The sequence below is a fragment of the Danio aesculapii genome, chromosome 7, assembly GCF_903798145.1.
Source record: "Danio aesculapii chromosome 7, fDanAes4.1, whole genome shotgun sequence".
Classification (NCBI taxonomy): domain Eukaryota; kingdom Metazoa; phylum Chordata; class Actinopteri; order Cypriniformes; family Danionidae; genus Danio; species Danio aesculapii.
The window spans coordinates 63,341,032-63,485,210 of NC_079441.1; the positions used below are offsets into that span (position 1 = coordinate 63,341,032).

At 36.6% G+C, this 144,179-nt stretch overlaps 3 protein-coding genes across 3 annotated transcripts in view; 2 read left to right on the plus strand and 1 right to left on the minus strand.

The window, feature by feature from the left end:
- Positions 1–20,138: 20,138 nt before the first annotated feature.
- On the minus strand, positions 20,139–81,724 carry mmp15b (matrix metallopeptidase 15b). The gene is given in 16 exon segments (XM_056462321.1): positions 20,139–20,449; positions 20,452–20,477; positions 20,480–20,588; positions 20,591–20,755; positions 20,758–20,798; positions 20,801–20,836; positions 20,839–20,853; positions 22,693–22,811; positions 25,009–25,159; positions 31,513–31,651; positions 41,028–41,254; positions 46,230–46,391; positions 57,445–57,752; positions 57,845–57,967; positions 61,655–61,803; positions 81,701–81,724. Coding segments are annotated over 15 exon segments (1,827 nt in total). The 5' UTR covers positions 61,792–61,803; positions 81,701–81,724; the 3' UTR covers positions 20,139–20,380.
- A 16,345-nt stretch (positions 81,725–98,069) lies between these two features.
- On the plus strand, positions 98,070–115,444 carry LOC130232991 (adhesion G-protein coupled receptor G2). The gene is made up of 11 exons (XM_056462973.1): positions 98,070–98,157; positions 98,607–98,739; positions 100,516–100,632; positions 100,726–100,848; positions 100,937–100,976; positions 101,083–101,183; positions 103,837–103,961; positions 107,731–107,999; positions 110,710–110,815; positions 112,450–112,727; positions 114,603–115,444. Exons 1-11 carry the CDS (start codon positions 98,117–98,119, stop codon positions 114,713–114,715), a joined length of 1,446 nt encoding a protein of 481 aa, XP_056318948.1. The 5' UTR covers positions 98,070–98,116; the 3' UTR covers positions 114,716–115,444.
- A 13,022-nt stretch (positions 115,445–128,466) lies between these two features.
- The window catches only part of LOC130232432 (adhesion G-protein coupled receptor G2), a 30,854-nt gene continuing 15,141 nt past the window's right edge, over positions 128,467–144,179 (plus strand). The window contains exons 1-8 of the mRNA XM_056462323.1: positions 128,467–128,646; positions 130,762–130,906; positions 132,676–132,786; positions 132,906–133,031; positions 133,120–133,156; positions 133,240–133,340; positions 133,448–133,563; positions 136,866–137,134. Coding sequence (XP_056318298.1) covers positions 128,537–128,646; positions 130,762–130,906; positions 132,676–132,786; positions 132,906–133,031; positions 133,120–133,156; positions 133,240–133,340; positions 133,448–133,563; positions 136,866–137,134 — 1,015 coding nt within the window. The 5' untranslated portion in view covers positions 128,467–128,536. The remainder of the gene's footprint in view (positions 128,647–130,761; positions 130,907–132,675; positions 132,787–132,905; positions 133,032–133,119; positions 133,157–133,239; positions 133,341–133,447; positions 133,564–136,865; positions 137,135–144,179) is intronic.

Sequence of the window (144,179 nt, forward strand, 5' to 3'; positions counted from 1 at the left end):
CAATGTGCTAGAAGTAGCTACGTTTATTCTAGGTAAATGAAATCCTGCAATCTTATGCAGTTTAGCATTGCATTAATATTTCTGATTGTGTCCTAAATTAAACAATTCTCTCGCTCTCTCACTCATTTTTTTTACTTATTTACTCTCTTAAATATTTTATTATATAAATTTTAGTCCGCATCTAATGATGAAATATTATGAACTAGATTATCAACTTGAACCTCATTTCACAAACACAACATAAGCAGAATGTTTCTACTGGTAAATTTTAACTAGTTTGAGGTATATTATGAGGTTTTATAGATGCAAAATAGGTGTATGCACAAGACAAGATTTAAATATATCCATCTAAATCTATTTATCCATCTAAATTTATCCATTTAAAAAATATCCATCCATCTCTAAATTGGTCTATACACATCTTCTTCTGGCCCAGCTCTATCCCACAAAATCAGCTTTTGCTTGGCCCAGATGCTGCAGTGAATTACCGTACATGACTGGACCAAGTCTAGCTTCCAGGCAAGGGCTAAACATGGACCATATCTGGGCCAAATCTCAGCCAAGTTAATTCTCGAAGCGACCTAATTAGTAGATTTTTTTTTTTCTTTCTTTACAAAATAATTAAAATGTATTTTAAATGTGGGTCAAGATAGACCTAACTTCAGTTTTTTTAACATCCGGGCCAAATACTACATTTGACATCGGCCCATGTCTTGTGTGCTGACTTAAAGATGGTTCCACCTCTGCCAAACCCAGGCCATTGTGACCCACAGCCTGTATGCCAGCCAAATCTGGGCCAGAATTCTTTGCTATCTGGGTATCTTTAGATATGTCCACCCATCTAACTGTTCATCTACATCTATTTATCCATCTAAATTAATTCATCTAGCTCTAGACCTGTCCATCCATCCACAATCTGACAATCCATCTACACATCCATATCTAGATCTATCGATTTATCCATCTTTATATCTATCCATTCATCAGTTTCTAGATTTATCTTTAGATCTATCCACCTATCTCTAAATCTATCGATTCATCCATCTTTAGACCTTTACAGTACATCCATCTCTAGATATATCTATCTACCTATCAATATCCATCTATCTATCCAGTCAACAAAACCATCAATCTTTAGATCTATCCATCCATATATCCATCTCTAAATCTATCGACTTATCCATATTCATTCCATCCATCCCTAGATATATCCATCCTTCCACCCATCCATCTCTAGATCTATCTATCGACCTATCATCTCTAGATCTATGCAGCTATCAGTCTTTAGCTCTATCTATCCATGCATCCATCTCTAAATCTATCAATCCATCCATCCCTAGATCCATCCATCAATCCATCCACCTATCTCTAGATTTATTCATCTATCTACCTCTATCGATTTACGCTCTATATCCATTCCATCCTTATCAAACTAGATATATCTATCCACCTCTAACAAGATATTTTTAACGAGAACTAGATCTTTATTCATATTTATCGATCCATCTATCCTCATCTATCTAGATTTACAGTATTCAGCATTGAAGTGGGTCAAAACCTTTCATCAACGTTAACGTAAAACGATGAAACAACACCCATTCTTGTCTAAGGACAATTTTGAACAATGTTTTCATCCATCCATCCATCCATCCATCCATCTATCTATCTATCTCCAATAATCAATCCATCCATCCATGGGAGAGTAACTATGATGCTCTTTGGTCTTCAAAACATTGCAGGTCATTTACATTGACATTAAACACTGAAATCAATCAATCAATCAATATATGGGGTGGCACCTTTTCGAACCTAAAGGTTTGAAATACAGGACTGCATTGTACCTAAAAGGTACAAAAGTATACATTTTTAAAAGTACCACCCTAGTGAAGGTAATATTACAAAAGCAATAATAAATAGAGCATAACAGAAACATTGAATCCTTAAATGGCTGAAAATGAGCACATGAGTTTTGAGTATCTGGCATAACATTCTATTGTTTAATGTTCTAATATTCTATTTGATTAGTTACGCAATGGGAGTTTAGCATGGCAAAAATCATGCTAACCATACTCCAGAGTAGGGCACATTAGGGTAAAGGGTGAAAAGGGGGTTAACATTTGAATAATTGCATTAGGGGCAGAGGCGTAGCAACCGGGGGGATACGTCCCCCTCACTTTTAGAGACAGACCATTTAAAAACAGCTGATTAATAATTATATGAACATATGATCTCATACAGCTGTCCCCCCCACTTTTAAAATGTCTGCTACCCCCCAATTAGGGGAAAGCCCTGTGTGCCATGTACATGTATAAAATGTTTCAAAAAGTAGTGTAACATGACATAATAAATAAATTAATTCATTAATTAATTCATTCATTCATTCATTGACCAAACAAATCCCTGTGTGTTGAAGCTAAGCAAAACAGACATTGCAACTATATGTGGCACTGCAGTTGGATGGTATTACTTCCGAAATTGAAGTGATTTATGAAGTATTTGTTTTTGAATGTGTAATATTTGTTCCGCAAAAACAAAGAATATGAGATGGATGAAAAAGAATAACAGAAGAGAACCTATAACCAGCAAGATTGTCTTCAAGCATGAAAGGCATGTGATGTCAATAATACTCTGTGTGTGAGTGTGTCTCCCGGGTGCTGCTGCCTCAAATGTCCCAAACGCAGGAAGGTTATGGGAACTAAAGTGTAGAATGAAAGCTGTGATGAGGAAAGATCTCGACCGCTTCATCAAGACTTTCTCTCAGGAAACAGAGTGACCTTATCAGACCAACAGACCTAGTCAGGCCCACTTCCTCTGACCTCACCATCACATATATTTAAATATAAGATGATGCAATCCATCCCATCATTCTTTTCTTCAGCTCAAAACTCCAGACAGCACTTTTTGATTGATTGGAAAGTACATTTTTATTTATCTTATAAGCAACGTGAGTGGAATTTAACATACGCCATTTCTTAACACCCTTAAGTAGACTTTTAAAAAGTGCACAAAGGTGTCAAAGTAAATGTTTTATTTAATTATTTTTTTTTAATTATTCTTTTATAACATTTTGTTGTGGTTTAAAATGGTATTCCTACTGTATTTATGTGTAGAATACTGCATTTTGTGTTTTAAATGTGAACCTTCATCATTACTAATACATTTAAATGCTAAAAATACTATACAAATATACAAATAATGCATAAAAATAAATGCTTGGTATACACTTTTTTTAGGTAATATAAAAATCATAGCTATGCTTAAGCGGGTTGAAAAAGTGGTTTACCTTCAGTTCAATTCTAATTTATGTGTGAATAATCCTTTAAGTGTATCATTTTAAACCTGTTATTTCAGCAAAAAGGTGCTATACTCTTTATGAAACCACTTCTTTCACAATGGTAAAATAATATTATCCTTTACTTTTTTTGCTGATGCTGTCCACTTTCTACAGCCATTTAGCAAATGCTTTGACAGAAAAAACATTACTGGCAGTTGTGAAGCCCTCTCTGCATTAAAGCTCTACCGGAAGATCATTACGAGCTACAATCTCATTATGATCATCGTTACAATGATGATTTCCACTGATGTTTAACATATGGATGACTTCAGCAGCCATTAAACCAGCAGACAATTTACCAGCTGCTAAATGACCTCAAATGTGCACACTCAAACTAACGAGTCTCCCTGTTCTACATTTGAATTTAAAGTCCTTTTTAATATAAAGAAAATGAACATTTTTCACATTATTACACACGACTGTGCTCCTGCAGCTTTACATTCTGTCTTTCAGAAACCATTTTGTTAACTGTTGGCATAACTAACTGCTAGCATTTTGATCTCAAGAATAAAAACAATAAAAGCACACGTTTAACAGTTAATTAGGCTATTCCAGTGTGAGTGATAATGTAATTAAAAAGTAATAGTCAGAACACCAATTTTTTTCCTTTTCAAATTTAAAATCAATTACATAATCAAGCAATAAGTGAACTTAATAAAGGCCATTCGAAGTAGGGTAGGTGATTTCAGATAGGCTAGCAGCTTCTAAAGCTAAAGATCCAACCCATCATGTATATTTACTGACCAAAGCCATGCCTTTTTTTTGACAAATATTGAGCAACAGTTATTTAATAATTTGCAACAAGGATACTCAGAGTTGTAAAGCATTACTTTGCTACAGCAATCCACGTGTAACATAATAAAGCATCAGCAAACTGCCTATACTATAAAATGTGATGTCTACTTTACAAATATTGTGAAAAGAATGGAAAAATATGATTCATATCCATCAAAACATAAACAAAATTAGGGGGCGCTCTTATATGGTCACCAATGGAAAATGGTGATGTCTGGTACTGAGCCCAAGTAGCTGCAAGTAGCAATTATCAGGACCAACAGTCCATCGGCCACATGATAAACAAGCAAAGCAACTGGAAAATACTTTAACTTTTAGGCAGCATGGGCTGAATCAAATTTGATGGAAATTGGACAAACAATCTACCGAGAGTTCAAAGTAATTCAAGATGGTGGACAGGAAGTCATGTCAATTGGGGTATAAATTATATCAATGTTCTCTGAATGATCCAAGGAATCCAACAAGCCCAGTCTCATGACAATAGACAAAAATATTCAAAAGTTCATTCAATCATTCATTTTTATCCTTTATTAGGCGCTAGGTCATGGGGACAGCACTCTTCGGAGAGAACCCCAGACTTCCCTTTTCCCAGACACTCCAGGGGGATCCCGAGGCGTTCCCAGGCCAGCTGAGAGACATAATTCCTCCAACGTGTCCTGGGTCTTCCCATAGACCTCCTCCCGGTGGGACATGCCTGAAACACCTCCCTTGGTAGGCATCCAGGAGGCATCCGAAACAGATGCACCAATCCGCCTGTCAATCTCACGTTCCATCCTTCACTCACTATTGACAAAACTCCAAGATACTTGAACTTCTCCACCTGGGGTAAGGGCTTTCCTCCAGCCTGGAGATGGCAAACCACCTTTTTCCGGTGGAGCACCATGGCTTCAGACTTGGAGATGTTGATTCTAACATGCACTGAAAACAAGCTTGACCTATAACTCCTGCTCTGTTCATACAGGGACCAGACACCGCTTAACAGAGCACCTGTGATTCCATGCTGCCAGAGCACCCGGCACAGAGTGCCATGAGGTACATGGTCAAATGCCTTCCCCAAGTCCACGAAACACGTGGACTGGTTGAGCATACTCCCACCCTCTAGCACATACACCCTCTAGCACTCTGGTGAGGTTATAGAGCAGGTCCAGTGTTCCAAGGTCTGAACAAAATCCGCATTGTTCCTCCTGGATCTGAGGTTCAACCATTGGCTGGATCCTCCTCCAAAGTACCCTGACAAAAACGTTTGCAGGCAGGCTGAGGAGTGTGATCCCCTACACCTCCGGTCCCCCTTCTTAAAATGGGAACCACCACCCCAGTTGCCCAGTCCAGAAGTACTGTCCTCAACCTCTGTGCGATACTGTAGTTATGTGTCAGCCAAGACAGCCCCACAATATCCAGTGACTTGACACACACGGTGCATCTCATCCACCCCTGCTGCTTTGCCTCTGTGGAGCTTGTAAACTACCTCAGTGACCTCAGCTTGGGTTATGGGTGAGTGCAACCCTGCATATCCAGTCTCTGCTTCTTCAATGGAAGACATGTAAGTGGGATTGAGGAGATCCTCAAAGTATTCCTTCCACTGTTTGACAACATCCCCAGTTGAGATCAACAAGTCCCCACTTTCGCTGGGCAATTTTCTTTTTCTTAATGACATGCACAGATGAATTGCTCACCACAAAACTAGCAATGTGAGCTAACAAAATCAATATGGTTAGTTTGATTTAATGTGTACTTTAAGACTATAAAGTAAAACGTTGCACAGGGGAAGAGGAAATCATCTGACAACACTTCTGATCAGGAAATAGTTTAAAACCTCTTAAGCAATTGAGTTTTTACAACATCCCAAAAGCCACCTCTGTGCTTAGCCATTGTGTGACTGTATCTTCACCGCATTGTGTACCTCCAGAGGTGCCCGCCAGTGATTTTGGCCTTGGGCAGAGAAGCTTACGAAGCGTTTATAGTGCCTTCTAGGGTTTCGTGCGTGTGGTCAGAAGCGTGTCAGGTTAGAAAAACAGACAATTTGCCCTTTGAGGCTTCATTTAAAAGAAAACCCCTCAGCTGCAGGTGTTCATCCTGGTATAAACACACCCATGGGTCACATTAGACATGAATATGCTGTCTGCTATTAAAAGGTGTGTTAAGTTGTTTTCGTCTATGTTTGTTTACAAGTTAGCGGAGGAAAATGTGAAATTGTGCGTGGCGTATACCATATAAACGCTACATAAGAATGTGCTTGCTGGGTCTTGTTAAAAGTTGTATTGGGTTTTATGGAGAGATATTATAGTGTGCAATCGCTGCCCAGCAAAACCCCTCCACAAATAAACACCCAGAACCACATGCATTCTGCTAAAAACACTGACCTCATTCCCCAGCAGGGAAAAAGACTGGGGGATGGATTTTTAAAACAAAATGAAGGTATGTTAGTGACAGTGCCAGTCGAACCCACCTGCTTTCTTCGAGATGATCTGTTAGGAAACAGCAGGTGCCGTGGGACTGTTAAGTGTGTTTATTTTAACAAACACCAGGTGGGGATCTGAAAGTAATTAACTCAAGACTAAGTAGAATCCTATGGCAGAAATAGTTAAATTGTTGGCTGTTTCGAATTCAGCCTATGTGTTGTGTGGTATAGCTTAATTGGGCATTGCCTATACACGAATACTCTTTGTTTTACAAGTCAGTGTGTACATGAATGCCTATAATCTGATTTTAATACAATTAAGACAATACTCTGATGAAAGCTGCAGTCACAGTAGACTTTTCTCCCATAGACTTCCATTCATATGCACGCAAATGCATCAGACCAAAAACGCAAGCTTATGCGACAAGGATCGAGGATCAAATCATGACCTGTCTGGACAGAAATTTAAAATATGGACCAATCGCTCGCTTTTTGAATATCTAATCATCTTGTTTAATCAATTAAAAATGAACCACCCAAAATAACATGAACTCCAGAGGAAACATGAATAGAGTGGTGACAATGACGTTAATCTAATATGTGCTATATCATATAAAACCACAACAATTTTCGGTTTTTTTGAGGCAGCGCCACCTATCGGATTGGATGATATAGCAATACTGCATTTCTAGGACCATCGTTTTATACAGCGCCACCTGCACTGAAGGGACACTGTACACACCTCAATCATATTATGTCTTATTCAGATTAAGTTCACAAAATACATTTACACTAGGTGTAAGGTGTAGATAAAGGCGCCTTTTCTTAGAGAGAAAACATTAAAGATGATTTTTAGATGAAATGGCTCCCTTCACAAAAAAATGAATTAAAACTAAAAACCTATATGACTCATTCTAGAATTGCTAGCACATTTCATTGATTTCTGTACATTTTATAATGTAAAATAATGCAAAATTCTTAAACATGAAAGCGAACATTTGATCAGTTTGATATTTGACAGTTGACATGGTCCACCATTTTGTGCTTTAGCTCAGGACGCTAACCTCAAACCAGCTACCATGTAGTTTAATTTTGTTACATTTTAAATAATGTATAATTGTATGTATTTTTGTCATATGATTGTTTTTAAAATATATGAATGAGAAACTCACTGAAATATTCTAATAAGAGTTGACAAATAATTGATCGATAATGAGAGAAGCATAAATGACCGATGAGTTTTCCGCCAAATGAAGTGATATCACCTGGAGAAGGTCACATGCTTTTTTCTATCAGTGCTTTAATATACCTTTTTATATTTGATTTGACAGAGTTGACAGAACACATAGGGACAGACAGACGTCATGGTGGCTCAGTGGTTAGCACTGTCGCCTCACAGCAAGAGGTCGCTGGTTCAAGTGCCGGATGGGCCAGTTGGTATTTCTGTGTGGAGTTAGCATGTTCTCCCCGTGTTGGAGAGGGTTTCCTCCAGGTGCTCCAGTTTCCCCCACAGTCCAAAGACATGCAGTATAGGTGAACTGAATGAACTAAATTGGGTGTAGTGTATGTGTGTGTGTGTGAGAGTGAATGTAAGAGTGTATAGGTGTTTCCCAGCACTGGGTTGTGGCTGGAAGGACATCCGCTGCTTAATACATATGTTGGAATAGTCGGCGGTTCATTCCGCTGTGTCATCCTCCGAAAGAGGATTAAGACTAAAAGGACTAAGAGACTAAGATAATAGATGTTCCGTGCAAATGTTTATTTTCCTTTCTAGTGTAACACACTAAATAGATGAAAATTAGACTTATTATGTCATGATATATGAAGCTGAGAGTGTGATTTCAGGAGGCAGAACCAGTTAAAAATATATACAAAGTGTTATAATACAACTGACTCCCAAAGAAGAAACAATTACTATGGAAGTCTGTGATTTCCAATATTCTTCAAATATATTCAATTGCATTCAACAGAATAAAACAACTCAAACTGGTTTGAAACAAGTGAAAGGATTTAAATTTTTGGGTGAACTATCCCTTTAATTTGGGTCTAGTGGGAAACATGTTTGACTTCAAACTGGAGAAAGACTGAACCCAAAGTCTTACAACTTTTTTAACAGTAGTCTAGGCCAGTGTTTCTCAACCACGTTGCTGGAGGACTACCAGCTCTGCACATCTTCCATCATTTTAATAAAACATCCCTGATTCAGAGTGACAGACGAGTCTACGCATTGATCCTGTGGGTCAGCCTGTTCACCCGCCGGCGACCTACTCACATACCGCAGTTCTCCACGATGGATGTCCAGTGTTCTCCAGCCTCCAGCGCATACACTGCAACTGCACAGGAAGTTTGGTCAGAGGAGAAAGGGTCGTGCCCAACTGAACCTAGTTTGGTCCTCGCCGCTGTCACCACAGGCTTGCTTGGTTCGGGACTTGTGGAGCTGCGCATCAATGGATTTGCTCTTCAGTGTTTGGACTTTCAGCAGTGAAAATTAAACCAAACTGAACTAAACTAAACTGAACTTCAACTTGAAAACTTTTCAAGTTTGTGTCTCTGACATATTTTCAATTTACTATAATCTTCTTTGTTAAGCTGCTTTGACACAATCTACATTGTAAAAGCGCTTTAGAAATAAAGGTTTGAGATAAAGAGTTGAATTGAATTGATTCAGGGTCATCGGCTCATTGGCAGAGACTGAAAGACCTGTATTGGGTGTGACAGACAAAGAAGACATCCAAAACATGCAGTGCTAGTGGTCCTCCAAGAACGTGGTGAGAAACACTGGTTTTGGTTATTTATGCATACAGTGTGATAACATTATGTTATTTATTATGTCCAAAGTATCTCATGGGATCTATTTTATCAAGTACTTCATAAAAAAATGTTTGATCAACAAAACACAACATGCAGAAGGTTGGAAAGTCATTTAAAACGAACTGATATTTGTTTTTTCTGTGCAACACAACTCCTCATCAGGCCATGCTTTTGTTTATAGACTTTTTAAATAAAAACTCCAGTACAGTGAGGTGCTCTGGTGGTTTTGAGAGAGTGAATCTGGCAGTGGTCCATAAAGCTTCCTGCACAGATGATAGTAATTAAAACTGTATATAAATTAACAGCACTCTCATGGATTTATTGTTTCTGCTTGGATTCCTGCAGGCCGCTTTGCAGCACCTGTTCTTCATGCTTCGATCACTTGTTTCTCTTCTCTTTTTTTTTTTTTTGTATTTCAGCAGGCCTCTATAAATGTCCGCCCAGTCTCCCATGGCCCATGTGGCCCTGCTCTTTCCTGAGGGAGAGGAAGTGCAGGCTGATTCAGGGACCTAATTTTTTTCTCCTGGGACAGAGGAGAGCCCGGTACAGGTCAGTGCGGACAAAGCGACCATGAAAGACATTCATAACAATGAACATTAGATCAAAGTGCTTTTTCATGTTTGGTCAAAGATGGTTGGCTAATCATATAAAGCTTCTCTTATTGTTGGATCATACGATTCATTGTTTAGTTGTGTGCAAGGACAGAAATGTACAACCCCAAATCAGAAAAAGCTGGGCTAGTAATCAGGTAAATCGGTTAAATACAGATGTGATTTGAAACAGGTGATGTCGACAGGTAATTGTAATTATGATTTGATACAAAAGCAGCATCCAAGAAAGGTCTAGTCCTTTGGGAGCAAAGATGGGCTGAGGATTGCTAGTTTGCCTATATATATGTGAGAAAATTATTGAAATATTCAAAAACAATGTTCCTCAAAAACAACAGGAAGTCATTTGGATATTTCACCTTCAACAGCGCATAACATAATTAAAAGATTCAGGGAATCTGGAGGAATTTCAGTGCATAAAGGACAAGGGTGCAAGCCTAAGCTGAACAACTCCGATCCCGCAGGCATCCACTGCATCAAGAATCCTCATTTATTTATAAGCGAAATCCCCACATGGGCTCAGTACTACTTTGGCAAACCTTTGTCTAGTACCACAATATGTAGTTATGTCAACAAATCCCAGTTCAAACTGTACTGTGCAATAGGAAGCCCTATGTTAACAGTGTCCAGAAGCGCCATCGACTTATCAGGGCTCGGAGGCATCTGGAATGGACCATCACACAGTGGAACAGTTGTTACTGTGGTTCAAATGAATCAGTATTTCAGGTATTTTTTGGGGGAGAAGAGAAATGGACTCCGTGTGCCTCCAGACTAAAAAAGGGTCACCCACACACTGTTTCCTAGCAACAAGTCCAGAAGCCAGCTCTGTCATGGTATGGGGTTTGTGTCAGTGTCCTTGGCAAAGGTAACTTGCATTTCTGTGATGGCACCATTAATGCTAAAAGTACATAGAGATTTTGGAGCACAATATGCTGCTTTCTGTTCAAGGGATGCCAGGAATATTTCAACAAGACAATGCTAATCCACATTCTACACACACCAAAGTCCTGGCTGTGGAGAAAGAGAATACAGGTACATGACTGGGCTGCCTGCAGTCCTGACCTGTCTTTAATAGAGTATGTGTGGTGCATTTTGAAGGGCAAATGCAATAACAAAGACCCCATAATGTTGCCCCACCTTAAGACTTGTTTGCAGCAAGAATGGGAAAAAATTACACCTGAAACACTTCATCTTGTGAAAGGAATGGCACCATTACAAAGTAGCAAATGCTTTATGGTTCTAACTTGGTTTTAAAAGTGTTGCCAGAACCAAAATTGGAATGTGTTTATTTAGAAAAAAAATAATAATAAATAAAAATACAATAAAATAATAATACAAATTATGAGGAACTCATTAAATAATGTTTGTTGTATTATCTGCAATAAAATGTCATAGGAAATTTAGAAATCACTACTTTCTTTTTTATTTGTGTTTTCCATACGTCCCGACTTTTTTTTCTGATTTGGGGTTGTAAGTAAATTATTACAATTTAGAATTGTATATGTTGGTCACGTATGTTTTACTAATAACTAATACAACTAATACAACCTTTCTGTAAAGTGTTACCTAAATCTTTGCATATCTGTAAAGAACAAAACAGAAAACAGACATAATTCTTTAATTTTTTTATTTCTTTCATACTGTTTACATGTCCAGCATGGATCGTTAAACACACTCAGAAGATGTGAACAAACACAAATGTATAAATCCTCATTTTCTACATAAGAAAATAATCAAAAACACAAATTGGAATGTTATTAACAAGGTAAAAATCTTAAAAACAAAACACAAAAGAAACGTGTTGAAAGGTACTATTTACAATTTTGAAATGACTGAATTTAAGATCATATTACAAGGAGAAACATATGAAATGATAATTATAACCAAACTCAATTTCATTTTATCGTTCATTATTAAAGATGAGGTGTTTAAGGAAAACTCCGCAGCGCAACTTTGTGCACATTAACAGCATTGCTTTAAACATTAATGGTTTGCTACTACTGTATATTTTGTCTGAACAGCATGTTTGTGTAAGGCTCATTATGTAAAGTGAGATTCCCTTTAAGACAGTGTACATGCCCATAATGCATTGTGTAATAAGACCGATTTTGATTTCGAACCATTCTCTACCACACAATAATGCAGTCAAAAGCAAACACACTGTCTCATTCTACACAGTTGAACACACCTATTGTCTCAACCTTTTGTCTTCAGTAAGTCAGCAATGATTGAAGTACTGCAACTGGGTTAATAATGGTGTGGACGGATGTGAACATTTAGGAGGCACCTCTGATCAGAGCTCAAGTTTATATCAGGAGAATATACAGACACACACAGAGAAGTCTACTTCACTGTACAGTCCATTTGAGTGGTCGTTTCCACTTGAAAAAACCATCACTGCATAAAGTAGCAATCGTCCTGAGCTGTGTTTATGAGAACGATGTGACCCGAACATTCACACTCAAAAGCCTTCTGAACAGAGGCTGTTGTTAGTATGCAATGTTAGTGTGAGCGCTGGTGGGAGGAAGCGCCGTGGCCCTGGCCGAGGGCCAGTCTATCTTCCTGTTGGCCAGAAGCAATGTGCAGGACAATAATGTAGCAAGAGAGAGAGGGGCCATTGTTATAAGAGCCAGTCCTAAACTTGGCCAAGAGTTGATTCGAAGTGACACAGAACACATGAGACCTATAAATCTACAGTAACACAAACTAACAAATAAACAGACCATTTTGATTATTCATCAGTCATTGTCTACTACAATCTTGTTTAATTACACTTATCTCTGAAAACAAACAAGAAAGAAAAAATCAGTGTAGGAACAAACATACATTTTATGCAATCTAGACTAGTGCCTTTTACAACCTTACTGCAATGGTACCATGGTTACAGTAAATATATTTGATATATAAAATCAGGACTAAACAAGTGGGACCAGATCTCAGTGATTCAAAGACTGCCAAAGGGGACTCGTTACAAGGTGGGACACACTATTGGCTGATCACTGACCCCAAAAACACCCCAAATAATAAGTAATCTGGTTCCCCTAGAGCAGTGGTCGCCAAACTTGTTCCTGGAGGGACAGTGTTCTGCAGAGTTTAGCCCCAACCCTAATCAAACACACTTCAACAAGCTAATCAAGTTCTTATTGGGAAAGTTGAAACTTCCAGGTAGGTGTGTTGAGGCAAGGACACCAGACCTCCAAACCAAGATTGGCGACCCGCTGCCCTAGAGTGTCCAATGCTGCTCACTGACCAGAACAGTTTAGCTCTTATCCTAATTTAACACCTGAATCAAGGATCAATGTCTGACTAGGCATACTATAAACTTCAGACAGGTGTTGTTGAGGCAAGTTGTAAATACAATCTATAGAGACACCTACCCTCCAGGACCAAGACTGGTTGATCCCTGCCCTAGAGTGTACAATCCTGCTCCTGTAGGGACATTGTTCAGAACAGCTGAATTCTATGCTCCTATTCTAATTTAACACCTGAACCAAGGTCTGACTAGGCACACTATAAACTTTCAGACAGGTGTATTGAGTCAAGTTGGAGCTAAACTCTGCAGGGACACTGGCCCTCTGGGAGAAAGATTGGTGACCTTTGCTCTAGGGGTCCAATCATGTCCTTTAGGGTCACTGTCCAGAACAGTTTAGCTTTTACCCTAATTAACATCTGAATAAAGATATGACTAGGCACCACTATAAACGTTCAGACAGGTGTATTGAGGCAAGTTGGAGCTAAATTCCGCCAGGGACTTTATTGAGGCAAATTGGAGCTAAATTCCACAGGGACTTTGGACCTCTGGGACCAAGATTGGTGATCCCTGCCCTAGGGTTGTCCAAAGCTACTTCTGTAGGCTACTGTCCAGAATAGGTATAGGGAAATCCTAATTTAACACCTGAATCAAGGTCTTACTAGGCACACTATAAACATTTAGACAGGTGTGTTAAGGCAAGTTGGACCTAAATTCCACAGAAACAGTGGACCTCCAGGAACAAGATTGGTGTCCTCTTCCCTAGGGTGTCCAATCCTGTTTCTTTAGGGCCACTGTCCAAAACAGTTTATCTCCTATCTTAATTTAACACCTGAAGCAAGGTCTGACTAGGCAGGCACACTATAAACCTTCAGACAGGTGTATTGAGGCAAGTTGGAGCTAAACTCTGCAGTGACACGGCCCTCCAGGATTATGATTGCATGGTCACTCCTGCCCTAGGGTGTCAATCCTGTTCCTTTAGGGCCACAGACCAGAAAAGTTTAGTTCTATTCCTAGTTTAAACACTTGAATGAAGGACACTATAAACTTTAAGAGAGGTGTAATGAGGCAAGCTGAAGCTACACTCTGCTGGACATTGACTATTTTGGACACGCTAACCTAACTTGTAACCTAACTTGTCATTGCCACAAGAGACCGGTTCTCTGAAATGAAATGCATTTGCATTTTGAAAAACCTTCACGTCTAGATGACAATGTTTTCAAAGTGATTCATGTTTGCACATCTGTGAAAACAGCCAATATTATGTATACCAGGCTTGTATTCGTGGCATCAGCTTTTTTAAACAGTAGCGGTAGGGAAGTGATGACATGCTGTTGTCGTGTAAATGGCTCTACAGACCAAGTAAACCACTTAGGCCCTAATGCATTTGGTGTGGGACATTACCACTAAGCTGCCAGCCTGCTTGTTGAATACAGTTACATGCCCTCAGATCATGTAGTGGGACATGGTCAATAGGGACTTGTGCACACAGTAGGAGATATGCCAGAGTTATCTACTAGTAACCAAAGTCCTCAAGCAAACTGACCTCATGGGATCTGGCTACAGTTGTTGGTCAGCTAAAGTTATTCTATCAAACATGAAGGGATGGGACTTCAAAGCTGTTTGCCCATGAGCCTCAAGGAACCATGAACCTGCACTGAATGCCACATTAAATAGCTATCCGATTGATGTAGATTATTTTGATGTCAAGGTACTTTAAGTATGCCACACATAACCATCATAACTGTGTCTAAAAATGGAAAACATTTGACTTGAAGGGGTGTTCATAAGACTGTAATGCAACCCTTTTTTAATCATGATATGGCACGTCTTGAATATAAATGAGGTTTTAATGCTTGCTTATGACACTGTCATTAAGTGTAGTTTGCCTCAGTTATGTCATTTTAAGTGCAAAGGTGACATTTTTTGAGATGTCTTTGTTATGACCTTTTGACATAACCAAATACGTCATAAACTTCGTCTTCGTCTTGTCATGACAACATAACTTGTCAAAACATGATTGCCATAAGACCAAGAACACCCCGTTCAATTAAAGTGTACCTAAATTGTATTATAATGTCACTACAGTGTGTCCAAACTACCATGCTAATTCCATGAAACTTATAGCAGATTATGGAAAAAAAGGCCATGAAGAAGTGTACAAATCCGACATAGACTTGGCTACAGGGGTATAATAAAGGAATAAGGCCTACAGTAAGTGAGCCCCTGAGAGTGAGCATTTCAGAAATCTTTCAAGCCTGTTTATGTATTCCTCATTGATCCGGGCAAGTGGAGGAGAAGGTAGAGGGCGTCGGGGGAGGGACAGAAGAGCTTTTATGTCTGATTAACTCTCCTCCAAATCCTCCCCAGACGACAGGAGCACTGTAAGGAGGGGCGGATCGCCTGGCAACAGTATTTGGTGGGATTCATCAGTGACAGCATTCTGATCATGACTGTCCTATGTCTCCGCTACTCTTCCAATAATATTTATCAAAGTGCTTTCTGCTCTGCGTTGTCTGACAGCACAATATTTATAATACCACTCACTTTCGTTCCCGCCTCACTCTACTTCTTGCACTAAGAAAAGAGATAATCTGTCAGATATTGTGAAGGGTATATGACTGGGATTTTTGTCAGAGGCACTTTAAAAGTGGGGGCAGATTCATTATAATGCCTTCCATGTCTTACCTTAGGCACTAGACTAAGCAAACACAGACCAACCTGACAGCAATATATCTACAATGAAAAGGAAACTTGCTTTGCCTATTAGATCACATTAGCGTGAAAAGTCGTGAATGAAACAAGCATCCTGTTTCCACTGCTGGTCAAGGAATGCGCTCCAAAAATAACTGGAAGTGGATCCTGGTAATGTGGGCCACGGGACTGTGTGCCAGCAAGCTCGCATTTAGGGATACTACTGCTGCGCATGCTATCTATCAAACGGTTCAAGCTAAAGCTAAAAATACACTCTACGCAAGTATGCTAACACAAATGTGCTACAGCAAATTGCATGTTCCTGTCAGATAGACTTAACATCCAATCTTCCTCAAACCTTAGTAGGCAAGATAAGGTGATGGAGTTGAATGTCAAATATCCCCTAAATGCTTTCAGGTAGGCTAGCAATGAAACAGTTTAACTAAAACTTGCTTAGCAATTGTCCCACATAGAAATCTGATATATGGCAATATATGCAAATTTTATATATGACATACAAGTTTGATATTTGGATTTCCAAAATATTTCGTTAATCGGGGGAGTTACGTTGTAAAATAATCCGCAATACGTGAATCCGCCAAAGTAGTTAGCTTTTTTTTTTACAATTTTTATACTGATGTTTTAAGGCTGTAAAACCCCTCGCTTTACACTTTATACACTTTCTCAGACAGGCATTAAAATTTTCACGCTTTCCTCTCATTTAAACACTCTAAAAGTTCCTCCAAATTACCTTCGCTAGAAAAATAAATCAAGTATTATAGAATGAAACCAAAGATCAAAAGCATTCGGTCTTCATTTAATTATTCAATAATTACGCCCTAACAGCATGCGTAACTTCTACCTTCCTTTAGCACATCCCAGAAGTTCAACTTTTTGTGCGATGGTTACCGTCTTACCGCAGGTGCACTTGATGGTGCAGAACGTTTCGTCGACATTGTGGGGAGAAAATTTTGCAAACTTACAGAACAGCACTTCAGAGTCACACTGCTAGCGATCGGAGGACATTTACATGTACATTTGGCAAGCTGAACGCATTCTGCACTGAACAAGAGACACGACATGGAGGAGATTGACTGACAATGGTCTACAGCCAATCAAGACGCAGAACACAATGCGCTAATCAGGACGCAAAACACAATGCGCTGTAGAAAAAAAGCAAGTCAAATTACACAAAAAAAATCCTGTGAGGCTTCGAAAAGTAAACCGCGTTATAGCGAGGGACCACTGTACTACAAAAATGGCCGTTTTCATATTTTTTCGACCATATGTACAAATATGCACATATATGTTCAAAAATATTAGCTATAAATTTAAATATGTTCATATATGGATATATAAAAACATATATAAACATATACTGAATACATAATTTTATGTTATATATTTGAACATATTTCGTATGCTCAATACAAAATATACAAAATGTTCATATTTCGTACATACATCATACATATAGTTAATTCCATACAGTAATTCCAATGGCTAAAAAAACTAAAGCAACCGTTTTTGCAATATATCACAAAATGTGCAATATATATATATCTTATATATGTGAAATCCAAATCTGAACTTGTATATTATATATCTAATTTGCATATTTTCCATTACATTTTTATGTGGGGTAGCTGCCTGTCAATAACTGAATTTCAAGCCTGTTTGTGAATATATTCACGCAATCATACTCAATACCGCCACTTGTGGCAAGCTTGAGAACACAATGCATAAAAAATTAAGTAACTAAATAATTCACATACTTGCGTATGAGTACGTTTCAGCATTCCAAAGAAGTTTGCATTGGTTTTATTTCAATCCTGCGTGTTTTATACACCCCCAGCCCTAAAATACCACGATCCCTGTAATACAATCCTCTTCACACTTGTATTACCATCATAAGCCTTTTTGGCAAGACTTAAGATATAATGTTTCTACATCTTAACCCTTTCCTTTTGAACTCACAGTTGTCCCTACTTCTTTCCCTCTTGTCCCAGGCCCACCTCAATCGATGATAGTGGTATATCTTTGGTAGGGAAAGCTTTGGGTAGGGGTAGAAGGAGGTTAGCAATAGTTTCACCCCCCGCTGTTTTTTAAATTAACTTTATAGCATTCACTGAAACACTGGACCTCTACTAAGGCTTTTATATATAATTGGGCCCCAAGATGTTCTCATGAGTGTATTTTACTGCGTTTTAAAAATTGGTTGTACGCAAGTGGTATGCATTTTTATAGTTCTATTTTTCATATTTTCGTTTGATTGAACAATGTAAAGCTGTAATATAAATATCCACTCAGCAAATTGTTCAAGCTTTTCAAACCCCCGAAATAAAAGGAACTTCTAACAATAAAAAAATATAATCGCCACAGTTTTGAAACAAAAAGCACACCAGCTTGCAAAAAAAAGAAATCAAGTGGGCTTTACAAATATGGGCTGAACCCCATAAAACAAGTTTGCCTGGCAGGAACAAGGCACAGTTGTTAAAAGAAGGGCCAATAAAAATTTTATGATCAAACAAGGTAAGCAAACTGAAGGCAAAAGTCCCTATTTTATGATATCAAAACAAATAGCAGGTATAATTCAATCAAGTGGTTGAATAACCTAGTCCAGTTGCTTGTGATCTGACTTAAAATGGTAAATAAAGTAATTTAATGAGCATGAAAATAAATATTTTTTCTTAAAAACCCTAACTAATTAATCAACTTTTTAAAAATTGTTTAATAAACCTGTTTAATTTCAGGTTTAAATAAGATTTTAAATCCCAGACTTTCTATGTGGACAAACCCTACTATATATATAAGTCAAAATTATTAGCCTCCCTTTGAATTTTTTTCTTTTTTAATATTTACCAAATTATGTTTAACAGAGCAAGGAATTTTTCACAGTATGTCTGGTAATATTTTTTCTTCTGGAGAAAGTCAGATTTTTTTATTTCATCTAGAATAAAAGCAGTTTTAAATTTTTTATGAGCTATTTAAGGTCAAAATTATTAATTAGCCCCTTTAAGCAATTTTTTTCGACTGTCTACAAAATAAACCATCATTTTACAGTAACTTGCCTAATTACCCTATCCTGCCTAGTTAACCTAATTAACCTAGTTAAGCCTTTAAATGTCACTGTATAGCTGTATAGAAGTGTCTTGAAAAATATCTAGTCAAATATTATTTACTGTCATCATGGCAAAGATAAAATAAATCAGTATTAGAGATGAATTATTAAAACTATCATGTTTGGAAATATGTTGAAAAATCTTTCCGTTAAGCAGAAATTGTGGAAAAAATTTTACGGGGCTAATAATTCAGGGGGGCTAATAATTTCAACTAATAACTTCAACTATATATATATATATATATATATATATATAATATATATATATATATATATATATATATATATATAATATCTCAACAAATTATGAACAAGTTATGATGCAAGTGGCCATTTTGATGATATATGACCTGCCTGGTCAGTTGGAAACCAATGCGAGTCCAGAAAAAAGGTAAACGGATGCAGAAATATCCTCCTTCCTATCCTTCCTTTTCCTGTCTTTTTTGTTTTTGCAAGTGTAACCCACTGGTCCTATCCCATTCTGAGCTGGGACTGAACCAGTGATTCTTTGTATGGAAGTTGGTTGCTCGAACAAGGAGGCTAAAGATAATGGCCTCTAGCATCTGTCGCTAGAGCACCTTTAGAGGTCAGAGGAGTGAGATTTACCGGCATAGCACTACGCTAGCTAGCCTCCATTACCATCAGCCCCCTTAAACCTCCCTCCCATCCCGGACGACCACCCCCCCCCCCCCCCCCCCCATGTAACCCACCATTCCTACTGCACTTTGCATGGGAGTTGGTTGCTCTAACAAGGAGACTAAAGACCATGGCCTCTAGCATCTGTCGCTAGAGCACCTTTAGAGGTCAGAGGAGTGATTATTACCTGCACAGCACTTCGCTAGCTAACCTCTGTTACACTCAGCCCCGTAAACCTCACTCCCATCCCGGACGAGCCCCCACGTATAACCCACCGGTCCTACTGCCTTTAACTGGCTCTGAACTGGGATCCAACTGGCGATTCTGTGCATGGAAGTCGGTTTGCTCTAACAATGAGGCTGAAGATCATGACCTCTAGCATCTATTGCTAGAGCACCTTCACAAGACTTCCCATTCTTTTACGTTGTAATTGGAGATCAAGTTTGTGACATCTTAAAGACTGAAATGAAGATAAACCCACAAACAACTGATTGAAAAATTCCAAAAATATATTAAAAAGGAAAATAAAAACAAAATCAATGTGCAAACTTTCTAATATAAATAGACTAGTCAAGATGTTAGGAGAGCACCATGGGAAAGGAAAGAAGGATGAACATGAATATGTGAGTGTGTATCAGTATCTGTATGCGTGTGTATGTATTTTTTGTGTGCAAAGTTTTTTAGATGATTGAATTAAAAAGGCATAACCAGGACGCAGGTCATTCCGAGAGGTTTAAACCCAGTCCTGCAATGATCGTCTGCAGTAAACTAAATACTTGGGTGCTCCTTTCCTCTGTAGCGTGTAATGATGGCGTAGATCAATCCCAGATGCACAGCACCAGGACCAGGGGTACCGTCACCATGATGATGTTCATAGTGCGCTCCGTCTCATCTATCTTCAGAACACATCCACCTCATTGGTTTTCTCCTCCGTCTCTTCTTTAGAGTCAGCGTCATTGGTGTTGTCTCTCTCTTTGTCCTTGTTTTTGTCCTTGTCCTTGTCTTTGTCTCGGCCAGCGTCTGGATTGAAGGGTGGCCGGTCAGGCCACTTGCGTCCCGGGTCCACATCAGTGTCTCTGTCAGGATCGAGGTCCACGTTACAGCCCATATGAAGTCTCTAAGAATAGATTTTGGGTAGCCTGGCTCACTGTCATTCTGTGGTTGTCAAATTTCCAGTACTTCGCACCTTGTAGAAGTATGTATAGGCTGTTTTAGAAACAAAAAAAGTGAAAAATGAGGCAAGTGCATTACTTAGTGTTTCAAATACAATGCGTTTTTAATTTCAATGCACTATTTTGAACATTTTTGATTGTTTTTCAATGTAAACATGCTCTTGATGGATGTGTATGACTGTTACACTTGTGCCTCGCATCTTTTGAAGTGTTGTGCACGTTTTTTTAGATGCATTTTATTAGACGAAAACAACTTTTACAGTAGTGTTGCTCATCAATGACTACATTTACATGGACATCAGTATTCAAATGATTTGCCTTAATCTGAATAAGACAATAATATGATTAAGATGTTTATATGATTTACTTTTTGAATGTTCCTTTGATGATCCTGTTTTTATATGTTGTAGCACATAGATCGATTACCGTCATTGCGTCACCACGCTATCCACATTTCCTCTAAAATTTCATGTAATTTCGGGTGTTTATTTTTAATTTGTAAGCTTTAACTGCAGTTTGGCACTTTCACTTTCATTCAGGAAGATTTCATGCATGCTCCTCATGACAAACGAGATATTGGATGAGAGTATGAACTGCTGGAAGTGTTGTTTTAATGGAATTTGATACCACATGCCATATAGGAAAAAAACCTGCGATGCAGGTGTCTGTGGTACTTCACTGACTTGGTAGGTGCAGAGAATAGTGTCAAACAGCTGTGTGTGTGTAAAATGTGTGTAAATCCTGTCGCAAAATGTGGCGAAAAGTCCTACATGATGGTAATTGTTTGATTGCGGTGTTTACATGTCTGTACTGCACTTCAATAATGCGACTAAAATCGGCATAGTCCACATGTCTTAATTCGAATTCTGTTTTTGTTCGATTATGACTTTAGTCGGATTAAGGTCATCAAAAATTGATGTTTACATGGTAAACTCCTAATCAGAGTATTGTATTAAACACATTAAAATCAGATTATTAATGTCCATGTAAACGTACTCACTATTAGTTCCAAATCAGTGGACCAGTCAGAAAAAACTTGGAAGTGGGACTATGGTTGCAAGTTTCTGTTTACAGGTGTTCAGTGGCTGTGTCTGTATACCCTTGTGCTTCATCCTTCACTTTTTTTCAAAACATTCGGAAGAGTTGCGTCTCGCGTTTTCAGAAGCAAAGCCACATTGCACACATTGCCAACACAAAGTACAGGTGTGAACAGAGTGAAAATATTTTCTACTTGTCCACTTTTGACCGCATTTAGAGCTGATTAGAGGTGAAATGCATTTGACCAGATTGCTGTTACTGGTTGTCTGTACCGTCTGTTTACATGTAGAATCTATCCATTCAAACTACACTGATTGCACATAACATACAGAGTAGCACAAATTTGATGAATTATAATAAATATAAATAAATAAAAATAAATATAAATGAGAATTCTGTCATTTACTCAATGTCATGTCATTCCAAACATATTTACGATAGCTCCCAATTTTGGTTTCCATTGACTTCCATTGTGTTTCTCGTTCTTAAATTAGAAGTCAACGAACACTGAAATAGTTTTTGTCACCAAAATATATAATGTTGTGTTCAACTAAATAAAGAAAGTCATCTAGGTGACAGGATTTTATTTTTAGATTAACTATTTCTTAAGAACTAAATTATTATCTGCATCTGTAATCGATAGCACGTCATTGATCCTGTCAACCGTTTTAAACCAGGTACATTCCTTTAATGAGAAAGGGCTTTTAGTGATATAAGTGTTTCCCGATAATATCACATTATTTCCTCAAATCACATTTCATACATTCTCTCACTTCCTTTGTTTCAGCATCTGATTGATGGTACATTAAGGAGACAGGCTGTTGGACTCACTCACCTCCATCATCGCTGAGAAAAGCCCCTTTGGGAGACGACGGCACAGAAGTGCCCCACACACTGATTGGTTTAGGGTAGTCCTGATCTGCGGCTCTGTCCTGCTCATTAAAGCGCCAGTACCTGTAGTTTATCAAACAGAGTTCAGTGCAAATCATTTTGACTTTCCTCGATACAGCCATTTCAGCAACAGCACAGTGACCCCATATAAGCACGATATTAACACTGAAATCACTCAAACCACTTTCAGGGTGGTCACTTTGCTTTTACAGTGCTCAACATATGAGTGCACTCATAACTGTCAAATCTGTCATTTAAATGTATATTTTCTATAGGAAGCTTTACAATATTATATGTGTGCATATACAGTTGAAGTCAGAATTATTAGCCCCCCTTTGAATTTTTTTTCTTTTTTAAATATTTCCCAAATGATGTTTAACAGAGCAAGGACATTTTCACAGTATGTTTGATAATATTTTTTATTCTGGAGAAAGTCTTATTTCTTTATTTCAGCTAGAATAAAAGCAGTTTTAATTTTTTTAAACCCCATTTTAAGGACAAAATTATTAGCCCCTTTAAGCTATATTTTTTTCTATAGTCTACAAAACAAACCATTGTTATACAATAACTTGCCTAATTACCTTAACTTGCCTAGTTAACCTAATTAACCTAGTTAAGCCTTTAAATGTCACTTTAAGCTGTATAGAAGTGCCTTGAAAAATATCTAGTCAAATATTATTTACTGTCATCATGGCAAAGATAAAATAAATCAGTTATTAGAAATGAGTTATTAAAAGTATTAAGTTTAGAAATGTGTGAAAAAAAAATCTCTCTGTTAAACAGAAATTGGGGAAAAAAATAAACATTTGCAATTTACATTTACTGAGAAATGGATAAAAATTGGGTGTACACTACCTGACAAAAGTTCGGTCGTCGATCCCAGTTGTAAGAGCAAAAAATAATAACTTGACTTCTAGTTTATCATTTAGTGAAGTGGCAGAAGGTAGATTTTTCTCATGAATCATCTGTTGAACTGTATCTCAATCATCACAAATACTGCAGAAGACCTAATGGAACCCGCATGGACCCAAGATTCTTACAGAATCAGTCAAGTTTGGTGAAGGAAAAATCATGGTTTGGGGTTACATTCAGTATGGGGGCGTGCGAGAGATCTGCAGAGTGGATGGCAACAGCCTGGACTATCAAGGGATTTGTGCTGCCCATTACATTACAAACCACAGGAGAAGGCATAGTCTTCAACAGAATAGCGCTCCTTCTCATACTTCAGCCTCCACATCAAAGTTCCTGAAAGCAAAGAAGATCAAGGTGCTCTGGATTGGCCAGCCCAGTCACCAGACATGAAAATTATTCAGCATGTCTGGGGTAAAATGGTGGAGGCATTGAAGATGAATCCAAAGAATCTTGATGAACTTTGGGAGTCCTGCAAGAACGCTTTCTTTGCCATTCCAGATGACTTTATTAATAAGTTATTTGAGTCATTGCAAAGATGTATGGATGCAGTCGTCCAAGCTCATAGGAGTCATACAAAATATTAATTCTTTTTCCACTGCACCATGACTTTATATTCTATACTGTACATTTTTTCTGTTAAGTGACAAGACTTTTGTCTAAGCAAAGTCAGACCTTACTGTCCTAATTAAATATTTAAAAATCAAGACATGATCATATTTTATTTTGATAAAATAAGTGTAATCTAGAGGCCTTTGCCTTTCATATAAGCCACTTCTGATACCAAATGATCAACTAGAAGTCAAGATATTATTTGTTGTTCCTAAAACCTGGATAGGCGACAAGACTTTTGTCAGGTAGTGTACTTAATTATGTTGAGCACTGTATATCATAACTGCAAAAGCAATTTAAAACACTGAAGCCAACTAATGTCATATGTTAGGATTGTGCCAATTTAATAGTTTGAAACCTTACCACTTACAGTAGGAACGACTTTAAAATGGTAAAAGTTAAATAATAAAAAAAAATAATAATAATAACCAACATTTTGATATTGAAATATGCAATGCAACATGCTGCAGATATTTTTTTTCCTACTTTGAATGTATCTTTATAAATAAAATCTTAATTTATAAATTATTTATGCAACTATATTTCAAGATGAAACTATTATTATTAGTAGTAATATTCACATATTTGAGGGTCAATACATTTTTTTTATGAAATTATAATGTATAAACGGTAATCAGGGTCAGTAAGATATCACAAGCAACAACAAAACAACTTGAGGCCAATAATTAGACATTAAACATTACAGGCAGAATTCTTGTTGTACATAAAATCTCCTCACCAGTCTCCTTTGAAGAAGTAAGTGAAGCCAGAAGGCTCCCACCAGATGGCTGTATCTATTTTATCGTACGGGATGTCTCTGCCATAGTCCATCAGCTCTTGAGGGTAACCGGACTCCAGGTTGGCTTCCCTGAACAACCAGTACTGACTTCCTACAGATAGAGAGTTGCAGAGAGAAAGAAAGAGGATGTAGTAAGAGTCTGATACTGTTTATGTGTGAATTCTGATTATTTTAACCTGGAAAAAGCTTGTTTTATTACTCATGGTACACTAAAAAATGATTTATTGGATTTACTACATTTTTTAAGGTAGGTGGTTGCAAACAATTTATACGGGCTGAATTTAAACAAACAAATTAAGTTGAACATAGTACATTTAATTTGTTTGTTTAAATTCAGCCCATATAAATTGTTTGCAACCCCTTGCCTTCAATGAATCCAATGAATCCAATGAATCATCTTTTTCAGTGTGGTTGGTCTGCATCAGTGGCAAATATTGTTTTCTTAGATATGCTGTTATTTTTTAATGAGTGTATATGTTTGATGAAGGTCAGGAGACCGAAACGTTACATAGAATATAACTAGAGCAAGTATTAACAGCCCGATCTCATGAGAAAATGCAACTCTTTTACATTTTGTCAGAAAATATGGCTAATTAATACAAATTTAGATTATTTATTCGTACGAGAATGTACAATTTTTAAAAGGAGGCATGCCTTTAAACTCCGTTAAACCCACCTGTCATTGGGGATGAGCAAATCACACCAAGTGAAGTTTATTTATAACCTAATTTCGAGAGGATCATGATTGTCCACAGCTGGTCCCACATTAGCTTATGATTGATTCAGCAATCAGACGATTCCTAACTCACTATAAATAACCAGATTTTCTTATCTCAGTATTTTCATCTTCAAGAATCCCCCCTTCCACCCCTACTCCCCCTACTTTCTAGATGAGCGACACGGCCCAGTGATTAGCACTGTTGCCTCACAGAAAAATGTCACTGGTTACAGTCCCAACTAAACCAGTTGACATTTCTGTGTGGAGTTTGCTCGTTCTCCCTATGCTTGTGTGGGTTTTCTCCGGGTTCTCCGGTTTCCTCCCACAGTCCAAAAAACACACAACCTTAGAAAATTGAACATACCAAATTGGCATCATAGTCAAGCTCTTAGCAAGCTGTATATCTCTCCTTATCCATCCCTATATTCGTCAAGCAAGAAATATATTCTATATTCAGCAAGAAATAAGTTGAGGGAGTACATCGAGATCTACCTGAGCTCAAACTCCCCTCTTGCCCTGCTAACGGGAGAGTGCCCAGGGCTCGAGAATCTTATAAACTCAGGGCTCTCTCCTGGGACAGCATGCCAAACAAGCTTATTACCAATCATCAGCTAAGTGTGAACTCTTGAAAATGCATAAATGAGAATTAGCCACTACATTTACCTTTAGTCATTTAGCAGATGCTTTGTGCAAAGTGACATTCAGCAATTCAACAAGAAAAGGCAACACACACAAGAAGTGCTAGTTATAAAAAGGAACAGTTTGAGTTACTAAATCAAATTGCAGTTGGTATTGATTGCGTTGGTATTGATAGTATGTGGGATTATTTGCTGTCACATTGGAACAAAACATACAGACTTTACTCACAAAGAGCAAAACTCTTTTCTCTTTTCCCCCATATTGTTCGTTTTGTCCTTGATCAAAAGTAACTGGCCAAAAAAAGTTGGTAGCAATTTCTAATTATTCAAATGTAACCTTTCTTGTCCAACACCCACCCCTTCGCTCTTAGTGGGGCTGGAACCAGCAATTTCAGCATGGGAAGCAGATGCCCAAACGAGGAGGCTAAAGTGTGGGTCACTAGAACACCTCTTGGGATCAGAGGAGTGAAGTTTACCTGCAGAGTACTCACCAGCTGGCCTCCATTACACTCACTTCTCTAAACCTCACACCCATCCGGGTCACGGCACCAATATAATCCCTTCGGTCTAACACCTGCTCTAAGCAAAGCTCAAACCAGCAGTTGCGGCAAGGGAGGTGGATGCTTTAACAAGGACAACGCCTCTTAAGATCAGGGGACTGAGGTTCAGAGGCCTCCCATGCCAAAATTAATAGTTCAAGCCCTCCTCATAGTGGGCAAGTAAATTTTTAGATGTTGAGGGGTTACGTTGGGCTTTGACCCAGATGTAATTGAGGTCTTATATGGGCCAGCTGGTGAATGCTGTGTTTTAACTTGCTGATCTCAAGAGGTTCTCCTATGAGGAGGATAAATTAGTAGTTCATTCCATTGTGGTGATGCTAAACAGGACTAGACAGAGCAAAAAAAATTTTATGGCATGCATTGAAACCCTGATTTGTGGAATTTTCAGCACAATGTCATAGATAATGTAGTTTTTCTTGCATGAATTCTGCTATTAAACTTGACTGAATGGATAGTTCATCCAAAATTCACCAGTGCCTCCACATTTACTCAGACTCAGGTGGTTCTAAACCTTCAATTTCTTTCTTCTGTTGAACACAATTGTTGCAATAAAGCAGTCACTGAGATGCATAGTAGGTACAACATTACTATGGAATTGAATGCCAGTTTTTCCAAGTATATCTTCCTTTATGTTAAGTAAAAGAAGGAAACTCAAACCGGTTTTGAACAAGTGGAGCATGAGTAAATGATAAAAAAACTTGCTTCTTGGGTGAACTTTCCCTTTAAACATCTGTTGAATTACTTCAACAAAAGAATAAATAAGACCAATGTTGGAGCTCCCAACAGGTCTATCTTGTTATTATCAAAAAGTATTTTCATATATAGTTGGACTCCATTCATTGTAATTTGAATGCAGCACCTTGGTGTAGCTAAAGTCTTTGATATCAGCCACCGTTTGAAACAAATAACGTAATAAATAAAGAATAACTTCAAAAGTTTCAAAGATGCATGTGAAAAAAATGAGCAGAGGTTGAAAACAATGGTGAGGAAGTAGAAAAGACAAGAAGTGGGAGGCCGGTGGGTAACAAGATTTCATGGTGCACGTACAGGGACTTTCCAACCTTTGACACAGTCACAGAATTCCCAGCCTTGAACCACAGATTTGTGTTCATTCTCTATTATAACACATATTATTGCATTAAAACACTGCAAATGATGCACCAACAACGTGTGTTTGGTTCGATATCCCATATATTTCCCCACTGCATTAAGTTGTTGCAGAAACATTGAGATAAGCTCGAGAGATTTTATTATTTTACAGTATGGCAGACACTGAGGCACCATCCTCATAGACCCTTTTGATTCAATGGGCCCTTTTCCAAGTCCAACCATTGGTGTCAGCATCTGGTAGAACCGCTAGCTGACGCAATGGCCTCGCCTCACAAAGAACAGATGTTGCTCCCCAAGATTTTTGGTGGCTCGGTTTTCTCCAATGGCACAAATCCAAATTTGAAAAGGTTTTGCCAATGACATCACTTGTCCTACATGGGTTTTATGGGAGCAAGCTTTCCTCAAGTGCACCAATATGCATTCACCTCCACAGAAATTCTCACTATTAAGGTATTAGATATTGATCAGAAGTTTTTCAGAAGTTCATATGGTGGCTGAAAGAGCTCAAACATGCTGCAAGTTAAGAAAACCTATGCAAATAAAGAACCAGAAACAAATAGCGTAGACCACAACAGAAATGTATCGAGGGAGCCTAAAAAGTGATGAATCTTGCTGGTTCTTGTTTGGAGTTAGCGGAGTTGTTGGAGATCTGAGAGGTGAGCTTTTTTGTTTATTTTAACTTCCTGGTCGTACGTTTCCTTGTGGTTTGTATATTTTTAATAATCCGACAACACTGCAGATTATAAAGATTATAGCTGAGTTTGTCAGTTATGGGTCCCCCGACCCATTTCGGTTTCTTTATTTGCATGTGTTGTGATAATTTGCCTACACATGTGTTGTCAAATTGATGAATATGTTAAGGTGATGATACATGGGGTAACTTTTAGAGCAATGCTGCCCTGCGATGCTGCTTTGCTACTTTCAATTTAATGGAAGAATGGTCAACAAAAGTGTACTGTATGTGGATCCCTTAGACTGCTCATCTGCAAGTTTTTGAGATCCTCCAGTAAGATTGCTAGAAGTGAATCACGGGACTGGCTTGGACCAATCAGAAAAATTAAAACAAGATGGCGTTCGCATAGCGACAATGGAGGGAGGAAAAGGCATGTGTACCCATGGCTTATTATTCAGCTAAGTTGTCATGTGTCACCACAAAATAGGGTTTTTATGTAATTTATTGCTTACAGTGCCAATAATTGTCCAATTTAAAAGTCCAGTAAGCGTCCTTATATACTTTTGTGTAGGTTTAAAGTTTTGGTGTGTTTGTTTTGTGCTTCCTTGTTCATTTTATTCATTTTATTATTCTCCTTATTTGTTAAGCATTATTTTGCTTCTCTTGAACTATGATAGATAGAAATCCACTCTTATGCCTCATTCACACTAGCAGTGACTTTGTAGCTGCCTTCTAATCTGCTTCAAACAGGTCTGTGTAGGTCTATACAGTACGATTACAACCGGCCTCTAAAAAAGCTGAGAGAGAATCATGTGAGCTCTAATGCTCGTATTGGCTGTCACTCAAGAAAGTCCCTCTTAATTTGCATAAAGTTAAAGGATTCTCAACTTTGTCACATTGCTTGAGATGCTCTCTTGGTCGCCCTGGTCACTCGCGCAAATGGAGGCCGCCGGAAGTCGCTCGCTCTCCAATGAAATGAACAATCGCTTGTTGCTTTGCCACTGTGAGTTGCTCATAGTGTGAATGAGATGCTACCAAGAGATGTTCAAATGAAGAATATTAACTCTAGTTAGTGTAGTTACACCAGTATTACACAAGTAAATACTATGTACCAGTGTGTACATACACTGTAGTTACATACTACTTACACATCTAGTTACTGTGTAAGTTCTAAGGTATAAGCGACACTTATTATGAAGTGGGACTAGCATGAGTATCTAAAGATTAGGCACTAGTATCAAATGAATAAGCACTAGTATCTAATGAATAGGTACTAGTACTTAATGGAATCGATTCTAGTATCTAAAAAATAAGTATTAGTAACATGAAAATAGATACTAGTACTGACTATAGATTAAATGTCAAAATGGCTTGCCATACTACTCTTTCATTTGGACTAGTCATAACATAAGATGAGTAAAAAGCAGAACTGACTAGTAGAATAAGAATTGGTACTAGCAATAGTTATAAAAGATACAGTACTAGTGTCTAATACATAAATATTAGTACTAATGAATAACTACTAGTATCTATTTAATAGTTACTGGTATCTAATGTTGGTACCAGTATTTATTTAATAAGTACTAGTATCCATTAAATATAAATATAATGAATAAGTATTATGCCCAACGAGTAACTACTAGTATCTAATACATTAGCACCAGTATCAATTAAATAGATACTAGTATCTAATTAATAAGTACTAGTACCTAATGATTAACTACTAGTACATACAAATATGTACTAGTCCCAGCTGGAATACATACTAGTCACAACTGAATAGTTGATATCTGATTGACAGATTCCATAGAAATCTATGAAAAAATTTTAATTTCTTACTAGTAACAACAGAATAGTTACTAATCAATATTAAAATAAGTACTAGTGTCTAATAAACAAGAACTAGTATTACTTAACTAGTAGAAATTAATGGAAAAGATACTAGTATCTAAAAAATACGCACTAGCAACATGAAAATAGATACTAGTACGGGTTATAGATTAAATTTCAAAATGGCTTGCCCAACTCTGAACCTTTGTTATTCATGTGATTTTAAGGCTCACAGGTTTTAATATTTAGTTTCGATTTTTAAATTAAAATCATTTAAATATGTCACTATGGTAAAGTTATCTAGCTGGATAACTTCTTGTGAAAACTGCAAATATACCACAGCAAGAATAAACCAATGTTTGCATCGAATGACATAAAAAAGCTCAGGCAGTCAAGAATGCTCATAAACATATAAGTGGAATGGCTTACATTATATTATTTCGGTGATTTTGCAGTCATTTTTAGGTTATTTACATTTATTCACAATAAGAAAATCTATAGAAAAATTAATAATAGCTGGACATTTTTCATCAAATGTGAGGTAAAGTATTCACTGTGATTTGCTTCTTCTAAAAATTTATAGTCAATCTTCAGAATTATACAGCTTCAAATGAAATTGTCCATTCACCTTAAATCCATATATAAACCAAAAAAGCAGTGTCATTGAAACCCTACCTGTAAAATCCATCAGACTAACACTTTAGTGGCTGAGGGAAATCAAGGACGCTTCCTGTACTAAATGACAAATGGGGAAATAGATGGCTTGTTCTAATGTAAAAAGCACTTCAACGTGATGTAACGCTGCCAGCCTGGGTAATAATTCCTCTCGCGGATATAACATTTTTATGGTCTATATTAACTTTTAGAAGCACAGAGCTATATCAGTGTTCAAGTGCAGTTAGAACGGGGAAATACCTTTGAAAAACACAAATCTCCCATCATGCCTCTCATATGCGGCGTCGATGTCTCCCGGCAGACCCCTCCAGAAGTGTCCGATAGGCATGGGGTAATTATCCAGCACTCTGTTCCTCCGCACTCTCCAGAACCAGCGACCCTGAGCAGACAGTAAGAGATGAATCAGCGGCTGGGCGATGATGCTTGTGTATTTCTGTCCTAATGGAGCGCAGGTTTATTAGCAGTCTCTCAACCCTCAGCTGATATGTGTACTGCCAAAAATAGGAGGGTTTCTGGTGCTCCTCCAGACCAAAAAAGGTTTTTCTAGGCTTCTAAGCCTACAAACTTCCCTAAACATTCTCCTAACCAATAATAGTTAACAGGAAGATAATCAGATTTAAAGGGTTAGTTCACCCAAAAATGAAAACTCAGTTATTAATTACCAATTTTAATCCCTAGGACTGAAGACTTTAATAAATGCATTCTATGTATTTAACTTAATGCATTTAGGCATGTAGACCTGGTCAAAATGATCTGCTGCAGTTCAAACCGAGCATCAGAATGAGGAAGAAAGGTGATTTAACTGACTTTGAACATGGCATGGTTGTTGGTGCCAGACGAGCTGGTCTGAGTATTTCAGAAACTGCTGATCTACTGGGATTTTCACTCACAACCATCCCTAGGGCTAACAGAGAATGGTCTGAAAAAGAGAAAATATCCAGAGAGTGGCAGTTCTGTGGGCACAAGTGCCAAAGGTCAGAGGAGAATAGCCAGACTGGTTCCAGCTTATAGAAACACAACAGTAACTCAAATAACCACTCGTTACAACCGAGGAATGCAGAAGAGCATCTCTGAACAAACAACACATCCAACCTTGAGGCAGATGGGCTACAGCAACAAAAGACCACATCGGGTGCCACTCCTGTCAGCTAACAACGGGAAACTGAAGCTACAATTCGCACAGGCTCACCAAGGTTAGACAATAAAAGTTTGGACAAACGTTGCCTGGTCTGAGTCTCGATTTCAGCTGGTCAGAATTTGCCATCAACAACATGAAAGCATGGATCCATCCTGCCTTGTATCAATGGTTCAAATAGTGGTGAAATGGTGTGAGGGATATTTTCTTGGCACACTTAGTACCAACTGAGTATTGTATCAACACCACAGTGTACCCATCTTCTAAAGGCTACTTCCAGCAAGATAATGCACCACATAATGAAGCACGAATCATCTCAGACTGGTTTCTTGAACATGACAATAAGTTCACTGTACTCAAATGGCCTCCACAGTCACCAGATCTTAATCCAATAGAGAACCTTCTGGATGTGGTTGAACTGAAGATTAGCATCATGGATGTGCAGCTGACAAATCTGCAGCTATTGCGTGATGCTATCATGTCAATATGGACCAAAATCTCAGAGGGATATTTCCAGTATTAAGGCAGTTCTGAAGGCAAAAGGGGGGCCAACCCGGTACTAGTACGGTGTACCTAATAAAGTGGCCAGCAAGTTTATATTCACATAGAAAGCAGCTATTCAAAATTTATATATATATATATATATATATATATATATATATATATATATATATATATATATATATATATATATATAGTATTGCAATGTATTTATCACATGATCCCTCAAAAATCATTTAATATATTATCTGATGCTTATGTTCATTCATGTGATTTTATAATGATTAATTGTGTGATATAATTAAAAAGGTGTAATATAAAAGTAAAGACATGCATAACGTTACAGATGTTATTTCAAACAAATGCTGTAATTTTGAACTTAGTATTCATCGCGATTAATCATATTCTAAATAAAAGATGTTTTGACATAATTTAAGTATGTGTGCTGTGTAAATTTATTATGTATAAATAAATACACACAGACATGCATATATTTGAGAAAATGTTTATTTCTATTTAGATAAAAAATACATATGTGTATATAATACACATCCATGTATGTAACAAAACTGTTTTGTATAGTTTTGTTTCAATGTATGTGTGTGTCACATGTACTGTACATGAAATATGTATGTGATATGTGCTTAATCTTGATTAATCTTTGCCCAGCACTACTAAATATTATTGTTGTTGTTGTTTATTTACAAAGCAAACCACATAGCAGAACAAATGTTTTTATCACTGACAATAACATGAACTTATATTGATTGAACACCAATAATAACTGATCATAAAAGAGCACCAAATCAGCATATTAGAATAATATCTGAGGGACCATGTGACAGCCTTGATTTATTTTTACAAAATAAAAGAATGTTTACAAATTATTTAGCAAAAAGTAATTGTAAAAATTGCATTGAAATGTATTGACATTATTAGTGAACATCAAGAAACATAAATGTTTTGTCATGACACCTAAGCCCTGACCCTTAATATGAGCTTCAGTTATAATAAAAGCTTGCTAACACAAACTAATCAAGAATGCATTCTATACAGATGAAGGCAAACACATGGTGTAAATGACATGTACACACACACATACACATGCACACCTACACACACAATGTATCCATTACACTCAAGACTGTGTGAGTGTTCCAAACCAAGCCCAAATTAAAACCAGAGCTGATTCTGTGGCCAGCACACTCTAAATTTATCCCGCTTTCTCCCTACACACTCCTCAACAAAAGCACCACACACACACACTGAGAGAGAGAAAAACACACACCTTGTTTTTACATAAATGAAAACAGTCATGAAGAAACTTATGTTTTTGGGGGGTTTTCTTACATAGAGAGTAACACACAATCCTGGCCTTTTATACTGTACACAGGACATGTACTGTAGATTACTGCTGGGTGGCCCTTCACTCAAGGGCATCTATTGCTGTCTAATGAATAACTTGCAATAACTACTGAGATCTACAGTATTAAACATTAACACCTGTTGGAAAAATACATTCAGATTTACTTAAATACTGTAATACTGAAGTAAGTCCAGTAAGCTTTCCCCTTGCTCACCATTACAATTGTGTTGTACAAGGTTGTAGCAAGGTTATAATAGTTATCGATGCGTAATACTTATTTGTTTGTGGAAAATGCTACACATTTCCATGCTAAAGTTAATTGAATTATTTATTTAGCAACGATAATTGATATAATTGATCAAAAGTGACATTAAAATACTTAATCAAAGTAATAGTTTTACACGTTTATAATGTCATTTTTATTTCAAATAAATGCTGTTTTGTTTCTTTTTTCTTCAATTAATCATTAATAAAAACACCATAACTCATTTATTCATTCATTTTCCTTCAGCTTAGTCCTTTTATTCATCAATGGTCGCCACAGCGGAATGAACTCATTCACACACATACACTACGGCCAATTTTGTTTATTCAATTCACCTATAGCGCATGTGTTTGGACTGTGGGGGAAACCGGAGCACTCAGAGGAAACTCACGCCAACACAGGGAGAACATGCAAACTCCACAGAGAAATGCCAACTGACCCAGCCGGGACTCGAACTAGTGACCTTCTTGCTGTGAGGCGACAGTGCTAACCACTGAGCCACCGTGTCGCCATTTATAATAACAATTACAAAGATGTGATATGATCAAAATAAACAAATATTGACCATTTTTTGTAGTTCCTAACCATTAGTTTCCTAATGTAAGTTTAGGTTATACAAGATTCAACTTGATGTTTTAAGTCAATTTGATTTTATGATATGGCAATAAGTTCAATATGATCAATAAGTCATGACAACATCTGTTTTCATGTTAACCATAACTTATTATTCATTCCCTTGCTTTTATTCGGCTTATTCCCTGTTTTACCAGATTAGTAAAAAAAAAAAAGAAAAAAGAAAAGAAAAAAGAAAAAGAAAGAAAAAATTTACGGAAAGAAAAAGAAAGATAATAAGATAGACAGCAAAATGAATTGCCATCATAACTCATTAAATGAAGTTAATCATGTTTTAACTTAATTATTTTAAGTTACACAAGCTGCTTAAAATGTGTTAAATGTAATTTAAGTTAAAATGACTCATAAGGTTAATTTGATTCAACTTAAAATTAATATTAAGGTTTATTTTAGTGTATTATTGTCAGGAATCTTTCCGGACCATCAGATTCATTCACTGCACCTGCACAGCCTCAATCACCAGAATACTTATCAATTTCACCTGTTGCTCATCACTAGCTCACGCTATATAAGCCTGGAACATTCACTGTCTGATCTACTCGTTAGTACCCTGACTTTTTTCTCTTAAGCTACATAGCACTTATTGTCATTACATCCTGTCTGCCTGCTCATCAGTTTGTCTGTCATCCCATTTGGTATCTTGCCCTGGTAATCCTGTACTGGTTTTACATCCACCGGAATCATCTTGTTACATTTGTCACCCAAAGTTAAGTTAAGTTAAGTTAAGTTCTGTTTGTTTTGTTTTCTTCTATAATGATGGTATTGATGATATTTCTGTTCTGAATAACCCTCTTTTACCTTGTTTAAGTATCATTAAATATCCATTCTTTTTAATAATCCGCCTTTGTCTTCTCTCTGATCTGTTACAATTATATTCTAGTAGGGGCAGCATGGTGGCTCAATGGTTAGCACTGTCGCCTCACAGCAAGAAGGTCACTGGTTCCAACTGTGGGTCAGTTGGTATTTCTGTGTGGCGTTTGCATGTTCTCCCCGTGTTTGTGTGGGTTTCCTCCACAGTCTAAAGACATGAGCTATAGGTGAATTGAATAAACTACAGTAAATTGGCCAGTAAAAGTACAAGTGTTACAGTAAAAGTGTATGTTTGTGAATGAGTGTGTATGGATGTTGCCCAGTAGTGGGTTGCAGCTGGAAAGGCATCTGCTCTGTAAAACATATGCTGGATAAGTTGGCAGTTCATTCCACTGTGGCGACCCCTGATGAATAAGCCCATTAGGCACACAACATAAGACGTTAATATTAGGTTAGATTTAGGTCATGATGTCAGGTGACCAAACTTCAATGTCTAGCCAGCGTCCAAGGACAATGTTATTTTGACATCCAATAACGTCAAATTACGTTGATATTTGGTTGATTTTAGGTTGTGTTGGAAAGTGACTAAAATCCAACGTCTGATAGATGTCATAGTGGCAACGTCCACACAACGTCAAGGTGTAACATGATTCGACGTTGACATTTGGTTGATTTTAGGTAGATTTTAAGTAGGACGTTGGACATTGTTGTCGGCCTGATGTTGGGTTCTGACGTCAACCTGATTTTCATATCCAAACTAAATCCAACATCAATATGACGTCATGTTGATGTCCTGTGCCTGCAGGGAAGTGACTAAGCTGAATGAATGATTATTCTACCAGCCTAAATTATATAATAGATATAAAATTATTTGTTTTAAAAGATTTTAAAAAATGAATTATAATAGTAATAATAAATAATAATTTTCTGGAAGAAAGGATTTAATTCTGATATTATTAATTGCATCCACATGGCTAACCACAGCACAGCAGTCATGTTTCCTAAATGACATCATTAGGTTTTATTTTCATGTATAAAATCTGTTTAGTCACACATTTCCACGTGTGAATATTTTTTCAGTCTTCTGTATTCCCTAAATCGATTTTCACCAGCAAGACTAAAGCAAAATAATGCACCTACTTCATCTAATGGACCGAAAGCGAAAGATCATATGATGCGGTTGTGTTTTTCAGGAACTAAAGATCCTCCGTCACAGAGAGCACTTCTTTCATGCAACAGCGAATCACATGACGTGACCCGACCACAAAACCGCAACTCCAGCAAAAGGAGATAAAGTCTGAGGAATCTCTTGATCAACTCCAGACTCAAAAACACGACTCCTTTCCTCTTTATGGAGCGCTGCCCCGTAACAAAGAGCGGTGCTGGGGGTTTTACGGCCCATTGCCCAACAAAGCCTGATTGAGAGCAGGCCGAGCACAGCAGGCCTTCACCTGTGTGTCAGTGCTTTCACCTGGAACTCAACATGTTTTTTTCACCATTCAGTGGTGGAGTGAATCCAACGAAGCCAATGAAAAACATGCCAGACACATATTTCACTACAGACAAGGGCTGTCAATGGATTAAAATTTGAATTTAACGAAATATGTAAGCCATAAATCAATTCTCTAATATTTACTTAATTAAAGCTGAATTTCCTTGAGGAACGAATATAAAAACAAGCTGATGTTTTGCTTTGCATAATATTAAAATGGTTTTAGCTTGAATATTATTTGGCAGGATTTTAATAGTCACTATGAGAACAACAATAGATAGTTTACCTCAGATTTTAGAAAAAATCTGTAGTAGTTACTGTTTTCATGGCTGGGAAGTGCTCTACATGCGTATTTGATAGCTCAATAGTAGTTTTTAAACTTTTTACAACTGCTAACTTATTGTTTGCTAACTTTTTAAATTTTTTATATTTTGACATTTTTATCTTTGAAGTGTTAATTTTTGAGCCAAAGCTCTTAAAATGTACCTGGCTGGGAGACCACATGGGAAAACTAGGTTGCTGTTGGAAGTGGTGTTAATGAGGCCAGCAGGGGGCGCTCAACCTGCTGTCTGTGTGGGTCCTAATGCCCCAGTATAGTGAAGGGGACACTATGCTGTCAGTGAGCGCCGTCTTTCGGATGAGATGTCAAACCAAGGTCCAGACTCTCTGTGGTCATTAAAAGAAATCCCATGGCATTTTCATAAAGAGTAGGGGTGTAACCCCAGTGTCCTGGCCAAAGTGTCCCGTCCATCAGCCTTTTACCCATCATGGCCTCCCAATCATCCCTATCCACCGAATTGATTGATACCATTATCTCTCCACTCCACCTATAGCTAGTGTGTGGTGAGCGCACTGGTTCCATTGTCCTGTGGCTGCTGTCGCATCATCCAAGTGGATGCTGCACACTGGTGGTGGGGTTGAGAGATCCCCCACCCTCCCCCATGACTGTGAGGTGCTTTGGGTGTATGGCCACGATAAAATCACTATATAAACACACATTACGTTACATAAAATGAACATGTTAGCATGTTAGCGTTAATAAACATGTTAGCTTTAATTAGCCTTAATTAACAGGTACTGTCTGGTGAATTCATTTGACTTAAATGACAGTTGATGAGCATGAAAGGAATAAAATGGAGGTGAAAAACAGCCTAACCATAATAGCTGACCATAATAGCATAATAGCCGGAATGGACCTTATTAAGTTCTATGATATTCCAGAAATTCCATGACCTGTGGGAATTCTGTTTGACTGAGACACGATCCCCAAATAAACATTATCGTAACACTTTATTTTAAGCCACAATTCATGTTATTGGGTGGCAGTACTTCATAGCATGTTACCAAAATTCATTACTGTTATTGTAAATATAATAAGTGTCTAGTAGACATTTGCAAAAATTAGCTTAAAGAAATATTTTATGATGATGATGCATGATTTAATTTTGGGGGTAAACCAGTTAACTATCCCTTTATATTTTTAACTATTATTATTAATACAAAAATATGACATATTTTGTTTTTAATGAAATTAAGAAGAAACTGAAACAGCCAGAAGGTATAGTGTACATATCTAAATAGTAGGTCTCTGAGTTATTGATTTTTTTTATTCATTTAAGTAAACAAATAGTTTTATTCAGCAATGAAGTATATGAATAGCTCATTGGTTCATTGAATCATTTACTGTAGCTCCAGTATTCTGTTTGCACTCGTGCTGTGCAGGACATAAACATCCCTTGTGTGATACTTACTGTACTTGTTCCTCATGTGATATTGCTTAACTATATCATATGACACAAATATGAGAGGAAGAAAAACTCATACAAGGCATTATTGCCTCAATATCTTGCATTTTAGTTGTTGTCCTGAATCATTCCTCCCCAATTATTATCAATATGAAATTTAAAAAGAGACAAATCTGATGGCTTTCATTGACTAATTAGTTAAATGTATGCAGTAAAGGCACAATATGTAAGATTTGTTCATTCAAATATCTAAAAACTGCTGTAACAGTGTCATATTTTTTGCTGACGTACAGTATATACTTAAGTTATGCCAAATATTTCAAAGAATATTACAATCCAGAGAAATAAGAAATTACTAGTAAGATGGATCGTGTCCTTTGTGCCCATGCTAATTATGTCATACATCCTCGGTTTCTAGTTTGGTATTGTAGAAAACAGGGAGATATAAAAAAGCTTTAAATGTTGTGTGTTAGATTAGACTCCACAAAGCAGCATTATAACAGAAGCTTAACATGTATTTAGTATAATTGTTACATGCTTGTGCCCTGTTTGTGTTCTCTCTCTCTCTCTCTCTCTCTCTCTCTCTCTCTCTCTCTCTCTCTCTCTCTCTCTCTCTCTCTCTCTCTCTCTCTCTGTTCTCTCGTATCTGCTTCATATTCTCAGGTTCCGTTTATTGGTCAATCTATCCGTCAATCATTTCCTTCCTGCTGATGTCACTTTGACGTCATGTCCAATAGGCCAAGACCACCCGGCATAAAAGCGTGTGCCAGAACACTCACCAGTCTCTCTTGTCCCTCTTGTTTCTGTTGTACGTCTGTTGCTGTGTTTATTGCGTTGCAATCCAGAAAAAGAAAAGCCCCCTGATTTGTACCACATTTTCAGATTTTACCACATTCTCACCCTGTTATTTACTTGTTTATTTTATGTTTTGCGTTTTGTTTTACCTGCTTTCTGGAAGTGTTCTTCACCAGTCTTGAACCCCATCATCACAGTCAACTTCTCTCTGCATCTCAAGTCCGCAAACGTACATGGCAAGCTACTGGGCAAACTGGTAACCGCAGAAATGCCATCGATACAAAGGTAAGCGCGATGGTACAAATGGTAGCGCGAAAAGCGTCGTACCGCCCCGTAGAGTTTGTTTTATAATTAAATGCAGCCATATGTAGATCTAGCTATATAATTTGTGTTCTCTAGAAATGTATATGAGGTACGTTTTCACAAAAAGTGTTGAATAAAACTGCTGTTTCATCTTCACATGATCACAGCCGTTAGTATGGATGTAACGAAGACCACAACTGCCATCATTCCACACTCAAAATCAAACTACATCTTTCTTTGTTGTGAATACGCGCCCTCTAGTGGCAAAAATGACATACTATGGCTTTAAATCGACAGTCCTGTAAAGTAATAATTAAATTAAATTAAATTAAATTAAATTAAATTAAATTAAATTAAATTAAATTAAATTAAATTAAATTAAATTAAATTAAATTAAATTAAATTAAATTAAATTAAATTAAATTAAATTAAATTAAATTCACGCTATCCAGAAATATATACAGAGGTACGTTTTCACAAGAAGCCTGTGTTGATTAAAACAGTGCTGTTTCATTTTCACATGATCACAGCTGTGAGTATGGATGAAACGAAGACCACATATCCCATGATTCCTCTCTCATAATCAAACTACGCCTTTGTTTGTTGTGAAAACAGACCCTCTAAAGGCAAAAATGGCATAATGTGCCTTTAAATTGCCAGTCCTGTAAAGTAATGAAAATGAAACAAGGTTTAGATAGTGAGGGTCTCACCTTAAAAACAAACATCTCTCCCCTGAGCATGGTGACGGTGTCGAAATTGCCCTCACAGATGTTGGGGCCATAGTGATCCGGGCGGTCGGTGGTGCGAGGCTTGTCTGGGCGGCGAGGAGGTGCTCCTGGAGGACTTTTAGGAGGATTAGGAGCTCTAGGGTCTGGATGAGCCGGACGTCGCGGGGTCACAGTGGGCAGCGCCTGGGTCGGAGAGCTGCTTGGGGGTCCTACGAGTAAAAGGGTGGAACTACTTTAGTATCTGCAGCAATTAAAGGTGTGTCATTAGTAACCCTGCAGGACCACAAAGCAAGTTGCACAGATATATTTTTGGCAATAGCTAATGATACATTGTATGAGTCCAAATTATTGATTCTTTTTATGATAAAAATCATTACATTATTAAGTAACGATCATATTTAGTGTAAATATATCAAAACTTGATCTTTGATTAATAATATGCTATTTTTTGCTATGCAACTTAGTTTAGACTACTTTGAAGACCATTTTCTCAGTAGTTGAGTTTAGATTCCAAATTTTTAAATAGTAAACATTTTCCTATCCCAACAAACTATGGTTTTGAAATAAAATAAAATAAAATAAAATAAAATAAAATAAAATAAAATAAAATAAAATAAAATAAAATAAAATAAATAAATAAATAAATAAATAAATAAATAAATAAATAAATAAATTAATTAATTAATAAATTAATTAATTAATAAATTAATTAATTAATTAATTAATTAATTAATTAATTAATTAATTAATTATTAATTAATTAAAATAAAATAAAATAATGCATCTTTGCAATTAAATTGTACATCTTTAATCTTAAATTAAAATTAAATTAATTTGAACATCATTAAATTAAATTGTACATCTTTACATTAAATTAAGTTGTACATCTTTACAATTCAATAAAATTAAATTAAAATTAAATTGAAAATCTTTAAATTAAATTAAATTAAACGTCTTTAAATTAAATTTTACATCTGTAACCTTATAATAAATTAAATTAAATTAAATTAAATTAAATTAAATTAAATTAAATTAAATTAAATTAAATTAAATTAAAATTAAATTAAATTAAATTAAATTAAATTAAATTAAATTAAATTAAATTAAATTAAATTAAATTAAATTAAATTGTGTATGGATGTTTCCCAGGGATGGGTTGCAGCTGGAAGGCCAAACATATCCGCCGCGTAAAACATATGCTGGATAAGTAGGCGGTTCATTCTGCTGTGGCGACCCCAGATTAATAAAGGGACTAAGCCGAAAAGAAAATGAATGAACGAATGAATGAATAAAAGTATTCATAAAATTCAGTTGCATTATGAGTAATCATAATAGATAATTTATATTAATACCTATTATAATAAAAAAAAATGAAATATTGGGAAGAAAAGGAGTTTTTCTGTTTGACTGTCATAAAATAACAAATTTTATTTCCTTTATAATTCATAAAATAAACTAGATCAACAAAGTATAACAATAGCAATGGTGCCAGTCGTCACCGCAAATATAAATGAATTGATAAATAAGCTGCCAGGTCGCGATCAAAGCTTCATGTAAAGTGACTCTAGTGCTCCCTCACAGCTTTATCTCCCTCATGCCAAACTTAAATAAACATTACTGAGTCCACAAAGACCAGATTATTTCAAAGGAAACCGGCCAGGCAAAGCAAACCGACCTACTCCCTAAAAAACTGCTTACTGCATTTAAGCAAACAAAATAAATGTTTTACAACAGCACGTGTTTATGATAACCACATTAACCAGGAAACTAACAGCTAACAAAACAAAATCTAAAGCTGTAAACCTATAAACATTTTCAGCCAGTTCTTACTGATGATAAAGCAGCTGATAAAGAGAAAAACAATGAACAGGGTTTGAAAATGAAAAGCACCAGACCTGAAAAAATGCACAGTGAATCTTGTATTAAACACTATTGGTAAAGTGTATAGGTATATTATGAATTTTGCATGCCAGGTCCTGTAGAATCATCCTTTTAAAACCACTAATAATTTATTGTTGTGATCAGAAATTGACGAGCATTGATGAGTTGTTAACATAAATATAAATTTGTGCATTTACATTAGATTTGTCACAATCACCAGCGATCTAGCTGGTGCAGATCACTGGGGCACTACACATGTGCCCCTGATATGAACTACAACTCCCAGAAGTCTTTGCACTCATCACTCCGGCCACAGCTGGATTCACACGGGGCTTCAGCGACAACGCTTGACAGAGGGCGTGTCTGAAGTTGGGGCTGACGCGATCGTCATAGCAGCGTCAGCCAATGAAATTAGTCAACAATAGGCCACTGTCTGAGCTGGTGTATTTGCATACAGTGGTCTGATTGGCTGATACTTCCGTTGGCGCTTGAAAAAATGAGCAAATCCTATTTTCTGCAGTGCCTTTGAAGTGGCCCCGAACGATCCACAATGCAGTTTGAATGGGAAGCGTTGAAGCTGACGCCCCATGTGAATGGGGCATGACAATCATTCAGACACTGACACACACACAAACACACACACACAAACACAGCTGAGGCTCATGATTAACAAATGGCCCGTTTCCACTAAGTGGTACAGTACGGTACGGTACGGTTTGGTACGCTTTTATGGCCGTTTCCACTGTCAAAAGGCGGACCGAACCGAACCGTACCATACCACTTTTTCGGCACCCTTTCGAAAGGGTACCAAACACGAGAAATGGTACCAAAAGGCGGAGCTAGACGCGCAGCTGAACGCTATTGGTTTACAGAGAGGCGTCATTTCCTTACGCAACAAGCCAGAATGAAAACAAAAATCCCGCCATGTTTGAAATACACAGCGAGAGATTATAGCGGAATTATATATACATATAATAACGAGCAATGGTCGATCTGGGCTCAAACAAACCTTGTCGTCGTCTTGATGAACAGCCACAAAGCCAAGAAGAAGAGCAGATTTACCCTGTGCCCCGTAGTTTTTTACGAGGCAGTCTGAGGCGCGAGCGGTTTCGCTTTCTTGCTAGCGCTCGTGCGCGTCTAACATTATATCTGAAATAACAAACTTCTTGAGCTGATGATAATAACCTGCGCTTGATTATTGACGTGCTTTTGAAACCTGATCCCGTCAGACACTGACAAACGCAAGAGTGAAGCGTGAAGAAACAAAGGAGAAGCCGGAAAAAAAGGAGCACATTATTTTTCAGCAAACATGAACAAAATGCCATGTATAACTAACTTATTATCTTCACCTTTTGGACTAATATGAACTGGGAATGACGGAATTACTCTCTAACAGAGGCTACATGTGCTGCTGAAGATTACATACACAGATAAGAGGTTTTCACTGACTGTGGGCTATATTTTGTGTTGTTTTGAACCTAAATATGGACGAAATGTCTGCTATATGTAGTTCTTCTGTAGTTGGTAACATATCGGAGACTGTAAAGGGCTGTATTTGTTTATATATGTTCTTTTATGTAGTTTCGCACGGTCATTGATCTGCAGTTATAATCAACTCATGTTCATTGAAAAGTTAGTAATAAACATTTCTACACAAGTATTTATGTGTATGAAGCATCTGTTTTGTGAGAAGTGCTTTTCATTTGATATGTGAATGACCCCTACAGCTTTATTGTAGACATTTCCTCGAGCGAGAATGACGTCGACTGAAACTCTGTCATACACCACGCCCACCAAAAGGGTACCCTTGTTACTGGAAACACAAGCCTGATAAAGGTGACCCGTACCAAACCGAACTGTACCGTACCATACCAGTCAGTGGAAACGAGCCATTATACACCTCACATTCTCACACACTTTGCTGAGTCTTGGTCATTATTAACCTGCAGCCTTACAAAGCGTCAATCCTGTCTAGTCTTTCTGTGTTTTGATCCTTGCCTTGTTTTCACATTATTGATTCTTTGCCGCCTGTACTGACCATTCGCCTGCCTGACTACTTTTATTGATAAACTGCACATCGATCCTCATCTCCATTGTCCAGTGTCATCTGTTACAAGATTAGTCAGTACTGAAGCCTAACAAAAGAACTTATGATAACGGTCCAAAATTAGGAAACCCAAATGTATACAGTTGAAATCAGAATTATTAGCCCCCTTTGATTTTCTTTTTCTTTTTAAAATATTTCCTAAATGATGTTTAACAGAGCAAGGTATTTTTTACAGTATTTCTGATAATATATTTTCTTCTGGAGAAAGTCTTATTTGTTTTATTTTGGCTGAAATAAAAAGCAGTATTTAATTTTTTATGAACCATTTTAAGGTCAAAATTATTAGCCACTTAATTAGTCTACAGAACAAACCATCGTTATACAATAACTTGCCTAATTACCCTAACCTACCTAGTTAACCTAATTAACCTAGTTAAACCTTTAAATGTCACTTTAAGCTGTATAGAAGTGTCTTGAAAAATATCTAGTCAAATATTATTTACTGTCATCATGGCAAAGATAAAATAAATCAGTTATTAGAAATGAGTTATTAAAACTATTATGTTTAGAAATGTGTTGAAAAAATCTTCTCTCCGTTAAACTGAAATTGGAGCAAAAAATAAACAGGGGGGCTAACAATTCTGACTTCAACTGTATATTAGGGAAAAATATTCAATAAAAAGAAAAATTCAAGAGAAACAAAAAAAGAATAAATTTTGGTTGAAATTTTGTAGTTTGTTGTTTTCTTTTCCAATATGTCGGATTAATTTAAATATATAATTTTTCTATTTCTAAAGACGCTTATTGACTGAAATATTATTTTAATATTTCTGTTTAAAATATATATATAGAATGCACCAAAATATATTACTGATATTCACTGAGAAATGGATAAAAATATTCATTTTCAAAATAGGGCTTACTCATTTATGTTGAGCACTGTATATATTTATATTTATATTATTTCAGCCAAAGAAAAAGAATGCTGTGAAAAATTAAATATCACTTGGGAAATGTGGGTTTGGGGGGGGGGGGGGGGGGGGGGTTGGGGGGGGCTAATAATTTGGTCTTCGAATGTATCAAAATGACCAAAAACACAAAATGCGTTATATTTCTTTAAGAAAATAATTGTAAAAAAAAAAAATAATAATAATGAAAAATAAAAAAAAAAGATCTTTTTCTAAATCCATTACTGAAAACTACAGATTTTTGGACCCAAATGAGTTATGAGGCTCCGACCAAATTCATCAGGTTACCGTAAATCTGCTGGACTCCACGGAGATCATCCTCAGGCAGCTCGAAGTTTTCCGTGTCCATCCACTGGTAGAAAGGCGCCATGATTGCCAAAGGATTATTGGAGTGTTCCAGTCCAAGGGCATGGCCCAGCTCATGAACGGCTACCAGGAACAGATCATTACCTGCGGGACACACAGATTAAATATCACACGCTCTGGTGTAAGAGAAAGCTAATGGTCAGCAGTGAGGAGACTGAGCTGATTTACTGAGGTCACTAGTGAAGAATGTCTGATACAACAGTTTATTCATCTTCATTCGCTCACAGCTGCACTTTATGGCTTGAGGACACATGATATACTGCATATCAACATCACATTTGCTGCAGAGTTAAGAGCGCGCATTAAACAAACCCGCCACTGGTCTTGCAGTAGATAAGGAAATTAAGCTACAGTTGAAGTCAGAATTATTAGCCCCACTGTTTATTTTTTTCCCCAATTTCTGTTTAACGGAAATAGGATTTTTTTTCAACACGTTTTTAAACATAAAAGTTTTAATAACTCATTTCTAATAACTGATTTATTTTATCTTTGTCATGATGACAGTAAATAATATTTTACTAGATATTTTTTTAAGATAATATTTAGCTTAATGTGCAATTTAGGTTAATTGGGTTAACTGGGAAAGTTAGTGTAATTAGGCAAGTTATTGTAAAATGTTGGTTTGTTCTGTAGACCAGTGTTTCCCAACCCTGTTCCTGGAGGCACACCAACAGTACACATTTTGGATGTCTCCCTTTTCTGACCCATTAACTTCAGGTGTTGGAGTCTCTTCTGATGTTATGATAAGTTGATTCAGGTGTGTTTGATTAGGGAGAGGTTGAAAATGTGTACTGTTGGTGTGCCTTCAGGAACAGGGTTGGGAAACGCTGCTGTAGACTATCGAAAAAATATAGCTTAAAGGGGCTAACAATATTGACCTTAAATGGTTTTTGAAAAATTAAAAACTGCCTTTTTTCTAGCCGAAATAAAACAAATAAGACTTTCTCCAGAAGAAAAAATATTATAGGAAATAATGTGAAAAATTTCCTTGCTCTGTTAAACATAATTTGGGAAATATTTGAAAAAAGAAAAAAAAATCAGAGGAGGGTTAATATTTTTCACTTCAATCTTTAGTAAATTTGCAGTTAAATGTTTTACAGTATATCTCAGTGGCTTTGGTGCATTTCTCACAACACTATTTACATTTGCACAACAGTTAATGCATTTCTCAAAACAATTAGTCATTTGTGCACATCATAGTAGCAGTTTCTCATTCCTTCCAACAAATTGCAGATGCTTTGGACATGCATCAATTGCTTTCATATAACTCTCTGCTGTTTTATAACATTGTCATTTTCTTATGTCATGTCAGTCAAAATTAACTATAAAATAGTCATAGTCATTCCATATAAAACTAATAGTCCCCATTTTATTACTTGAGTCATTAGTTGTCTAACACTGACACTTTCATTGACATCAATACTTGCTTTTGAGGAATGAGCTATCCATTTTGAGCAAGTGACACGTTTTTGCAGGTTATCAACAAGGTTTTGCAGTTTGTGCTAATTGTTTCAGGAAATGCATTAACTGTTGTGCAAATGTAAATAGTGTTGTGAGAAATGCACTGAGAAAAATTGTAGTCTGGGGTCGCTACAGTAGAATGTACCGCCAACTTATCCAGCATTTTTTTTATGCAGCGGATGCCCTTCCAGCCACAACCCATCACTGTTAAACACCCACACACTTCCATTCACACACATACACTACAGACAATTTTAGCTTACCCAATTCACCTATAGCGCATGTCTTAGGACTGTGGGGGAAACCCACGCCAACACAGAGAAAACATGCAAACTCCACACAGAAATGCCAATTGTTCCAGCCGAAGTTCAAACCAGCGACCTTCTTGCTTTGAGGCAAGAGTGCTACCCACTGCGCCACTGTGCTGCCCAAATTTGCAGTTATATGTATACATTTTTTTACAGTAAATTAGACATTATTTAAATGTAATGTAATTGTGATGTATTCTGTGTTTTATCTATAAAAACACAGTCATAGATAGACAGACAGACAGACAGACAGACAGACAGACAGACAAACAGACAGACAGACAGACAGACAGACAGACAGACAGACAGACAGACAGACAGACAGACAGACAGACAGACAGACAGACAGACAGACAGACAGACAGACAGATAGATAGATAGATAGATAGATAGATAGATAGATAGATAGATAGATAGATAGATAGATAGATAGATAGATAGATAGATAGATAGATAGATAAATGCACCCAGACATACCTCTGGCTACATAATTTGCACTCTCCAGAAATGTATACAGGGGTACTTAATCACAATGAGCCTGTTTTAAATAAGTAAGATTAATAGTTCAATCATGAATATTATGACATATTAATCTGACCTAATACATTGTGATATTATGGTGGTTATAAAACGGCTAAACCAGTTTAAACTAGCATTTTACTCTTAAGATTTAGTATTTTTTTTCTGTAAGTAAAAAAGTATTCAAAAAATTGGAAGTTTTGTAATTTTCCATTTCTTCAAAGTGGATTATCAGTTAGTAATGCGTTTGCAAACAATTTACAATGATCTACACACTAAAGCGATTTATGAGCTTGCATTGAAAGTGCACTCAGTCAGTGACTGATTTTAATCATATTCAGTCTGCATTTTCCAACTGTCACAATGATCTGTGACCCAAAGGGTGTAAATGTCTCTGCAATTCTTATTTCAAGAACAAAAAAAAATCCCCTTATTCATTATTATCCAGTGCAGACCTCTATGAATGCCCTATGAAGTCATCAGACAGTAATGTTGCTCGTTCATCCTATTTTTTTTCCAGAGAGGAAACATCATTAGGTCTAATAAGTCTGCAGATAAGAGAAGTACTAAACCGGCTGTCCTAATGCTTTCAGACAGTTCAATCAATGCCGGCTTTCAGACAAAACGCTCTCGTCATTCAAAGCTGCTCTTGTGTGAGCGAAAAGATGCAACTTCAGGGCAATGGGAGACATCTCTCCTTACAGCTGTGACACGCTGACCGCAAGTTCAACTGTTTCTAACAATGATGATCCTGTAGCCAGACGTTACAAACCTACGGAAACAGGCTGTACATAACCCCGCCGGTGCCTTTTGAAGTTACATTATGTGCTTTCTCAGTGAATGTTGTAGTCAGTGTGTCAGTAGTTTATCAAATGTGTCATGACGCATTCATTCATAAAAATATGACTGACCCTTAACCCGTTTTCAAACAAAGAGGCCTTTCCAAGTAACTGTAGTAATGAAAGATGATATTAGAGGAAATCATCATACTAAAGGTTTCCTTAAAGGAACACTTCACTTTAAAAAAGGCTTATTTTGCAAGTCTTCTAAACAGTGGTCCTTAACAAGTACCAGATACCAGTCTGTGGATCAATTGGAACTGGGCCACACAAGAAATCATTAATTATTTCCATTTATACAGTGTACCCAGAAAGTATTCATAGAATTTTATTTTTTTGTTACAGCCTTATTTCAAAATTGATTAAATTAATTTATTTCCTCAAAATTCTACACACAATACCCCATAATGACAATGTGAAAAAAAAATAATTGTTGCAAATTTATTAAAAATTAAAAAACCTGAAAAATCACATGTACAGAAGTATTCACAGCCTTTGCTGTGAAGCTCTAAATTGAGCTCAGGTACGGTCTGTTTCCACTGATCATTCTGGAGATGTTTCAGCAGCTTAATTGGAGTCCACCTGTGGTCAATTCAGTTGATTGGACATGATTTGAAAGAGCATACACCTGTCTATATAAGGTACCAGGGTTGATAGTGCATGTCAAAGCACAAACCGAGCATAAAGACAAAGGAATTGTCTGTAAACCTCTAAGACAGGTTTTTCATGAGGCACAAGGCTGGGGAATGTTACAGAAAAATTTCTGCAGCTCTGAAAGTTCCAATGAGCACAGTGGAGAACAACATCTGTAAGTAGAAGATGTTTGGAACCACCAAGACTTTTCCTTGTGCTGGCCGGCCATCTAACCTCAGTGATTGGAGTTAGAAGGGCCTTAGTCAGGGCTGTGATCAATAACCTGATAATCACTCTGTCTGAGTTCCTGCGTTCTTCTGTGGAGAGAGGAGAACCTTACAGAAGGACAACCATCTGTGCAGCAATCCACCAATCAGGCCTGTATTGTAGAGTGGCCAGACGGCACATAGCAGACTGCCTGGAATTTGCCAAAAGGCATCTGAAGGACTCTCAGACCTAAGAAACAAAATTATCTGGTCTGATGAGACTAAAATTGAACTCTTTGGAGTGAACGCCAGGCGTTACGTTTGCAGAAAACCAGGCACCGCTCATCATTAGGCTAATACCATGTTTTTCAGCAGCAGGAACTGGAAGACTAGTCAGGATAGAGGGAAAGATGAATGCAGCAATGTGCAGAGACGTCCTGAAAGAAAACCTGCTTCAGAGTGCTCTTGACCTCAGACTGGGGCGACGGTTCATCTTCCAACAGGACAATGACCCAAAGCACACCGCCAAAATATCAATGGATTGGCTTCACATCAACTCGGTGAATGTTCTTGAGTGGCCTAGCCAGAGCCCAGACCTGAATCCTATTGAACATCTCTGGGGAGATCTGAAAATGGCTGTACATCATCGCTTCCCATCCAACCTGATGGAGCTTGAGAGGTACTGCAAAGAGGAATGGGCAAAAATTCCCTAAGACAGGTGTGCCAAGCTTGAGGCTGTAATTGCTGCCAAAGGTACATCAACAAAGTATTGAGCAAAGGCTGTGAATACTTATGAACATATGATTTTTCAGGTTTTTTATTTTTAATACATTTGCAACATAATCAAAAAAGTGTGTTGAAAAAAACAAGTCTCTTTTGGGAAATATTTTTAAAAGAACTATTCATCACAGAAGGGTTAATAATCTTACCTTCAGCTGCATTTAAGAAATGAGTCTCAGCTTAATGACTATGGCATAATATGGGTCTCATGAAAAAAGAACAATTGAGAACCACAATTATATATAACTTTAAGGCTAATTTATTCAAAATAAAGGCCAAAAAAAGATCTGTTTAAATTTCATGAGGACTTTAGGGCTATGATACAATCCAATCTGACAATCAGCAAACATCAAGCCATCAAAAAAGTATCTGCCAACTCAGTTTTTCCAGCATGTTCCACATTGTCAACACTATTCAGACCTTGTCGTTGGCTTTTTGGTTCTGTGAGCAGGGAGATAGAGAGAGAGAGAGAGATAACTCTGAGCTGTTCATCTTAGCAAACAAGTGCACAAGAAGAAAAGCTAAAGAGATGAAAGCAAGCATCTGAGCATTCCGCAACGCAAATCTTTTCAGAACAAACATGGTCTGGAATGATGAAAGTGATCAACGTGATTCATATTCTAAATGGTAAACAAGCTCTGCTACAGTGCTGGTTTGCCTTTTCCAATAATAAATATAGACTACAGAAACTTTCTCATAAATTGTTTACTCTCATTTGGTTCAAAATGCAAGCAATGGCTGTTTGTTGGCAATATTCTTTGCAGATTAATTTTTATGTTGTCATTTGACAAAACAGTCTAGTCTACATTTGTTAGAGCTAATTTTTTGATGTTTTTTTTGTGCTATGACCTTTAACCCTTTATAGGACAAAACTGGAGTGTTACTGTAACGTAAGGGGATGCTGGACAACGGATTTGAGAATCCACATGCAGTTTTATTAAGAATCGTCAGGCAGGCAATGGTCAACATGTACAAACAGGATCATAAGGGCAATCTACACACTCAGATATAAAGGTACTTGAGCTGTCACTGGGGTGGTACCTTTCCAAAATGCACAAATTTGTACCTAAAAGGTCCATATTAATACCTCAAGGGTACATATTACAAGTACAAAAGTGTTCCTCTTATAATTTTTAGGTGCTAATTTATACTTTTAAGGTGCCAATATGGACCCTTTAATTACAAATGTTTAAGTACAAATCTTTTTTTCTGAGAGTGTAGAAGCGTAGTCAAGGTCACAGGCAAAGAGGTCGAAGGGGTGGCAAACAAGGTAAATAAGGCATGGGTCACACACGGAAAGACTAAACAAGGAGAACACTCTATAATGTTTGAGGTAAACAACAACAACAAGACTCCAAGAGCTGTATATATACAGTTGAAGTCATAATTATTAGCCCCCCTTTGAATTTTTTTTCTTTTTTAAATATTTCCCAAATGATGTTTAACAGAGCAAGGACATTTTCACAGTATGTCTGATAATATTTTTTTTTCTGGAGAAAGTATTTTCTGGAGTCTTATTTGTTTTATTTCGGCTAGAATAAAAGCAGTTTGTAATTTTTTAAAAAACATTTTAAGGTCAAAATTATTAGCCCCTTTAAATTTTTTCGATAGTCTACAGAACAAACCGTCATTATACAATAACTTGCCTGATTACCCTACCATCATGGGTGATCCAGAACTGGTGTGTGTGAGGTGCCTAATGGGAAATGTAGTGCAGTTCAGTGACCGAATTGTGGTTGGATGTCTTCCAGTGATCTATAAGACTGTTAAAGATTTTTTTTGTGTGTTAGATTCAATGTTAATAAAGTGACAATATGGTGGCATGATGGCTCAGTGATTAGCACTGTCACCTCACAGCAAGAAGGTTGCTGGTTCGAGACCAGGTTGGGTATTTCAGTGTTTGTATGTTCTCCCCGTGTTGATCTGGGTCTCCTCTGTGTGTTCCGGTTTCCCCCACAAGTCCAACGCTACAAGTGATTTGAGTAAACTAAATTGGCCGTAGTGTATGTCTGTGAATGTGAGTGTGGGTGTGGGTGTGGGTGTTTCCCAGTACTGGGTTGCAGCTGGAAGGGCATCCGCTGTGTTAACTTTTGCTGGATAAATTGGCGGTTCATTCTGCTGTGGTGACCCCTGATAAATAAGGGGACTAAGCCGAAGTAAAATGAATGAATGAATAAAGTGACAATACATGACGGCAAAGTGTACCTTTAATAAACACAATAAACACTTTTAATGCAGATGCAGATTACAGACCTTTCCTTTGCCTTTGCAAAGAAACCCGATAGCTTGATAATATAATGCAGCTTTTTACAAGCATCAAAATTTTGGTGAATCATGACTGAGAAAACGCTTGAAGGCAAATTTGTGCGCACACATGGTCAGATGAAATGAATGAGGCCCATTGTTTATTATATGCAAGAGCTGATTTTTTTTGTCCGTCGGTTGCTGTAAATGCTTGCTAATGTATGATGGATTCTAATTGGTAGTCAATGGTTTTATTGTTCGTTAGTTAAATAAAAAATCCAACGATTTTAATTATATCATTCCTTTGTGTAAATCTGGTTATAGCTGAGCAATTTTAGAGCAGATTTAAAACCAAAATCTTAATATTACATCTTTGTTATCTTAAATTATTAGATTATTATATATTATTATTGTCACAATCACCAGTGATCTAACCCTGGCAGATCGCTGGCAAACACACAGATCACATATGACTACAAATCTGCCATTATATGGACTACAAGCTCCAGTTATGCACTGCTCACACACACCTGTTCTGAGTTCTGGTGATGAAACACACAGACGCAGCTGCTCATGAACTGATTTCAAGGACTATTTAAACAGCATGCAAACACACACGTCTAAGCTGAGTCTTGATGTACAGTATTGTGAACATTACGACGTAGCTTTCTTGCCGTGTTTTTGACCCTCGCTTTGTTTTGTTGGTTTATTTCTGTCTGCTGCCTGCCTTTTGACCATCTGCCTGCATATTCAACTACAACTCTGGATTTGCCTATATACATCTGTTTGCTCCTGATTGTGACTGTTGCTTGCCTGACTATTCTCAATAAACTTGCATTTGGATCCGCATTCTGTTGTCAGCGTCCCCACTCACATAACAATTATCTTTAGGTAGGGTGGAATGGTGGCTCAGTGGTTAGCACTGTGGCCTCACAGCAAGAAGGTCACTGGTTTGAGTCCCATTTGGGCCATTTAGCATTTCTATGTCAAGTTTGCATGTTCTCCCCATGTTCACATGGGTTTCCTCTAGGTGCTCCGGTTTCCCTTACAGTCAAAACATGTGGTGTGATTTGGATAAACTAAATTGGCCGTAGTGTATGAGTGTGTAAATGAGAGAGTTTATGGGTGTTTCTCAGTACTGGATTGCAGCTGGAAGGGCATCCGCTGTGTAAAACATAGGCTGGAATAGTTGGCAGTTCATTCCACTGTGGAGACCTAGAAAATCAGAGACTAAGCCGAAGGAAAATTAACAAATGAACTACTTTATATACCTTGAGACCCTGGATAAGTTTAAGTGATAGTTCACCCAAAAATGACAATTCTGTCATCATTTACTCACTCTTTACTTGTTTCTTTCTTGTGTTAAACACAAAAGAAGATAATTTGAAAAATGTAATACTTCCATAGTATTTGTTGAAGTCAATGGTTACAGGTTTTCAGCTTTCTTCTTTTGTGTTCAACAGAATAAAGAAACTTTAAAGCTTTAAAACCACTTAAGGGTGAGTGAATAGTGAGTTTTTTTTATTATTATTAATATCCCTTTAGTTCCAAAGGTATATTTTTGGCAATACCAAAAATACATACAGTAGCATGGGTCAAAATTACAGATTTTTCATTTGTGCCAAAAAATCATTAGGATATTAATTAAAGATGAAGTTACGTGAAGATAGTTTGTAAATGCTTTGTTTGTTTTAGATTTGTCCTACCGACTCAATTTTGGATTAATAATGTGCATTGCTGCAAACTTCATGAAGACACTTTAAAGGTCATTTTCTCACTATTTAGATTTTCGAATCCACATTGCTAAATAATTGTTTCTTAGACATATATTATACTATATCCTAACAAACAACACATTCATGGAAAACTTATGAATCAGCCTCAGATGATAGTCTCAAAAATTGACACTTATCACCAGTTTTATGGTCCAGGGTGACATTTATAGTAATTCTTGCTATATGAACTTATGTCTGGAGTTAAATTCTGTATTCTTATATATATATATAATAAACCTCACTGACATACTTTTTTTTTAAGTGAATCCATCCATTTCAATTTACTTGGTCTCTGATGTTGGACCACAATATATCTTTTTGTTCATTACATACTTCATGGTTCTCTGCCTCAAAGTGCAAATTAGTCTCCACACATGTCTGACCCTCACAATACATCAGCATGCTGCCACACAGAATCAGCCATGTGTCTCTAATGAAGCCCCTCACCTCCACAGGACCATAAAAACCTCTGATGACAATAGCAAATGAGAGCACGAGCCTGTTATTAGGCAATTAGGGTGAACAAAAACTGACTTACAAAAGCGACATTATTCTTTTCAGTCTGCAACAGATTTGGGGTTTAAGAGTTTAATCAATAGACTCTAACATAAGTGAGTATGTTTGTTTTGGTTTGAAAGACATATCGGCCCAGCCTCATTGGAAATCCATGCCTTGGTCAACTCTTTTGTAAAATACGTTGCTGGGTACATTTTGTTGCATGTTTCAGATGACAAATCTACTAGAGGGCGCTGTCTAAACTTTTGCAAATCTGAAATACGTACTTGAGAGATGTTTTTTTTTTTTTTAAGTTTTAGATACACATCTTTTTTGTTCATGCCCATGAGAAGGCGGGGCTTGTTGTACCGATCACTTAGAAGACCACTGACCTAAACCCTTTCCTAAACACAAACAATAGTGTTTTCAAAAGCAAACATAGGAAAAAAAATGCAAGGCAACCGTGTAGTTTTACCTTGATTTTACATTACTTTTATCTCTTTTGTGTAACTGTGCTTCACTGGACTCAAATTTGAGCACTTTTAATCACAAGTACAACATCGTACATTGTAAGCTAGTGAGCAAACTGACTAAAAAGGTGTCCATATGGAGACAAATGTATTCAATTACAAATCATAGACATAGTTAAGTTGTCTTGCAGGTATTTATTTGGTGTTGTGCAAAAAGTTGCATGAAACTTATCCTTTATTTATCAATAACATGTCCCTGTAAATATCATTAGTGTGGAACGGTGTGTTGGTGTTATACCAAATATTAAATAAATAAATAAGTAATAAAAAATAATTAAAAAGGTAAATTGATTTTAACAATGATAATACTAACACATCTCCCATAAGCACCAAATCAGCTTATAATGCTGTGTTCACTCTAGATGCGGCACGCACAAACAAATCATGCTATTAAATAGACACGGAACATTTTAAGCTTTTACTCGCTTCATTCATGCATCAAATTCACTTCACAATAGACGCAAATTCGTGTCATTATCATGGCTTGGTTAATGCGGCTCAAATGTCAGATGAAGTTCAGATTTTCTGAGTATTTCATGCGTTAAGAGTGTCAAACGCGCAAAATGCTCAACTCACGCTGCTTTAGTACACAAATCGCGCCTCATGATATCTATTCGCATCTTTGCATTGACTTAACATGCAATTCACTCGCAATTGACACTTCATACGCGTCTGGGGTGAACATACCTTAAGAATCATTTATGAAAGTTCATGAGACACTGAATGGAATAATGATGCTGAAAATGTATCTTTGCTGTCACATAAATAGCATTTTAAAATAGTAGAAAATTGTTGTTTTACATTGTAATAATATTTCACATTACTGCTTTTACTGTGTTTTTGAGTAAATAAATGCACCTTTAAATATAAGAAAGCATAAGTATATTAAAGAACCCAAACCTTTGATCGGTTTTGCATATACTATCATTTAAACATAGAATTTAACCAATATTAAATTATTTACCTACAGTTGAAGTCAAAATTATTAGCCCTATTGTGATTTTTTTTAATATATTTCCTGAGAAAGGATTTTTTCACAGTATTTCCTATAATATTTTTTCTTCTGGAAAAAGTCCTATTTGTTTTATTTCAGCTAGAATAAAAGCAGTTTTTAATAAAAAAAAAAACATTTAAGGTCAATATTATTAGTCCTCTTAAGCAATATTGTTTTTCTATTGTCTACAGAACAAACTATCCTTATACAATGACTTGCCTAATTACCCTAACTTAATTAACCCATTTAAGCCTTTAAATTGCACGCTGATTACAAGTATCTTGGTGGGAAAAAAATATATAGAATAATAATAATTCTGTATATTCCGTTATAAAAAACCTCATAAGACTCACCTTGTAGGTTTTGTGACCCAATGGTCCACGGTTCATCCGAGTCAAAGTGAGTATCTCCCCCCATCCCCGGACCAGGGAAGTAAGCATGAGCCAGAAAACCACCTTCTCCATCAAATGGTGAGCTGTCCCCGTGAAAACCAGATGCAAAGAAGATCATGATATCGGGCTCCTTCCGACGGCCATATTTCACCTCGTGAAAAGGGATCTCATCAAATGTGAGTGGCGTCACTTTCTCCCACACTCTGAAAGCCCTTCGGATGGCCTCATATGAGTTGTATTCCCCAATTTTAGGAGTGTAGTTTTGGATACTGCGGTTAAGAGAGACAAGGGGTAGAATGAACATCTATTAAGTCCCTGAGAATAATGAAGATATGGATTGAAGAGTCAGATTCGAACCCACCTGAAGGTTATGTGAGTTTTGTCCCACTTGTGGCCAGTGAGGGCGTAACGTTTCCGTCGAACATTGGTCTTGATTTGAGCCCCAAACTTGTCTGGGACCCCACAGCGGGGTCTCTTCATGGCCCTAAAAATAAAAGAACACATCAGGGTCTGTGCAGACACTGTAAAATGCTGGGTTCTACATAATTACTTCATGTTTTCCCAACACAAATCGATTACGTTAACTTGATAGTTTTTACAAATTTAAGCGGATTGTACAGAAAACAATTAAGTTGTCCCCAAAAAACCTTAAGAATCAACTTATTTTAAATAAGTAGTTTAAACAAGCAGCAAATGTCATTTTTTGAAAGTATCAAGAATGGAAAAAGCTACACAGTAACACTTTCTATGAAGCCCATGGCCTTAATGAGTTATACAGTAACTCTGTTTAAAATTATTTACAATAAAATCAAGCATAACAATTCCATAAATGTATCTATAATTTTCACGATCACCAGCAATCTAACCTTCATAGATCACTGGAGAACATTCACATTCACACGAACTACAATCCAGCCTCCATACGGACTACAAGTAATGTCATGCACCACACACACACCTGTTCCAAGGCTCCTTTGATTGGACTCACATGGCTAATGCTGCTCGTGGACTGATTACACTTCACTTATATACAGCTCACTTTGAGACTCTCATTGGTGAGTCTTATTTGGTTAACACCCTGTAACATTACAAAGCGTTTCCTGGTATAGTTTCTACGTGCTCCGACCCTTGATTTGTTTTATCGTTTACACTGTCTGCCACCTGTACTGACCAATTTCCTGTTACCTGAAGATGCCTCCAGATTGCCTTTTTTGTACCCATTTGCGCCTGTTGTGGGTCATTGCCTGTCTGACCACGATTCTGAATAAAACCTGCATAAGGATCCTCACTCCGTTGTTCCTCGTCTCCCTTGTGGTTACAATAATGACACAACAAACCTATACTGGATTATAATGACAGTTATAGCTACTTTTATAATAGTGTCATCATGGGCTGATATCCTGGACTATTTATACACCACTCTTGCACACACACACACAGGGCTGAGTCTTGTTTTACCCAGTGCAGCATTACAAATCGGTTTTCCTTGTTTGTCTTGCCGTGTTTTGACCCTTTGCTTAGTTTATTGTTGCCATTGTCTCGCCACCTGTCCTGACCATTTGCCTGATTCGGACAACGCTTTGGATTATGTACATGTTCTGTTTGTACCTGTTTTTGACCATTGCTTGCATGACTACTCTTTAATAAACGACACATGGATCCTCAACTTTGTTGCCCAGTGTCTCACCGTAACATTGCTGTATATAGATTTGTTAAACCATATGATATTTTTCTGGCTCTTTTAATTTTATTATGTTGCCTTGAGAAAGCCAACAAACAGTTATACTATTTAAAATTTTTTGCATAAGAGTTTGTTCTTTTATCTTTTCAGACTTATCCAAATTATAGTTTTTCGTATAAAAAATGTTTATGCAATATATTTCCAAAAAAAAAGGGCTGCATGGTAGCGCAGTGGGTAGCACATTTGCCTCACAGCAAGAAGGCCGCTGGTTCGAGCCTCAGCTGGGTCAGTTGGCATTTCTGTGTGGAGTTGGCATGTTCTCTTCGTGTTCGTGTGGGTTTCCTCCAAGTGCTCCGATTTACCCCACATGTCCAAAGATATGCGGTACAGTTGAATTGAAAAATGCGGTACAGTTAAAAAAAAATGTAATAACAACGATATCTCATCATCAGAACATCAAAAGGACCTGGGTATTGGATTGTTTGAGTCATGCTAGCAATTGAGACTTCCTTCATATTACATATGCTAGCAGTTATTGCTGTAGCTACATGCTAGTAATGATTAGCTAAGTGATATAACATGCTAGAAATGCTTACCAAGTATTAAGATTTCATCAAACATGTAAATGAGGCTTGCCTAATAACAAAGCAGAGTACCCAAGTGACTGCAACTACCTACCGTAGCAACCACTTAGAACACTGTTGGCTTTAGCTTCTAGTTATATTCGCAATGATTTATGGGATTGATGTTTTTTTCCCTTATTAAAGCTGTTAAAGGGATTTTTTCACAAAAATGAAAAATTCTGTGTTAATTTGCTCACCCTATACCTGTATCAAACCTTTCTGAGTTTCTTTCTTCTGTTAAACACAAAAGACGATATTTTAAAGAAAGATGAAAACATGTAACCATTGACTTCCATAGTATTTGTTTTGTCCTACTATGGAAGTCAATGGATACAGGTTTTCAGCTTTATTCAAAATTTCATCTTCTTTTGTGTTCAAAGGGGAAAAAATAGACATAAAGGTTTAGAATCACTTGAGGGTGAGTAAATAGTGTGCAAATTTGAATTTTCTGGGTGAACTACCCCTTTAAGTACACAGTTTTGTACTTTTATCTATATTACACTACCTGACAAAAGTCTTGTCATCAATCCTAGTTGTAAGAGCAACAAATAATAGCTTGACTTCTAGTTGATCATTTGGAAAAGTGGCAGAAGGTAGATTTTTCAGATGAATGATCTGTTAGACTGTATCCCAATCATCACAAATACTGCAGAAGACCTAATGGAAACCGCATGGACCCAATATTCTCAAAGAAATCAATCAGTCAAGTTTGGTGAAGGAAAAATCATGGTTTGGGGTTACATTCAGCATGGGGGCATGAGAGAGATCTGCAGAGTAGATGGCAACATCAACAGCCTGTGGTATCAAGACATTTGTGCTGCCCATTACATTACAAACCACATGAGAGGGCAAATTCTTCAGCAGGATAGCGCTCCTTCTCATACTTTAGCCTCCACATCAAAATTCCTGAAAGCAAAGTAGGTCAAGGTGCTTCAGAATTGGCCAGCCCAGTCACCAGATATGAAAATTATTGAGCATGTCTGGGGTAAGATGAAGGAGGAGGCATTGAAGATGAATCCAAAGAATCTTGATGAACTCTGAGTCCTGCAAGAACGCTTTTTTTGCAATTCCAGATGACTTTATTAATAAGTTATTTGAGTCATTGCAGAGATGTATGGATGCAGTCCTCAAGGTTCATGGGAGTCATAAACAATAGTAATTCTTTTTCTACTCCACCATGACTTTATATTCTATACTGGACATTATTTCTGTTAAGTGACAAGACTTTTGTCTAAGCAAAGTCAGACCTTACTGTCCTAATTAAATAATTAAAAATCAAGGCATGATCATATTTTATTTAGCTAAAATAAGCATAATCTAGAGGTGTTTGCCTTTCATATAAGCCACTTCTAATACCAAATGATCAACTAGAAGTCAAGTTATAACTTGTTCCTAAAACTTAGATAGGCGACAAGGCTTTTGTCAGGTAGTGTACTCCTTCAAAACAATGTTTGCACTGTGATTCTCCTCATATGGTTCACATTTTTAACAAAGACATTTTAAAATACCTTTGAGAAAAGTATATGGGGAAAAAAAATCCAGAACCAAAAGTGTATTAGCATAAATAATGAATCATTAAAGAGCTCCTGCATTTAAACCAGCCAGACAACATTAATAGTTTAAAAAGAAATTAGGTAATGTCAATATTAATAATGAACATCCTCAACATTCTTCAACTAAAAAAAAAAGAGTTCCTTAAACATTAAATAACTCATGTTATTCCCAACGGTTTTCCATCTCTATAAGGTGAGTTGTTTCTGTCCAATTTCAAGTGTAATGGGATTTAAGTGCATCATGAAAAATAAATGCTTTGGGATGGTTGCAGCTGAAACATTAGCTCAGGTGATGGGGCAAGCGTGTCTCTTACTCAATAGTGCCGGGGTCCATCTCTCCGGTGATCTCCAGCCCGTAGAAGCGCTGCATGTCACTGATGGCATTGGACAGGATTTGAGCTGAGCGCATAGTGGACATCTGCCTGCTAGCCTGCGGGAGGTAGCCGTACATCCGCAGCCATGACTGAAAGACAAACAGACATATGGAATTAAGAGTTGTTAAAAACACCAAAATATATTGACAATATTCACTCAGAATAAAAAATATTCATACTTATTATGCTGAGCACTGTATATATACATAAAGATAGACAAAGAGAGCAGTGGTGTTCCCTTCAGCCAGAAACTACACAATGCATACTACACTTTTGATTTTGATCTGATGACAATACAGAATGTTGTTACTGTAGGTTAAAAGAAAATCCTGAAGCTGTCAAAAATATGCCTGATGATGCTTATTTTAGCTCAAGAGTGAGAAACACTGTACCCATTGCAGATTTATTCCTACATAAACAAGACTACACTGTAAAAAATATCTGTTAATTAGCATAAGTTCCTGTATTTTGTGATTCATGTTTTTATTTTCATTTTTCAATTTATTTATGCTTTTGAATTGCATTTTGACAGCTTAAGCTTTCTTCCAACAATTCTTAACCTTTAAAAGTTCGAAAAGTGGAAGTGACTTTTATGAACATTTTAATAGTTTAAAGTGATGTATCATATGAGTTGGTGTTGTATATTACACTATCAAAACATTTTATGAAACTGCTAGTGCATTTTCTGTTATTTTACAAACTTACTTGTACATACTGTATATTATTTCTTATACATTATATCATTACTAAAATATCAATAAAAGTCACTTTGTTAAACTGTAGAGTTGAATATTCAACATTAAAAGTTGACAGGGCAGAGATCAACATCTCATAATGCAATTCACAACCGTAAATAAACAGAAAACACTTGATCAAAATACAGAAACTGTTAACTAAAAGGTATTTTTACAGTGTAGTTAAATCCAATGAATGTATCCTTTAGGATCAGCCAAAGACTAAACTAAAATTAAGGCTCTTAACACTGACATAAAAATAAGATGTGACCGCTTTAAGACCACAGCGATTGAAAGCAACATCAGTCTGTCACTGCCATGAGAATGAAAGAGAAAGCCGATATTGTCACAGACCGAAAGAGCGTCACACCTGTTATAAGCTGACACCTAATACCGGCCCAGACTGTGTGAGAACACTCTCGCACAGATTGCGGGGTGACGGCACCAGCTGGGCCAGTCAGTTTATCAGGCCTCAGAAGCAGAGAATGTCCCGGGGCTTTTCCTCAGGCCAGAAACATGCAGAGCGACACATCTGTCTCTCGTGTTGGAGACGGTAGGCGAATCCAAAAAGCCACAGAGACCATTTAAGGGGGTGAAAGCGGGATGTGAGGCTCTGATGTTCATTAAACGTGACTAGCTACTGCTTATTATCATTAGTGTGGTAATTAACCCAAATTATGTAATTAAACCACCTACTGTTAAGCCCACCCGGTGTCTGTGGCCACCAAACAGAAATCAGGAAATCAGATTTCTCAATTGTTTCACCTATCCAAAGCTGAAAGCAGATAGAGACCTTCCTTGGTTCCCAGATTATTCTCAAATGAGTCTCATGTAGGGTTGCTCGATATTGGAAAAATCTGACATCGCGATATTTAGTTTTTCTGCGATAAATACTGCGATATGCTGTATATATAATTTTACCAGAGGAGACGATATACAGCTGAAGTCAGAATTATTAGCCCCCCTTTGAATTTTTTTCTTTTTTAAATATTTTCCAAATTATGTTTAACAGAGCAAGGAAATTTCCACAGTATGACTGATAATATTTTTTTTTCTGGAGAACGTCTTATTTGTTTTATTTCAGCTAGAATAAAAACTGTTTTTAATTTTTTAAAAACCATTTTATGGTCAAAATTATTAGCCTATATTATTAAGCTATATTATTTTCTTCGATAGTCTACAGAACAAACCATCGTTATACAATAACTTGCCTAATTACCCTAATTCGGTGTGTTTCCGAAAACCATGGTTAGCCAACTAAAGTCACAAGTTGCATCATAATAAACATGTGTGATGCGGCGTTTCCCATCTTTCCAATGAACATTCGCAAACTGCGTCGCATGCTTGTATGCTTGCGACTACACCTCTAGAGCTGTAATTAGAAACATAGTTCCTGGCTGTGTTCAATTCCCAGTTATCCCCCCTATGCCCTATTCATTTAGAACATTCTAACGTTTAAACTTGGAATTCTTTTTTTAAAAAAGGATTAAAGTCATCTCTCTTAGGTGTATCTTGCTTTTAAAGTATTTTTACTGTTCACTTTTAGCAATCTTCATGTTTACAATTGCGCTCCCTTCGCTGTGCACTTTGAAAACATTGATGTCATTTTGAACACAGCCGTGGCTCATGATGAAAGTTATAGGTGACCTATTATTTAAAGGTGGAATTTACGTTACGTCTCCAAAGCTTGTGAAAACAAAAAACATAGCATACTTTAATGATTTTAATTTATAGTAGGTTATTTATTAGATATCTGTACTGTATCTGACATGGGCCTGTTGGTTAGAACATTTCTGCAGTGGTTTACAAGTGTCAAATTGTAAAAGTAGACTTAAAAAAATAAATAAATAAATAAACAATATCCTACTTAATAATAATAATAATAATAATAATAATAATAATAATAATAATAATAATAATAATAATAATCATCATCATCATCATCATTATCATTATCATTAATATTATTAATATTATTTCATTTCTAAATAAATCGCCTCATTATTTATTTGTTTGTTTATATGATTTATATATGATATTAGAATACGTGTTAGCTTTTATAAGTGATTTTATGTTTTAGAATAGAATATGTAATGTTCTCATGATATTTGTAAAGGAAACATTGGTCCTATATGTGCCATTTACATATATTTCAATTAATATGGAAAGCGAGAGCATGTTTTTACCAAAACTAATTTTGGATTTTTTTTTTGTGTGCGTGTGTAAAACAATATAATTTGCACAAAGAAATTATGGGGTTCTTCTCTACAGAAGTTGTTACCACCCCGTTTAGAGCATCATTATGGGCAGTTTAGGTTATAACTAACGTGGGTCAAATGATGGATCTGCGACAGAGAAACTACAGATTTTGGGAAACACTCGTCACTACATCGTTCTTTTCCCAAACGATGCATCGTACTATGACAGTTCAGCCGCGAGTTACGTCATTGTAATTAGTTAACCTAATTAACCTAGTTAAGCCTTTAAATGTCACTTTAAGCTGTATAGAAGTGTCTTGAAAAATATCAAGTCAAATATTATTTACTGTCATCATGTCAAAGATAAAATAAATCAGTTATTAGAAACGAGTTATTAAAACTATTATGTTTAAAAATGTGTTGAAGAAATCTGCTCTCTATTAAACAGAAATTGGGGAAAAAAATAAACGGGGGCTAATAATTCAGGGGGGCTAATAATTCTGACTTCAACTGTATATTATCTAGGAAGAATTTATTAATTCATTGAGTTCAAATGAGTCGGTCAGAGCGAGCCTCCAGTAAGTGATTCACTGATTCAAATGAATATTAGGATTTGTTATTGTAAATGAATATCATATTTAAGCCACAAGCGTCCGTTGTTTGTGAATCTGCTTATTGAGCTGTTTAATCCAAATGAATGAAATTAAATATATGGACGTTCATTTTGTGCATTGCCATCTCATTAAATACTAACTGCTATAGGCATGGCCCGACATAAGATTCTTACGTTATGATAACCTTGGATAAAAAGATCACGGCTTCACTGCATTATGATTACTGCTCTAAAATATATTCTTTTTAAATGTCTGGGTAAAAAACAACAACTTTTTTCCTCTTTGAAGACAAAATATTTTATTTTGAGAAACATTCATAATGTTTTGGAGCAGTAAACATGTCAGACTAAATGATTCAAATGAATAATTGACTTTTGCTGTCTTCATTAGTTTCAAAAACAATTTACAATTTAAAACGTCATCTTTGAATATTTTTTCTGCTGGAGAAAAAAAGTAAATAAAAAAATCTTACACATATCTTAGGAATGGTATAGCAAAAAAAATTGCCGGTTTTAAAATCTTGATCTTTCCAAACCGCGGTATACCTTGAAAACGGTTATTGTCCCATGCCTAAACTGCTACTTGTATAAGTTAGCAGAAACATTTAAGTGACAAATAAGTGAATTGTAACCGAGAGAAAAATGCAATTCAGAACCAATCGCTCACAATGGTGTTTGTGCATACACAGTGCTGTTTTTCACCTGGTATTAATTAGCTGAAGGCTAATGTGGACGTCCCACAGGGCTTGTGTGGGCTGGGGTCACTGCTTCTATAATGTCTCCTTCTCTTCCTACTCTGTAACCATGGCTGTCTCACAGTTGCCTGGTCCAGATCTCCACTTTCCATGGCCACAGAAAACACAGGCCTTTGTGCTGTCAAGGCAGCTGAATAACAGGCAAACCGTTGAATAGCTGGCCCTGTTCTGGCTAGGAGAAATACGCCAACACACCAAAAACCAGCTATCTATAGCCTGCAGAAGCAGAAAGTAATTATAACCCAACATGCATAACAGGGCTGCACGAAATTGGAAAAATATCATTGCAATATTTAGTTTTTCTGCGATATATATTGCGATATGCATATCTCTATATCTCTCTGAATATAAATATCTCTATTTGGAAAGAATTGATCATTTTAGATGGATTGGGAGGATTCTGTAAGGTAATGCATCTTCATAAAATACAATAAACAATCAGCAAGCATACACTACATGACAAAAATCTTCTCGTCAAACCCAGTTATAAAAGCAACAAATAATAACTTGACTTCTAGTTGATCATTTGGAGAAGTGGCAGAAGGAAGATTTTTAAAAGAATCATCTGTTGAACTGCATCCCAATCATCACAAACACTGCAGAAGACCTATTGGAGCCCCCATAGACCCAAGATTCTCACAGAAATCAAAGTTTGGTGAAGGAAAAATCATGGTATGGGGTTAAATTCAGTATAAGGGCATGCGAGAGATCTGCAGAGTGGATGGCAACATCAACAGCCTGAGGTATCAAGACATTAGTGCTGCCCATTACATTTCAAACCACAGGAGAGGGCAAATTCTTCAGCAGGATAGCGCTCCTCATACTTCAGCCTCCACATCAAAGTTCCTCAAAGCAAAGAAAATCAAGGTGCTCCAGGATTGGCCAGCCCAGTCACCAGACATGAGCATTATTGAGCATGTCTGGAATAAGATGGAGGAGGCATTGAAGATGAATCTAAAGGATCTTGATGAACTCTGGGAGTCCTGCATTAACGCTTTCTTTGCCATTCCAGATGACTTTATTAATAAGTTATTTGAGTCATTGCAGAGATGTATGGATGCAGTCCTCCAAGCTCATGTGAGTCATAAACAATATTAATTATTTTTCCACTGCACCATGACTTTATATTCTGTACTGTACATTATTTCTGTTAAGAGACAAGACTTTTGTCTAAGCAAAGTCAGACCTTACTGTCCTAATTAAATAATTAAAAATCAAGGCATGATCATATTTTATTTTGGTAAAGTAAGTGTAATCTAGAGGCCTTTGCCTTTTATATAATTCACTTCTGATACCAAATGATCAACTAGAAGTCAAGTAATTATTTGTTGTTCCTAAAACTTGGATAGGCGACAAGACTTTTGTCTACTCCAATCCAATGTCTATGCTAAGCTAAGCTAAGCTAAAAGTGCTCCTGCCAGACCAGGAGATTGACTGAATGGATTCAAAAATGCTAAAACTCAACTGTTTCACTCTAGGGGAGTTGTAAAATTAGCTTGTTTTTTTCTTTTAAAGTCAAGTCAACTAGTTACTGTTTACGGTGCAACTACACTCGTCTCTTTACACCATATCAAATAATCTGCAGCTTTCTTTCTCTGCGTGAGCACAATCTTCTTTGTGTCTCCCACAGGGAAGCGCTGGAGGGCCATGCAGAGCAGGACACACCTCACCCCCACAGATAAGACTGTGCTGCTTTCAGGCACTCCAAGCCCTGGGGCTTTCAGCAGGGCGAGAGGTGGGAGGGTGTGTGTGTGTGTGTGTGTGTGTGTGTGTGTCTGTGTGTGCTCGACAAAGACATTGCCCTGTTGTTCTGCTTACTGACTCACAAAGGACAACAATGTTCTTACTTTCATGCTTTATAAGCTCCTTTCTTATATCTAGGGCACCTGGAATCATTCTCCTTGATATTTGTTGCACGTCGACATATTAAATAATTCACTATATCATGGTTATAAACATGCACAGTATCGATATTGTTGGCACTTCTAAATAGCATGAATAATTATTTATTATTCAATCTTTTAGACGTATGCCGATATTCAATAATTCAATATATCGAGTTTAAATTGAACATGAACAGTTTCAATATTGTTGGCACTTCAAAATACCATGAATAATTATTTGTTATTTAACTTTTTGGACATATGCCGATAGTCAATTATTCAATATACGTAATAAACACAATATAAAAATGCACAATACCAAAATTGTTGGCACCCTGGCCATAATACAATGAATAATTATTATTATTTAATATTGTAGGCTGTTTTTTTAAAGGGCAAAACAAACAAAAAGACACAGGGCAGAAAGACAGTGACTGTTTACATGGACATCAGTGATCGAATTATTATCCAAATTATTAAATGGTGGACTTTAACTGCAGTTTTCCACTTTCATTCAGGAATTTCATTCATGCCCCTCGTGACAAACAAGATCTTGATTCGAGGAATTGCTGGAGGTGTGTATTTTTAATGCAATGTTTGATACCGCACAGCGAATGAGAGAAAAAAAAACTCTGCATTTCTCGGAAACTTAGATGCACTCTGTAGGTAGCATCAGAAAGCCGTGAGTGTTATTCCTGTCACAAAATGCAGCAAAAATCTAATAGTTTGACTGTAATAGTAATAGTTTGACTGCGGTTTTTACATGTTTACACACTGAGAGAGTTCAGCATTTACAGCGGATCTTTCAGTCTATAATATTGTATTATATCTATAATACTATATTCAGAATGTTGTAAATGCAGTGGTTGCTCATCACAGCACCAAATGCTAGAAGACTAAATAGGCAAATTATTTTCAAATATTACGTTTTTTCAGGTTAGTCAGGCCTATGACATGTAACTGATTATGTAAGTTTACATTTGTTAACATTAGTTACGTTAACTGAAGTCAACAAAAAGACAAATTCAAAAGCCTTTATGACTGTTAAATGATGTTGATTTCTTAATTATTGCCTATTAACCCATTAAAATCAAAAGACATGATCATTTTATTAAATGGAGTTGATAACTAATACAATTCAGTTGGTTATTAATTTACTTTAACATATAGCTATAATCTGGCTATTTCTCACTGTTGATTTTAATGCATTAATTAATGTTTACTCATGAGATGTCAATGATACTAATTACTTTATAAGCCTTTTGCAATTCAATTGGTTTAAATAATTTATTTGCATTGAACAAGTATACACAATATACAGTTTAAGTCAGAATTATTAGCCCCCTTTTGGATTTTTTTTTTAAATATATTTCCCAAATTAGGTTTAACAGAGCAAAGAAATGTTCACAGTATGTCTGATAATATTTTTTTCTTCTGGAGAAAGTCTTATTTGTTTTATTTCGGCTAGAATAAAAGCAGTTTTTATTTTTTTTTTAAACATTATATTTATTGAATATAAATATTTCAATATATGTATACAGTTTAAGTCAGAATTATTAGCCCCCCTTAGAATTTATTTTTTCTTTTTTAAATATTTCCCAAATGAGCAAGGAAATTTTCACAGTATGTCTTATCATATTATTTCTTCTGGAGAAAGCTTTTTGTTTTATTTCGGCTAGAATAAAAGCAGCTTTAATTTTTTGAAAGCCATTTTATGGTCAAAATTATTAGCCCCTTTAAGCTATAAATTTATTTCGATAGTATACAGAACAAACCATTGTTATACAATAACTTACCTAATTACACTATCCTGCCTAGTTAACCTAATTAACCTAGTTAAGACTTTAAATGTTACTTTGAGCTGTATAGAAGTGTCTTGAAAAATATCTAGTCAAATATTATTTACTGTCATCATGGCAAAGATAAAATAAATTAGTTATTACAAATGAGTTATTAAAACTATTATGTTTACAAATGTGTTGAAAAAAAATCTCTCTGTTAAACAGAAATTGGGGGAAAAAATAAACAGGGGGGCTAATAAATTAGGGTGGATAATAATTCTGACTTCATCTGTATATAGTTTTGGATTACTATACCTGTTAAAGTAATCATTTTGTAGGTCAAAATCGTAAAAACTGTTAATGTCAGGCTTCAATGCTGCTAAAAAAACACTATTTTACAGCAATAGTTCACTCCTGGCGTGGACCTTAAAAGATTATAGCTGCTCTCCTATCACAATATTGTTTGTTTAGAACGCAGCACTGCAAGGATTTATGGGGCTAGAATACATACTGTGACTTACTGGAGTAAAATAGCCCAAGTCTTAATGGAACTGTTTTAAATGGAAGATGTATCACTCCATGTCATTACTTGCTACAGTTGGTTGAGTGCATGTTGTGGTTCTTTTAAACACTCTGAAGTATTATTTACTTTAAAACATTTTGAAAGAAAGAAATAAAAAATGATACTCAAAAAATAAATAGTGATATAAAAGCTTCCACAATTAATTGCAACACGAAAATGTGATAGCAGACGTCCAGTTGCATGCTTTCAGAATGGACGGTGATGCATGAGATGTACCCGCTTTTAAAATCTAAAGTGCTTCAGCATCCATTCCACCATCACAACATCCCATGACATGCATACTGAGTAAGGCTTTGCAGGCAGGGAGAGCCATCTTTCTGTCCCATCAGCCACCGTGCCAACCGCTGGCTCAATGGGACCTTGAGAGCCGCTGCCAACAGCACGTCCTCCAAGAACCTGTGATTCACAGCGCGTCGTGAAAAGGCTTGGGTTTAGTGTGAGAGAGAGAGAGAGCGTGTGTGTGTGTGTCCAGAACAATGTCAGCCAAAAATCTAACGACTAGAGAGCGCTATTATTGCCGGGCCTTGGGTGCGTGCCATTTTTTGGTCATTAAGTGAGGGAAGGGAATGCAAGTGGACCGGATCAAGTGAAAAAGATTAAGAGGACGATAGGAAAAAAGAACATGACAGAGAAGAGGAGTCAAATACAGTGAAATAAGTTCAAACGCATTGGGTTATTGGTGCTCCAGACGGGATTCTGGCTCTGATGTCTCGGATAACTGATTTGTAGGATAATGCAATGACAATCTTAATTTCATCTCTGTCCAGCTCTTACTGGGGGATAAAAGCAACAAATAGATTTTAAAAACACATTTGGACTATATCTTCATTACGCAATGGCAGGCAATTATGAAATTAGACTCAAGGGTCAAAGGATCATGAGCATCAATCAGTTGTCAATTTCATTTTCCAGCAGTGTAAATCAATAAGCTTAATCGATGGAAACAGCAATGCTAAACTAAATCAAATATTCAGATGATGAGTTCTCATGGAAGTACCACTAATGTCCCTTTATGGCAGGTCAATTCACTCAGCAGCCATCTATAAAATAGCCTCTCGAGCATGCAAGTGCAAGCTCCTATCCTTTTGAATGAAGAAACATCAAATTTTAAAAATGCTGTTTGACAAGCTTATGATTAAATTATGATGATTTATGATGAAGTGCCTAAGTAGTCTAACAACTGTCTCATAAATGTAGATTTTAATTCTTTTAACCAAACCTTTTTTTATTCAAAAATGCAAAAAAAAAAAAAATTAACAAACCTAATGTACATACAACCACTCGAAGGGAATGAGATAACGTCACCAACCTCATTTATAGCCTTTTTCATGATATTGCACCAGTTTGTACGCCAGGGTGTCTGCAGGTTTCACCAAGTCAAATTTAAGACTTTCAAGACTATTATGAATTAAGCTCAATATATTTATTGAATATAAATATTTATTAATTCAATATATGTATACAGTTGAAGTCAGAATTATTAGCCCCCCTTTGAATTTTTTTTTCTTTTTTAAATATTTCCCAAATGAGCAAGGAAATTTTCACAGTATGTCTGATAATATTTTTTCTTCTGGAGAAAGCTTTATTTGTTTTATTTCGGCTAGAATAAAATCAGTTTTTAAGTTTTTAAAAAACATTTTAAGGTCAATATTATTAGCCCCTTTAAGCTATATATTTTTTTTTTTGATATTCTACAGAACAAACCATCGTTATACCATAACTTGCCTAATTACCCTAATCTGCCTCTTTAACCTAATTAACCTAGTTAAAATAATATTTACTGTCATCACAGCAAAGATAAAATAAATCAGTTATTAGAAATGAGTTATTAAAACTATTATGTTTAAAAATGTGGAAAAATTGGGGGGGGGGGGGGAATAAACAGGGGGGCTAATAATTCTGACTTCAACTATATTATCATTAATATTATTATTATAATTTTTTTTTTGTAAAGATTTTGTTATTTTAATTTTGTTATTTCTTAGCCACATATTTTAAATGATGTGTCAACACAAGCAAAATCTAGTTAAGTACATAGACTTAAAAAAAATGTACTTAATAAAATTTAATTTTGTTAAAAGTTGTGTTGAGATGGATTGTTGGTGATTGGATGAATGTTGGCTGGACTGGGTAACTTTACATGGAGATAGGAAAATCAAGACCTGTTTAAATGATTTAAGACCTGCAGCACAATATTTTAGTGAATTTAAGACATTTAAGACCAAAAGTTCAGTTTTTAAAATGAAAGACATTTCAAAAAAGTTTCAGGAACCTTCGGACAACCTGCACCCTAAATGTGTATGCATTGTCTATACAGTACAGGTAAATGCTGCTGGGTGCGACTTTATGTAACACAACTGTTTTTAAATTATTATGTCATTTATTTCATTTAAGTATTTGTGTTAACATTTTTACATCAATTGACAAAATCATATAGTCTGCTGTTTTTATGTTTTTCAATTAATGTTTAATCTTACCCCTATATACATTTCTGAAGAGCACCAAATTTCGCAAATCCACCAGAGGCCACAAATTTTTCTCACGAGTGCTACTCATGCCTGCTGTTCTCGCGTAAATCCACCAGAGCCCACTGTTGACTGACACACTGACCGACTGACCCACCCTCCTCCTTCTCTAAACCCAACCAATAGTGTTTTCAAAAGCACCGACTGACCGGCGCCCACCCACTTCCCTAAACCCAACCGACAGTTTTAAAAAGCAATCCAGAAAAAGAAAAGCCCTTGCCTGATTTTTTACCACGTTTTCAGATTTGACCACATTCTCACCTTTTTATTTACTTGTTTATTTAATTTTTTTACTTGGTTTTTATTTAACCCGCTTTCTGGAATCGTTTTTTGATGAACCTAAACCCCGTCATCGCAATCAACTCCGCTCCAAGTCACAAGTCTGCCGACATGTGTGACAAGACACTGGCCAATCTGGTAACAGCTAAAAAAAGCTGTTCATAAGGAGGTAAACAATCAGCTGTTAAGTGCGAAAAGGAACGACATTATACCACAGCTTACCATTCGTTTTAAAGATGAAATGTAGCCATACGTACATCTGGCTACATAATTCGTGATCTCCAGAAATGTAGATATGGGTACATTTTCAGAATGAGCTTATGTTGGTTTTTGCATATTTCCGAGAGTCACATTAACTGAACACCAATCAGGAAAGATGGTATCCATTTTTGAATCCTGAGTTGAATTGTAATCCAAACTGATTGCATATGATGGTCCATTTCTACTAAAATAAAGTCATAAAGTAGCCTCAAGGCCTATCAAATCTATTGCATTGCCCTCATGATGACCTTGCTCTAACTGCACTGGTGGTCCTGGTTCCTAATAAGAGGAAATAGACCTACCAGTCAAAAGCACAAGTACAATCCGCAAAGACACGGATACAATTAGCAGTTAATGCGGTTCCTCGGTCCAATCACATTCATTATCCCACACAGACCCCACACAAACAGCTCACCAGGAGATTTGTGAGAAAATCACTAGGATGCATCGTGCCAGATATTCCATGGATGAGGGAGGGGGGGGGGGGGTACTCCAGTGGTTAAAATGCAGGATAGAGATAAGGTTGCAGGAAGTGATACAGTCGGCTCCTATAAAGTACAGTCCTCATAAACCCCCGTCGGTTCCCTGAGCTCTTCCTGTCTCTCTATCTCCAGCACCTCTGAATACAGTCAGCTGAACACAAGAAGTCTCATTGTTGCGCCTCAGCTGCCTGAGAGCCCTGCAGTCCTAAATGTCCCTTAACTGTTTCTGTTTGCGGCCTATTTAGAAAACAGCTGTTGCATTCACTGATCACATGCAGCATGGAAGAGCGGGCCAACACCTCTACACCCTCCATCTATTTAAACATTCCTCGCAGCTTTTCTCCACACACAGGGCATATCCTGAAAGGACTTCATTTGAATTGCCAAGCAAACAGAAAGATAGGCTATCAGTAAGGTAACTAATGATAAACCTTGTTGTCATGTTCATGCTGTTGACATGTTCATAAAACTCCACTTTGAAATTGTATCTTTGCTTGAGAAAGTGAATGCATTTCTGTGAAGTATTGTGTTGTAAAGAAATCTACGACAAAAGGCTCTCTGAGCAACACCCACACACATATTCACAACACTCCCTATATTCAGTCCAGAGTCTACATGGTTTGCGCTGAGGGTGAATTGACTCAAGCTTTGAGCTTGATTTTGTTGTACTATTTTCCACTCACTGTAAAAAGGATTCAGTTTAAATAAATCCATTCAGACATTTATCTCAACTACTGTTTTAAATAATTATCCTTAATATCATTTGTGTGTCATAGAGCTATAAAAACACACCAGGGAAACAACTAAATTCGCATCAGGGAAACTACACATTTGAAGTTAAAAAAAATGTTCAGTTAAAGTAGCACTCCACTTATTTTTAGAAAATTTTACAACTTTTGTAAAGTTAAACAGTTGAGTTTTATCATTGTTGAATCACTTAAACCTGGGTCTGGCGTGAGCACTTTTACCTTAGCCTAGCATAAATCCTTAAACTAGATTAGACCATTAGCATCTCCCGACAAAAATTCCAAAAAGTTACTTGTTACTTGACTCTTCTGTGTTTACGTCGTTTACCGAGACCAAACAAAATTGCAAAGTAGATTTTTTCTAGGCCGATATGTCTAGGAATCCTCGAATTCCTGCATAATAATCAAGGAACTTTGCTGCCTTACCATGGCTGCAAAATGTGCAATGATATTACGCATATATATTATGTATATACAGTTGAAGTCAGAATTATTAGCCCCCCTTTGAATTTTTTTCTTTTTTAAATATTTCCCAAATGATGTTTAACAGAGCAAGGAAATTTTCACAGTATGTCTGATAATGTTTTTTCTTCTGGAGAAAGTCTTATTTGTTTTATTTTGGCTAGAATAAAAGCAGTTTTTAATTTTTTTAAAGCCATTTTTAGGGCAAAATTATTAGCCACTTAATTAGTCTTCAGAACAAACCATCGTTATACAATAACTTGCCTAATTACCATACCCTGCCTAGTTAACCTAATTAACCTAGTTAAGCCTTTAAATGTCACTTTAAGCTGTATAGAAGTGTCTTGAAAAATATCGAGTAAAATAATATTTACTGTCATGACAAAGATAAAATAAATCAGTTATTAGAAATGAGTTATTAAAACTATTATGATTAGAAATGTGTTGAAAAAATCTTCACTCTGTTAAACAAATTGGGGAAAAAATAAACAGGGGGGGGGGTAATAATTCAGGGGGCGCTAATAATTCTGTATATTTCAACTGTATATTGTGTTTTTAAGGGCAATCTCATAACATAATGCAATGACAGAAGTGTCAAGCTTTAAATTGTCTAATAACTAAAACAAGATGCTAAATGTCTAATCTGATTCAGTGCTTTATGCTAAGCTAAGCTAAGCTAAATGTGCTCTCGCCAGACCATGAGATTGGCTGAATGGAATAATTTAACTTCAAATTAGCCTTTTTTCAAGAAAGCGGACTGTTCCTTTAGTATGAAATAAGTGAAAAATGCATAGTGAGCTGTTTATGAACCTTCAATCAACTTACAAAGCCAAGATTTCTAGCATATAATTTCAAAACAGAAGTTTGTACATCCATACTGCAGACAGCCCTTGACATGCAAAGCTTGTGCATGGAGACAACGTAAAGAAGATAACATCTTGACATCATAACACAACAACTAACCAACTGTAATGACAACATAACAAGAAACCCAGCACTCAGTCAAACAATAATCCTATAACAACAACCACATTATGTATTCCATAGGGTAGTCATGTTACTGGAATTCGATACCTATCAGTACTGAAATTTAAAAAAAACATCCATTTCCCATGAACATTTGAGCGCTGAGGAGCATGTTCTTAAACAGCTCTGATTTGCCGTTGTGTTCACGTGCTTAAAAGAAATGACTGTGAAGGTCATTGGTTCACTGAACTTATTGCTGTTTACTGAGTGTAACCACAGATACAGGGGCACTGGAGCGTTTCAAAGTCATGTTGATCAGCTGGTTTGTCTATAAGCTAACATACGAGGAATCCGCTGATGAATCGCGGCTTTAAAATGCTCTAGTGTCCCTGTATCTGCGGGTACACTCAGTAAACAGCGGTGAGTGGTGAACCGATGACTATCACAGCCAATCATAGTCATTTCTGTTGAGAACATGAACACAATGGCAAACCAGTGCTGTTAAAGAAGAATGTGCTCTACAGCGCTGAAATTTTCACGAGAAATGGACGTTTTTCAAATTTCAGGATCGACTGGTATCGAATTCCAGTATTGAGACAACCTAAATTCTTAGTGTAATGCATGATGGAAGCTCACAAAACTTTTTGTGCATGTCAAAACTAATTTTACGGTGCTTGCAATATTCATTTCCAATAATCTTAAATGCAACTTTTTCTCTACAGGCAAAACTTCCTAAAGTCTTAATAACTACTTTTTTTTAGTTGTGCAATATAGTGTCCCAGAAATTATTAAGAAAATTATTGTCATTTTATGCCACTGATTAATGATAATGTAATACTTCATTCATTCATTCATTTTCTTTTCAGCTTAGTCCCTTTATTAATCCGGGGTCACCACAGCAGAATGAACCGCCAACGTATCCAGCACATGTTTTACGCAGCGGATGCCCTTCCAGCCGCAACCCATCTCTGCGAAACTAATGTTATACTATAACAGAATAATACTCAAGTACACCCATTCCCCATTCAACCCAAGGGTTGAACATTTTATTCAATCATTAGTTAGCATTAACTATTATTAACATGATTAAACCAACACGAAACTAACGACACATGTAGAAAAAAAATTAAAGCAATCACACTTAAGGCTAAAAAGTGTTTTGATATTATCATACTGATTTTCATAATGTCTAAATAGCAATTTAACTGATAAATATGAAAAGATGTTCATCTATATACAGGAGTGAAAAGTATTTGTTAACCTAAATGGCTGCAAACTCTGTTAATGATTAAATACTGGTTATATAGTGAGTTATGCTTTCATAATTTCACCAGATCACCAGACCTGTAATGACTTCAGCTTTGAAACCAAGTCCTTTTTGATTAATTCTTATTCGTAGTACTCAGGAGAACATTACATTTCTTGAAAAATATCTTCTTTTCACCTTTTGATTTCAGCTGTTTGCATTCATGAGGAGCTGCATAATAGGCGATATATCGTGTCACCAAAACTGATTGAGGTCACGTCCATATTTTTTGTCAATATGGTAATTACGGTGTAGATTTATACTGATCATTGCAGCATAAAAGAAAAACATGACCTTAAACGTCAGCGTCATAACCACAAATCCAATGTACTTCACACACTGTGTATAAGAGAATACATGCACTATAATATGCGTTACTCTATAAGGTTTAGACTTTAAAAACCGAGCCTTTGTCCTCACAGCTATTCCACCATACTCAAAAATCCATGCTTTAACACGCTTAATCCTCCAAAAATCCTTCTACCACTGTGGCATGTGCAGGCCTGTCTGCTGTCATTCAACATTTGTGACAGATAGAATTACCCAAGATTTAAATCAGTAGATGTTAAACCACATGACCAACCCCTGAAGAGCAGAACAATGAAGGAGAAAATCAAATCGTTCAAGAAATCCAGGAACATCCTCAGGAAAATAAATGGAAATTGTGTGAAATTTCTTAAGCACAGATTGTTTGGCCACTGTGTTCATATGCTCAACAGATATGACTGTGATTGGCTGTGAAGGCCTTTGGTTGACCTATCTTCACGAAACAAAACAAGATTTGCCATTTAAAAGCTACATCCATCAGCAGATCTGTCAATAAACTGACATATGAGCATCTGCTGATGGATGAACTGATCGACGTGGCTTTAAAATACCAAGGTGTCCTTGTATCTGGTCATGTGAACACAAAGGCCCATCAGTGGTGTTTAAGAATGCGCTCAACAACAACAAAATAAAAATAAAAACGGATGTTATTATAGTTTCATTACCGATTGCTACCGAAGTCAATACTTTTGACATTGAGATATTCATTTTCTTTTCGGCTTAGTCCCTTTATTAATCTGGGGTCGCCACAGCAGAATGAACCGCCAACCTGCTCTTCCAGCTGCAACCCATCACTGAGAAACATTGATACACACTCATTCACACACATACACTATGGACGATTTTAGCTCACCCAATTCACCTGTACCACATGTCTTTGGACTTGTGGGGGAAACCGGAGCACCCGGAGGAAACCCACGCGAACACGAGGAGAACATGCAAACTCCAAACAGAAATGCCAACTGACCCATACGAGGCTCGAACCACCGACTTTCTTGCTGTGTGGTGACAGCGCTACCCACTGTGCCACCGCGTCGCCCATACTTTTGACAACCTTAGCATAATAATAAAATCAAAAGCCAAAAAATTTGGTGAATGATAATGTGGTCATTGTTACACATCTTCAACCAAAGTAGTATGACTGCTGGTTCGAAGCCAGAGCCTAGTTACAAAATAGTAACACCTAAAAACTAAAGCACCAGCTCTGAACAAGAAAAAGTGGTTCTCAAGTAGCACCAAAACCCTGCTGGGCTAGAAGTAATGCCGCGTTCCAGACAACTCAGAACTGAGAGTTTTGATACATCCTACTTGGAAATAAGGTCTAGAATGTGAATAGAGATCCGACATCTGACCTGTGAACTCAGAGCAGATCAAAGAACCCAGCGAAATGCTTCTTTTAACGTCAATTCACAGATGGCAGCTAGTTCTGCAGAGTGAAACATAGAAAGGCTATTTCTGATATTATTTTAGCTTTAAAGTGGATTAATTTATAATGCTCTTTTTGTTTTATTTTCAGCTGTTATCAATGAGCATGTAGCATTTTCTATTATTTTAGTTTTAGCCATAATTGGCACAAAAACATGAAATGTTGTGAAATATTTACGTCTCACGTAGCGAAAATGCAACTGTGAGGCACGATTGACTGGAATGCATTTAGGTTGAAAGTGGGACATTTCACTGTTGAAATTCGCACCTCCGACTGTGACTTGGAGGCAGCACAAAAACTGTTTTCGTCAGGGGCTGGGGACAGGGTTACTGTGAACAACAAGACAAACATAAGCTGAATGCCATTTTTGAAATACCAGTGGAACACAATGCTGAACACGCTATTATTATAACCCAGGCTCATTCTGAAAACGTACCGCTATATACATTTCAGAAAAGTGCCAAATACTTCCCAGGATCTACTTTTTTTTTTCCTACAGAGTTCAGCACATGCTTTCAGATGAAGCAGCACTTAGTTGTTGTTCACTGACAAGCTTCGAAATCATGTTTAAAACTGAAAACAGTTTAATTGGATAATAACAAAATCAAGAAAATGTGATAACGACAGCTGTTTGCATAGATTTCGGTGAACTTTGGCTGTGTATAATACATACTACACTTAAAAATACCACATTTTAAACATGTTTTACTCCCAACTCACTTCATAACGTCAGTCGAGTGTTTGAAATAAGTGAGATGATTCTGTAATCATGTTTAATCTGTGATAATGCAATGCTATGGGCATTTCCTGGGTTTCTTCATGTTTGAAGTTTCAGCAAGAGCGCTTTCCGGCTTTCAGATGAGACTTACTAGTGAACACACACATGTGCTTCCCTGACCAGATGTGCATGACAATCACAGGTATGATCAATAGCATCATTTTGATTAATCATCCAGCCCTACAAATGACAGCATGCTGCATGAACAAGTGTAATCCAGATTTGATCTAGCACCAATGGGAAATGGATATGTGACAACCAAGTGTGTTGGAACAACCCTAGCAATATTACTCTTAATAATGTCTGCACACAATCAGAAAGTCCCTTAGTCTCAACATTTATTTCTATCCACCATTGAGAACCCAATGACCCATTTTACAAAGCCAAATCATTTTCTAGACAAGGTTAAGTATCCCTCGTCTTGACGAAACTGCAGGTTAAAGCAGCTCAATTAAGATCAATTTATCTCCAACATAGAGGAGGATGTTCAGTTTTATTTGGTTATTTCAGATGAATCATGATAGAATGACCACTGGAAATTATTGTTGCCAATGAGCTTTACAAAAGGAGCACATTATTGTATTATAATCAAATTAGGAAAAGTTAAGATTATTAGTCACCATAACTTTATTAGTTGCTAATGACTTTACCTAATTAACTAGTAACTTATAGCCTTTAACAGTTAAAGTTATCATATAAACATATAACCTGCAGTTATATAGTATATAGGTGATGTCTGTGTACATGTTTGTGTATTTGTGTAATAGATCTTTGTGTTGTCCTTGAAGTCTTTAATGGTGACAGATACCTGAATGCTCTGCTCTGCCAGATTAGTGAATAAGTATGAATGAGAGGAACAATTAATCCAGAGAGGTTCAGTTCTTTTGCTTCTGCCAGTCTCTTTGCACACTGCCAGACCACCAAAGACAGGGTTTGGACCACAGCAGCACACACATACAAGGGGTGGCACACCACTAGCAAACCTCAAACCACACAGACTACAAGCTGTTCATACCTCCTACCACTTCAAAATAAAAGCAGCCCAAAGTTTGTCTGCAGGATTTTAAGAGGCAATTCTGGTTTGCTAAGACAAAAGCTAAACGTCAGCTTTCTAATCTGCTGTCTGAAATCCATACAGTGGGTAACAAGCATCCAGATTAAATCAGCTGTTCCATTAAAACCAGACCCAAGACTTTGCTTTTCAGAAGAAATGCACAAGCAATCATGAGCGCATGTTTACATAGTAACAATGTACTAAAAACAGTAAGATTTTTCCCTTGCCATTTTTTAAAAACATTTTGTGTACAGACAGCAGCAAACCATTTCACAGTGGTCCGTGAAAACAACTGGAAACACTGCATTATTCATGCCGGGTAGCAGTTGGTGATCTCTCTTTGTGAAGAAACACTACAAACTCAAACATGAACTTAAAGCTGCAAGCAACGATAAAAGGGACCTCGCACCTGGGCTCACCACCGCCCGGTGGCCTTAGGATGACAGAGAACAGTGGACAATAATTTAAGCTGATATATATATATATATATATATATATATCTATATCTATATATATATATATATATATATATATATATATATATATATATATATATATATATATATATATATATATATCAAATGTCCATTGTTCTAGTCCTAATTGAAAATATTACATTTCTGTCCTTATGTGGATGTGTTTATTCTGTTATTTTAGGTTTATATGTATAATTATGTTATTATTTCTAAATAAACCGTTATTTTGTTTGTTTAAAAGTCATAAAAACTGAAACCAAACACATTCACCAAACAAAAAGGTCATATTAAACATTAAAACCAGTTTGGGCTCCAAAAAGTGTGCAGTAAATAATAACTCGGAATAATCACCTCTCCACTAAAGGTTTCGTCCCCAAAGGTCCCCATCAAGAGCAGCAGAAGAGAAAACACAAGAGTCCGTCTCCACAGCAACGTGAACGGGTCATCCCACAACACAGCCATCTTTCCCACCGGGATCAGTGATGCTGGAGTCTTTTCAAAGTCCAACCGCGGAGAGTTCAATCAAACTATAACCAAAAGCACCAACAAGTCCAATGCGCTCAGTTTAAAACCAATGGCATGGCGTGTCCTTTCTGCAGACGCGCGCACGGCTCTTCTGTGCAACAGTCATTCGGTAAAATTTGACTCGTACCACAGAGGTCGTCAAAGAGGTCCGGTGCTCTGGCTGAAGTTTGAGAGTGTGTCAGGTATCATATCCCGCGGGTGCGCCCACTTAATGCCCGTTTCATCCCACTCACGTGGTGCCTATAAAACGAATTACAACTACAACCTACTTCAAAGCAGGCGCTGTGCAAACTTACGGCGCAATTTCCTCTTGTAGTTTGAGTCTGTAAACGAAGCATGAATACAGCGCTGTTGCAGCAGTTACTCAAGAGAGATTTGGGTTCCTCGGGATCGTACAAGAGCGCCCAAATTGTTAGCAGATGACGGCGACACCTGCCTTGGATCACCGCCCTGCTTGTAAAGATTTAATATGATAGTTTCTTCTCGATAAACTCCGCGTTTCTCTGTTTTCTTGGACGGTTTCCAGGAGGTGTCCGCCGCGCGCGCGCTGGTGGCTCGTGACGCCGTTCATGTGTCCAGTGACTCGGACTTTGTGCCGGATCCTGCGAGCGTCCCGCTGGAGGAGGAGCACAGCGACACGGACATCAGTACAGCGTACAGTGTCCAGTGCCACCTCCAGTCTGAATAGTTATTATGACACAAACATTTAAATTCATGCTTTGCAGTAAGTTTAGGGTGCTATAATAAAAAGGTAGTCAGTATCTTGTCAATTTACTTCAATAATATTTTTTTCTGCTTGTTCAAACTACTTATTTAAAATGAGCTGAAACAATACAGTTCTTGAGATTGTTTTGGGGACAACTTAATTGTTTTATGTTCAATCCACTAAAATTTGTAAGGTTAACTTATTCAATTTGTGTTGGAACAACATGAATGAAATGTGTTGGGGCGTAGATTTGGGCTTAAAGGGCGGATCGGTTTGTATAAAACTACAGTATTAAGGAATAAATGTTGAATAAGCAGCATCACTTTTTTTGCTAATAACAAAATCAGGCAAAGCAATTTTTTAAATGTTCCATTAAGATCTATTTAAAGGTGTTTATAAATTAGGTTTTGCATAATTGGCTTACTTTATTTTCATTGGTGCATAATATAGTATGTATGAATATTTATCATATTAATATACTTCTATCACAAGTATCACAAGTATCACAGCTTTTATTTAAAAAAAAACGCACCAAGAACGTAAAAACAAGTTGTCAATTAGTTTAGTAAGCCACATTTATTTTGTTTTATTTTATTATAGCAAAAATACAGTTCTTTAACAACAGATTTTAGACGACAGATACAAAAATTATATTGAAGGTCAATAAATAAACGAAAAGAAGTCAAACAGATAAAAGAAAAAAAGATCAATGCATCGTATTTGCATAAAAAGTTTATTACTAGAAATAAAAATAGGAGCCTAAAACTCAGACTCAGACTCTTTTTATTGTATCTAGACTAGTTACACTATAGCAATGCATTCAACAAGATTGTGTGAAATATAGCCCATATTATTGTAATAATGTGACTGTGAGAACAGCTCTATTTCTTGAATGGCACTCAGAACGAGATGTTGTAAATTGGTCAACTGGCATTCTGATGCTAAACATCGCCACCTCCCGGACTACTGTGTCGTTGCAAGGCAGAAATACACTTGTGTCGAAATATCAACCACAAAACCCGCTTTCTCTTCATGGGTCGAATGTAAATAATGGTAAAATATACCAGGCTGGGAGCCCAGCCAAAACCAGCTATGTCCAGCTTAAACCAGGCTAGTCAATTTGGTTTTAGCTGGTTTTAGCTGGTCATTTTCCAGCCTGACCAGCTAAGACCAGGCTGGAAATGGCTGGAAACCAGCCTGGAAGTGGCCAAAACCCCTCTAAAACCAGGCTGGGCAACCAGCTAAAACCAGCCAACCAGCCTAGGCTGGTTTAAGCTGTTTTTGTTTCAGTAGGGGTGGTATCATTACTGCTTAAAACTGAAAGTAAAATTTGAAATGTAAAAAAATTCCTTGCTCTGTTAAACATCATTTGGGAAATATTCAAAAAAGAAATAAAAATAATAGAACATAATAGTGCGATCTGTCGGACGTAGCACAGTGCTCATTCAGTAAAGGCACAGCTAAACAGATGTTTTCAGTCTTGATTTGAATGTGCCTAATGTTGGAGCACATCTGATCATTTCTGGAAGCTGATTCCAGCAGCGAGGGGTGTAGTAGCTGAAAGCTGGTTCACCCTGCTTTGACTGAACTCTTGGAATTTCTAGTTTATATGATCCTAAAGATCTGAGTGATCTGTTAGGTTTGTATTCAGTGAGCATATCTGTAATGTATTGAGGTCCTAGGCCATTTAGTGATTTATAGACCAGTAATAATACTTTAAAATCTATTCTGAATGTAACTGGGAGCCAGTGTAAAGACCTGAGGACAGGTGTGATGTGCTCTGATTTCTTGGTTCTGGTCAGAATTCTTGCCGCAGCGTTCTGGATGAGCTGTAACTGTCTGACTGTCTTTTTGGGAAGGCCAGTGAGGAGGCTTTTACAGTAATCCACCCTGCTGCTCATAAAAGCATGAACAAGTTTCTCTAAGTCTTCACTGGAAACAAAGCATCTAATTCTTGCAATGTTTTTGAGATGATAGTGTGCTGATTTACTAACTGCTTTCACATGACTATTGAAACTCAGATCTGACTCCAGAGTCACACCAAGATTCTTGACCTTATTTTTTGTTGTTTGACCCTTAGAGCCAAGGTACGCATTCACCTTGAGAACCTCATCTCTGTTTCCAAACGCAATCACTTCAGTTTTCTCTTTGTTTTGGCACATCCAATTGTTAATTTCATCAATGCATTGGCAGAGGGTGTCAATGGGGCTGTAGTCATTAGGCAGTAAGGCTAGGTAGATCTGAGTGTCATCCGCATAGCTGTGGTAGGAGATTTGGTCTTTTCTTATTATTTGGCTCAGAGGGAGCATATGAAGGTTGAACAGGAGAGGTGCCATGTGGGACTCCATGTCATGGGTGTCCACCTTGACCTATGATCACCTATACTGACATGGTAACCTCTCCCTTCAAGGTAAGATCTGAACCATTTGAGGACCGTCCCAGACAGCCCAACCCAGTTTTCCAGCCTATCCAGAAGTATGCTGTGAATGCGGCACTGAGATCGAGCAGTACTAGCACTGTTAGAAGCTGCGAATACGAAGCTGGATTCAGCCTCGTCCCTCCTTATCGCAAACACAACAGCAGTCTGATAGTGATTGCTCTGTTTCGAGGTTAATTATTGTGATATTGTAACGGTCGCTTAATGTTTGATATACATTGTGTATAAATGTTCCCTTTAAGAGGACTATTTCTCTGGTTGTTTAATCTTTTAGATGTAAGCACGCACGTATGGGAGCTCAGTTCAGTTCTAGTGAGCTCTGAGAAGTGTGTGATGGTCGCGCTACCGCTGTATCATTCTTTTATTTCAATAATGTAACAGTTTATTTTGCGACGGATGTTTGAGTGTCTTCACATTACGCTTTTAGAGAATCATTCAAATACTAGCTCTAAAGTGACGTTGGTGAATTAGTTACGGCTTCTGCTGTTCTGACGTCAGCTACAGATGGGAATGAATGGCGGAAGAAAGTAGTTCCTCATACAAAAGGGTTTTAGACTCTCCATGTTTGATTTTCTTTTTTATATACAAGATTGTCGAACTGTTGTATAAACGAGATATCACTAGTGGGGCCATATCGCACTACTACTCGTGTAATATTGCTCATTTGCTCATATATATACAGTTAAAGTCAGAATTATTAGCCACCCTGAATTATTTGCACCCCCATTTATTTTTTTGCCCAATTTCTGTTTTACGGAGAGAAGATTTTTTCAGCACATTTCTAAACATAATAGTTTTAATAACTCATCTCTAATAACTGATTTATTTTATCTTTGCCATGATGACAGTAAATAATATTTGACTAAATATTTTTCAAGATACTAGTATTCAGCTTAAAGTGACATTTAAAGGCTTAACTAGGTTAATTAGGTTAACTAGGCAGGGGTAATTAGGCAAATCATTGTATAACAGTGGTTTGCTCTGTAGACAATCGAAAAAAAATAGCTTAAAGGGGCTAATAATTTTGTCCTTAAAATGTTTTTTTTTATTAAAAACTGCTTTTATTCTGGTTACATTTCTAGAAAATGTCCTTGCTCTGTTAAACACCAGTTAGGAAATATTTAAAAGAGAGAAAAAATTCAAAGGGGGCTAATAATTCGGATTTTAACTATATTTAAATAGCCCCCCTTTAAATTTTTTTAATGTATATCTAAAAACACTGCTGTAACAACATTTTCTATTTTAGAGCTGGCGTGACTAATTTCTTGTGAAACTGCATACAGAAGTGATTTGCATATGTCCCTATGAGATATTTAAACACAGATATGTTCACTTGGAAAGGAAACACAGTAACAAATAAACATATTTGCAAGATCTTTAAAAGGAAAAATTCCAAGTGAAAAATTCTGTTTGGGTTCTTGATTACACTTCATATCTGATTTTTTTTCAAGAGGTGTTCATCTCTGTAAATCTGGTTTGACATAATGTGAAATACATTAAAAAAAACAGGTTTGAGGTACCAGACAACAACTCTTGCATAAGTTTTGAAGAACGAAACGATCCTGGATCATGTCAAATCAGGCTAATTGAGTAATCCACGTACAAAGAACAGACCCCAGATAATTATTCAGTCCTAATTAATGTATGTAACCATACAGAAGCAAAAACAAAAACATCCCCATTCTATATTATAAAAAAAAAAGACTTATCTTATAGGGATAGTTCATATTGAGTCAATATGAAAACTGACTCAGTTTTTACTGACTCTCAAGTGGTTTCTATTATGAGAACACAAAAGAAGATATTATGATGATGGAAGTTGAAAACCAGTAACTACAGACTTCCTTAGTAGCATAAACAAATGCTCTGGAAGTGTTTACCGGTTTCCAACATTTTACTAAGTACCTTTTTTATGTGTGTTCAAGAGAAAAAGTTAAGCTCAAACAGTTTTGTGATGAGTAAAGAGTGAGTAAATGATGACAGAATATTCAGTTCTGTTCCAACTATACCTTTAACTGAAACCATGTAGTTTGCTTTTAACAGCTGAACTGTTGAAAATCAGCAAACTTCAATCTGTCTTTGCATTCTTGAAGCTCTTCCACTTGTCATTACCGAGGCGTCTGTCTTGTGCTTGTTTCTACCTCTAAAAAGCTTTAGTCCATTTGAACAGTCTTGTGTATTAAAGGACTCGGGTGAGCGTCAGAGATAAGAGCAGAACAGAGTGTGTGCTGAGAGCTGCAGATTGTATACAGCTGTCACTTTAGAGTGCTTTCTAACATCTGTCAACACAAACAAATTAAAGCCCCTTTCCAATCCCTTCATTCAAACACACACTGAAATGAGTCAGAAAAGCAGTTGAGACGATCTAGAGCTGATCAGTACACGTTCTAGACACACAAACAAGAAATAAGACCAAGCCAGTCTCATTGGAAATGTGTGCTTCAGCCTACATTTTTGAGAAAAAGTTGACTACTGAAATAATGTCAAAAACTGTCAAAACAGAAAAGGATGCACATTTTCAAATACCACCTTAATATTTTATGTACTAAAAACCATGCACTCTCAGAAATAAGAGTATAAAAGGTGTCACTGGGGATGCACCTTTCCAAAAGTTGCACCTTTGTACCTAAAAGGCACACTTTTGTACTTAAAAAGTCCACAGTGATACCTTAAAGGTACTTTTTATGTAATAATATGCAGGTATTGGCAGTATTTATGATATGTGTATTTCAAATACGTATTTGAAATACAAAATAATATTTTATAATTTGTATTTAATAGGGTTTATGAAAATGGGTTAATATTTTGTATCAAAATACTTTAGTTCAAATCACTTCAATTCATATGTATTTCTATCGCTTTTACAATGTAGATTGTGTCAAAGCAGCTTCACATAGAAGATTATAGTGAATTGAAACATTCATCCGTCATACCGTTATGTGATGCATTGAGTGTATGCTTTGCTAAAAAGATTGGTCTTTAATCTAGTTTTGAACTGCAAGAGTGTGTCTGAGCCTCAGACATTATCAGGAAGGCTTTTCCAGAGTTTAGGAGCCATATATGAGAAGGCTCGACCTTCTTTACTCGACTTTGCTATTCTAGGTACTACCAGAAGCCCTGAGTTTTGAGATCTGAAAGAGCAAGTTGGACTGTAGCGAGACAGGATGTTGGTTAGATAAACAGGAGCTAGATTATTTAAAGCTTTATAGGTAAGAAGTAATATTTTAAAATCAATACAAAACTTAACAGGCAGCCAGTTTAAGGAGGATAAAATTGGGGTGATGTGATCAAATTTTCTAGACCTGGTAAGAACTCTGGCAGCTGCATTTTGTACAAGCTGAAGTTTGTTAATAGAGGATGCTGGGCAGCCAGCGAACAGAGCATTACAGTAGTCCAGCCTAGAAGTCATAAAAGCATGGACTAGCCTTTCTGCATCTGAGATGAATAGCATACTTCGTAACTTAGCGATTTTTCTCTGATGAAAGAAGGCAGTTATTGTGACATGGGATATATGATTTTCAAAAGTTAAATTACTGTCTAATATGACACCCAGATCTTTTATAGTAGAGCTAACGCAAACTTTGTATCCCTCTAATTGCAGGTCGAGTTGTGAGATCTGCTGTGTACAGGATTTAGGCCCAATAAGTAATAATTCTGTTTTGTCTGAGTTTAAGAGAAGATAAATGTTTAGTGTCTTGTATTTTTGTAGTTTCAAAATATTGTAATATACTTTGCAAGAGGTCTACATTATATGATGACATCATAGAAATGAGACCTCTGATAGATGCTGTCTCTGTTATTTTCCTAAGCTTGAGAGAAGAACAGAAATCTGATTTATTTTTAAGAAGGTGATCAATGACTAGAGTATGGATGGAAATTATGTTTAAAGAAAGTAACAGAGAATGCAGAGGAACTTTAAAAATATAAAACACCTAAATATGGTGTACGTTTTGGTGTTTTTGTACATTAAAATAAGTCATACACTGATGATACCCACAATATTCATTGGCTGTTTCAAATGCCAGTAGTCTGTAGGTGCACTGTTTAGTTAATGAAGATGAAAAATGTCCACCAAAATGTCACAATATATGAAAAACAAATACTTAATAATGCTCCAGTCTATGCAGACAGGTCAACAACTCCAGACACCCTTTACACAGCAGCAGCAGGATATGATGGTCCAATGTTAATAATTTAGATATTGTAGGAACTAAGACTCAGTCACAGACCATGATCATACAAGAAAGAGAGGTTATCGCAGTGCTTCATAACGTTCATAACTAGACTGTTTTAAGTATTTCTAGACAATGTTTTTGTACCATTAGCCTGGAAAAATTCAATAGTTATCCCAGTACCTAAAATACCTCATGCAAAACTGTTAAATGATTCCCGTCCAATCACGCTCACATCTGTTCTGTGGAAATGTATGGAACGCATAGTGTGTAAGGAATTGTCCTCTCAAGTTGAGAGGACAATGGATCCCCTGCAGTTTGCCTATAGGGCCAACTGGAGCACTGTGGATGCCTCTCTTACTCTCTTGAATAAAGTTCAACATCATCTAGACAGGCCAAATACATATGTTAGAATACTCTTTATGAAACGGAGAGAAGATTATTTCAACACATTTCTAAACATAATAGTTTCAACAACTTATTTCTAATAACTGATTTATTTTATCTTTGCCATGATGACAGTAAATAATATTTGTCTAGATATTTTTCAAGACACTAGTATTCAGCTGTGACATTATGTGACATAAAGTGACATTTAAAGGCTTAACTAGGTTAACTAGGCAGGTTAGGGTAATTAGGCAAGTTATTGTATAACGATGGTTTGTTCTGTAGACTATCGAAAAAAAATATAGCTTAAAGGGGCAAATAATATTGACCTTAAAATGGTATTTTTTAAAAACTGCTTTTATTCTAGCCGAAATAAAACAAATAAGACTTTCTCTAGAAGAAAAAATATTATCAGACATACTGTAAAAATTTCCTTGCTTTGATAAACATTATTTGGGAAATATTTAAAAAAGAAAAAAAATTTACTTCAACTGTATACACTATACTATATATAGACAACTTTTACAATGTCCCACTATGATGAAGTGGCAGAGAAATGTTGTTGATATCAAACATTGTTTACTTCACTAAGTCAGTTGAATGGTGAAGGGACTGATACAATAGGTCTATTAATGGAAGGTTTGCGAAGCAATTTCTTGCTCCATTCTAAAAGTATTTTGTAGTATTTTGAAAATACAAAAATACAGTATTTTATTTTGATACATTTGTGGCTGCTGTATTTTGTAGTTTATTTTGATACACTTAAAATTGATGTATTTGGTATTTAATTTTAAAATACATTTCAATGTATTTTTGCTCACTCCTGCTAATATGTACATTGACTTAAAACTTAATTGTTTTATGTTCAATCCACTTACTGTTTGTAAAAACAATTAAGTCAACTTAATCGATTTGTGTTGGGAAAACATAAAGGAATTGTGTGGAACCCAGCATTTTTATACAGCGTAGGCTACTTTATTATTATCTAAATGTAGTTAATTATACAAGCTGCTGTATTATAGCTTGAAGTGAGATTGTTACATTGTGACATTTTCTAAATGCATTCGAAACATTTTGTTAAATGTTTTCTTGTCTTTGTTTTGCTGATTAATTGCTAGCATTGCTATACCAAAATGTTCAAGCTCAAGTGACAGTCTGTCCTTTCCTTCAATGATCTCATTTATTCAAATCAAGGCCTTCGGCATTTCAAGAAAAAATTTATTTAATTTACCATGGCTTGCTAATACATGGCACCTTTTTGTGAGCATAATATTTAGTTTCAAACATTTTATTTACCATGGTATGGTAATAAAGAGTTCATTTTAATAAGCATAGTATTTTATTTCATAACATTTACGTTTTTATTAGGTTAATTCCTTAACCAATGTAATGCAACTTGACCTAAAATTAAACCGTGGACATTTGTAATCAAGTAAAATAATCCCAGCTAATATGAGCACATATTACAGTATGATCAGAAAGTGGCCGTGAGCTGAAGTAAATCAATAAGAAACAATGTTGAATTGCAGAAAATCATAATCATATCAAACACTGTAAAATGTTATTTTTTTTATACATATAGTTGCAAGTCAGCTTAACAGTTCCAGTACAGCAACCCTTTTGATGTTGTCTATTTTCCTCCTTTATTTTACATATGTACCGTATATATGTTAATCATACGACAGTGATGACAAGGCTTGTCTTTGTGCTCTGTCATTATAGAGCTCTGATCGCATGACAGAAGCCACAAAATTTGAGTCCGGCTCTTCATTTCTCACTGTGAATTGCAAACTTTCCACAGAGATCTCACTGCATCATCATACATGACTAGACAATCATTAAGGTAAGAAAAGACATTATAAATGCATTTATAACAGAAATACAGAGAAATCATAAATATTAGTCCTATTTTTATGGATGAGAAGATCTGATTAACTCTGACTGATTAACTTTGCACTTAATAAATCATGATTTACTATTTATTATTAGTAAGGTTCTTGCTGTAGCGGTTAAATGCACTGAGAAAAATTTTTTATTGGATTTGCTAAGGTGGTTCATTCCGCTGTATCGACCCCTGATGAATACAGGGACTAAGCCAAAGGAAAATGAATGTATTTACTAAATTATTTTAAGGTAAGTGGTTGAAAACTACTTATATGGGCTGAATTTAAACAAACTAATTAAATTTACTAATGTTCAACTTAATTTGTTTCTTTAAAGGGGTGGTCCACTACGATATCATATTTTAAACTTTAGTTGATGTGTAATGTAGCTGTGTTAACATTAACAACATCTCTGAATGTAATAAGCTCAAAGTTCAACGCAAAGGGAGACATTGATTTTTACAGAGTTAGCTTAGCAAAGCCTACAATGAACAAATTTTGGGGACTACAAAAAATACTTCCGGGCCTTGTGAGATCACAAATGTCGTTTTACCGCACGCACACACTGTGCAGCTAAGGGCCGTGGCCAGAGGTGCTGTAATGTTACAGATAGAGCTAAAATTCCGTCCAAAGGCTGCTATTTCCACAGAGCTTCATCTGTTTCTGTATTTGGGCTTTCAAAGGACATGACACAAAGACAGACGTGCTTACAGTTCAATATTAATTATGTTCCAGAGAATTTATATTATAAAATACGTAGCAAGCATGATTTGACAAAACACAGCTCCAGAATCTCTCCCAGTTCAGTGCTGGATTCGGTTAAAATCTCCTCAAAGCAGAAGCTGTGAACTACAACCTGTAAGTATTGTTATTTGTTAAAATTGATCATGACATGTACAGTGTCTAGCGTTAACGGTATGCTGTAGCAACGATGTAAACAACAGGAAATGCTGTTTTGCACCGCAAACGATTTAGCTACAAATTCATTTTTATCAGTGAAACTGCTGTAAACACACACACATTTCACTGGCGCGTGCAGCCTCTCTCTATGTGTTTGCATTGATTCTCTTTAGGCAGCTTTTTCATGCGTTTTACATTTCAGATAATAAAGTTGCAAAAGATATGTGGATGATTCATATTACTTACATCTGCATATTCCGGATATAACTTGTGTAGCAACAGAAAAATAAATCAAGGCTCACACAGGTCTCATCCCACATCTTGTGCTTTATTCTTCTGTCAGCAGTGTCACGATATATTACAGAAAATAACTTAATCCGAGCATCATAGAAAAAGAAAGTCCCGCGCACATTACACATGTCTACGGAAAGTTCACACATTCACACACACATAGAAACACGCAATAGCGATGTCTCTTGAAGGAGCCGCACCCCATTTTTACTCGTTACAGACACATATGTCAGATTTTATTTCAGAGACCGGGCATGAGGTTGACTGTTTACACTGCAGAAAAAGCACGTACCTGTAGGGGCGTGACGTGAAGCTGATCCGCGAATCGCATCACATTATGACAGATGACCAATCAAAGTCACTTGAGGGCGGGCCTTTCAGAGGAACTAGGAAATATATCAGTGATTTTCATGTTAGCTGATAAGCTGTATATAATCAAGGTGAGATATATGAAAAAATAACATGATTTCTTACAAGTGAAACATGAGCACACATTGCTTTGCATCTTATAAACACAACCAAGCCTTAAAATTACATTCTGGACCACCCCTTTAAATTCAGCCTATATAAATTGTTTGCAATCACTTACCTTAAAGTCTAGGAATGGGACAGAATTAGGAGATGTCGATTATAGCAGAAAAAATGAATATGTGCATTATAATATCCTAATAAATGGCCAAATATGCAAGTAAATAAGCTACTAGTCAAAAGTGAGATTTGTTGTAAATGTTTAGCAGCTTTTGTATTGTGTAGATCACTATTTGTTTTAATCCAACAGTCTTTTCTATTTCAATTAATTTACTTAAGTATCGTTGCACAAATTGAAGATATGACAATTCTTCTTCTGCTTCTGATCATGATATATGGAGTGGATGGACAAAGAAACCTAAACCAAACGTCAACCCAAAGTCCCAAGGCAACATCCCCCAAAACACAATATAGTAAGTTCTAGAAATCACACTTGAACTTTAGTTTCCCTTCGGATGGGGAACTCCAATGCTATGTTGAAACTTCCACTATGGGGATTTCGTCAGAAACCAATCTTCTAAAAGAGTATAAAAACGGGCCAATGAAATGCAAATGAGTTGGCGCCGTCAGCTCGACATCCTTTTCGCTTTCAGAGCCTTTTCACAAGCTTCTGAGAGAGTCACTGAGGGTTTCTCCAAGCTGTCTATGCAGAGAGAGATCGAGAAGCAGCTTCTCCCAGTCCAGAGCGCGTATACGCAGTGGCAGACGGTCGAGCTGGGTTCTTCTCCCTTGCCTGGCGTCCTTTGGGTCCGGTCCTCCAACAGCGGTTTGTATAAGGAAGCAAGTTTCCCAAAAGAGCAACACAGTCGTGAAGCGCATCTTTTTGAAGATGTCGTTCCAACCGTGCGTTTCTGGATGCTCGCGGGCAGTGCATGCCGTCATTGTGATGTCATGTCTGTTGCGCAGCTAAGATCGCGGCTTGCTCTTGCAAAAGATGGTCGCTCTTGCAAAGGATGGTCGCCCTTTTGCTTGATGACACCGGGGATCAGATGTCCATCATTGCATCGGAGAGTGGGCTATAACTATCCGACGAGGATCCGGACCCGCTTCCCCCCTCTGGGGTGGCGAGCGTGGCCTCGGATTCAGAAGCGGATATGCTGGCCATGCTTTCCCGGGTTGCTTCGGCCGTGGGGTAGATGGTTTATCCCCCAGCCGCGCACCTGGACCGACTAGATGGGTGCTACGTGGAGGATACTAAGAAGGCTAAGCCTTCTAGACCTCCCATCCCCATCTTCCCGGAGGTACACAGTAGGCTCACACAGACTTGGAGGGCACCTTTTTCTGCCCAATCTGCGTGCACCTCTGCCCTCACCATTCTCGATGGTGAAGCAGCCAGAGGGTATGTGGCGATTACCCAGATCGAGCGCGCCATTGCGGTCAATTTATGTCTGCGTGGCGCCTCCTGCTGGCGGGGTCTGCATTTTGCTAATGGCTCACGGAGCGCGAGAGAACGGTTTCTTTTCACTCCCACTCCCAGCCCCTCCCCTGGAGTTTGGGTGCGAGACGAAAGTAAACCTCTCGCCTCCTGCTCTCCCGTGGGACCCCAGCGCTCCTCGGTTGAGCCCACTCACTCCACGCTGCCCAACCACTGGTACGTCAGCACCACTTGCGAGGGCTCTGCCTGCCTGGTTAGCGTGGGCCAGCCCGTCGCAATGGCTCATCCGTACGATCAGACTTGGCTATGCGATACAGTTTGCTAAACGGCCCCCCAAAACGGCTCATTGTATTTCACCAGGGTCAGCCCTGCATCCGCCCCTGTCTTGCGAGAGGAGATTGCTGTCCTCCTGGCAAAGGAAGCAATTGAGCCGGTCCCTCCAGCCGAGATGGAGAGCAGGTTTTACAGCCAGTACTTCATCGTGCTTATGCTGAACTGAACTGTCTAAAAGAGTTCGACAGGAAAAAGGTGATCCCTCTGAAATCATTTCAGGCTCCTGGGGCATATGGCATCCGCAGCCCCGACCACGCCGCTTGGATTTCTCCATATGAGACCACTACAGCATTGGCTTCACGATCGGGTCCCCAGACGCGCATGGCACGCAGGCACACACCGAGTGACTGTCGCCTCGCCCTCACCCCCTGGAGGGACCCCTCCTTCCTACGGGCCCGAATACCCCTAGGACAGGTGTCCAGACATGTTGTCGTATCGACAGATGCTTCCAGTACGGGTTGAGGGGGCCGTGTGTTGTGGTGCAGCTGGCCTTGGGGCATGCGCAAGTATGCGTTTCCCACAGTGAGCCTTCTCGCGCAGTTACTGTGCAAGGTCAGGGAGGACGAGGAGCAGGTCTTGCTAGTTGCGCCTCTCTGGCCCAACCAGACCTGGATACCAGAACTCTCCCTCCTTGCGACGCCTCCCCCCCCCCACCCCGCAGATCCCTTTGAGAGAGGACCTACTCTCTCAGGGACAGGGCACCATCTGGTACCCTCGCCCAGATCTGTGGAACCTCCACGTGTGGTCCATAGATGCAGCGGAGAAGACTTAGGTAACCTACTGATGGCGGTGGTTAATACTATCACTCAGGCTAGAGCACCCTCTACGAGGCATGCCTACGCCCTGAAGTGGAGTCTATTCATTGAGTGGTGCGCTTCTCGCTGAGAAGACCCCGATCTTGCCAGATCAGTGTTGTGCTTTTTGTCCTTCAGGACAGGTTGGAGCGAAGGCTGTCGCCCTCCACACTGAAGGTTTACATGGCCGCCATTTCCGCTCATCATGATGCGGTGGATGGCGGCACTGTGGGGAGGCATAACGTCATCATCCGGTTCCTCAGAGATGCGAGGCGAATTTTTCCCCTCGCCCCCCTCTCATGCCCTCTTGGGATCTTGCAGTAGTGCTCTCGAGCCTATGTGGAGATCCCTTCGAACCACTCAACACAGTATCCTTGAGATTTCTGTCCCTGAAGACAGCTCTGCTGGTCATGTCGGTGTCGATTAAGAGGGTTGGGGACCTGGAGGCACTTTTGGTCAGTGACTCGTGCACGGCTATGTGCCCAAGTTTCCTACCACACCGTTTAAGGATCAGGTAGTGAGCCTGCAAGCGCTGCCTGCGGAGGAGGCAGACCCAGCCCTTTCATTACTGTGTCCTGTTCACGCTTTGCGGATTAAAGTGGACCATCCTTGGAGCTTTGGATCCTCTGACCAGCTCTTTGTATGTTATGGTGGTTGGCAGAAGGGAAGTGCCGTATCTAAACAGAGGTTGGCCCACTGGATAGTGGATGCCATCTCCCTCGCTTACCAGAGCAAAGGCGAGCCATGTCCCCTGGGGGTGAGAGCGCACTCCACTAGGAGCATTGCATCCTCTTGGGCGTTAGCACGTGGCGCCTCTCTGACAGACATTTGCAGAGTAGGTGTTCGCTATGTGTGATCCCCGCTGGTAATCCCATACACTCACTCAGCCACGATTAAGTCCCCCCTTCTAAGCGGGCTTGTGTCTTCCCTACCCGCTAACTATCATATTGTATGTGTACTCCCCCTCACAGGGCTAGTCCCTATGCTATCTGTCACCAGTGACCTGCGCAGTATCCTCCCTATCAGGACTGAACGCTTTCCCAATGTACTGTCGTATTTAAAAATCCTATTTTAATGGGTTATTTGCGACTCCCCGAAAAATATATCTAAACCTGAACAGGTAAGTAAGGTAAGTAAGGGCCAGAGGACACGTTGGAAGGCTGTGTCTCGTGGTGATGCAGGTGCGTTCGCTTACTGCGTGGCACACCCTTCACCAGGGGCGTGGTAAGGTTCTTTTTGTTGTGGCGTTTTCCATAAATTTCCCCATAGTGGAAGTTTCCACATAGCATTGAAGTTACCCATCTGAAGGGGAATGCTACAGTTACTAAAGTAACCCCGAGGGGGGAACAGAACTGCTATGTTCCTTCGCCACAACGATTGTCCCTTAGCTGTTGAGCGTGAAAGTCTCTTCAGCTAGAAAAGGATGTCAAGCATTGCACCACCCGCATCTTTATAGCATGACTCTGTCAATTACTCTGATTGTAATTGCTGTGCACGCTGACGCCGCCAACTCATTGGCATTTCATTGGCCCGTTTTTATACTCTTTCAGATGATTGGTTTCTGACAAAATCCCCATAGTGGAATTTTCCACATAGCATTTCCGTTGCCCCCCTCGGGGAATGAAGGGTTACTTTAGTAACCGTAGAGTTTTCAATATTGCTTTTTTTTTTTGTTTAATCATGAGGAAATGTATTTACATTAAGTCAGTAAAACACGATAAGAAATGTAAATGTTTTTGGTCTTTAATTCTTATCAAGGCTGTGTTTATTTTATTTGAAATACAATACAACAGTAAAATAAACTTTTATTAGAATTTAAAATAAATGTTTAATATGTTCAGCAGCCATTACTCTGGCCCTCAATGATCCTTCAGAAATCATTTTATTTTAAGCCCTTCTTTATTGCAAAAAAAAAAAAAGAAAATTTAAAATATTTAGTTTGTTTTTGTTAATTTTTTGTTTGTTTGTTTTAAAGTGAATTAAAACCATTAGAGTTAGACGATAAGTCTGTGTTGAAAAAAGTTGTTCATTTGACTTCTGATGACATCATTTTCATTGCATTTGTCATTTTTCTCATAGGTATTAAAAATCCAGACAATGAATTGAGCAATATGGTGCAGAAATCTGAACTGTTTTATTTTCAAATTATTGTACAATATTTAAAAAGCATTTCCAGAAATGAAGATTGTAAAACCTACAACAGGTAAACACTTTTTTTTCAACACAACCTCATTGTGAAAATGTACCCCAGTATACATTTCTGGAGATCGCAAATTATGTAGAGAGAGGTACATATGGCTGCAATTTGTCTTTAAAATGAACAATATGGGGCGGTTTGATGCCACCAACGGCTTCTGTTTGAAATACCTCTGTTTGCCCAGTGGCTTGCCGCATACATTGGCGAACTTGGGATGCTGAAAGGAGTTGACTGCAACGATGGGGTTCAAGTCCGGCAAAAAAACTGTTCCAGAAGGCAGGTAAAACAAAAAACAAAAGGCAAAAATAAATTAATCAAGTAAATAACAGCGTGAGAACATAATCAATTCCGAAAATGTGGTAAAAATGAGGGTGCCGTGAGGACTTTTCTTTTTCTGTATTGCCTTTGAAAACACTGTCGGTTGGGGTTAGGGAAGGGGGTGGGCGGGTCAATTGATGCTTTTGAAAACACTATCGGTTGGATTTAGGGGGGGCGTGGATGGGGCAATTTGAAATCTGAAAAAGCTTAGAATTCTGTTGGCTTCGCGAAAATAAAAACTGCAAACGTACCTCCTGAGACATATTTCACGCTCTCCAGAAATGTATATAGGGGTACGTATCAATAATCAGCCTGGGTTGATTTTTTTTAAAGATGTTAAGATCTTAAATAAAGAGCTTAAACTTGTATTGATTGGATTTTTCATTTTTTTTTAACGATATCTTTATGCAGACATGAAAAGAGCGTCTTGACCACCATTTTAAATATGACAAATAAATCACGCACTTACAGTTTCAAGGACCTCGAACTGACTGTGGTTATGATGAATCAGACACGCAAACCTGCCCAGGTCTCCACTCCAAATGTAAGACTTTTTTTCCCAAAGGTCCAAAACACAAATATCACAAGCATGTCATATGTGTCTTTATTTACAGCTTTAAGGTAGATTTTTGCTCCGGAGCACAATTTAAACATTAATTTGAACATTTATCCAACACATTTTATAATTTTATTCAGGCAAATGGTATACCAATGATTATTGAAATCTTCTACAGGACACATTAGCCTGAAGTAGTGAATTTAAGTAAAGAAGTGTCTTGAACTTGATGAAAGCTGCAATTGGCAACCTGTGCAAATTAATACAAACTAGGGATGGGCGATACCATATATTTTCTTTTCGATCCAATACCAAGTATTTCAAGAATCATCGATATCTGCTGGACACTTGAAAACAGATAGATTAGCCAATCAGAAAATGTCCAATCACTGAGACTGCAAATATGCTAACAAAAAGTCTGTTAATGTGAAAACTGACCAGTCTGTTTTAACTCCTTTTATATGCGCACAAAAATAAATTTTCTCCAAATTTTTATTCAACATTCTTTAGCTGTGAACAATGTCTCAAAGTAGTGTTTAACATGAATTTACAGGATTAGACATAAAATAACCGTAACGAAAACAAAAATAGGCACTGAAAATATATTACAAATTGAACAATAGATGACAGAAATCAAAATACTTTGTTTCATTACTAATAGACAGCTCGCTAAAATAACTATCACAGGGTCTGACCAAACAAATTGAAATTTTAATCCATCTGAATAATTTATCAACCAGCAAAGCACGAACAAAATGCTATCCTTTCCTGTGTTCCAAGTGATCGAATTTTCAGTCCTTTAAGTGCACTAAGAAAGAAAGAAAGAAAGAAAGAAAGAAAGAAAGAAAGAAAGAAAGAAAGAAAGAAAGAAAGAAAGAAACAAACAAACAAACAAACAAAGAAACAAAGAAAGAAAGGACACACAGATGGATTCACATAACAGACAATTAGTTTGTGTCAAGATATGAGACACTGTTTTATCAGGAAGTTGATTCACGTTGGAGGATCCAACACTTTCATGGCAATTCATAACTTATTGGTTTAGTAGCTAATCCATATGAATTTGTACGATCTCATTTATACAGTTTTGTACACTTTGCTTATCCCCAATGACGAGTGGGTTTAGGGGTGGGGTTGGGTGCCACGCTTCCTTTTAAAAATCATACAATTTTGTACAACATAACTAATAAGAATTAGCCACTAAACTGACAAAACGTAAAATAGTTATGTTTTCTTGTGAGATCAGGCTGAAGGATCAGCACATAGGTGCATAAAAGAGATGTGGACCTGCAAAAGACATTGTTCAGTCTGGAGTGAGTGAGTGAGTGAGTGAGTGAGTGAGTGAGTGAGTGAGTGAGTGAGTGAGTGAGTGAGTGGGTTGGGGTGGTGTATATGAAGATGTTTTCTGTCTAATGGATGAATATAGCCTGGATACCCATTCATTTCCTATGGCGGTCACTTTTGACCGGGAACACCACAGGTGTAACAACGTTGATTAAAACACTCAAAATTCAATGAAAGAGGTGATCATCACTTTTATATGTTCAAATGCATAGTGTGGAGGATATCATAAGATCTTGAGGCAATCAGATGTAAAACACAATATTTATGAGTAAATTAGGTGTAAATCGGTCAGATTTGACCCGAACACGACAGGAAGGTTAACAATTTCATGTGGGAAAAGCTCTTAGGTGAACATGTTTAAAAGAAGCACTTGAATAATGAATTACTAAAATTATTATATTTGTTTCTTTTCATTTTAAGGTGCCTGGTCAAACTAAAATGATAAAAACATGGATTCCAGCAGAGCCTTTCCAAAATGTCTCTCAGGACCAGATGAAAGTTGGACTAGTTACCTACATGTCTGATCAACAGTTTAATGTAAGATTTTTTGGTTTGTAATTCTAATTTCATCTCTAAAAATTTATTTTAGCCACAATAACCTCTGTGTTGTCTGTGGCTTTGTATTCACAGCAAAATAATGTTTCTATAATGTCCAAAATCATACGGATTGAAGTTTATGGACGTGACATTGTGAATCTGACTGATCCTCTTAAAATACATTTCCCAGTGAATAATTACACAAACCAATCAAATGTAAGTATTCAATTTCCAAATGTTCTCAAAATACCTCCTCCAAAAACTGTAACATATTTTAATTGTGTTTTTGTGTTTATTTTGGCAGTTGCAATATGTATATTCCTGTCAATATTTTGATGAAACAGGTGGGTGGAAACTAAAGCTAGAATTCGTTCAGAAACTAAACCTCTGTCATAATTTATAGTCCCTCATCCTCATCTGTTCTAAAGTGAATTTATTTGACATATGCAGGAAATGACACATGGAAAACAGATGGCTGTAACACCACTCAGCTCAGTCATGATACTGTGGAGTGCTCCTGTGACCACATGACCCCTTTCGCAGTGCTTCTAGTCAGTATTGAGTCATTCTTCTAGACCAGAGATCTAAAAGGGTGGTGCTTATCCTCTTAATGAGTTATGGGTGTGTTTTGAGCATGACGCTAATTAAACCAATCTCCCATTCCCTTTAAGATTCAGTTGTGTTGTGCTATGACACATTTGCTATTTACATGGCTAACTTTGTAAGTGGAAAAACAGAATGCTTAACTAGCAAGAAAACATTTAAAGACCATCTACAGAACGCAATCTATTTATGTTGCCTTGAAATAGCAACGACCCAACAATGTGCCTTAACATACTTCTTTTTCAGACCAGCATACCCATGAGTCCACAAAGGGGCACAAATTTGCTATTTAAACAATGTGCCACAAAATGGATCCCTCCCTTTTGCAGGGTGAGAGGGGGGTTTGAGTTCAGGTAATTCTCGAGAACTCCCCCCTTTGTTAAGAGCAGATGGCAGATTATATTTGCTATGCAGAGATATACTGCTAGTTAAGAGCTTGACTATAATGCTAATTTAGATTGATTAATTCACTTATGACACATGTTTTTGGCAACCCAGGCTCATTCTGAGAACGTGGTCCCGGGGACGTTTCTGGAGACCGCGAAATACGTCCCGGGAGGTACGTATTTCTGCAGTTTTTGTTTTCGCGAGTCCGCGAGAGGCCGCTGTGCGCGCTTTTTCCCGCGCCGTTCTCGTGTAAACCCGCTAGAGGCCGCTGTCGAACGACCTTCCGCCCGTCTGCCTGGATGACGGAATGATTGACCGTGCGACCGGCCAATCGGCGGGCTGACCCACCCTCCTCCGTCCCTAAACCCAACCAACGACGGTTCACAAAAGCCGTCCAGAAAAAGAAAAAGCCCTCGTCCGATTTTTACCACGTTTTCGGATTTTGATCACAGTCTCACCCTGTGACGAACCTGTTCGCTTCATTTTTTGGATTTTGTTTTGTTTTCTTACCTGATTTCTGGAACCGCTCTTCCCCGGACTCGAACCCGGTCGTCGTCGTCGTGGTCAGCCCCTCTCTGCGCCTCGAGTCCGCCAGAGTACACGAAGAGCTAACCGGACAAACTGGCTGCAGCGGGAAAGCCCTCCACACGGAGGCGAGCGGCCGGCTGGCCGGCCGACGAGCGCCGAAGGGAACGGCGTCACACCGCCCCGCAGCGTTCGCTTAAAAAAATGAAATGCAGCCGTACGTACCCCCGGCTACGTATTTCGCGGCCTCCAGAAACGTCCCCGGGACTACGTTCTCAGAATGAGCCTGGGTTGGTTTTTGGAATGTGGGAGGAAACCAGAGAACCCGGGGAAACCCAGCACTGGGAAGAACATGTAAACGTTGCACAGAAACGTCAGCTAGCCTGTTATGGATTTAAACCAGTGACATTCTTGCTGTGAGGCAACAGTGTTAACCACTGGGCCACCACACCACCCTATGAAGGAAAATGTAGGGGTAGAAGAGGGGATTCTTTAAGGCAAAGATAACTGTAGTAAGAAACCCTGGTTATTTATAGTGAGTTAGGAATCGACTGATTGGTGAATCATGCATTAGTTAATGTGGGACCAGCCGTGATCAATCATAATCACGAGCTCCTCTCGTAATTAGTTTATAAGTAAACTTCACTTCGACAACTCTTGTCAGAGTGAACATTTTCAAATACACCTCAGTGTGTGTAGTCATGTGACTGGCAAAACCAAGGATTTTGGCGTTGTCCACACAATGATTTCCTTTGAGTGGCATAAGCTTGTCTCCATTATTTACATGAGTCTGTGCAATTGCTGATGTAGCCAAAATACACCTGCTAAAAACGGTGCTAACGGGGCTTGTAACATGTATACTGATATATGGACAATTATCACAGTTAATATCACAACAGAGGAATCAGAATACAGCCAAACAGAACTGATAATAACCCTTTCTTGAGACTGACTTGATCGCTGAACATGACTTTATGGTTATGAGTATATTACAACCTTCATAAGGCATTTTTGCAGTTTCATGAAGACAGTTTTTTTTTCATGCATGTGTGGATGAGATTGCCTTTTTCCTTCTTTTTTATTAATTGCTTTTAAACAAAGACAAAGTAGAGCATGCTTAATTAAACATGAAACAACAAAGTACAAAACTGAGAATAAAAAATATATGAGAGGTTTTAGTGTGTGCATGTTACGGGCATTGAATGTACATCTCTAAAGTGTGTATGAGTTTTTTTTTTGTATGAAGCTAGAACGAGAGGAAGAAATGAAAGTGAGAAAAACATTACTAATGAAAGAAAGCAAGGTTGTGTGTGAAAGAGTTTGTAGGTTTAGTTAAGGGGGGTTAAATATATTAAGATATTGAAGAAATGGATCCAGATGCTGGTAAAAACTTATTTTTATGTGTAAATTGTAATGTTCCAATGTAAAATATTCTATAAGGAGGTTGGTTCAGTGATTAATATGAATTCATGAAAAATACTCATGGGCTAACACAGGATGACGGAAACCAAGCTGTCTGGTTAGCTCTTTGATTAGGGTCAGAGCAAAACTCTGCAGGACCCTCCAGGACCAAAGTTGACCATCCTTGTTCAAGACCTCTTATAAACATGCAACCTAGCAGAAATTTTGCTCTGCTAATATTGTTATAATTACATTTCTCATCTACTATATTCCATTCATCCCATCCAGGTTGAGGTGGGCAACAACAACATTGATGCCAGCCAGTGGGAGATCTTGTCGTACATCAGCTATGTAGGCTGCAGTCTGTCTACACTGTTTTCTGCATCCGCGATTCTCTCCTTCATTTTCAACAAGTACTGTTCTTTCAGTTTTCATACATATTATTCCTTATGCTGATACTAAACGCATCCACATACTGTAAACTGAACCAATAATACTGTAAAATATTCTTTATTTTAGTAGTATACTTTGTTTTATCTTACGGTGGCTAAACTCATTTTCAACACCAATTTATCCAGTTTTCAGTGTCACATGATCCTTCAGAAGTCATTCCAATGCTCTGGTTTTTGCTCAGTTGTTAACCCTTATGTGCTGTTGGGGATGTTTTCATCCACTCTGGGGTGATTTTGAGTCTTAACTTGGCCATAACCTTTTCTGTGTTTCAGCTAGCAGAATGATTATCATCTTATTTTAAGATTAAAATCTTATTTTGACACATTTTTTGAGAAAATATTGTGTATATTGTTGGAGTAACATTCGTTACTGAGGTGCATTGTGGGATTGATTAATTGAACTTCAGGATGTGCACTATGCCTTCGGACACCACTTCAAATGGCTGCTCCCTCAAATAGTGCACTATTAAGGGTATGGGGTGATTTCGGATACAGCCCAGGTTTTTAAAGTGTGCAGATTGGGATAGATAAGTGCAGGAAGTGCTGGAGAGATGATTGGATCTGGTGTAGCAGGTGTTTCCATGACGATAATATTATAAATATCCTGCCACAGCCATATCACCCTGCAGCCCAAAACCGGTTACTCACTGAAGTTGAGCAGAGCTGAGCCTGGTTAGTACCTGGATGGGAGACCACATGGGAAAACTAGGTTGCTGCTGGAAGTGGTGTTAGTGAGGCCAGCAGTGGACGCTCAACCTGCAGTCTGTGTGAGTCCTAATCCTTCAGTATAGTGAAGGGAACACTATACTGTCAGTAAGCGCCGTATTTCCGATGAGACGTTAAACCGAGGCCCTGACTCTCTGGGGTCAATAAAAATACCATGGCACTTCTCGTAAAGAGTAGGGGGTGTAACCCCGGTGTCCTGGCCATCTTGGCCTCCCAATCATCCCCATCCACTGAATTGTCTCTATCACTGTCTCTCCACTCCACCAATAGCTGGTGTGAGTGCACTGGGGCCGTTGCCCTGTGGCTGCTGTCGCATCATCCAAGTGGATGCTGCAAACTGGTGGTGGTATGGAGAGACCCCTTATTAAACTGGATTTATACTTTCGCCTGGCGCCGCATCGCGCACCTCCGCTGACTGCGCCCGCACCTCACGAAACAGACGGGGCTTTTATACTTGCCGCGTTCGCCGTTGTGATATTCTTTAAAACGACAGGGGGCGGTCAACAAAAAACTGACCGTAAAGTCAGACGGATAAACAGAGAAGTAGAACGTTTCCGGAACTACATCAAATCATTAATATTGTTCAAGATTTTTAAACTAATTATTTTTATTGTTTTTATTAATTATTTTAATGATTATAAGCATATTTATAAGCATTCAATTTATAAGCATTTTTTTTAATCAAGTGAAGTTTCATAAACTAATTTTGAGAGGAGCACGGGATATGACTGAGCACGACTGGCCGCTCATCTGTAATCAGTAATAATCCAATCAGAGTGATCCTAGTTTACTATAAATGGATCATTTTCTCCCTACTGCTCTATCTTTGTTTGGAAGAATCCCCCCTTCCACCCCATCTCCTCCTTTTCCTCCCTTTTATAAAGGGGGAGCTCTCGAGACCTACCTGATCTCGGATCTCCTGATATGCTTATTGACCGGGTGGGAGCCCTGGGCTCAAATATCTCCGTGCTCAGCATGCCAAACCTGCTTTAAACAGCAAGCATATCTAAGTGGGAACTCTTGAAACTTTGATGCATCACTTGCTTTTGTTCATATCTCGGACAGTTTTACCTATTAAAGTTTATTAAAATATTATTGACAACCGAAAATGTGTTGCTCTACAAATATATATTTTAGTTGTGGCAAGAATAAAAGCCAAAAAAAAACACACTTACTAAAAAAATACAGATTTTTTTTATTTTTAGCAGAATTCACACATTACTGTCTGGCTAGTTTCTGTCCCCTATATGCTAAAAATAATGGTCCAACATTCCTGACCATTTTCACCAATAAAGCCCAGAAAAACAGGCATCAGTATATTGTAAACCGATAGGTTCAAATATTCCTTTACAGTTATCAAAGAAATAACGTGTTCAATAATTATAATTTTGTAACTATTAAATTGTTTAAAATTTAAAATCACATTAGTGTAAAACCTATAATGGTGGAAGAACCTATTCTGTAATTGAGTCTCGACCTTTGCCATGACCTCTTTTGGTATTAACAAACTCATTCCTCAAGTTTTTTCAAACCTTTTAGTAAAAACTTTCTCCTTTCCCACGGCTGTTGCAAGTTCTAGCCAAGAATTAATGATCATCTGGTTACCTCTGTGATCGCGGATCATAAAGATGTCTGTACAGGCATACTGTTTGAGACAAAATCTCTTCAGAGTGTTTCATATTCAACTCAAATCAGTTGCGGTGCCGCGCGCACTGTTCACTCGAGCAGAGCCGGCCCAAGGCATAAGTGAACTAAGCGGCTGCTTAGGGCCCCGTAGCCACCAGGGGGCCCCCAAGAATGGATGAGATGACTGAGTGACTTACGTTTTTGTTTTAGTTTGCTGTAGATTAGGGGTGGGACAAATATGTGGCCATTTATTGTGTTATTTCCGGCCGCTATACATACTCTGGCGCGAAGACATTTATCTAAATTTAAAAGAGATCTGAATTAATTACGTTTTTCACACCTGACTGCAGCAGATAACCGTTTTAGCTACAGTACACCCTGCGGCCACCAGGTGGCGCTTGCCGTAATGGCAGATCATCAGATATAAACCACTGTCAGTTGAGCCATTGCAATGGTGAAAATCTCAGGCATACGGACACCTTCTTTTGTCCAAGCTGGGACAAGGTATTTGTGTGTTTCAGACACCCAGCTCCCCCGAATTTTCCACTAGTTTCTTCCTCACAGATGCGCTTTCACTTCGCTATATCGCTCGCGCGTGCCCGCAGTCAGTGCTCTTCATACAGGAATATGTGCTTAAACTTCTAACTCCGCCATAGCGGGCGAATAATCAAGGATTGACGATGATTTGTCATATTGTTTGCACCAAGGGGGCCCCTAATAAAATCCTGCTTAGGGCCCCCTGAAGACTTGGGCCGGCCCTGCACTCGAGTCTCAAAATAAACCATGCGCTCCAACGGTCGAAATCATATCACCCACACCCAAAGCGAATTTCATGATCACATTCGCCGCGCGCACTCAAGTGAACAAGCGGACGCATCAAGTATAAACCAGGCTTTATTGTGAAGCGGTGTGTGGGCATACACGATAAATGCGCAATACAAATACACAGTACTTACAATCTTTACAGGTAGTTTTGATCAGTTTATTGTTTAGTGCTAAATTAAAGTATTATTGTTGTTATTATTATTATTGTTATTATTATTATTATTATTATTATTATTTAACCTCATTATTATTACATATTTATTATGTTACCCCAAAATAGAAGTCTATCTGTTTTGACAAAATACTAAGAAAATAAACAGTTTTTAGCATTTATAATAAGAATAAATGTTTCTTAAGTATAAAATCAATATATTAGACGTTTGTTTGTTTTTTGATGAAAATTGAGTGTGCCATCATATATTTTTACAAATATCTACAATTTTTACAATTGCAAGACCTTTATTAAAAATATCAATGTTTTAACTATGTTTTTCATGAAATAAAAGCAGTCTTAGTGAGCACTTTGACCAGTTTTATTGTGTGTGTTTCTCAGGAACACAAGGGCGGAGGTGTCCAGCAGCATTCACGTGTCTCTGAGTGCTGCTCTGTTTCTCCTCAACTCGAGCTTCATGTTGAGCGAATGGGTTGCCACGCTGTCCATGAACGGACTGTGTGTGTTTATAGCTGTGACTATACACTATAGCCTGCTGTCTTCTTTCACCTGGATGGCCATCGAAGCCATGCATCTTTACCTCCTTCTGGCCAGAGTCTTCAACATTTACATCAAGTACTACATGGTCAAGCTGTCTCTGATCGGATGGGGTGAGCATCAAAACTAAATATATCCAAAAATAAGATACAAAAAAACAAAGTCGCTGTACAGTTAACAAATGATGTTTACTGCCCATTTATTTGTAACAATAAAAAATAAATCATGCACTTAAGGTCCTTACACTTAACTGTTAACTATCAGTCCAACTTTTAAAGCAAAGTCTTGATAATGATATCTCAAACTAAAATGATTGTAAAACTTAATTGATCATAACACCATAAGATCAATTATATATAGAGTTGAAGTCAAAATTATTAGCCCCCCTGTTTATTTTCCCCAATTTTTGTTTAACAGAGATTTTTTTCAATTATTAAATATTATTCATTATTATTAAATATTTCTTTTTTTTTTCAACTCATAAAATTTTTATTAGAACTCATTTCTAATAACTGACTTTTTTTTATCTTTGCCATGATGACAGTAAATAATATTTGACTCAATGTTTTTCAAGACACTTCCAATTAGGTTAATTAGGTTAAGTAGGCAGGTTAGGGTAATTAGGCAAGTTATTGCATAATGATGGTTTGTTTTGTAGACTATAAAAAATATATAGCTTAAAATGGTTCATTTTGACCTTAAAATGGTTCATAAAAAATTAAACCAATGAAATGAAACAATTAAGCCTTTTTCCAGAAGAAAAAAATATCAGACATACTCTGAAAATTTTCTTGCTCTGTTAAACATAATTTGGGAAATATTAAAAAAAAGAAAATCTATTTGAAAAGCTATATCTGTGTATGCCAAGCTGTTTAAACGTTTAATCTATACTGTTGCAAGAAAAAGTATGTAAGACTACTTGTATTTCAGCATAAATAGGACAGAAAATGTGTTCAGATCTTACAACAATAGAAAAACACCGTCTGCCTAAACTAATACCACACAAACGTTATATGTTTTCATGTTTTTTATCAAATGTTTATGTTAGGGGTTTACTGCATGTGTGCGTATTAAAAGCATTATATGCAGCACAGCTTGTACCTACACCTGGTCTGCATCCCTCTCGCTTCAGGGCCTGGACAGATTGCTGTAATCGACTGAAAAATTAATTCCAAAGTTTTTCAAGACATTTTGCAGGAATATTCAAGACCAGCTGTCTGCCAACTGCAGCTCAACAGAGGATATTAGGGGTGTAACGGATCGTTCAGATCGTAACGGATTCATACGGGTCACAACCCACAGTTTGGAACACACGTGACCCATGGATTAAAAAATTTTTTCACTGGTAGATTAATCCTAAATTTGTAACGATTGCAGAGAGATCGCCTCTCGCATCATTCAAATCACATGTATGAAAGCATTTAGGTTGTCCTGTAAAATATAATGATAATGGAAGAAGTGGTGGTGTGTTATTCAAGATGTGGTGGGTTTCTTAGGTGTTTTCTGTCACTACTTGTTTAACCTGCATTAATGCATTCAGTGTAAGCTGCACGATTAATCATTAAAAGATCGGGATCTCAACACCCATCCAACATAAACTATGATAGTGATTTGCTTATGTTTATTAATGCTAAGATATTCAGTCTTAAGTCTTTTGGGTTAGTTATGAAAATACAAACAGTCAAATAACACAAAATTACTAGGATAACAGTTTATAGTTTAGATATAACCACTGATGTTTATGGTAAAGATGAAAATCACCATCATACGCATTTAAAGATGCTCAAAATGAAAGTTGTAAGCAGCCATTACATTATTTAACCAACAGGTGGCGACAACCAGCCATCAAGAATATGCTGCTTAATAATTCCTCAAAAACTCATCTAGCAATGAAACATGACGTTTTATTAGTGAATAACTGAATAATTTATTAAAAATGAGACTAAATATACATTTAAATATACATTTTGTATTAAATACACACTTTATACATTTATTGTTATGAGCAACAGTAGTAGTAACAGTGAATTTTTCACAGTACTGAATAATTTACAATTTATTTTTATTCAGCTGATTATTTCTTCATTTTGTTTTAAATAAAATTATAGGTTCTAAGTTCTGTTTGTTTAAACCAAAAGTGTTTTGCAGTACTGTTTTTGTAATACATGGAAAGCAAATTACATTTGTCTCCTCCTCTTTTGGCTGATCCGAAAAATGGTCTGATCTGTGACTAAAAAACTATGATGTGATCCGAACCGTGAGATTTGTGATCCGTTACACAACTAGAGGATAGGTGATGCAACATGACAACAACCGAAAGCATAGAAGTAAATCAACAAAACAAATAACTTTAACAGAAAAAAATACACCTTCTGGAGTGGCCCAGTCAGTGTCTTGACCTCAACCAGATTGAGATGCTGTGGCATGACCTCAAGAGACCTCTATTGTTGTTGTTTGTTGAAGATCAGAATAGATTTTCTGTTAAATTTATGGTGAAATCCAAATAATCCCAAAGGGTTCACATACTTCTTCTTTCAACAGTAGATGTCTATTTTATTGTACACATACTTACTTTTTAGAAACTAGTATCCGTTTCCATCCACTCTGTACTTGTCTTTATATTTGTTAACACTTGTAATTGTTCATCAAACAATGGTGTTTGAGATTTTTCAAGGTTAGAAAGGTTTACAGTGCGTTAATTGGTCCAACCAAAGTATGTTTACAAGTTACAAGAAACTGACCATGATTTTATAAAACTACAAACATAAAACAAGTTTCTTTAGTGTTGTGGTTTATCCTGCAATCTCTTCCTCTTAATAACAGGAGTCCCTGCTGCTGTTGTCGGAAGTTTGCTGTCGCTTCAAAGCCATTATTCTTTTTATGGCAACAAAGAAATCACGTTATCCAGTTCTAATCTAACAAATGCATTGTAAGTCCTTATATACATCTACATTTTTTATTTAAACTGGTTTTGATCTTTATTTTTGCATTTTTTTTTAAATTCTTTTCTATACTATTCTATTCTATTTTTGTAAATTACACAGTATTTAACCGTGATATGAACTGTATTTTGCTGTAGGACAGTTATGCAGTATGTTACTGTATTTTAATGTTGCATTGTGGATATGACAGTATAGTTTATAGTAAGCAAGATAAATAGTGCTGTAAATGTAAATACAGTATTTTTGCTGTAAGTGATTTTGTCACTGGTGAACTGAAATATATTGTAATATGTATTGAATTTTACCGTAGGACAGTTGTGCAGTCTATTTCTGCATTTTAAAGTTGCAATTTGAAAATTAATGTATATTTTACAGTAAATATAAAAAATTATGTAAATTAATTGTAAATACAACAAGATAAATGGTGCTGTAAATACAAATACAGTGTTTTTGCTGTAATTGATTTACAGTCAGTTTTCGGTGAACTGAAATGTAATTTAATTGAATTTTACTGTAAGACAGTTTAGAGTATGTTACTGTATTTTAAAGTTGCTTTGTGAAAATCTAATCTAACAAATGCATTGTAAGTCCTTATATACATCTAAATTTTTTTATTTACACTGGTTTTAATCTTTATTTTTGCATTTTTTTATTCTTTTCTATTCTATTCTATTCTATTTTTGTAAATTACACAGTATTTAACCGTGATATGAACTGTATTTTGCTGTAGGACAGTTATGCAGTATGTTACTGTATTTTAATGTTGCATTGTGGAAATGACAGTATAGTTTACAGTAAGCAAGATAAATAGTGCAGTAAAAGTAAATACAGTATTTTTGCTGTAAGTGATTTTGTCACTGGTGATCTGAAATATACTGTAATATGTATTGAATTTTACCGTAGGACAGTTATGCAGTCTATTACTGCATTTTAAAGTTGCAATTTGAAAATTACTGTATATTTTACAGTATATATAAAAAATAATGTAAATACAGCAAGATAAATTATGTTGTAAATGTAAATATAATATTATTGCTTTTTGCTGTAACTGAATTTACAGTAAGTTACCAGTGAATTGAAATGTAATATGGACTTTATTTTACAGTAGAACAGTTATATAGTGTGTTACTGTATTTTAAAGTTGCTTTGTGAAAATCACTGTATATTTTACAGTGTGTAAAATATTGTAAATACAACAAGATAAATGGTGCTGTAAATACAAATACAGTATTTTTGCTTTTTGCTGTAATTGATTTACAGTCAGTTATCGGTGAACTGAAATGTAATTTAATAAAATTTTACTGTAAGACAGTTTAGAGTATGTTACTGTATTTTAAAGTGAAATGAAAATCACTGTATATTTTACAGTAAAGACATACAATACTGTATATATATATATATATATATATATATATATATATATATATATATATATATATATATATATATATATATATATATATATATATATATATACACTCTGCAAGATAAATGGTGCTATAAATGTAAATACTGTATTTTTGCTCTAATTGATTTACAGTAAGTTACTGTAGAGTCTTCAGGTCATTGTTAACAGTGTAGCCCCCCTTTAACTATCAGAAATGTGCACTGTGTTTTACAGCTGCTGGATCACAGAGCCTCTCATCCTGTACGGCGTGAACCTTTCCTACGTCTCTATCGTATTCCTGTTCAACACAGTAATCCTTATCACAGTGTCCAGACAGATCTTCAAGTTGAAGCAAGTGGACAATAAGAATAAGCTCAAATCCCTGAAGGATGCCATCACAGTGCTGGGGCTCATGTGTCTGCTGGGTTCATCATGGGGTTTGGTCTTTCTTGGCTCTGGATATACCAACTACCCTATACTCTACCTATTCTGCATTTCAAATACAATGCAAGGTAAGTGTTTCTAATGAGGACTAGTCTCAAAATGCTTAGTCATGGCTTACGATCATCAAACATTTCACACTAGTAATTTAGAACTGGAGTGTAAAAAAAAATCTTAATTAACATTTTTCATATATTTCTGAGTTACTGTGTTTCAATTTATTTACAGTTATGAAATGCTTTATGATTTTGGCTTTTGGTGAAAATTTAACTCTGCAAAGTGTTAACTGAACTCAACAAAGTTTTATTGACATAGTTATATTTTGTACAAGAAATAATATAGATAAGCAGTTTTTACTGTAGCATAATAGCATAAATGAGTATACATGAGTACATGAATATTTTTATCCCTCTCTCATTGAATATAGACTATATACACTTACCGGCCACTGTCTTAGGTACACCTTTATAGTACTCATTTTGCTTCAGAACTACCTTAATCCTTCATGGCATAGATTCAACAAGGTACTGGAAAAATTCCTCTGATATTTTGGTCCATATTGACATGATAGCATTACACAGTTTCTGCAGATTTGTCGGCTGCACATCCATGATACGAATCTCCCGTTCCATAACATCCCAAAGGTGCTTTGTTGATTGAGATCTGGTGACTGTGGAGGCCATTTAAGTACAGTAAACTCACTGTCATGTTCAAGAAACCAGTCTGAGATGATTCGTGCTTTATAACATGGGGCGGTATCCTGCTGGAAGTAGCCATCAGAAGATGGGTACACCATGGTCATAAAGGGATGGACATGGTCAGGAACAATACTCAGGTAGGCTGTGGTGTTGACACGATGCTGAACTGATACTAATGGGCCCAAAGAAAATATCCTCGATACCATTACACCACCACCAGCAGCCTGAACCATTGATACAAGGCAGGATGAATCCATGCTTTCATGATGTTGATGCCAAATTCTGACCCTACCATCTGAATGTTGCAGCAGAAATCGAGACTCATCAGATCAGGCAACGTTTTTCCAATTTTCTACTGTCCAATTTTGGTGACCCTGTGCAAATTGTAGCCTCAGTTTCCTGTTCTTAGCTGACAAGAGTGGCACCCGGTGTGGTCTTCTGCTGCTGTAGCCCATTCGCCTCAAGGTTGGATTTGTTGTCCATTCAGAGATGCTCTTCTGCATATCTCGGTTGTAACAAGTGGTTATTTGAGTTACTGTTGCCTTTCGATCAACTCGAACCAGTTTGGCCATTCTCCTCTGACCTCTGGCATCAACAAGGCATTTGCGCTTACAGAACTGCCGCTCACTGGATATTCTCTCTTTTTCGGACCATTCTCTGTAAACCCTAGAGATGGTTGTGCGTGAAAATCCCAGTAGATCAGCAGTTTCTGAAATACTCCAGCCCATCTAGCACCAACAACCATGCCACGTTCAAAGTCACTTAAATCACCTTTCTTTCCCATTCTGATGCTCGGTATGCAGCAGATCATCTGGACCATGTCAAATGCATTGAGTTGCTGCCTTGTGATTAGCTGATTAGAAATTTGCTGAGCAGTTGGACAGGTGTACCTATTAAAGTGTCCGGTAAGTGTTATATTAATTAAAATAAGAGTTTGGTCACCTAACATCTTTAGAAACAAAAAGGTTATAAATTTAAATTCAAATGAAATATTGCAAAAAAATAAAAATTACAAACGACAAAAAATTCAACAAAATTTAAAATTCTTATAGTTTTCTTGTTTTTTCCTCATAATTAAACGTTTATTTAGCATTTTCCCTAACATATACAATGGGGTGTATTAACTTTTGCACTATGATTTTAAGTTATTTTGTTTTATTAGTTCTAGTTTTCTCTTTGGTACTGACTAATCTTACTAATATGGTAATAAAGTTACAGTAATTGATTGCAGTTTTTTATTTTTGGCAGGGTTTTTTATCTTTCAGTGGACGTGCATGACAGCAAGGCCAGAGAAAAAGAAAGCAACTCATGTCAAGTCTTTATCCACTGACAACAGCACCATGGAAAAACCAAAGCAATAGGCAGTCCCTAACATTTAAAATCCTCCATCGAAAACCACATATTTGGGGGTGATCAAAATATTTTACTGTCACTTTTTAGGACATGCCAAGCACACTAGATATTTATAGTGGACAAGGTGGGAGCTGTCTGTAAGTGTTCAAAGCCACAGGGGACAATTCAGGCAATTCTTTCACTCATTATCATTCATTCTTCCATTGTAGTGAACATTATACGTGGATTAACATATGGAGGGGTGAATATGTCAGCTTTCTTCAGTCATCAACTTTGTTTTAAATCTGTATATCCACCTTTCTTCAGTATAGATATTGTATATTGCTTGCTTTTGTGGGTTGGGGTGAAGAAACCTTTTAAAAAAGATGTATAGATGTATATAGATTTTAAAAAAATTAACAGATATAGTTTTACTATTTAGTGTATGGATACGGGTTGTTGCAGAAGGATTTCAGTTTGTACTAATAATGGCTCCTAAAGTGTAATTGATTATTTTTTTCTATACTGTACATTTAATAAACTCAATATTTAATTTAGTTTTTTAAACAACAATGTTTTGAAATCAAAAATACTCTAAATGCACTGTTTTTTATTAGAATGACAAGTCATTCAGTAGGATTATTGAGTCTTTGCACAAATACTGACAACATAGTGTTTCTGTCAGACGTGTACAAGGCAGGAATATATTGTCTTGTTTCATTTTAACTAGTTACATTTCTCATATCTGTTAAGTTTAAAGTTATGTAGTAACAAAGCTTTAACTAAAATAAAAATCAAGCAATGTACAAAACATTGATCTATCTTGTTAATATTAGTTCTTGACAATAAAGTCATGCATCTTTACTTCATATTAACTCACATTAACTAATGTTAACCAGCCTAACGTTTGATTTTAATAATGTATTAGTAAATGTTGAACTGTGATTATTAAACTCTGTACATTTATTTTACATGCTAACATTAACTAATGAGACCTTTTTGTAAACTGTGGCCAAAATGATATAGAGTGAAAAATAAAATAAAGAGATTTTTATTTTAACAAAACTTAAGTATAAGAAAACTTACATATATTTAAATATATATTAAAAAAAAAAAAAAAAAAAAAATATATATATATATATATATATATATATATATATATATATATATATATATATATATATATATATATATAAAACATACATTAAAATCTTAAAATTTTGCCTGTTTGCAAATAAATGTACAAACGTATACAAAATGTATTTTAATATTTGTACAATATTAACTTTGTAAACTCAGTGCCAGTAATTCAAACGTATATGTTTTTGCTTCTATCTAGTGGTCAGTAAAGGGAACGCTGAATTCAAATGATTATTATTGATCATTAACATAAATTTATCATGGGTTGTAATTGACTTTTTGAAAATAGAATGTCGTTGCCTTATAATCTGATATTATTATTATTATTATTATTATTATTATTATTATTATTATTATTATTATTATTATTATTATTATTATATTCAGGCTTTAAAATTTTAAAAACAAAGTGCACCCTAATTTCAGCTTACAAGTACAAGTATATATCTTAAAACTTGAAATGTACATATGTTTTAAAAAAAGTTCAAGAAAGAATATGTGTTCAAATGGAAATTTCTGCACCAAATGATCACAATTTAGTGCACTGATAATATTTATAATAGAAATGCAATATAATACAAATATAATAGAATAGAAATATAATTCTTGAAGTTCAAGCATAATATTAAGTAAAGATAACGACAAGCTAAAATTAAACTAAACGTTAAACAAAAGTGCATTTAAAGGGGTGTTTTTTTTTACCAATAGCTATTAAATTATATAACTCCTCAGTTGAATAGTGAACTTAGGGTGTAATATTTTATTCTCATTATAACATTTATTTATTTATTAATGAAGCTGCAGTAACAACCTAATTTCTCTATGAAGATTAATAAAATGTGTTTTTCTGTTTGTCTGTTTGTCAAAAAATACAGAACCAAAGCATATATTAAAAGGCATGGTTCACCCAAAAAGCATTTAAACATCTAGTTTATAAATAAAAAGCTTTAAAATATACATGTTATTTAAATTTATTCAAATTCTTGAATTCTTAAAAACTCAAAATATTCATATTGTTAAGACTATATGCCAGACCTAATTGTTTCATACTTGTTTTATTGTTTTTAAGCATTATCAGAATCTGTTCAATGGCATTTTAAGGAATCAGAGATATGGATTATTTTACTAGAATGGCTAAAGGAATGGGAGTGGACTATTACTTAAAGACTTATTTGTAAAGCTTTTAACCTTTAAGTACCAATTCCAACTATTTCCTACTGGCTAATTACTTGCCTATTATTACGATATAATAGCAGTGTTTATCAATACTTTTTAAGTACAGTATGACTTTATTCTACATCCCTATTCCAATAGCTAAGCCCTACTACCCTAATAACTTTTAGTAAGCAGCAAATTAGTACTTTATTGAGCTAAAAGTCTCAAGGAAATGAGAAGTGCAACATAGAATATATTTTTGTATCAATTAAGCTGCTTTTGGGTGATTAAAAAATCCTTACAAGTTTGTAATAACTTACAAATACACTGTAACAGCCCAGCAGGTACAGTATGACGCCAGATGGAACATTGCATTTTTTTGGGATTAAAAATCGAGATGACGTCAGAACTCAACGTCAAGCCGACATCAATGTCTAACGTCAGACAGATGTTGCAATTTGGTTACTTTCCAACACAACCTAAAAACAACCAAATATCAACATTTAATGATGTTTAAGCTTGACGTTGTGTGGACGTTACCAATATGACGTCTATCAGATGTTGGATTTTGGTTGCCATACCTGACGAATAAATGAAAGTATTTGACATAAATATGACGATGGTTTAAGATGTCGGCTAGATTTTGTTCACTTTCCTACACGACCTAAAATCAAATCGCCACAATGTTATTGGACGTCAAAATAACATTGATCTTAATCTAATCTAATATTAAAGTCTTATTAGTTGTGTGTCTGCTGAGAGTACTGTCCTAATAAACATATATTTTTTTGTATAAATAGAGATAGTAGTAATACAGCTGGTAGGAGCCAAAGAGTTATATTCCACGTAATCATATTCAAAACCACGTAAAACCTTACTGAAAACATTGACAAAAGGAAATGGCCTTCCCAGAGTCCTGAGCTAAACTTAAAAATCTTTCATCAAAGTCAAAAGATCAACAAAGTCATGGCTAAGAAAGCTATGATCATGAACAGTGGAAGAAACTGAAATAAGATAGAATATGCAATAGAATTGGAAAATGCCAAATGTCAGCGCTCTTGATATCTGTGTGTAGTACTTTATTTATTTATTTATTTATTTATTTGTTTGTTTGTTTGTTTGTTTGTTTGTTTATTTTACATTATTAAAAAATTTACAAATGAATTTATAATTTAATACATAAATAAATAAATAAATAAATAAATGTATTTATTAAATTTATTTATTAAATTATTTATTGTTTATTTATGTATTAAATTATAAATTCATTTGTACATTTTTATTTATTTATTTATTTTTCATTTATTTTATTTTACATTAGTAAAAAAATTATAAATAATTTCATAATTTAATAAATAAATAATAAATAATTTAATAAATAAATTTATTTTAAAAAATTATTTTATTTTACATTAGTAAAAAATGTATAAATTTCATAATTTAATAAATAAATAAATAATAATTTAATAAATAAATTCATTTATTACATTTATTTATTAATAATTAATAAATAAATAAATAAATTAAGACATTTATAATTTAATAAATAAATAAACAATAAATAATTAAATAAATAAATGTATCTAATTATTTATTTTATTTTACATTAATGTGTTCATGCCAAAAGTTCCAAAAAGAAACCGTGCACTGGACTAAATGTGGACACTCCATGCACCATATCAGGTTTTATTACTTTTGATGAGGGTGGAGCATGTTTGTCATCATTTACTCACCCTTCACTTGTCACAAACCAGCTTTAACCAATTAAACACAAAAGAAAATATTTTTAAAAACATGCTGAAAAAACAGAAACCACTGACGTCTGAAGTATTTGTTTTCCCAACTATTGATGTCAATGGTTACCGGTTTCCAGCTTTTCTCAGAATCTCTTGCTTGTGCATTATTAAACATTTCCTGTAGAATTTACAGTAGCTTACTGGCAGTAGTTTGTAAAAAATTACTGTATTAACAATTACAGTTCCATTTATCTTGCTGTATATGTTTACATATATTTACAGTATTCATATATTTACAGTAGTCTTTATCTTAACTGAAAAAAATACAGTTTTATGTCTTCTCACATGTAATATATTTTCATAAAAAATAAAGAATACTTGTTGTTCAATTGTCTATTTATTGTGAAACAATCCAAATGCTAAGTTGTTGTACGTATCAGTAAACATGTCAAAAAAAAGAAACTCATAACGGATTGGAACTACTTGAGGGTGAATAAATTGCAAGTAAATTTTCTTTTTCTAATCTCTTTAATGATAAAGTGACATGTCCTCAGCTCTGTCATTTGGAACTTCTTTATTTTTACATAGCCTATGAGTCAATGGGAAAATTCATATAAATCTTCCAATCCAATTTGCATTGAATTTATTTTTATGGTTGTTATTTCCATACGTACAGCATCAGTCCATGTAACCTCCAGCTCTGTTTTTTTAGCTGATAGGATTGTCACCGGTGTGCTCTTCCTCTATGCGTCTGATGCACTAAATTTTAAGCAATCTAAATTTATCAGCCAAAAATGGTGTTTACAGATTAGAGAGAAAAATAGTCAAAGTGTGAGCTTAAAATATGGCTATACTTCATCACACTCACACTAAAGCTAGCACAGCGATAGGAAAATAAAGTAAAATTTTACATTGACCAACATTACACCAACATTTTCAGATAGAGATTTCAGATAGAGGTTATCTGTTAAATCAGTTAACAGTACTTATGTTCTGTCTTGTAGCAACCAAAGCATCTTAATTAAAAATGGAAAGAAAAAAAAAAGATATTGTGCGACAGAAGCTCTTAAGTACTAATATCAAGAGCGCTGGCATTTGGCATTTTCCAATTTTGTGATCTTCTTCCAGTTTCTTCCACAGATCATGATCCTAGTTTTCTTAGCCATGACTTTGTTGATCTTTTGATTTTGTTGAAATATTCTGAAGTTTAGGTCAGGACTCTGGGCAGGCCATTTCATTTTGTCAATGTTTTCAGCTTCAAGGATCTTCTTAACCCTCTACTGCACATATTTTAATGGTACATGACAAAAACTTATTCCACGTTATTTTTTGGGATCTTTGGGAACATTTTAATGTTAAAAGTTGTTTTTTGGTTTGACCCCCCCGCCCATACCCCAAAATATGTTATGTTGCTTTAAGGCAACGTTATTCAACAATGGTACAAGTTCACATAGAAAATTCTTCACATTTATTTATGAAATATCATGAGTCAGTGATCAGAGAGCAATATTAATTTACAAATCTTATTCAAATTGTAACAGAATCATTAAGGAAATAGGGAAAAACATATAAAACATGCACAGTGCTCAGCGTATCTGAGTACACCCCATTTTGAAAATGAATATTTTTATCCATTTATCTGTAAACATAGGTCATATATTTTGGTGCAGGCGACACAGGTATTGCTGCCGCCTCACAGCAAGAAGGTCGCTGGTTCGAGCCTCAGCTGGGTCAGTTGGCGTTTCTGTCTGGAGTTTGCATGTTCTCCCTGCGTTTGCGTGGGTTTCCTACGGGTGCTCCGGTTTCCCTCACAGTCCAAAGACATGCGGTACAGGTGAATTGGGTAAGCTAAATTGTCCGTAGTGTATGTGTGTGTGAATACGTGTGTATGTGTTTCCCAGTGATGGGTTGCAGCTGGAAGGGCATCCGCTGCATATAACAAATGCTGGATACATTGGCGGTTGATTCCGCTGTGGCGACCCCAGATTAATAATGGGACTAAGCCGAAAAGAAAATGAATGAATGAATATTTTGGTGCATTTGAACAAAACAGATTTATTAAACTGATATATTTATTAAAATAATATTTAATTAACTGAACATCTTTAGAAATAGAAGATAGTACAAATAAATTAATGCGAAATATTGGAAAAAAGTTTACAAACTACAAAATTTCAACAAAATTTTATAATTTTTTTGGTTTCTGTTAAATTTAGCTTTTTTTCATTTTTTGTTCAATATTTTTCTCTAACATATCAATTTAGGTTTACTAATTTTGGATTGTTATCAGAAATTATTTTGTTAGATAAGCCCTAGATCTAATATTAATTTAAATGAGAGATTTGTGAGGGGTGTACTCATATATGCGGCGCGTTGCATATACTGGTTTGTTACTGGTCTATATATTTGACCCCTATTTTGTGTGCTACCTGCTGTGTAAACTGATCACTTATAAATGATAGTCAGTGCTACTTTTTAAACTTCTGAAGATATTTTTTACACTTCTGCTCAAATCTTGTTCTCCTCACTGTCACTGCATCTCATTGTCCTCAGATGGGATTAACTCTGGGATCCTGCTCTTTGCTTCCATAAAACAAGCTTACATTCATTTTTCTAAATTAAGTGAAAAATAATTCAATATGTAATAATGATAATATGTGAAAATGCCCACATGTAATGTCAGTAAACATATCTTGAAAAGTACCACTTATCGCACAACGTTGCCCTGAGGCAACGAAAAGAAAAATGTAATTTCTACAGTTTATGCTACTTTAAATGAGGTTAATTAAGCAAATAATCTTAACTTAAGCGCATACCATGTGCTCCTGTCACCATGAGTCAGAAAATGAAGTTCCACTTTCAAACGGTGCTAGATAGTGACTCCCACACTTTATTGGATGTTTTATTAATACTTTTTCTAACATTTTAATTGGTTGCAATCATTTTAATAAATCTGTGCTTAGCACAAGCCTTAAGCAAACTTTCTTTTGCCTGAGGGCAACGCTGTGCTGTAGAGGGTTAAAGAAATTATATATTCTCGGACAAGATATAGTGACAAGATAGCTTTCGGCATATCGTCACCTTAGAATGATAAGGTTCTGTCTGCGTTCTAAATGATTTTGAGATCTTAAGCTTCAAAGTTTTTGCATTTTATAAAGCAAACAACATGTGTATAACAGTTCTCTTTTATACAATTACATGACAGAGACCCTAGGGGTTCTCTAAATGTAAATTATCAAAGTTCTCTTACATTTGCAAATTGGAATAAAACGCAGATAGAACGTTCTCATTCTGAAAAGTCAAATGACTTGGAATTATAAGGTTCTATGTGGCAGATCATTCATTGAAGCATTACTTATCAAGAAATACAATAAAAATATATATAAGTTGGTGTTGTAACAATATATTGATGCTTGAAAAGTAAAATTTTTGCTTTCTGTAACACTTATTTCATGTTTTAAATGTATATTTTTTTCTTTTTAAATTAAGCATACAAGGCTGTGCTAAATATTTTTTCCAGAGCAGCTTTTAATTTGATCTAATTAATATGTTAATATTTATTAAATGTTATGCTTTATATGAATTATTGAACTATATGCCCCATAAAATAAAAAAGCATTTGCCCTTCAAGGCTTAATATTAAATTTAAAGATTTTGAAAGAAACAGACGATGACCAAATGAGTTTTATAAACACTGAAAAGTGTTTGACTGACTATATGTAAACAACTAAATATTTTTCACATTTAATATATACATTTTTAAATATTCATTTCTTTTTCAACAATGTAAAATGTAACATTTCATCTCAATGTCAGCGACGCAGTGGCGCAGTGGGTAACACAATTACCTCTTCTCAAGAAGGTTGCTGGTTCGAACCTTGGCTGGGTCAGTTGGCACTACTATGTTTACTATTGCTTTGCAAGTTCTACCCATGTTCGCGTGGGTTTCGTCCGGGTGCTCCGGATTCCCCCACAAGTCCAAAGACATGCGCTACAAGTGAATTGGATAAGCTAAAATTGGCCGTAGTGTATGTGTGTGGTTATGTATGGGTGTTTCCCAGTGATGGGTTGCAGCTGGAAGGGCATCCGCTGTGTGAAACATATGCTGGATAAGTTGGCGATTCATTCCGCTGTGGTGACCACAGATTAATAAAGGGACTAAGTCGAAAAGAAAATGAATCTCAATGTCAAGAAATGCTTCTAAATCATCACATTTACACACTTTCAATTTTGTGTGGTGTGGCATTATTTAGTCGACTGATTTTGTCTTTCTGTTGTTTCCTGCTGTCAATGGAGCAGTCCGGTGAAATGACAAAGAAAGCTCATCCTGATTGGTCCTCATGCGTGCATTAAAAATGATGATTGGCTCACAGAAAGAACCTTATAGAGCCAAGCTAGAGTTCGACTTTGTAGATAAACCTTTTTGTTTTTTTAAATAAAAAGCCTTAAAATGTAAACAACATATAAATAAAACATCATATAATGTAAAAAAGTTGCCATTTAATAAGAATATGTGAATAACTCAATTTTGACAAAAATGTCAGATAGAACCTTATAATTCTAATGTGACGATATAGTGTCTCAACATTTAGGACACTTTGGAGAAAACACTGTAGATCCATGCTTTCATGGTATTGATTTTGAATGTAGCAGCAGAAATCAAGACTTGCTAAATTCCAATCTTCCAATTTCCTATTGTTGCTACAGCTTTATTGAGCTGTGTGAACTGTAGCCTGTCGATGTTTTCAGCTTCAAGGAACTGCATATAGAAGATATTCTCTGACAAGATAATGCAGAGAATCTCAATAGGAATTGTGCACCAGTTCAGCGCTGAAGAGAATAAATATTTCTTTAATCATATAATGTGTCAAGATTTAGGAGACTTTGGAGAAAACGCACTTTACAATGAACAAACCTAGAAATAAAAGCATTTTTTATTTCTTTTAGTCTGATGGGTAACATTACATTCGTCATTAAACTGGGCAAAGACTGAACCCAAAACGTGTCAGCAAGAAGTCAGCAAAAGGTAGAGGAGGAAGTGCCATGGTTTGGTGGTGGTTTCTGCTGCAGCAGTTGGGCCTCTTAACAAATTTATATGGCAGAGTTAATGCAAATGTTTATTAGAAGCTCCTTTAGCAACACACAGTTCCAGGTGTTCATCTCCTAATCAGTCATTTTAATGCATGAGCCTTTTCAATTAGCAAAATAGGTAAAGCAGTGAAAATATTAATAAATTAATTGGCCAGCCCAGAGTCCTGACCTAAACTTTAAAAACTTAGGAAAACAATTGGTAACAAATTCATCGCTAAGACAGCTACAGTCATGAATCATAAAAGAAACTAAAAGCAGAGAGAAACAAGGACACAGCAGAGCAATGTGAGAGACTAGGGAAGTCCTGTGAAAGCAGATATTGGCTAAAGTCATTCAAAGCAAGGGCTTGTATACATCATGTGAATTTTGTGAGAGTGGAAGAGCTTTTATACCAAATTTAATTCAACTGCTATCTGGTGACACCTACAATTCTCCACAATTACTATGGTATAAATACACTACAATTACTATGGTGTAAATGTAACCCCTGCTGGTCCTACATCACACAACCCGCTCTGAGCTGGGATCGAACCGACGACCTTCCGCATGGGAGTCGGTTGCTCTACCATATAAGTAAGTAGTGAGTGCAAATATAAAAATTGACAAGTGTATGTATGTGTTTATTACTATATACAACTTTATATGTGCAGCTGTTATGTGCAAATTGGCATGTAAAGTGTGTTGTTAAATAAGTGTATATGTGTATAAAAGTGTATGGCAAGTAGTGATGTTGGTTCCACAATTATTATCATCAAGTGTTCATGAGATGGATTGCCTGAGGGAAGAAACTGTTTCTGTGACGGGCTGTTCTGGTGCGCAGTGCTCTGTAGCGTCGATCAGAAGGTAATAGTTCAAAGAGGCAGTGCGCTGGGTGTGAGGGGTCCAGAGTGATTTTGGCAGCCCTACTGCTCGCTCTGGATAAGTACAGTTCTTGGGGGGTAGGAAGGGTTGTACCAGTGATTCGCTCAGCAGTTCGAACTATTCAACGTAGTCTTTGGAGATCGTATTTAGTAGCTGAGCCAAACCAGACAGTTATTGATGTGCAGATGACTGTACATTATTGACTTTTTAAAGATCTGTCTGTGATCCCTTGGACTTTATGATGTTCTTGTATTGTCAGTTCAAGCAATTAAAAAATAAATCAATAAATCAATAAATCAATAAATCAATAACAGAAAGCTGAAAAAAAGTAAACTTCTTAAAGACAATTTTTATTAATTCTCCATCTATACACAATCAAAAAATGACTTCTGGTGCTTGTTCAGATTAGTTATTAGTTAGATATTATTTAACTATTCTTGAGTTTTTGTAGGGACAAGTTAATTGTTTTATGTTCAAACAACTTAAATTTGTAAAAACAGTTAACTGAATCGATTTGTGTTTACACAACATGAAGGAATTAAGTTAACTTATTAATTATTTTTACACATTTAAGTGGATTGAACATAAAATATAAATCATCAGTGAAAAAACTCAAGAATTGTGTGGTTCCAGTTCGTTTTAAATAAGTAGTTTGAACAAACACCAAACATAAATGTTTTTCAGTGTAACATCTCTCAAGTAAATGTCTTCTAGACGTATTGCAGAACAGAAAACACTTTTAAAAAATACACATTTCAGGTAAAAACCATTCAGAATCTTTGTGATTCTTCACCTGCAGTTCTGAATGTAGGAAAAAATGCATTTACAAAAAGAAAAAAGAATAAAAAAAAAAAAATCCTTGTATGCTTTATAACGTTTTAAGACTACAAACCGCAAACAGTCTAACTGACAAGTAATCTAAAACAACAAAAACAAGCATGGATTATTACAAACAAACAGTGGAAACTTCCTCAGTACAGTGGGTTTTCCCCCCACAACATCATACAACTTTGCATATCTAAACCCAAGACCAGGTAAGACAGTTACCAACACAAATAACTCTTCTGTCATCACCGAAACACAGGCCAATGACAAGCTCTGTTCACGATCTCAATAAAAGTCTTGACAAACATAAGATTAGACTGATCTAGTCTTTTTACAACCATTCAACCTGCAGCATGATGTCAATGATTGTCATTAAAAGAGAAAAAAAGGCTTGACAAGGCTTGACATTGTATTCTGCTGATGGGAAATGTCACTGGGTACATGGGAAACCACAATATTTGAGTGCGGCTGAATATTCAACTCTCCGTGTGAATTCTAAAGCGATCATACAGAGCTCTCAACACTTCAACCAGCTCGGAAAACAGCACAGTAAGTAAACCAATTTCTTCTTTTCAGCATGCAGAGCGTTCTTTTTATTAAGACATTTGACAAGATGTTAATAACTGACTTAATGTGTCGCTAATGTATGATAGATTTGATTTATTTTTCCTCAGATCAACTTTTGTGATTTCCATGTCTGTTTTCTTGCCTGATAAACTATCTGCCACAAAGCTGAAGAGATGATACTGTTTTTAATTCTGGCCACGATCTGTGGCCTGTGCGGTACACAAACTCTTATTGGTGAGAAGGGTAACTATTTAAACACTTGCCTTCTTGTAATCATTTTATTATGTTTAATTATTAATTTCACATTTGATTGATTAATTCAAGTTTGTTATGTTGAATTTGTCAAGCATTAAAGATGATATTTCAAACTGGCATAAACCTTTTCATGAATTAAAAATGTTGATATTACATTTACCGCAGAGGAAATCGAGGCTAGTCTTTAGAGAATTAGTGAATTATCTTTGCCTAAAAACATTTCCATTGTTCTTTCTGCACAATGCTCATTATATATAAGTACACCCCTCACAAATCTCTCATTTAAATTAATATTTTCTATAGGAAGCTTTACAATATTATATTTGTGCATATACATTAGTTAAGTCAGCACTAAAGCCAAATCTGGAGCTAATCTAACAAATTAACTTATAATAATGGTTAAAAAATTAGTACACCCAAATTAATAGGTTATAAAAAAATAAATAAAAATTCAAAAATAGCAAAAAATCAGGAGAAACTAAAAAAATACAACTTTGTTTAAATGTTTTAGTTTGTAATTTTTTCCAATATTTTGCATGAATTTAAATGTATTATCTTTCTATTTCTATTTATTGTGACTAAAATATTATTTGAATTAATATATCTGTTTAATAAATCTGTTTTGTTTAAATGCACCAAAATGCATTGCCTATATTCATTGAGAAATGGATAAAAATCTTAAATTTCAAAATGGGGTGTACTTAATGCTGAGCACTGTACATATACTTATAAAACAAAATACTTTTTTGAAACAAAATACTTATTACTTTGACCTATATACTTACTGAAATATATGAAGGATTTTTAGTGATTAAACTACATTTTATGAATGAAACTGTGAAAATGGTAGTTTCAAAAGTATCTACAGTTGAAGTCGGAATTATTCCAATATTAAAATCAATCTGCTGCATCTGATGCTATTGCTTTGTCTTTAATATAATGTAATTACCCTTAGGGGTCGCAATTCAATACAAGAAGTAGTAACTATAAGCTACTATAGTAACTATATAGTATATAGTAACTATAAACGACTATTATTTCTCTTCAGTAGATTATGGATAAAATATGGTAATCTTATGGTTTAATAAAAATAAATAGATTTTTGGAAATCACCAGGCGACCCCCACTTTGAGAACCACAGCTGTAGACTATCGAAAAAAAATGTAGCTTAAAGGCGCTAATAATTATTTTCTTTTATATATTTATTAATAATACTTTTATTCTAGCCAAAATAAAACAAATAAGACTTTCTCCCGAAGAAAAAATACTATCAGACATACTGTGAAAATTTACTGTGAAAATTTTCTTGCTTTGTTGAACATAATTTGGGAAATATTTAAAAAAGAAAAAAAATTCAAAGGGGCGCTAAAAATTCTCACTTCAACTGTATATATGTATGTCTGACATATTTTTAGAAATATAAACTAATGTTACATTTAAAAAACTATTATAATAATCATTATTTTTACTCTAATTAAACAGGATATTTTAATGTACGAATAAAGAATCAAGCGGTGTCACTTTTTATCACTTTGATGCTTAACTATGTCTTTTTGTATTTGATCTGTGTATTTATGACACTGTAATGTTAATGTCAGGAGTAGAATTGTTTTATTATTTTCTTTTTAAAAAACTGAATTTGAACAAGGTATCTAAAATCAACATCCAAAACCATGGGTAGAGAATAGAAAAAACACTTTGAGATGATAATTAGCCATGCTTTCCCCTACAGCATAAATAATGTTTCACAAACTTACATCGCACTGTATAATTCTGTGAAATTTGTGTTGTCCAGGAAATGTTATACTGCAAAATAAACAAACAGTAATACAGATGGATATCTCACTTAAATCTGGACACAGCATTAATATTTCAGACAGAGTAAATGAATTACGTTGTAATTCAACAAAAATCTCATGTTATGCTGAGTGCTCCGATGACAACTTTGTAAACAAAAACTTGATTGACCCACAACGTAGTCAAATAAGTGTGACGGATAAAAATGAGGGCTACACTACAATATCCTTCACCATATGTAAGACTTCTTTTCTTCCATTGCATCTAACCAGCTAAACAACAGCATTTGTGACAAATGTACAATTGAGAATAATCATTTGGTTTACTCATGACGACATTTTTTCCTTTCATCTTACAGCAAACACTACAACCAATTGTACTGTGGTTGAATGTTTGTCGGAAGAAATAAGTAAGCTCCTGAAAATGAAAGAAAGTCAAATGGTTATCCCGAAAGACGTGAAAAACATTTACAATGTTAAAAACATGTGCGGAGCTGTGATCTTAAATGAAAATGTGACGGACACCTACATTAGGTAAAAGGATTGATTTAAAGTTTTTTGAAATGCACAATTCTTTAGTTAAGGGTGTCAAACCTTGTTTCTGGCTTCTACCGACCTTATCTGAAATAATTAAGTGGACAGTTCCCTGGTAAAGTCTAGATCGGATACACAGCTGGCCGGATTTGCGATATACACAGTAATATAGCAGAATTTTTTATGGCACTATGTGAAGTTTATTAATAAACTAATTTCGGGAGGATCACGTGCTTATGATTTATCACAGCCGGTCTCGTATTAAGCTAATCAGTATCATCCAATCATACGAGCCATAAGCTACTATAAATAACCACAGTTTTCAGTCCACCTTATCTTCGTTTGGAAGAAACCCCCCTTCCTCCCCATTCTCCTCCTTCACCTTAGATCGGGCGGCACGGAGGCCCAGTGGTTAGCACTGTTAGCCCCACAGCAAGAACACTGCCAACCCTGGTCCTGCCAGGTCAGTAGGTGTTTCTGTGAGGAGTTTGTATGTTCTCCCCGTGTCCGCGTGGGTTTTCCCCGGGTTCTCCGGTTTCCTCCCACCATCCAAAAAATAAACATCATGCATAACAATGAAACATTTGTCTAGCCCCCTTGCTTTTTCCTCACGGGTTCCCTTAGCTACTGCAGACGGGGAGTTCTGAGATCCACCGAGCTCAGGCTCCCCTCTCGCTCTGCAAACGGGAGGAAGCCCCGGGCTCGAGGATCCCTTGAGCTCGGGGCTCTCACCCGGGACAGCATGCCAAACAAGCTATTGATGAATCATCAGCTAAGTGTGAACTCTTGAAATAACAATAATGCAATAATAAATATTTTTATAGTACAGTGACGGTTGGGTTTAGGGTTAGGGTAGTGGTAGGCATTAAAAAATACAATTTATTGGGTAATTTAATAGTTGACATAAATAATACTCGGTACAACTGCTGTTTTTACGTTACTGTGACAGTTGAGTTTAGAGTTGGGATGGGGGTGGGCGTTAATAAAATACAATAAATGGGAAATTTTATAAATAATATAAATAATTCTCGTTAACACTCGGCCGCAACATTATCTGATCTAGCCAGTTCCCCCAAAAATGAGAATTCTGTCATTTACTCACTCTGTAGTTGTTTCAAACCTGTTTGTTTTTCTTCGTTCTGTTGAACACAAATGAGGATGGAAACCTGTAACCACTGATAAAGGTTTGTGACACTTGAGGGAGAGTAAATAATGAGTAAATTTTCATTTTTGAGGGAACTATCACTTTAAGTCACCTTTACACAGTCAATTTAAGGGGGCCATCAAGAGGGTCTTTGTCTGCTTAGAATTCAGTGTAAATATGCTATGCCGCATTGGGTAAATACTAATTTTGGTCTCACTTCATATTAAGTGTCCTTAACTACTATGTACTTCATACAAAAAAAAATTACAATGTACTTATTGTATTCATGTATTGCAGAACATTTCTGGCACTCTTGAGATGGGATACGAGTAGGGTTAGGGATTGGTTTGGTGGTAAGGTAGGTTTAGGGGTGGGTTAAGGTGTAAGGGATGGTCAACAGTGTAATTAATGGCCTAATTACAGAAATTAACTATAGATGTAATTACATGCAGGTATATAATAAATTATAAGTACAATGTAATAACATCTATTTTACACTGCACTCTCAGAAATAAAGGTACACGAGCTGTCACTGGGGTGGTACCTATTCAAAAAGTACAAATTTGTACCTACAAGGTCCATATAAATACCTTAAGGGTACATATTAGTTCCTAAAAAGTACAAAAATTTTCCTTTTAAAATTTATAGGTACTAATATATAATTTTGATGTACAAATATGGACCCTTTAAGTACAAATGTGTACCTTTTGAAAAAATACCACCCCAGTGACAGCTCGTGTACCTTTATTTCTAAGAGTGTATTATAAGTACATCATAACAAGTTATTAATTTCAGTGTAAGAACATATTAGTTAAGGCCTCTTATTATATGTGGGTCCCAAATTTTTGAAATTTCATACGCTTCAGGTTTGGTTTCTGTGCTGCTTTGCTGTGTAAAGATGCCTTTATTTACTGCATCCAGAATGTGTTGTTGTGGGATGGAAATATTCATGATTTTCCACCTTTCTGCAGTGTTGAGAAGAAAGCCATCGATGAAATGATAAATAATACAAATTCTAACCAAACCACAACATACGTTACTAAGGGATTTTCTCTGACTGTGGTTACGATGAATACAAACACACCAGGCGGTTACATCCAAATTCCTGCTCCAGATGTAAGACTCAAAAAATAACTGACATAACTCTATAAAATGTCTAAACTGCTGTAAGCCATTTCTGTGGCATCCACAGTGCCATTGGAAGCATTTTCTAAGTTCAATATTGTCCATATATATTCAAAAAACAATTAAAGTCTTATCAACCAGTCCCAGTATACACTCCACTTTTCACTGTAAAGAATCTTTTATTAATATTGAAAGGTTCCGTTGATGTTAAAGATATAGCTCACCCAAAAATTAAACCTCAGTCATCATTTACTCTCCCTTCACTTGTTCCAAACCAGTTTGTCTTTCTTTCTTTTGTTAACACAAGGGAAGATATTTTTAAGAAAGCTGAAAACCTGTAACTATGGACTTACAAAACATTTGTTCTTCCTACAGGTTTTTAGCAAGCTCTTTTTAGCATGTTCTTTGCATTTAACAGAAAAAAAGTAAATCATAAATGTTTAAAACCACTTGCTCCTATCCGCTCGCTGCTCTCAGTGTAGGGATACCGAGTCACCAGATGTCAGAGATGGTATGGATGACTTCTTGTCAGGTGGTGAGGAAGCAGCTAGTCTGTGTACTGGATGCGTGGTGCCCTTCGCAGGTCAGCATTTCCGAGGTTCTTCCCTCTCAAACCCGAGGATCGGATGCTGCCACCTGCTCGATGCCTTCCATCAGCTCTGGCCAGGTGGCAGGGTTGTAGAACAGGATGAGTTGTCATCGCTGGGATGCCAACAACTGCAGCAGGCGGTCAACAATGAGCTTCTCAACGACCTGGCGGCTGATGGTTTGTCTTCTAACAGCCAAATGCGGGTCAGATCCATCAACTCCAGCAACTGCTCTTCAGCTGAGGTGCACTCATCCAGCCCACTGCTGGTACCAGTGCACTGCACACTCACCAGTCTAGCTCAAAAGAGCCAGAAACTTCCAGTGGTGATTGATCGTCTACATCTCCTTCTCACTCCCAGCGATGAAGTCCGCAAGATGGAGTTTGCGGTAATCCATTTCCGTGAGCTGGTGGCAGATGTTGCCATGTTCAGCTCCAGGCATAGGTGGTAAATGTAGAAAGAGAAAGAGCAGGACCCTACGGGGAAAGAACAGTCTAGATGTAAATACCTGTGTCAGAGTGACCCCTCAAACTACCTGCATCTCCACCAGATGTCGTAGGTGAGAGATCAGGCGATCACAGAGATGCAGTTTATTTCTCCATAGGGCTATTTATTAGGGAGTGGAGCAAGGGAACAGTGCACTGGGATGTGCAGGGCGGTGGGCTGCCAAAGGGTTCGGTGTCCATGCTGGATGAAGTGCAGGTCAGAGTGGGAGGAGGGTTTCCTGCTGTCATCGTAGCTGTCAAAGATCAGCACCCCCCAGCCCACCCCACACACACACACACATTAAAAATCTTCAGTTATGTTGCTATTTGGACTTAACATAGAGACTGCAATATTAACAATATTTCTCCTCCCCACCTCCCTACACATAATGCCCATTGGGTAATTCAGCCCTAGGCCGAAGTTAAACATATGAAAACATACCAATTCAAATGAATTAGCTGCTAATAGCAATCTGAATAATAATTCAACAAAATGTAAAGCGGTTACGAATAGACATGAGATTATGCTGATCTGTTTTCCATTCTGTTTTTGTTTCCCCTTCTCTGAACATTTTAAAGGGTCTAATAATTTTATATATTTTTTTCAATAAATGGCTTACAGCAGGTTAAATAAACTTAATTTTCATTCCTTTTATAAAGAAAGCTGACTTCTTTTTTTCCTTTTAAGGTATTACATTATAAGGATGTTGCACTGACATGGATCCCAGTGGACCCGTTCCTAAATCAAAACCAGAGCAATATTGGTGTAGTTACCTACGATTCCTACGAGCATTTTAAGGTTTGAACAATCCTTCATTTTAATGTTCAGTGATTTCATAACACTTTTGGTGCTATTACATCATGCATTGTTTTCAAGTTTACAGTAAGCTTAATAAGCAAGTCCATTGTCTTTTACAGGTTAAACTTGGAAATAAAAGTATAACCTCCACCGTCATAAGGATTGAAGCCCCTGGAGTAGACCTTTCAAATTTGAAACATCTACTTAAAATAAAGTTCAAATATAATGACACAATTCACACACCTGTAAGTGTATCTTCAAACACAATATTGACCGTTTTGCCTTAAAATCTCCTGATAATGATTTTTTCCTTTTTTGTGTCTATATTTGAAGAACTCCACCTTGTCCTGTGAGTTCTACGATGAACAAGGTGCAGAAATACATCGGTTTCAATAAGAAATTATTTAAAATGAGCCACAGCAAACATCCTTTAATGTTTCTATTGTCACATAGGCAACAAATCCTGGAAACCTGATGGTTGTTCCACAAATAGGATTAGTCATGATGAGGTTGAGTGCTACTGTGACCATGCAACTCCTTTTGCTTTGCTTCTGGTGAGTAACAAATCATCCACTCATGAAATAAATTCAGTAAATGTAAGAGTTTTAAATAATCAGCTGACACTGTCTACTTCTTTATCCCTCTCACTAACTCTGAATAGGTTGATTTGAAGATCTCCAAAAGCCAATGGGAAATTTTATCGTACATCAGCTATGTAGGCTGCTGTCTGTCAGCATTTTTTTCTGCAATCACAGTCTTCTCGTTCATCTTCATTAGGTGCCATCTTTCAATGTTTTCAGATAAATGCATATGCCTGATTCACAAAAGTAGTAAATCATGTGCCCAGTTCCCATATGAAGAGTTCAGATGCAAAAACCTCTAAGTGCTATTAAAATGATAATTTTTCTCAACATCCTGTGTTTAAATTCAGTTATTTACATTTAAAGACAATGAAAAGAACTTGTCATAAAAGTGAAAATACTAGTGAAATAAAACTAGTGAATAAAAGTGAATAACCTTCACATGGCAATCTGAGAAAAGCACTCGTCTGAAGAAAATTTCAGGTGACATTAGGAGGCTTTTGCATCCGTACTCTTCATATAGAGATCTAATATACTGTATTAATATATGCAAATTACATGACTCACAAGTTCATTTTTCACAAATATAAAAATTATGTCACATATGCAGTATATATACAACCCCAAATCAGAAAAGGTTGGGAAGTGTTTTCCTTGGTGAATTTTTTTTATTTGTTTTTAATAAACATGTATTCCAATTTCAGCCTGATCTCACGAGAAAACATAAGTATTTTACCAAGCGGCAACCTCCCGCTCTCCCTCAGGAGACCAATACGGAAGTAACTGAAACTGCAATTCATCAAAATTCCGCTAGTCCTGGCTCCATAATAGAGCAAATTTCAATTGAGCCCACTGTTAGAATGGCTAACTTTACAACAGAAATAAAGGTGTTTACAGCCTGGTACAAAGAACGATTTTGGTTCATATAGCTATTATTACCCTCCATGACAACTGTGAGGGGGTGAATTTTTTTATAACTCATCCATTTCCTTTATATTAGGTTATATTAAGTTTGCATAATTAAGGGCGTGGCCACTTGAGTGACAGCTAGGTCTCGCTGGTCGCCGTCACTTCACCTCAGCTGAATCCGGCAGATTAGCCACTGATCTCGACATATTCATCGTATTTTTGTTTTGTTTTGTGTGGCTTTACACAGTCAGCTGCCTTTTGGACTTATTTCTTACAATTATCAGATGATATGGGATGCTGTGTGCACTTAATTGTGCGCACAAACCATTCACGTGGCCTCGGTTTCCCATGTGAGTAAAGTTATATACTTATACACCATCTCTATAAATGTATTTGTTTTATTTAAGATCATTTATCATTAATGTTTTTCTTTAGACCCATAAAGCACTCCAGAATGTGACAGATTGATTAGCTGTAGGCTCTGGAACAGTCATCTGAAGCGTTGTCATACAGTGTTATGCTGGATTTCATCAATAGTCTTGCATTTACTAACACAGACTATAATTGAAGTGTTTGGAAGTATTTCGCGTTTTCCTCCTGTAGAAAAATGTCATAAAAACAATGTTTAGTGGCTCAATGTGTTACAGCAGTGTTTTTAAAAGTCTAAACACTTTACTGATATAGTGTACAGCCAAGCACATGTGGTCAGAACACAAACGAGTCGCAGGTAATAGAGTAATAAGCGTTTCTCCCAAAGTAAAGTCTGTCTGCCAGGTCTAAGCAAAGTGCCAGCAGGTCTCTGTAGCTCCGCTCACTCTCCGCCTCTTTGCCCTTGTTTGGTATCCCGCCGTGGGTGCGATGACGCGCGAACAAAATGGCGACGGTTGGCCGCGCCTACTTGTAGCTTCTTTTGCAGTGTTCAAAAACCTATGGGTGACGTCACGGATACTTCGTCCATATATATACTCCGTCTATGTATTTTACATTTTGTCAGTTTAGTGGCTAATTTGTACGAATTCATATGAGTTCAGTCGTATGAAAATGTATGATTGTAGAAAGAAAACCATTATTGGGTGATGAGCAAATTGTACTAAATTGTATGAATTAGATCGTATGAATTCATATGAATTAGCCAATTAAGTTACGAATTGCTGTGACATTGCGTTGCCAATTTTGGTTCTTGCAACATATTTAAAAAAAAAAGGTGGAACAGTAAAGCATTTACCACTTTGTAATGTTGCCATTTCTTTTCACAACACTTAAAATGCATTTAGGGACTGAAGACACCACGTGAGGAAGTGTTTCAAGAGTGTTTTTTTTTTTATTCTTCCTGCAAACAAGTTTTAATGTTGGCAACAGTACGGGGTCTTCATTGTCGCATTTTGCAATTGAAAATGCACCACACATTCTTTATTGGAGACAAGTCGGGACTGCATGCAGGCCAGTCAAGTACCTGTATTCAGTTCTTAATTTGTAAATTGCGAGGTCCCAGAACAGATCGGCGTAACGGAGGAGGGAGAGGTGTGGCAGATGAAAGTAAACAGCAGGGGGTGGGGTGGTCTCGTGGATAAATGAGTGTCCCAGGAAAAGAAGGCAGCATATTGTGCTCCAAAATATCTATGTAGTTTTCAGCATTAACAGTGCCATCACAGAAGTGCAAGTTACCTTTGCTAAATGCTGGTAACAGTCCGGATGATCCTTTTCTTCTTTGGTCAGTGGCACACGGTATCCCAAAAAAACCTGAAATACTGATTCATTTGACCACAGTACAAGTTTCCACTGTGTGATGGTCCATCCCAGAGAAGACTTCTGAACACTGTTAACATAGGGCTTCCATTTGGCACAGTGCAGTTTTAACTGGCTACATATTGTGGTACTTGACAAAGGTTTGCCAAGGTAGTCCTGAGCCCATGTAGTGATATCACTTATAGATGAATGAGGATTCTTGATGCATTGCCGCCTAAGGGAAAGTTGTTCAGCTTTGGCTTGTGCCCTTGTCCTTCATGCACTGAAATTCCTCCAGATTTCTTTGATGTTTCAATTGTGTCATGCACTGTTGAAGGTGAAATATCCAAATGTCTTCCTATCTTTCTTTGGGGAACTTTATTTTTGAACATTTCAATAATCTTCTTACGTATTTGTTAGCAAACTGGTGAGCCTCGACCCATCTCTGCTCTTAAAGTAAATTTAGAAATCACCATTTTCTTTTTTATTTGTGTTTTCCACACTGTCACAACTTTTTCTGGTTTGGAATTGTATATATGTACTGCAATAATTGCTGTATACATGTTTTTTCTCAACCATTGTAATTACATATATTAGCTATAATGTTATAGATGCATTTGTATATGGCTATATATGAACATATACATATATATTTATAGCGCATACAATTACAATGGTTGAAAATGATAAATGTAAATGGCCATTTTTGCAATATTTTGAAATATATGTTGCATATATGACATACAGTCTTTTATATATGTGAAATCCCAATATGAACTTGTATGTTATATATGTCATTAGCATATATTTCCATAGATCAAATTTCTATATTGGTTTTTAATACAGAAATGTGTGTGCTTACAGTAACGCGAGGGCAGAGGTGTCCAGCAGCATTCACGTGTCTCTGAGTGCTGCTCTGTTTGTCCTCAACTTGAGCTTCATGTTGAGCGAATGGGCCGCCACACTGTCCATGAACGGACTGTGTGTGTTTATAGCTGTGACTATACACTACAGCCTGCTGTCTTCTTTCACCTGGATGGCCATCGAAGCCATGCATCTCTACCTTCTTCTTATCAGAGTCTTCAACATTTACATCAAGCACTACATGATCAAGCTGTCTGTTATCGGATGGGGTGAGCATCAAAACCAAATGTTTACAATTTAAATGTCTAAATATACTGTTAAAGTCAGAATTATTAGCCCCTGTATATTGATTCCCCAATTTCTGTTTAAAGGAGAGTTTGTTTGTTTTCCAACACATTTCTAAACATAATACTTTTAATAACTCATCTCTGATAACTGATTTATTTTATCTTTGCCATGATGACAGTAAATAATATTTGACTAGATATTTTCCAAGACAGTAGTATTTAGCTTAAAGTGCAATTTAATGGCTTAATTAGGTTAATTAGGCAAGTTAGGGTAATAGGCAAGTCATTGTATAATAATGGTTTGTTCTGCAGACAATTGAAAAAAAAATTATTAGGGAGGCTAATAATATTGACCTTAATATAATATTATATAATATTGACCTGCTTTTATTCTTGCTGAAATAAAACACATTTCTCCAAAATAAAAAAATATTAAAGGAAATACTGTGAAAATTAGAGGGATAATAACTGTATATGCAGAAAGCATTGAATGATTTTTTTTCCAGAGCCACACCTGCCTATATGCATATTATGCAAATGATGTAGGGCCTGCAAACTAACAGGGCCACCCTTGCTCTTAGAGGTGATATTAGACTAAAATGTTTGGTTCAGGCTTTGATTTTGGCTTCGAAGATTATAAAATCTTCTCCTTTAAAATCATGTGCTGTTGCATCTCCTTTACAGCCTCCAAATCAATGGCATTTGTGCATGCAGTCTGAAAAAGTTTGCATTTATCTAGCAGATCTTTACGGTCAATGCAGATTTTGTGACTGTATCTGATTTTAATGAAAATAAATAAATAAATAAATAAATAAAGAGAAGGTGGTGACTAAAGGTTGTGAAAATAAAAGAGCTCTCTTTTCACCACCCTGTATTGAATCTATTTGCAATGGGTTTTTTTCTTTATTTTTTAAAGGATATAGCAGCCTTAGCACCATGTGCTATTTCTTTTTCTTGACACAGCATATATTTTTACAAGTAGTTTTGGTGAAGTTTATTTATAAACTAATTTCTAGAGGATTACGTGTTTATGATTGACCACAGCTGGTCCCGCATCTAACGCATGATTCACCAATCAGATGATTCCTAACTTACTATAAATAACCAGAGTTTCTTACCCCATTCATCTTCGTCTTTAAGAATCCTTCTCCTCCCTTTTCCTTAATCCTTAAAAGGCTGGCATGGCGGCCGAGTGGTTAGCACTGTTGCCTCACAGCAAAAATGTCACTGTTCCAAGTCTTTAACAGGTCAGTCGACATTTCTGTGTGGAGTTTACATGTTCTCCCAGTGCTCATGTTGGTTTTGGCCGGATTCTCTGGTTTCATCCCATACTCCAAAAACTTGCACTGGTCCTACGCCACCCAACTCGCTCTGAGCTGGTTTCAAATTGATGACCTTCCGCATGGGAGTCCGTTGCTTTACCAAGGAGGCTGAAGACCATGGCCTTTAGCGTCTGTCACTAGAGCACCTTTAGAGGTCAGAGGTTTACCTGCACAGCACTTACTAGCTGGCCTCTGTTACATTAGCATGGTAGATGAGCTCTTAATCAGCAGTATATCTCACTGTAGCGATCCCTAATTTTCCATAAGCCATAAATAAGCAGGGGAGTTCTCGAGATCTACCTGAGCTCAATCTACCTCTATTTGCCCTGCAAATAGGAAGGAGCCCCGGGCTCTTATGAGCTCAGAGCTCTCTCCCGGGACATCATGCAAAACATGCTTTATAATCAGTCATCAGCGAAGTGTGAACTCGAACTTGAATTATAGTTTATTTGGTCATCTTCTATTAATCTACGTTTTTTTTTTTTTTTTTAAACCAATTGGATTTTTAATGTCATGTCCACATGGTGTGATGTAATAGTTTTATATTAGTATATATTGTTTACACAGCCCATGGTGTTTGTTCTCTATATTGAATTAAATGCATTAACTTGTGCTACATGACAATATAAATCATTTGTGGGGCTTTTATATGATATTTAAGCTTGTGGAGAACTCTGTTCCTTAATTAGTTGATATCATTCACTGTTTTTAATAATGTGCAACTCGCATTGACAGGTGAATATCTGATCTATCTGCTAAATTTCCATGTATGAACGAGGCCTGAATCTGATCTGAGTAAATCATAATCCATGTGATTTGTTCCTGCTTACACATGCGTGGGCCATTCCCGATCTGTGTCAGAATAAAACCTGAATTGAGTTACTTGAACCCTGCAGAGTAAATGCAAACACTGATGCTTTGGGCTTTGAGTGTGCGTTTAGTCAAACTGTCTGTCTTGCTGTGTTGTCACTAAATGGATTTATCTCTATCTCTGTTTTACACAAATGTGTTAATGAATATGAACGTTTGAAATATGCTAAAGACCCAATTTCTGTTTGGAAATGGATGTGTTCCATTTCAGTGTAGTGTTTAAGTTTCATTTCACTATTGTGTCATTTTCTGATTTGTCAAGCTGTCTCATATGATTACAGAAGTAGTAGACTGCAAGTATGGATGCCAGCGATACACTCGCTGGCCACTTTATTAGGTACACTTTACTAGTACCGGGTTGGACCTCATTTGCCTTCAGAACTGCCTTAACACTTTAAGGCATTTATTCAACAAGTTACAGGAAATTTTCCTCAGAAGTTTTGCTCCATTTTAACATGATAGCATCAAGCAGTTGCTGCATATTTGTTGGCTGCACCTGGATGATTTGCACATTATAACATGACATGTTATCCTGCTGGAGGTAGCCATCAGAAGATCTGTACACTGTGGTCATAAAGGGATGGACATGATCAGCACCAATACTCAGGTCTGTGGCGATGACACGATGCTCAGGTGGTACTAATAGGTCCAAAGTGCGCCAAGAAAACATCCCCCACACCATTACACCACCACCAGCATTCTGAACCATTGATACAAGGCAGGATGAATCCATGCTTTCATGTTGTTGACGCCAAGCTCTGACACTACCACCCAAATGTCGTAGCAGTAATCGAGACTCAGACAACATTTTTCCAATCTTCCATTGTCCAATTTTGGTGAGCCTGTGTGAATTGTAGCTTCTTAGCTGACAGGAGTGGCACCCTGTGTGGTCTTGGCAGACCTCAAGGTTGGACGTGTTCAGAGATGCTCTTCTGCATACCTCGGTTGTAACGAGTGATTATTTGAGTCACTGGTGCCTTTCTATCAGCTCGAGTCTGGCATCAGCAAGGCATTTGCGCTCACAGAACTGCCACTTACTGGATATTTTCTCTTTTTCAGACTATTCTCTGTAAAGTATAGGGGGTTGTGCGTGAAAATCCCAGTAGAGGGAGTGGTTTCTGAAATACTCAGACCAGCCCATCTGGCACCAACAACCATGCCACGTTCAAAGTCACTTAAATCCCCTTTCTTCCCCATTCGGATGGGGTTTGAACTGCAGCAGATCGTCTTGAGAATGTCTACTTGCCTAAATGCATTGAGTTGCTGCCATGTGATTGACATGGATGGACAGGTGTTCCTAATATAGTGCCCGGTGATTGTATGTGCATGCCTAATGAGGTCCCAATGGTCACATACCATGCATTTTAGGGCTGTACTGTATAAATAAAGATAGTTTTTCTGCCAAATATCCAAAATAAAAACGTTATTTACTGAGGTAGGAGAAGCTGCGTGAGTCTTTTTCTTATATAATAAATTACTTGCATCTCAGAAGACAAAATGCAATGAAAACGTGGTAAATTGTAGAGGTGTGAGATGTTCTTTAGGAGCACAGATGGTCAAGATAGTTCTGGAGGTTTCAATAATATAATAATAATAATATTAGTGAACCACTGGAGTGACGGTCATCACATGATCTCTTATAACAAAATCACATGACATTTTTTAATGCGCATACTGGAATTTATTCAGTAAAAGCCTTTCCATTGTAGTTTATGCACATTTTTTTCTTATCAGATAAAAAGTTTATCGCACTCAGCTGTTTTTATCCTACTCAGTTGCACATTTTCAAAATGTATGCACATCTTGGAATTTCCATCCAGGGTTTTATTATGCAATAATCCAAAATGCGCATAAAAAAGGTGGATGGAACCATAGCTACTGTCTTCAATAGCTTCATCTTTCTGTTGTTTGTTGTGCAGCTTTGGGTTGGCTATGGATATTTCACATTAATAAAATTGAGACAGACAATCAAACCTAATTTGTTTTCTCCCCATGTAAAACAAATTGTCCATGTAGTTTTGTTCCCCCATTTGATAAGAGTAGACATTAATAAATGGCTTTCAAGTTCACTTAAAAGCTAAAAACTAAAATTCCCTTGCTTATTCAAAATCATGTTGTTCATACCCAGTATGCATTTCTTTGTTTTCATAAATAGATAATTTTGTGAAGAATACAGATCTCATTATAACCAGTGATTCTGTCAATATGGATGTGGAGTGACAGACACCACATTTTATTTATGATCTACTGACACAAAGGATGAATTATTTGCAGCAGGCACATTGTGACTTCCAGTAGCAGGTTTTACAGTTGCAATGCAAATAACAAAGGTCATTTTGACCACAGACTATGTTTACAGGCAAACTAATAATACGATTATAATGGTTTTGCATTTGCTGTAAGAAATAGTCAACCTATGGCAGTTATGCAAAAGATGGCAGTAAAAAAAAGTCCTGATTACTGTCACAACCCATGTTCCCGAATGGAGACGTTATGTCTACTGACACATTGTGCATCGCTAAATGACAAATACAAGTAGCTTGACCACTCTGATGTCTCTTCAGCTTCTGAAGCAAAAAGTCTGGCTTGCTCTCCTTCAGGTTATTATAATCAGCTGCAGCTGTAAAGAGCTGCCATTTCCATAAGCCGCAGTCACACAATAGGCTTTCACTAGACTTCCATTCATATGCATACAAATATGGCAGACCGGAAACGCAAGCACATGCGACAAGTTTTGGATATTGCTGCATTCGAAAGTTCAAGCTTGGTGTACTTTGACCTGCGAAATCACGATTGCGTGGTACCAATAGAAGATCAAAATGTGACCTCTCTGTACAGAAATGTAACATATGGAGCAATCGCTTGCTTCATCGATGTCTAACTATCTTGTTTTATCCTGCCCCTTTACACATTGCTGTACGACAGAGCTACGCATGCTCATATTCTAGTGTGACCGTGACTTTACTCTTAAAAGTGATTGGTCATCTGGCTATTCCCAACATTGAATTTCCCGATCTGAAGTGAAACTATAGTTTGCCTTTAGTTTCTGCACATGCAGTGGTTAAAGCAGAGTTCTATTTATTCATTATAGTGCATCTGCAAAGTATTCAGAGCACTTCACTTTTTTACATTTTATTGTTTTACTGTCAGGGTTTTGGGATAGAGGAGAGGAGGCGAGGACATTTTATTACATAAAGGCAAACAAAAACAACCCAAAAAATGATTGTTGCTAGATCAGATATGACTGCGGCCAGAAGTTAATGAGAATTATTTACATTATTTATTAAATTTCCCTTGTATTGTATTTTAATAACGCCTACCCAACTCTAAACCCAACCGTCACAGTAACGTAAAAACAGTAGTTGTACCAAGTATTATTTATGCTATCTATTAAATGACCCAATAAATTGTATTTTTTAACACCTACCCCTACTTTAACCCTAAACCCAACCGTCTCAGTACTGTAAAAATGTTCATTATTGTTATACAATGTCATAAAAGAACGCTGCGGCCAGAATTCTGACCAGAACCAGGAAATCAGAGCACATCACACCTGTCCTCAGGTCTTTACACTGGCTCCCAGTTACATTCAGAATAGAGTTTAAAGTATTATTACTGGTCTATAAATCACTAAATGGCCTAGGACCTCAATACATTACAGATATGCTCACTGAATACAAACCTAACAGATCACTCAGATCTTTAGGATCAAATAGATTAGAAATCCCAAGAGTTCAGTCAAAGCAGGGTGAATCGGCTTTCAGCTACTACACCCCTCGCTGCTGGAATCAGCTTCCAGAAATGATCAGATGTGCTCCAACATTAGGCACATTCAAATCAAGACTGAAAACACATCTGTTTAGCTGTGCCTTTACTGAATGAGCACTGTGCTACATCCGACAGATCGAACTACTATGTTTTTCACTTCTTTTTAATTCTTTTATAACATTTTATCAGCTTTTATTTTATTTTATTTCTATTTTTACCATTTCTATTATTTGTTTTTATTTCTCTTATACTTGTTTCCTTTATTCCTGTTTATGTAAAGCACTTTGAATTGCCACTGTGTATGAAATGTGCTATATAAATAAACTTGCCTTGCCTTGCCTTGCCTAAAAAAATGCTGTTATATTGATGTGCATATCGCACTGCCGGCCAGCCGTGTATCCGATCTAGACTTTACCTCAAAAAACGCTGTGGGGGGAAAAAAATACAGACTTGACTTGACTTGACTTGACTTATCTTATCTTAACTTGACTTGACTTAATTCAATGTGGCTTGGCATGGAGTAACAGTGCACCACACACGTAAAGGATGACGACGGACCAGCACAGGTCAGAGCACACATAACATAATGCTAAATAAAAGGATAACAATGTGGGTGGGACAAGATAAAAGACAGGAGAGCACATGGTAAAAAAACCAACACAATCTCACGGTAATTCGTAACTTTTTGATTTAGTGGCTAATTCATACGAATTCGTACGATCTAATTTGTACATTTTAGTACGATTTGCTCATCCCCCAATGACGGTTGGGTTTAGGGGTGGGGGTAGGTGCGAATTTGTACGAATTAGCCACTAAACGGACAAAGCGTAAAATTCTTACGTTTTCTCGTAAGATCAGGCTTAAAAACACAACACAAGCTCACTTAAAGACAGGACACGTAGCCAAAGAGGGAACTAGACAGGACTAACGTGTGGACTGTGCCACCAAAACTGGAGTGGTAGAATCCTGACAGTTACAGCCTTATTCCAAACTAGATTAAATTCTTCTAAGACAATACCGCACAATGCCAATGTGAACAAAAAGAAAAGTTTGCTTGAAATCTGCAA

Bases quoted from the DNA above. Each gene is read 5' to 3' on its own strand.
- LOC130232991 (XM_056462973.1), top strand. From the start codon at position 98,117: ATGGGGTTCAAGTCCGGCAAAAAAACTGTTCCAGAAGGCAG. The intron at 100,633-100,725 runs GTAAGATTTTTT...TTGTATTCACAG, and splicing joins TGTCTGATCAACAGTTTAAT to CAAAATAATGTTTCTATAAT. The intron at 100,849-100,936 runs GTAAGTATTCAA...TTATTTTGGCAG, and splicing joins ATTACACAAACCAATCAAAT to TTGCAATATGTATATTCCTG.